Source organism: Chelonia mydas, chromosome 8, assembly GCF_015237465.2.
Source record: "Chelonia mydas isolate rCheMyd1 chromosome 8, rCheMyd1.pri.v2, whole genome shotgun sequence".
Classification (NCBI taxonomy): domain Eukaryota; kingdom Metazoa; phylum Chordata; order Testudines; family Cheloniidae; genus Chelonia; species Chelonia mydas.
The window spans coordinates 14,586,520-14,730,698 of NC_057854.1; the positions used below are offsets into that span (position 1 = coordinate 14,586,520).

Consider the following 144,179-nt stretch of genomic DNA (forward strand, 5'->3'; position numbering starts at 1 on the left):
TACTTGCACCTCTAATGAGTGCCAGGATTAGCTGGCAGTGGGGGCTCATTAAAGGCAGTACTAGATGAAAGCCAACTCTTGGAATAGCTATTTGCATGTAAGTAATAATAATATTGCAGTATTCGTGGCATTCCCTAAGCCAAGGGCAGGGAATACTGTAGAAGTATTAATTAGGAAAAAAAGGTAAAATTGTGAAGATTCCAGTAGTATATGCTGTGATCCTAGTTTTCTTTTCCTTGATTCTTTGTACTTTTTCTTTACCTGCTATCTCAGTTAATATTTAAAAACAAAACAAAAAGCTTAGTTAGTTAACGGATATAAAATAAAAACAGGGTAAACTATATCCTTCAAAACCTATAGATTTCTTCATTTAAAAAAAATCTGTAGATTCAAAGTCAGCTAAACAGCTAGGAGATTCCATTCTTCAGGTAATTCCTTTCCCCTCCCCCTCCATTCTATGTTTGTGGTTCGATATTAATCATTTCCTTTAGCATCATGTATATAAGAGTACTAACGACACATCCATGTACAGTTTAAGAAGTTGAAGTACAGAACTATCTCCACAATGCTGCCCTTGTTTTTGGTTTTGCTTAGTTTTGGATCATATTGCAGCTCAGCACCAACAACAATTGATCTAAGAGGAGCGATTAAGGAAACTCTGAAAAACATGGACACAATTCAGAAGTCAGAGGTAACTTAGTTCTAGTGGTTTTTTTTAAGTCAGTTTCATTTGTCTAACTTTTATTGTAACTTTACATATACAGCAGCTAACTTCATCTTTATTGGTCAGTTTCAGAATCCTTTAAAAACACCAGAAAACATAATGGTAAGAAACTGAAATTTATTTTTGGTTAAAGTGCCAGATTTTATGTTTGCATTATGATTTCAAATAAGTTAAGATGCTTTTTGTGATGCAGATGCTTTATGATTTCAGTGCCGGATCCTGCCACTCTTACCCACACTGAGCCTTAGGTCCCTGTTGTGCAAAAACTCATCCAAGTGCTTAACTTTATGCACTGTGAGAAGACCCATTGTCTTAAATGGGAGTACTCACCATACATAAAGCTAACTACACACATAATTCTTTGAAGAATCAGGACCTCACTGTGTAAGTACTCCTATTAATTCCAATAAAACTTGTAGAGTAGGGTACTATAAAAAAAAAGTGTCAAAACTGGGCTGCATGGGTGAAATCATAAGGGGCCAATTTCCGCTTTGACTTACACCCCGTTCATTTCAATGGACCAAATTCTCCTCTGTTAAAACAGGTTTAGACATTCAATTACTCCAGTGTAGCCAGAGTGGATACTAAGGGGTTTGTAGGAAGCAGAGCTGAGTGGGAAGGCATAGAACTTTCCCCAGGCCAATATTATTATTCTTTCTATTTTATGGGGGAGATTATTAAAAGCAGAAGAGAGAGGTAGACACCGAACTTCCTCTGAAAGTCAATAGGAGTTGAACACCTCACTCCCCTTTATGCCATTGAACAATCTCTCCTTGTAAGTACAAAATTTACATAAAATAAACTCCCATGCTACAAAGCTACTCCAACAATTACAATTCTGAGCTGACTTCAGTGGAGTTCTGCTAGCGGACAATATGGTCCAAGATATTCCTAACAGAGGGACAAATTCTTCCTTCATCTCCCCTTGACGACAATCAGGCCCAAATTTTTAAAAAATGGCCTCTGATTTTGGATGCATCCATTTTTTTGGGGTGCCCATCTTTACACATGTAGATCCCAATGGTCAGAGGTGCTCAGCACCTACAATTTCAGTTCAAGGCTATGGGAACTGTGTGTGCTCTTTAAACTGTGTGTGCTCTCAGTATCTTTAAAAAACAGACCATTAGGTTTCTAATTGGGCACCCAATAACTGAGGGACCCAAAATTACAGGCCACTTTTGAAACGGTTGGTCTTAATTACTGTGGCATATCAGGCATTTGCATGCCAGTGATGTATCATGTGCCACTGATAGATTTACAAAGAGCCATTTTGAAGACAAATGATATATCATGTTGAAAATAATTATTATTATTGCAGGAGTACAGATGCATACTTAAAACTTTCAATACATTTATTGAATCAATAAAGTCAAGCAACACTAATAAGAATATAACGCTGTTACTCACCAACTTGCAAGCTATCCTGAAACAGTTAGGAGAGCAGAAGCCCAATCTGAAAGTAAGTTTTGTTTGCTTTTTTTTTTTTTTTGTTACTATGTGTTGGTTATTTGAACTTAGAGAAATACCCGCCTATATATGAAAACGTGTGCACACTGAAAGCAGAATGGATGGATGGAATAATCTACCGTTAATTTGTAGTTTTAGTTTATTCGCATCACTTCTGCAAAATACCTAGTTTGTTAAGGGTCAGATAATGCCAGTTAGCCACGGTCTAGAGCAGGGGTAGCAAACCTGTGGCTCCGGAGCCACATGCAGATCTTCAGAGGTTAATATGCAGCTCCTTGTATAGGCACCGACTCCGGGGCTGGAGCTACAGGCGCCAACTTTCCAACGTGCAGGGGGTGCTCACTGCTCAACCCCGACTCTGCCACAGGCCCTGCCCCCACTCCACCCCTTCCCGCCCCCTCCCCTGAGCCTCCCATGCTCTCGCTCCTCCCCCCTCCCTCCCAGAGCCTCCTGCACGCCATGAAACAGCTGGTCAGAAGGTGTGGGGAGGGAGCGGGAGGCACCGATTGGTGGGGCTGCCAGTGGATGGGAGGCGTTGGGAGTGGGGGCAGGGGAAGCTGATGGGGGGCTGCTGACGTATTACTGTGGCTCTTTGGCAATGTACATTGGTAAATTCTGGCTCCTTCTCAGGCTCGGGTTGGCCACCGCTAGTCTATAGTAAGGTGCAGTGTGGAGATGCACTGTCTTAGGAGGAACACTAGGGGGACAGAATTCCTCCCAGAGCTCCCTGTTGAGCAGAGGCTACATGACCCATGTGTGGGGTTCAGCTGACTCCCCCAGCCTCCTGCTCAGGTCTCTACAACTCTTTTGAGGCATCATGAGCATGTAAGGAGTGAAGAGGAAGACCCCCCCTCCCCCCCCCCCCACACCACTAAATTCAGGGACTAGAATGCTGTTTAGTTCACAACAAGCTGTGTACATAGGAGACAAAAAGCTCCGTATGTTTTCTTCCCTCAGTAGACACCTTCCTAAAGGCCAGCTGGAATCAGACTCTTAATCAAAGATGCAAAGATTCTTATGGTCTTACAACCAAGAGGTATAGAAATATGTAAAATGAACAGATCTAGACAGACACTGGGACAGACTCTGATCTCAGCCAGGCTAGCGGAAAGCCAAGTTACTTTACTGACATCAGTGGAGTTACTCGGGGTTTACACTGGTGTAGCAGAACAGCTCAGCCTGTGATTGTTTACTGCCCCCTTTGGGATTTATATAGTCATAACTGCGTTGACCTAGTAAAGTGTATAATACAGTGTATATTTTTAGGTTTCAGAGTAGCAGCCGTGTTAGTCTGTATTTGCAAAAAGAAAAGGAGGACTTGTGGCACATTAGAGACTAACAAATTTATTTGAGCATAAGCTTTCGTGAGCTACAGCTCACTTCATTGGATGCATTCAGTGGAAAATACAGTGGGGAGATTTATATACACAGAGAACATGAAACAATGGGTGTTACCATATACACTGTAAGGAGAGTGATCACTTAAGGTGAGCTATTACCAGCAGGAGAGCGGGGGTGGGGGGGCGGAATGTAGTGATAATCAAGTGATTATCAAGTTATTATTGTAGTGATAATCAAGGTGGGCCTTTTCCAGCAGTTGACAAGCATGTCTGAGGAACAGTTGAGGGTTGGGGGGAGAATAAACATGGGGAAATAGTTTTACTTTGTGTAATGACCCATCCACTCCCAGTCTCTATTCAAGCCTAAGTTAATTGTATCCAGTTTGCAAATTAATTCCAATTCAGCAGTCTCTCGTTGGAGTCTGTTTTTGAAGTTTTTTTGTTGAAGAATTGCAACTTTTAGGTCTGTAATCGAGTGACCAAAGAGACTGAAGTGTTCTCCAACTGGTTTTTGAATGTTATAATTCTTGATGTCTGATTTGTGTCCATTTATTCTTTTACGTAGAGACTGTCCAGTTTGACCAATGTACCTATATAAATCGCCCCACGGTATTTTCCACTGAATGTATCCGATGAAGTGAGCTGTAGCTCACGAAAGCTTATGCTCAGATAAATTTGTTATAGTCTCTAAGGTGTCACAAGTACTGCTTTTCTTTTTATATATTTTTAATATTTGGAAACACCGAGACCAAATAATCTTGAGTAAAGGATGATTTGCAGCTTTTGTGCTGACTAAATAATTCAAATTTTTTTTAAAGGAACATCAGACAGATTGTGAGCTTGCAGAAGTGGGTTTTGAAGACTTCAAAGAGAAACTCACAAGTTTTTTAAAGTTCATAAATGAAAACTTTTGAAGTTTACATTACAAGGAAGAATTCTAAAAAAAAAAAAAAAAGTTTCGGCCTATCAGAAGACTTGATCATATTGTGCTCTTATTCTTTGATAAGTATGACTACAGAAAGCTTGTATTTATATAAATTAATGTAACTAGCTGAAATGTTTTAAACCTGTTTAGAAAACATCCAGCTGATTTGAAACCCAATTGCTGAAGTAGGGTTGTAGTTTTGCTACTCTTATGAACCATAAGTAGTATTTTAAATTTATTTATTCTATTTATTTATTTATATAGTAAATTATTTAAAATTTAATTTTATGATCAAAATGTATTTATATTTTTATTTTAGTAGATGAAAATAGAGATTTCCTAAGTACTGATGAGTTAATATTGGCAACCTTGTTTATATCTTATTTATTTTAGAAATGTATATCTGTTCCTGTTATTGAGGTTTATGGGTGCTTTGTATCCATAATAAAAACGGTAAATTATGCAAAGTTAAAGACCTGATGACTAACCACTCCAGGCTCTATTACTACTAGGGGTTAAGCAAACCTTGATCAAGCAGACCCATTTTACATTAGCTCTGACATTGCCCAACTCTGGCAAAGGCAGAAGTAGGGCCAGAAACATGGGTACGCCACTGAGAATCTCTGTATGTCTGTCTTTCCCTAATGTGAAATGAATTATTGATAAGATACTTAGAAAAGATTAGATAGAGGCAGGATCACAAGTATGTAAGTGTTACTTTAAAAACTGTGTTAATTATTGTGAAATATATAGACTATTTCTATATTTTTGTGTGTCACACCTTGAGTTTTAAAAGTAAAAATTTAGTAAAATTCAAATAAAATGTCAACAAATGTTAGCCATTGGTATTATGAGTTATTTGTATAGAAGCAACGAATGAATATCTGTAGACTGTTTTTCCATGACAAAGGTTTGTGAAACTTTCTTACAAAAGTAATGAAATTACGCTAAATGAAACCAGTCTTCTTACACAAATATATAACTTTGTCATTGTCGTTTTTTCTGGAAGAAATGCTAGGGTGATTTTAAGAACACTCTCGTTTTTAAATAAAGTTAATAGACTGATTTAAGTGGGGTCACCTAATTGTAAGGATTTGACTATTTCAGAAGATTGTATATGCAGAAATAAGTTTATTGAACAAATGTCAGTTGATGTTACTCAATATGGGTGAAATTCACCCTGACTAAAGAACCACCACAAGACCTACAAAAAGAAAAGGAGGACTTGTGGCACCTTAGAGACTAACAAATTAATTTGAGCATAACAGATCACTTAAATCTTCACAACAGGGCTTAGGTGGGATTTCAGTGGGGCACCAGCCTTTGTGCTGGCCCTCTGCATAGGAGTTAATTTCAACCTATAAGACCATACATACTGCAGACATTGCAGTGCGACAGAAGACCATTGGTCCATCTATCCTTTTCCATCTAGTTTTATGTTCTGACTCTGGCAATGCCATTTCGCTACTGAAGAAGGCAAATATGTGCCTCCATAACTGCATCGAGTGAGTTAGATTTACTTTTTAAACCACTGCAATTTATGAGGTGATGCTCTGAAGCTTTCGGATTTTTCAATTAATACCAAATTCAGGCAGGAATTTACTTCACTAGGATGAAGTCCGATTTGGGGTCAGGATATGAGGCTGTAATGCTCATGTAATGTAATCCGTCACCCTTTGCCCATCGCTGTAACAAACCCCTTACCCCAAACACTGTTCATGGATTGTTAGGGTTACTGGATCTAACCCCTCTTCTGATTTGTTCTCCAATGATACCTGCAATGCAAGTGGAGTCTCCAAGCCAGGTTGCATGGACTGAATCTTGTCCTAGATAGGTTTTTTGTTCATTTTTTTTTAAAAGGTATTTATTACTGAGCAAGGCGGACACTGAGGGGTTGTGTGTGTTTCCCCCTTCCCCATTATTCTATGGGGAGACTGTAGCTTAGTATGGCAGTCTTCATTTCAAGCAGTGGACAGACTGATTCTATTACATGTTGCAAAACAGTTTTAACCCCCTAATTACAAAGGCCCTAAAAATCTAAAATCTCCCCTGGAGATGAGACGTACTTTTGCACTTACACAAACCTTTGCTCTGTCAGTGCTCCAGATGCTAAATGCTCACTCCCCCCATGACTGCAGAGGGGTAACTTAATCCCAATCTAGGATGAACCGCTATACATTTCCTGCAGACATGTGACACTTTTTTGGGTGGCAACTGGTACGTTTTTGGTGATACTTCTCAATCACCAACATGCAGCAGCTCTGACTTGCTAGTTGTCACCGACTGGGGCAACGATTCTGCAAGCCATGCTGTATAGAAGCAACTTGGGTATCCAGCACAATGCAGTCTTTGCTAACAATCTCAGGCCCCGAAGGGCTTTATTAATTGGACTATATTCTGCAGCCACCTGTTCTAAGCCTCCAGAACAGCTGCAGCCACCTCTTTGGTGACTGTTATTAGAGTTTCATTGTAAGGTGATAGTCTCAACCAAAGATAAAATCCATTTTCCTGTAGAACCCTTTCAGTACAAGAATCAGCCTTGCCACTTCATATTTTTACTTTGCTTTTATCTCCAGTGCACCAAGCACCCTTCTGGACTCTGGTAAGACACAAGTTCACCAAAATATTCCCCACACCCACTCATTCCCATTCACTAGAGTAATGTATATCTGTTGCCACAAATCTGCAGCTACCGAGGACTTCATGGTCGTCATTGTGCTGCATGTCATGACCTCTGGAAGCCCCAAGGCAATAGCAAAGCTAGAACTCAGGGTTTCCAAATATACAGCCCTCCAGCACTTGAGGGAAAATAGACTGTTCTTTAACTGTTAGCAATACTGGGCTTATAAAATTATTGGACAGCTTTCATTCTAACCAGAAGAGGGTAGTACTACACATGGTGCCTTTTTTAAAATATCATGTCATGAATTGGCTATAGAGATTTGTGCCCTCCAAATTCTTATTTATCTCTCTGACTCACCGTCCCACCTTGTTTTACAGTCCCCACGCAACTAGAGTGTCTACCCTGATTACCCCTATCAAGCCAAGAAGTTATCCCATGTGAATTAACCACGTTGACTTCCTTAGTTTAAAATTCTTATTCTGGTACAGTGAGGTGGATAACAGAAACAAGTCGCTGACCTATTCTTTCAATTAACTTATGCAGGCACTTTAAAATAAAGGCATGTAAATCCCATGCTTATTTTAGACAGGGGTTGACATATGTGGCAATGTTCTGAAGTTTGGCATGCATCTTTTTACTTAAAACTAGAAAACAAAATACTGTGTGAAATTAGCACTCGGTACTCTCTAGATGGCACTCCTTTACTACTGAATACCATTGATATAATTTACTGTGGAGTGATGCACTAAGTACAGCTAGTCAAAAAATGGCAAGAGAAAGTAAGAGTTCCTTCCATCCCCACGTTTTCCATCCAAGTTTTCTGACCAACTCTTATTAATAGGTTAGAATTTAAGTATACAGCATGAAGTTGAACAGAGAGACTTCAACACACAACTACTTTTAAAATGTTAATTCCCATCTCTCGCTCTTTCAGCTTTGGAGCACTTTGCATCTTTCTTCTCTTACTCAGTCTTCTCAGAGCTCCCTGTGTCAACACCAAAAAGCCTTCCTCTGTTTCCAAACGCCATTACACAAAACATCTACAATCTTACACCAAAAGAACACAAACCAAGGATTCAGTAAGACACTAAAGTTGGCTTTTGCCTCCTGTTTGTGAATCACATAAAAACAAACTGGACTTCTGACATCACAATATGTCTAAAGTAGCTGAACAGAACCTCCCACACTACTATTATAAACCTGGATGTGAACAGAACGAGTTACCAGATACACAGTGCTGTAGTATGTACTTCCAGTCCTTGAAGCACTGCTTAAGAAAGCATCCAGTGCTAAGTCTATGAAACTGCCTTCTGAAGTTTCAGAGTATTAATAATATTTTGCTACTTCTCCCTAGTGACCTCAAAGCATTTGACATACATTAATGAATTAAACCTTGTGCATCTACCATGAGGTACTTAAGTATTAAAGCTGGAAAAATTATTTGATCCAGATAATATTCATTGTAAAATGATCCACATTCCCACAAGTTTATTTCTTTTGTGCAAGTATTGACCTAGCAATTTATATAAAAAAGTCTCAGCCTACCTGCTGTTTGCAAATTTCTCTATCCATTATTATGGTGTGGATGGGACACAAGTCACATGGCAATGTTCCTGTTCCCTGACTGGAAGACAAACATTAAAACAAACAACAACAAAAACAACAAAAAGCAAATTCTCTGGTGAACAGTGTTCAGAATTTGGGGGGCGGAGGGGGTTGAAGCTCCTTGTGAAGGGGGGGCGAGGAATAGGAAGGGGACCTACTGAGAGACAGGTGGGGGCCAAAGGCGGGGGAGAGAAATCAGCCTGCTCCAGGCTGGGAAGGAGCATCTCAGTAGTTCCTACTGCCATTCCTATGGCAGGTCCTGTGCCCCGCCCCCTCAGTGGCTGGCACCGTGCTCAGGTGCCAGTGGCCTATATCTTACACCACAGTGGCTGGCACATGTGCACATTGGTGAATCAGCAGCCTGCCCTTCCTTTCTGCCATCTGCATAAGTCAGAGCTCATATCAAACACAGAAAGAAGGCGAGGAGTAGGTGGAGAATAATTAACACAACAGCACCTTATGGCATATTATACCCAATGCTGACTTTTAGTGATTTCCCTGTTCATGATGCATCCTTGGTAGGTAGACACGATTCTTACATTTGACCCAGAGTTCCCTGAAATTGTGCTTGTTTTGCTCTATAAATTAATGGTAACATTCATTGCTACTCATTTTGTAGTAGATCCTACTTACATTCCTCATGTGAGTAGCCCTATTTAAATCAATTGGAATATTCACTAGAATAACGGGAGAAGAATCTGGCCCTTGAGGGATTATTGCCAGATGTCTTGTAGTTAACATCTTAGGCCCCGATCCTGCAAATACTTACACATTAATGCAACTTTATTCACATCTCTTCCCTTTGAGATCATGAACATGTTTGCACATGTATAGGATCACATTCTTACATAGGACTTCACAAACAATTACACACTCAAGTCTACAGTTCAGCCTTGTCAAATTGTCATGAAGTTTACTAGGCCAGGGATAAAGTCTATATATTCCCCACACTAACTATTTATGGTAAAGAAAAAACATGAGATTTTACTCACCTGCCACAAGAAAGTAACTTGCCCCAAAGAATTTAACCAATACAATTTTGCAAGGGTTGTCTACATAACAAAAAGTTTAACCGTGTACCCAAAAAACCCAAACAAACCACTTTTACCACATTAGGGAAGTTTACTAATTAAATACTACAGGCCAGATCTTCAGCTGGTACACATTGGTATAGCTCCATTTAAGTCAAGTGAAGCTATGCTGATTTACACCAGCAGAGGATCTTGCCCCATGGGACTGGGGTATGTTTATTGGGATATGCATTTGTACATCATTAGTGCTTGTGTAGAAAAAACATCTAATTAAAAGTTAGAAATGGATATGTATTTTTTAAATTAAAGTATTTAAATTTAAAATACTAACAGACATAATATGAATAGCAAGCACATTTAAAATCAGATAAGCAGCTAATTATACTGCTTAGGTTGTAGTTTACTTCCTATTTCAATGATATGCGAGTCAGATAAGATAGTAATCGTAGCCGGATTTCATATATAAGCAAGCTCAATAGCTATATATAAAGAGAGATGAGCTTGAACACAAAATAATTTACAGTACATTACAAAAAATTCCAAGCCTACAGAGACTGCATTTAAAATGTACAAATACATGCTTCTGATATTTCTTAGTCTTGGGATACACAGTCATTTTGTTCCTCTGAAGATAACAACGTCAAACTCGCCACACAATATCGCTACATTAGTGAAGGAAATTATTTCTTTACTTAATAGGACGCACGAGAATTTTGGGGTAAGTCAATTTCAGGGTTTTTTTCTGAACAATTTCTTTTTGTGATAATTTTAAACTTGAAACTGACTGATTTCTTTCATGTTTAGAAACATTTTACTACACCAACAAATATCACGGTAAGCAGCTGTGGTTTATTACTATAATTATTTTTATACTGTTTTGGTAAATGTATCCAGGGTTTGCAAGACAAGCGAAAATGTGGGGTTCCCAAAGAGATAACAGTCTAAAACACAAACAACAAGGAGTCCAGTGGCACCTTAAAGACTAACAGATTTATTTGGGCATAAGATTTCGTGGGTAAAAACCCCACTTCTTCAGATGCACACTAGACTAACACACTATTACAGCATCTGAGAGAACAGCATGGGCATGGGAAGGGTACATGGGTGTTGTTAGTGAGGAAATCAAAGAATGGCTTGGAGAAAGGGGTTTTTACTTAATAACTTATGACATTTATTTGATGACTCTCTAAAGTACCAGTGCAATAGGTCACGATATTTTTCTGCAGTTACGGAGGACGTACCATATTTTCTTTCAAATGGATACTGTCATTTTGAATTTTAAGAATTCGACTAAGATCAAAACATTGCAGTTGCTGATGGACATAAATAGTATGCCCTGATTTAAAAAAAAATTAAGTTCTTTTAATACATTTTTATAACGGGTTTTCTGTTCCGAAGTTGATGAGCATAACGGTCTTTTCATCCAGGCAGGAAGTGACTAACTGTATGGAAAAACAGTGAAACTGACTATATGTAAGGATCACCTCCTCAGTCCATTCAAATCAATGGAAAGACTTCAGTGGAGCTCAATTAGGCCCCAAACACTGTCAAATGCATAAAACAAACAACAATAATAATAATAATAAAAATGTTTTCACTGCTAAGTTATTAGGTATAGTAATTTAGGTGTGATTTGTAACTATTGCGCATATGAAAGTTTCAAACAAAGGCTCACTTTTCAAAAGTTATAGAAGGACAACTGGGTGGGAGGAAAAGGGGCTACATTTGTGTTGAAAAATAATAATTTGACTGTTGAGATTCAATATATGATTTGGCTGACTTATTTCAAGAAAAAAACTAGGCTGGTGTAAAATGTAATATAAACGTATAGGATACAGCTACAGTTAACTTTTCTCCTATTTATCTCAGTGTCAAAAATGTTCACATAAATACGCAAATGAATTTATTCATGAACTGCACAAAATAAACCGCGACAAGCGCGTATTGGGAGTTGAAGAAGATATGAAAGAACTGAAAAACGTTTGCCCATTTCTAAAAGTAGGTTTTTTATTATTTATTTTGCTTTACTCTCAAGTGTTTCCCACACAGGTATCAATTTACTCAGCTTTCTCTCTCCTTTTTTCTGTGTTTATTCAGTAAATACCTTTCAAAAAAGGCACTAATCCTTTTTGAAAACACATCGGGCCCAGCCCTGGGAATCTATCATTTCATGTAGTTCCCATTGACTGCAACTGATGGAATGACTGGGACCCTGAAATCTTGACTAACTAGAAAGTCAGTGAAAGTTGTGCCTGATTAAGGAATGAGTGAAAATTGATGGCCAAGTTGCCCATTCATAAACAGATCTAAAGGGTAGGGAATCTATTCAAGGTTCTCTAGCAGAGATTTCTCTCCCATTGCTATGTCAGTGAATTGATTTACGTCAGGAGCAGAGGTCCTGGCGGGAGGGGAGGGTGGGCGAGAAATCAGTGAGCACCTAGGGCAAATGGAAGCCTAATGCCCCTTCATCAGCTCATGCTCTCTGGTAACACACCAAAACACTCCAAGGCAGGGCAGTCCCACTGGAGAAACTCCTTCCTAGGTTCCACAACCAGTGGATGCCCCAGGACAGTACCCCCACCTTAAAGGGGCAGTGTATGTGTGTGGTGGAGGGAAATGGAGTTGCCACCTCCTATGCATCCTCACATGGCCAGAAGTCACTCTACGGCCCCCTGCCTCTCTTTTCCCCCTTCTTCACAGCTCCTTTAACCCAACAGAGTTAAAAGGAAATTAAAACATTCCCCACCTGGGATCCAATTTATTCAGTCCCCAAGTACACACTGGCCTTCCAGGCCCCAACACCAGTTCAGTGTCTCTCTTCCCTTAGCTGTGGGGGTGGGGTTTCCAGCCTCTCCCTCAGAACTGGGTCACAGTTCACTGTCTCTGCAAGAGCCAGACCATCTACAGCTCCCCAGGGTTCTGTGTCCTGAGCATTTTTCTTCCCACCCTGCAGCCACCTGCTGCTCTTCATAGGGAATGAGCTTCTCTCGTTGAGGTGTACCTCCTTTAGTAAACAAGGTTGGCTTGCCCTCCAGCCATTAAGGGGCAAGCTCCTGTGTTACATATCTCTCCAGTTGCTTGTCAACCCACACAGAACCCTAGACACTCAGCAAGCTCTCCATATGGCCCAGGAGAAGGCAGTTGAGCCCCCGCTCTATGCAGGAAGCAGGGAGAGACTTGTGGAAGGTTCTCAGCAAATTGGTCCTTTCACAAAATTGCTTCTCAGCTTTTCACCCAAGTATGGAGCTGTTAGAAATTTTTCAAATCTCTGTTTTTAACTCAAAATAGAAAACCAAAACCATCTTTGCAATACCCTCCCCTCTCCTATATGCTGACCAGCTCCAGTCCTTGAGGATTTCAAGATTTGACTGTAGTGCACAGACTCATGCCTATACAGTCCACTAGTGACATCAGTCCACTCAGACTTTTAATGAGCTTGACGGTTTCATTGTAGTCCTTAGGAAAAAAATAATGACCATGAAGAAATTGCATACCTTTGTACAATTGACAATCTGCACTTAAGAGAACTGCAATGCAATTAACAGGGAGGATACAGACAGTACTCACCAACAGATATCTTACGCCATTTTGATTGCTTGAAGGGTGATGCTGAGATAGAAAAAGTGTAGGTGCATTTTTTTTCTACTAACTGGTTTTACTGCAATAATGAGGCCTAACTGACCTAGTGCATAAGCAAACCCAGAAAAGACAACTGAGCGGAGATCTGAGAGACAGAAATTGTCTGCCGCACTAATGGCTCTCTTCCAAAAACAATGTTGATAATGTTATACTGGTTCTCTATGGTTGGGATAATGTCATGGTGTTCCAGAATGGGCTTTAAGAGTCCACAGTCTGTATTCTGTGAGTTAAACATATTCTTTGATCTGGTTGCTCACACTCCCATCTGCCAGATATTAATCATCCAGTAGCTGCAGAGAGGATGGGGTATTGTGCATGTTGTCAAGGATGATCAGAACATGGGCTCATATTACTGCTTTGTAGGATTAATATGGAGCCATTTGCTGTGAGTGTGGGGGGAGGGAGGACAGTTATCCTGGTTTCACATGTGATACTGGTCATTTGGGCTAAGTGATATAGAATATAACAGTGCGCCCTTGTTGCCAAGAAGGCCAATGGCATTTTGGGATGTATAAGTAGGGGCATTGCCAGCAGATCGAGGGACGTGATCGTTCCCCTCTATTCGACATTGGTGAGGCCTCATCTGGAGTACTGTGTCCAGTTTTGGGCCCCACACTACAAGAAGGATGTGGAAAAATTGGAAAGAGTCCAGTGAAGGGCAACAAAAATGATTAGGGGACTGGAACACATGACTTATGAGGAGAGCCTGAGGGAACTGGGGATGTTTAGTCTTCAGAAGAGAAGAATGAGGGGGGATTTGATAGCTGCTTTCAACTATCTGAAAGGGGGTTCCAAGAGGATGGTTCTAGACTGTTCTCAGTGGTAGCAGATGACAGAACGAGGAGTAATGGTCTCAAGTTGCAGTGGGGGAGATTTAGGTTGGATATTAGGAAAAACTTTTTCACTACGAGGGTGGTGAAACACTGGAATGAGTTACCTATGGAGGTGGTGGAATCTCCTTCCCTAGAAGTTTTTAAGGTCAGGCTTGACAAAGCCCTGGCTGGGATGATTTAGTCGGGGATCGGTCCTGCTTTGAGCAGGTGGTTGGAGTAGATGACCTCCTGAGGTCCCTTCCAACCCTGATATTCTATGATTCTATGAATATGTAATATTTGGAGGGAAATTAACTATAAATTTTCTCCTAAAAAAAAAAAAATGTCTTTCCCCCTCTTAGGAATCCCCAGGCAATCCTTCGTCCTGCGAGACCGTAACAACAGATTTTGATACGTTTAAAGAAGATTTAAAGAACTTTGTGTCTTGGATCAAAGAGAAAAACATATGCAACAAAACCCAGAAAATGGACAGGGTATACACGTCTCCAAAATATGACTGTGCTGCCTTGAAGAACTATTGAAACCATCACTTTGTAAGAACAGAATCACTTTGTAGTCAGGATATTGCTGGGGAAGAGAAAAAAAAAAGTTATTTCTAATTCAAGTCCACGCTGAGGATTAAGCATAGAAAGGAAAACAAGAAAATAGACATTCCATATGTAGCAATCAAAATGTTATATAAGAGAGGAGATTTGAGGCTAAGTGTGGATGACAAATTACAGTAATTATTGAAAATGAAATTGAGTTGTGCGTAATAAAGATATATATGTACAACCAAGATATGGTGGCTGTGATGTTTTGCAGATAAAGCGGAAAGAAAATGTAACTTTGGGCTACAGATCTAGGTGGGTGGATGAGGGGAGGCTGTAATAAGAAATATGGCCCCAGTTCAGGAAAGCATTTAAGTACATTTTGAACTTTAAGCATGTAAGTAGTCAACAGGACAATTCAGATGTTTTGCTGAATTGGGGCTGTAGTTATTAACAGAGTCAACAGTTTCCTCCTGCTATGGTTTAGTTTCCCTGCAGCCTGTTCCTGCTGTGAAGTACATTCAACCCTCACAAAGCCAATGAAGGATGAAGTCAGTGGGAGTCGAAGGGGGCTCAGCACCTCACAGGACCACAACACCGAGCGGGTCGGGGGAAGATAGGAGTTATTTCTCTTCTAAAGGGAGGGGGGTATTGGGCTGATTTTCAGGGATGCAGCATGACACACTCGAATGAGTCTTGGCCTGATCCATTAATCAGGTGGTCTGTTATAAATCACACTTCATTGCAACCATTACTTTTAATAGAAGCTTTTAAATTAAAATACTTGACACTTCTGGAAATCAACAGTAATTTGATTCAATAAATCTTATGGCGCGATCTTGACTACCATCTCTGTTAGTACAATCTTGTAGAAGATTGAGCTAGAGAGTTTTATAATTTTTTATTTAGGTATACAATCCTTTTCTGACTTGGGGCCAAATCCAGCAAGAGGTTGAGGACCTTTGTCCTTAAGATACTAGGCCTGATTCTCCATGCCTTAAATCTGGTATAGTCATACCTGTACATAGCAAATGCCAAGTAGATGTCAGACTCTACCATTCTGACACAACAGCATTTTACTGCTGCTTTGCAAAGCAATGGGGAACCAGCCCACAGTATACAGTGGAACAGCTTAAAAAAAACCACAAAACAAACAGACAGACAGATAATTTGGCCATGAACTAGTAGTACAGAACATCTTTGGGCACTGCAACCATTATATTTACAGTATGAGATTACAATAGAAAGATACCAATGGTAAGGTACCACAGCCTTGACAACTAGTATTGGAGCGTAGGGAGGGAACGGAAGGAGAAACCTACCGCTGTGGTGGTGCTGCATTGCCTGCCATCCGGTTGCAACCTCTCCTGTCCTCAGTGTTTCTAACAGGAGAGCCTCAGTACTTCTTAGTGGCACAGGGATCAGTTGTCAGGTGATCTGGCAGTGATGGACAGAAGCACGTCTCTTCCTGAGCCACTGTAGTGAAGTGTGGCAGTTCATCTTGGTGGGATTAGAATTATTGAGGGGGTCGTTGGGTCTCCCAGTGCCACAGTGGTTAGGAGATAGGACAAATGCGCTGTCTGATGCATTAGGCATCAATCATCTATGCCAACAGCTCAGGAACACCCAAACTCTTAGTACAACGTTCAGGTTTTCCCCATTCAGACCCATCTCTTCCACTAGGGAACAGGGCAGCCCTCACAAGCATCAGTGGTGGGTATACTAGGCAAGGGGAGGCTAAGCCTTCCTTAACCCAGGCAGTGGTCCTGGCCATGCTCTTCCCCGAGGCTGGCCGGGGCTCAGCTTGGGCTGGCTGAGGAGTCGGGCGGGCTCGGGGGGGACGGGGCAGGTTGGTTGGTGCTCCTCTGGCTGGGATGGGGAAGTCTTGGGCTCCAGCAGGGCCGAAGGGGTGAGGTAGGGGCGGGGCTGGGGGACTAGCCTCGCCGAAGTGGGGGTTCACACACCGCCCAAGCTCACAAATAGTGATTTTGAGTGTAGGAAAGTACTGAAAGAGACATCAGACATACAGTGTCTTTGAATGGTTATTTATATTCAGGAGGGTCTGCAGAGGATCGTCCAACAGAACAGTGGCATCTTCTGTACAACTAAGCAGCATTTGTTTAGCATGAAACCAACAATGGTGCTGGGCCTGACCCAAAAAAAATCTTCCCATGAAATATCTAAATTTGTTCTTCACAGAGGAGATGGGTTTCAGAGTAACAGCCGTGTTAGTCTGTATTCGCATAAAGAAAAGGAGTACTTGTGGCACCTTAGAGACTAACCAATTTATTTGAGCATAAGCTTTCATGAGCTACAGCTCACTTCATCGGATGCATACTGTGGAAAGTGTAGAAGATCTTTTTATACACACAGAGGAGATGTTGGCTGAAGTGGTTCACCAAGCGCACTTTGCCTTGAAGAATATTCACATTCTGGAATAAGTGCTATTCCTTTGACCTCTAAGTTTGGGGAAACAAAGGGCTTTCCCAGGTATTGCAGATGCTACATTAACAGTTAAATTTAACTGGCCAACAATGCTAGCAGCTCTATTTAGGGATCGATGATGTTTGTTCCAAAGACTGATTGCTTGATACCACTTTTTCTATGTGTGTGGATGAAAGTAAAACATCCAGTCAACAAAGCCTAGATTATGGCTGGTTTTTGCAGGGGTTTAAGGACCTGTGACTCCCCATTGTGGGTTTGTCTCCCATATAGAAAACATCTCGAAATACAGAGAAAGATGTGACAGTTTTGTATGGTAAAGCAAAATTTGTGGTTATTTTCAGCATAACGAAGGACTAAGACAAGAATTTAGATCTACAGTCATAAGTCATATTAACTGATCTTCTACACAATTCAGCAATCTAAAAGAAGAATACTAAGTTACAGCTAAAAATCTAATCTCACTGCTGTAACCTCTGCTACTTCTAAATATAATTCACCACTCTTGAACTTACTGTATACATGACAGCAATGAATTTACAGGACAAAAAAGATCCCTTGACAGTGATGACAGTAAAGGAAAATATGAAAATACTGTTGCACAAAGAAGATCCATAAGTTCCTACTAGTCTAGCTCAAACTGTTTCCTGCTTTATCTTAGACTATTCGTTATTTAAGCTAACAGCTGTATATCAAAGCATGCTTTTTACAGCTTATTAAAAGGTGGTGAGGAGGAGGAAGAGACACAGCATTTATCAAGAATACAAGGAGAGACTGGAAAAGCTACAGCTGCTGACATGACCAGCAATGTCAAGCAGAATGTTCTGGAACCATGAAGAAAGTGGACTGTTTACTCAATAACACTCAGCAACAAAGCCTTAAGCAACAGTGCATATGTCTGCAAATGAGGTTGGAGTTTGGATAATGCAACTGTAGTTAGAAGGTCCGAACCCAGGCTTAAGCACACAACTCATGGTGGTATGTGACCTCTGTGCAAGCCGTTAATACTCTTTGTGCCACAGTCAACCCATTTAGAAATTGAGGTAAAAGTTATGATCTTATTGAAAATTAGGCACTCAGTCTAAGCAGATGTTTTGTGAATATACACATTGTCTTGCACCACTGCTCCCAAGGAATACTCCCTGCCAACAGAAGGAACAGCCAAGATTACCACTTTCTGCAGCACACTTGTATAAGTGAGAATTTAAGAAGGGGAAAAAAAAAAAAAAAAAGACTTGCCTACATTTTAAAACTTGCCCTGGACTAACTGAAATTTCAGCATCTGCCCTCTGAATGACAGGTTTCAGAGTAGCAGCTGTCTTAGTCTGTATTGGCAAAAAGAAAAGGAGTACTTGTGGCACCTAAGAGACTAACAAATTTATTTGAGCATAAGCTTTCGTGAGCTAAGTGAGCTGTAGCTGACGAAAGCTTATGCTCAAATAAATTTGTTAGTCTCTAAGGTGCCACAAGTCCTCCTTTTCTTTTTGCCCTCTGAACGGTCATTTAGCAAAGTTCCAAGTCTGTGAATGATATTTATATTGCAAATGTTGATATCATCTCAATTGTAGTGACATTGTGGTGTAGTGATATCATCTCTGCTCAGCTGGAGCCTCATAATTTTACGCAGAGGGTGCGTCTACACTGCAACAAAAGACCCACGGCATGGCTGCTGCTGGCTCAAGGCAGCTGACTTGGGCTGCAGGGTTAATAAATTGCAGTGTAGAGGTTCAGGATCAAGGTGGAGCCTGAGCATCTACACTGAAATTGTATTGGCCTGCAGCCTGAGGTCTGCGAGCCTGAGTCAGCTGGCCCAGGCTCTGAGACTCAATGCTGTTGGGTTTTTTTAATCACAATGCAGCTGTACCCAGAGTTCACTGAAGTCAATGGGGCTCAATCCAGACACAATGGTCTACATGGCTGACTGGGGGGTGAGGGGCAAGGTGGACAATTGTACCAGAGCCCTAAGCTGGGGGGGGGGGGGGGAGAATCCCAGAAAACATGTACCAGACCCCAAATTTCTCTTGATAGGCCTGGCCGGCTGCTCACATAGATCTGATTGCAGGAGTGGGGCCTACACATATACAGACAAATATATTTGCTAGTGTCCTGTAACTGAACTATTCACAGTGCGTACAGTAAATGCAGTCAATTAACAACACATTGAGGTCATTTCAGCCATAGCTAAATTTCTGCATACATTTTGAGCCACCTTACCTTCTAAAAGGCATTAAAAAACAAAACAAAACCATCTGCCAGGAAACAAACCACTTTTAGCACAGATATTTTTTCATTGTGGTTTTTTCACTGACAGCCACTTTTTCATGTTAGCAGCCTGTGATTTTATCTCGATCTCAGCGCTGTGCCTGAAACCTTTCAAATGTTTAGGAGGATGACTCATTGAATGGTCGTTTAGCTTAAAGAGAAGCCAGTAGAATGAAGAGGATTTTGTTTCCCTTCACTGGGAAGTGGAGAGGGCTGTTAGAGAGCTTCACCTGAGTGCCTGCCAAGCATAAGAAAAATTAACAAATAGATCATAACAATAGATCATACATTGCCTATTCTTTTCACAGATGTTAAAGACTGATCATAAAAATTCAAAAAAGGAATCCTACAAATAGTGGAGACATGGTCAACTTGATAAGGAGGAGTACAAAAGAACAGCACAAGTATGTAAGGACAAAGTCAGAAAGGCTAAGGCACAAAATGATAGAGACATAAGAGGGTCTTTAAATACATTAGGAGCAACTGAAAGATGAAGAAGAGTGTAGGTCCTCTACTTAGCAGGGAAGGAGAGCTAATAACTGATGACATCAAGAAAGCTAAGGTGCTTAAGTCTTCACCAGAAAGGTTAATGATGACTAGATCTCAACACAACTAATATTTACAACCAGGAGGAAGGAACAGAAGACAAAAATATGGAAAGAACAGGTTAAAGAATATTTAGATACGTTAGATGAATTCAAGTCAGCAGGGCTTTATGAAATTCATCCTGGGGCGATTAAGGAAGTAGCTGAAGCAATCCTGGAGCCTTTAGCAATTATCTTTGAGAACTCCAGGACAATGGAAGAAGCCCCAGAAAACTGGAAAAGGGCAAACACAGTATCTATCTTTAAAAAGGGGAACAAAAAGGACCCAAGGAATTATAGACCAGTCAGCCTAACTTGAATATATGGAAAGATACTGGAGCAAATTATTAAACAATTTGTAAACACCTGGAGAATATTAAAGGAATAGTCAGCATGGATTTGTCAAGAACAAATCATGCCAAACCAACTTAATTTCCCACCCCAAGCCCCAGCATGCTTCCTGGCCGGAAGACGAACAGCCTACCTGGGCTGGGGCCAAGGGCAAGCAGGAGGGGGCCTGGGGTAGAGTGTGGGTGGGGCGAGGCTGGGCTGTTTGGGGAGGCATAGCCTCCCCCAGCCTATGATATGCCTACAGATAAGGGGAAAAGAAATAGACATTATATACCGGGGTGGCCAAACTGTGGCTCACGAGTCACATGCAGCTCTTTTACCATTAAAGTGCGACTTGCAAGCCCCCTCTGCCTACCAGACGGGGCGGAGGGGGGAGCTCGGGACATCTGCACCTCTGCCTTGCAATGGGGTGGTGGAGTAGGAGCTTCTGTCCAGCGTGGAGGACGGTCTTGGGGCTTCAGACCTGTGAGGCACACCTGCCAGGGCTTGGGGCTTCAGCAGGAATGGGCCTGAAGCCCTAAGCCTTGGCTCCAGGCAAGTGTGCTCCGGCTCTCAAACTTCTGAAGATCCTCATATGCGGCTAGGAGGACCAGTAAGTTTGGCCACCTCTGTTATATACCTTGATTTTATTAAGGCTTTTGACACTGTTCCACATGACACTCTCATAAACAAAGTGGGGAAACGTGGTGTAGATGAAATTACTATAAGGTATGGTTGGCAGACTATACTCAAAGAATAGTTATCAATGGTTTTCTGTCAACTTGGGCGGGCGTCTTATGTGGGGGGGGGGGTCAATCCTAATTTCATTAATGACATGGATAATAGAGGATGATTATAAAATTTGCAGACACCACCAAGCTGGGAGTGGTTGCAAGCAGGTTTAAAATTCAAAGTGGCCTTGACAAATTAAAGAACTGGTCTGAATTTAACAAGATGAAATTCAATAAAGACAAGTGAAAAGTACTTCACCTAGGAAGGAAAAAATCAAATGCACCACTACAAAATGGGGAATAACTGTCTAGGAGGTAGTACTGTTGAAAACAATCTGTGGGTTATAATGGACCATAAACTCAATTAGTCATCAATGTGATGCAGCTGCAAAAAAGGCTAATATGGATCTGGGGTCCCTTTCAGCCCTACATTTCTATGATTCTATAAGAAGTCTTGTCCAAAATCCTTCATTTCCTTAACTTCAGGTTTGTGGAAACTAGATTCAAGCACCAAATACACATACGGCTTACTTGAATGGTTACCGAGTTGCATCTCGCCCTTATGTCAGTTATCTGTCCCTATTAATTCTAGACAATTTTGACAGGTGTGTCACACTGCAAGTATCAAACTGAAATATGAATTATGTAATTAATGCAAATTCTCATAAGATTCATGGTGGACATTATATGGCCAGTAAGTCATAGGACTGATATAAGTACTTGTGCATGAAATGGTGTAATTCTGATATTTAACTATGTATTTTGTCTAAGTTTGTTTTATCAAAAGTTTGAAGATAATCTTTGTCAGGTTTAAGAGGGAATTAACATAAAGTACATCTGGGCTGAAGAAAGGTTCAGGAGTATCTTTCCAAGCAGAAGCATACATACATGCATTGTCTCTACTCTGAGTGACCTACAGAAATTTTAAACCAAGTTTTTAAACTGATTTCAGTTGATATGTTTTCACTTTCCTCCAATCTTGTGGTGGGTGCTGTTATAAAAAGGATCTCATTTTTTCTTTCTAGCGTTCTGTATAGATCACAGCAAGCCAAGTTTATGCTAACACACACACACACACACACACACACACCCCCGCTCAAAACCTCTATGTACTTTAAAAACACTAGGATAAGTATAGAATTGATTATTTGTATTGGGAAAAATTACAAGTGCTAGTTTGTAAAGAGGCATTATCAAAGATTATATGTAGTCTGGCAGAAAGTGCTTGAACTTTGTATAAATAGCAGCGCCGTGCAATAATGAAGAGTGGCTGTATTTCCATTACCTATTGTGGAATGATTCAAAATGATGGGGTTCTGTTTTCCTATTGCAATTTCGTCAGTCTATGCTAGCAAAATAGTCAACCTACTAAAATTAAACAAATGAAAATTCCCAAACGTTATCACTTATGTTTATGTTCATCTTTTCTAGCTGTGGAGTTATTGACCTTAGTCAGAACGGCCCATTTTCCATGTCAGTGGTATTGCTCGCATATTTCTTTCTTTAAGCCCACAATGGAAAAAATTCAGAATTAAACGACACTCAGCCTCCACTCTACCCAACTTGACCTTGGCTAATTTACTGCCTATGGTGCCTACGTGCATTTACACCACATTAATTTCAGGCACCTGCAATAAATAGATGAAACATGGATGAGTGAAGCTTTATTCTGATTTTCCTTGTTTTTAAGGGTTCATATTAGATCTTACACATCAATCATTACACAGATTTCTACTTTTAATTATAAATTGGTTAGGTTTCTCACATGTAGGCTTAACAGAGAGACTCTCACTAAAATCAGTGACATGAGCTAAGGTCAACAAGATCAGAGGAAGAATTTGGCCCATGATATTTAATGCTTGCTGCAAACTATTCAATGCTATTGCAAATATTTACTGTGTGGTAAGAGAGTGACAACTACATATCCGCAAGTTGTGTTTTCCACATATAGACAAATAAATAAAAATGGATAATTCAGATTAAAGTTATAGACAACCACTCTGGGTACTTGGAAAGCAAGTTTTATTTATTTGAGTTTGTACAAGAGCACCGAATCCTACTCTCTTTACGTTATATTTTAAAAACCCAGTTAACAGATTCTTAAAAGGATCAGGAAAGATGAGAATCATCTCACCCTCCAATGCAAGATAAACAAACAACGGGGTGGGGGGGAATGAAATTAGAAAAATATATCTGACCAGCTGAGTTAAATGAATGGGCTCTGCAGTGTCTCTGAAGGTGAGTGACCTCTTAAACAGAGACTTGCATGGAAAAACACCCAGAGCCTAAATCAAAATAGCTTCACCTTGAACATCTCCACTGGTCAAAACTGCCACACTTTCAAAAAGGAAGATACAGGGCCAGTGCAAGGATATTTTGTGCCCTCGGCAAAACTTCCATCTTGCGCCCCCCCCGGAGCATTGCTTATTATAAACTTTCAAAAATGAATACTGCATAATGTGGCATTGTTCATTAAAATTAATACACGTTCAGGTTTTCTCTCTCTATCTGCCATTAGGCTGCATCAACTGAAAACTAAAAAAAATGAAATTTTATTCCTATCAGTTCTTTTTCTTGTTCACTATTAAAAGTAAAGGATAGAGAATACATGTCACTTACTATGAGTCACTATTTGAATTTCCATCAACTGTTTGACATAAACATTGATTAAGACATCAAGATAACTTTTCCTTACAATTACGCAATGTTGATTGTAATTGGAAATACACCCTTTTTAGTCACATATACTTCCTTCCTTCACTCTTTCATATCAAAATCTACTACATTTTATTCTATCTTTAAAATATCCAATTATTGTTATGAATAACATTTATTAAATTAGAATGGCAGATACTCCATCATACAACTGACAAGATCAACATGACAAATTTCAACAACCTACACACGCATATTCACACATGATAAACATATACACTCAAATATGTAACGTACTTTGTGTATTAGCGAAATGATGCAGCAGCAATTGCCAGAGTCTGAAACAACTCAACAAAAATAGTTAGCCTCAGTGGACAACCTCCGAAAACTAGTCAACTTAGCCCTATAGACAGCCTATCAGAACGGGTAATGGCTGCGCACGACGAGAAAAACAACGTCATTGCCACTTTGTACCGTCGTGAAGCACTACGCTTGTGCCCGCAACGCAGAGCTGGCGTAGGCTATAGCTGTAACGTACGAGAGAACAACAAGTTAAAATGCAAGTTCAACGACGTTTCTCTTTTCTTTATTCATTCGTTTTCCAGCAAGAGTAAAAAAAATTGGGCGGGGGCACCACTTTTTGGTGCCCCCAAATCTTAGCACCCTAGGCGGCTGCCTAGTTCACCTAGTGGTTACACCAGCCCTGGGAAGAGAGGAAGCAGCCAGGTCCTGGGTCATTTAGGGCTCTACAGATCAAAACCAGCATCTTAAATTCCACCTGAAAATTAATAAACTGCTAATCTAGATTATGAAGCACAGGTGTAATATGATCCCACCACTGTGATACTCTGTTTAACCAGTAGGCCTCCATATTATTTGGTAGCCTAAGTTCCCAAAGGTGCGTAGACTAGGAGGTCACACATTTCATAGTTTGTCAGCTGATCTTATTGCACACACCAAAGGCTCCTTGCATCCCTCCATTTGCTCCATCCCCCTCTTTTTCAGGGACTCCCTGCAACTCTCCCCAATCTCCCCACTGCCAGGGGTTCTGTGACCCCATTCCCCACTCCTCCCATACCATGGTCCCCCACTCCCCTCACCCAACAGCAGCAGCTCTGTGAGACCCCCCACCACATTTCCTCCTTCCCCCACACCAGGTGTCTCCAATCTACCTCCCCATCCCAGGGTCCCCCGTCTTCCCCTCCATGCCCCATCCAGCCCCCATCAGGAGTGCCATGTGACCTCCCATTTCCCCATTCCAGGGGCCCTCATTCTCCCCACATGGCAGAGCTCGGACAACCTCCTTAGCCCCATTTCCCCTACGGTGGTCTATCCTCATCTCCTCCATGTGAGGGGCTGTGCATGCCCCCATTTCCCCTCAATCCCCCCCGCATTATTCTGTCTGGGACAGAAGTAATTCAGGGGGTCAACATATTAAACCAGTGGGTTTCAAACTTTTTGTATTGGTGACCCCTTTCACACAGCAAGCCTCTGAGTGTGACCCCTTCTAAATTAAAAATTGAGGAGGGGTATTTAATTTAATGGGAGCTCAGGGCTGTCAGCTTCACAGAGCTGACAGCTGGCAACCCCCATGTAATCACCTTGCAACCCCCTGAAGGGTTGCAACCCCCAGTTTGAGAACCTCTGTATTAGACACTACTGGGAGGATGAGCAGAGATGACGGGGGGTGTCGTGGTGGTGGAAGGTGTTTGTTAACAGGTGCTGTCAACCAGCCTGGATCTACAGCCAATTGCAGAGGTGCTTGAGTCTGTGACTGTCCCACAGCCTTTCAAGCGTAGACCAAGCCTGAGGCGTTGGTCTCCCCGACACGCCCGTAACCACAGGGCGGAGACCTTTCTGAAGGAACCGGATTAGCAAGTCCAGTCATGGGGTCTCCCGCGTCTAGTAACTGCTCCACAGTGGATGGCTCTAGCATTGTCCACCAAGTATTTGTGGAGATGGGCAAAGCAGATCATTTCTCTCTCACTGCCACTCCCTTCTTGTATAGTTGCAACCACCACTAGGACAGGCCAGTAGATGGAAACAGAATATTCATAAAAATGTTACAGGCAGCTCCCACATTCTTCGCTGCAAGTTTTGACTTGAAACCATTTACATGTTAAGTTTCTGTCCTGAGTGGATGAGCCAGGCTTCTGGTGTAGATTAGGAATTCAAAAATCTACTTTCAGTACATATCTCCAATAATTTACGGAAAAGTTGATGTTCCCATGAACATTCTGGCTAGTAAATTAATTCATATATATATAGAGAGAGAGAGAGAGAAAGAGAAAGAAAGAGAGAGAGAAACTTAACAGTAGAACACACATAATTGAAGTGAATTGGTTTAAATATCTGAATGAACACCACAAAACATTTGCCTAATATTCACATAGTTCAATAATTTCCAAGGATCACCCCTTACCGATAGCCCCAATCCAGAAAAAGCACTTAAGGAGCTTGGCTTTAAGCACTTTAGTGCTATTGAGGTAAGAAGGTTACTCATATGCTTAAGGTGGTTTGCTCGATCAGGGTATATAAGGATATCTGTAGATATAAAGGGAACTTTATAGTTAAAGGGGACTTGCAAAGGAGGGAAAATTGGGCTTGTCCTCCTTTGCTTCTTTCTGATGTGTGAAAAATTCTGCTTCTTTATGACATCACAGAAGTCAGACTAAAATGATGATCAACCAAGGGGGAAAGATTTTTATTGAGACTGCTTAGAACTCTGCTTTGTTTGCTTTGCTTTGTTTGCTTTGGTTAACAGTAATTTAATTCCAGTGTATAGACATTTAAGAGAAAGGAAATCTTTGGTGAACATTCATCCCATCAAGTAGGGTATCAGAGCTCACAATACACACGTTCAAGATATCCAAGAGGTCCTCCAGCAACACCAAAGAAGACCAGACTTGACATTTCTAATGCTGTAAAAACAGAATTGAAAAAACCAAGTCAACCAGCCAGCTGCACACCAATACCTTTCAGGCCTTCAGAAAGTATTTCATCATAAAGCACCAACACTGGACATAAAGCTTTTTTAAATAAAAAAGGATTCCTATGCAGGTCACCTTTAAAGATGTTAATTCTGTAAAAGAATGAAAAAAATCACCCAATCTTGGACAGACAGTGGTGGTATTTAACTTGCTAATTGTTTAAGATTATTTATCTGCACTGGGAGTTTTGAGAGAGTCTATACCACAGAATTGGGCTCAAAGTACACGCTTTTAGAGAATCTCAGTTTTTGCAGTATTCTAGCTATTGCCTCCCATGACCATAGTGAAGGAAGAGGAAACCCTGCAGAAACTGGGGTTACTGTATCTATTCATCTAAGTTTTTAAAAATATCACTTTTGGAGATATGCAAGTCTGTTTCATCTCTTCCCCCAAGAACTGAGCCACTTGCTGAAAACACCAACATCATGTGCTCCACTCTGCTAAGGTCTTAGTCCAATTTGGAGCCTCTAATAACAATCATATTATTCACTGGTAAAGACTTAAATTCATTTAAATTATCCAGGGAGAAATGCCATTTATATTAAGTTTTTAATCACAGCTCCCTTCATTTTCTCACAAAGAAAAAGCAGAGTATATGTTGTAATCAGTGAATGCATTTTTAAGTTTCTTTTAAGGACACAGCATGAAAACCAACATGCAAAGTAATAAGATGAAATGATAGAAAGTCAAAGAGGGGAAATTGTGAGTAATAAATCATTTGAGTTATTACAGAGAATTCTTTCCTGTATCTGGCTCTTGGGTCTTGCCAAAATGCTCAGGGTACAACTGACTGCCATATTTGGCTAGGAAAGGAATTTTCCCCCAGGTCAGAGTGGCAGAGACCCTGCAGATTTGTGTGTGCGTGCAGATCAGACTAGATGATCATGATGGTCCCTTCTGGCTTAAAGTCTGAGACAATCTGGGAGCAAATCAGCAATACCAAGAAAAAAAAACAAACTGTACCCAGTAACCCTTTCTAAAAGGGAAACTGGTCCTAGTTCATAAGGGCTTGAGGTTTATTGGATCCCAGTTTAATTTTGGTTAGAGATAAGTTTGAACCAAACCCAAGTTCTCAGCACCCAACTTTGCAAACAGTGTGACTCGTGATACAGATTTTGAAGCGGTTTCTCTTTGTACTGTGGTCTGAATACCCTTAAAAGCTAGAAAAATTCAGGTCTGGATCTAGCATCTACAGCCGAAGCCCAATCTTAGTTCTAGGAACTTCTATAAAATCCTATGATGTGTTCTATCTCAGACAAGCTCACTCGAAGATTACTAAATTGTGGCTTTTTTTGTACTTTTATTATGTCCTTGTGACAGGGCCCAGATTTTCTCCCATATAGAACTCAATGACCTCTTCGGTTAGAGTCTCAAGACCGAGTGCTCTTTTAAATGCCACCAAAATTAATAGTCAAAAACACCGACAAAAATCCCCCAAACATCCCCAGCTATTTGTACAAGCATCTTCCTGTGGTCTCTCTGACCTATCTTTGCCACCATCCACCCCCTTTCCCCAGAAAAGGACAGCAAATTAGATCCCTCTTGCGAGTTAATAGGCAGGGTAACTTGTGAAGCTCACACAGCTTCTTCATAACTGCTGGGCCTGGATATAGCCCTGCAGAATATACAGGAGTTAATTTGCAGCCCAGGTGGGTTCTTCTCCCATAGTCACAGTCCCATCAGTTCATGTTTACATATAACTGCACAAGCTTCTACAGAATGGCCTCTCTTACTTTACTGAAATATTGCCTTTTGCAAAAAGCACACATTAAACTAGGGTTTTTTAATATTATATATATAAACAAACCAACTGGAACCATAGAATTCAAACTGGTTTCCATTTTTCAGAATGCTATTTCAATATAACCAGCAGACTCCCTAATTAGATAAAAGAAACCAACCTACCTCTTTGCTTTGTTTTCAACCACAAGGTGTTACGGAAAACTTAATACTGAAAATAAAATAAATAAAAATCCATGAATGCCGCAGGCCAGCATGCTCTGTACTGAATGAGGTCTTTAAACATTATATTTGAGTTCCTTAATTGAGCAGATGTAAGTGAAGTCTGACTGTGTATTAACTAGAAAATAAAACAGGAAAAGTTATGATGAACTGATGTAGACCTTCCTAAGATACAAGTTTCAGATAACACTGTGGTCGAGAAAGGAAGCAAGAGACAAAGAGCAATGTCTACAGTGGTCATCGTTTTGCTTCATCATTTCCTGTGTGGCCCAGCTTTTGTGCTGGGAAGGTTTGGTGAAACACGCTCTCATTTCTGCAGGTGAATCTAGTGCTGTTGAAAAGTGAAGCACTGGTCATCTTGGAGAACGAAATCCTGTAGTTTGCAACAGGCCACTACAAGGTAGTTTTCCCCAGGATGCTCTCACTAGTGTGCCTCTACTTGGAAGAGCCATCTCTAGGAGGAAAAGGGAGTTCTGTCTAAGTCTCTTTCACCACTTAGCCTCTCTGCTCAGACTGCCAAATAGGTGAACTGGCATTACTTGTGTAGGCAGTGGGGTATGAAAGTTGCGCAAAAAAAAATTTAAACAGAAAACCCCCCATACACCTTCAAATGAAAAGGCCTACGAACCTAGCGTGGATTCAAACCAGTCACCCGAAAGGCTCTGGATCCAATTGTTAACGATCTTAAATACCAGCTGTTCTCTTTTTGCTGCATTCCAATTAAGAGGTTATACCTCTCTCTTTGCAGAAAATACCCATGAAACCCCAACACCAGCTACTCCCCATGTGCACCAAATGGCGCTCATTTTAAAAGCAGCCTGTTTTTGCAAGTGCAAATAATACCATTTAGACATCTGTGTGATTATAACGTATCAGGTACTTGCATGTCTAAATGACAGAATTTGTGCAATTAATGGTGGGTGCAAAACTGTGAGCACAATTATTTGTAGAGGCCAATTTACACCTTCAGAAAGGATAGCAGCGAGCACGTCTATTTTAAAAAAATGAGGTTCATAACAGCATTGTCGTCTATTGCCTATGTCTACAGAGGCTAATTTTTAAAACTTAAAGACAGCTTCTAAATTCATGTAGAAACCATACAGCAGCAGCACTGCAAGTTGTGAGTCAGTGCTAGCACTATCAATAGATATATTCCATATCCAGGAGTACACACAGCACATCAAATGCAATGTTAAAAGTTCTGTTCAAACATTCTCACCAGGCTTAGCTGCTCCTTAAGGTTACTCCCTCAGGCCTGGTCAGCCCATAGTCTAGATCCTCTCCTCCCCTATAGCCAGGTAGAGTAATCAGCAGAATCCATTTAACATTGCCCAGCAGGATTAACGACTCCTAACAGAATGGGGGTGTTTCAGTTAACTACTGCCAGTCTGTTCCAATACAACAATCATAGCCAAGCTTAAGAACCCAAACTCAGACCTGTAACAAGTCAACAGAAACAGTGCAGGGCAGGAGGAGAGACAGACAGGAATCATCCCTTGAAAAATTCTGAAGATGATGGTACAACTTCCTGGATGTTTAAGACATATCTGCATTTGACTAAGTTGCATCTTGCCATTTTTGTTGTTAAAATGCTAACAAACAGGCACCCAAAATACAGGCCCCTTAACACACTGCCACATTTCCCATTAGCTGCACCCAGAAATATCCAGCCAATGTCCAAAAAGCCAGCAACCTTATGATAGACAAAAAAATACCATAAACCAAAGCATATCTTTTCCTCTCATACACAGGACTATGGAGCTCCCATACCTACCTTATATCATAACCAGGTCACTCAAATCCCCCTACACAATCATTTCACCCGAGGGTCCCTGCTATAGAGAATTAGCATGCATGCACCATTTGGGTCAGATTTTTGGCCCCAGAAATTCTATAAAAATTTAAAACCTTGATTAAAATACAAACCAAATGTCATATATTCTGTTTCACCATTCAACTGCGCTGGTTTTTCATTGCTCTCCAGCCCCATCCATGTGTACGTCTCTGTTCAGTTTGTAAGCGCTGCAAGGAGGCACCTGGTACTGATGCCAGTCTGCAAAGCATCTGGGCCCAGTGTTGATGCTATACAAATAGCAAAGAGTAACAGTAATTTTCTGCCTCTCTTGGCTTCTCTTCTGTCTTTTGTCAGCTTTCACTCCTCATTTCTCACTTTCTAGCTCCGTCTTTGTGACTCTCACTTTTGTTCAGCCTTTGTTTTTCAGTTAGTTTTTCTGCCTCTCTTCCCCTCCCCATTTCCCACCATGCCACCACCCCTTGCTTCCCAATTCTCTTCCCTCCTCTAGACTCCCCACTCCTCTTGAATCTCCCACAGAGCTTGCTCTCTTCCTAGGATCTCTCTTCCTTCAGGGGTTCACACCAAGTCCCTCTTGCTTCCCACTCTCACTGCCTCTAGGGTAGATTTCTCCTATAGTTCTCCTCTCCTCCACCCCATTTCAGGGTCTCTCCACTCCCTCTGGAGAGCACACTCTCTCTCTCTCTGTGTACACCCCTCTCTTTGCAATGGCTCTCTCCTTCCCTCTGAGGACCCCTCTCCCTCTTCTCTGTTCATACTTGAGTCTCCCTCTTGCTGCATTTCCCCTTGTGTGCAGGAGAGGGCATCTCTTTTGCTGCTCTGCTCCCCATTGGGAATCGCTCATTCCCTCCATAGAAGTCTCCCTACACCAGGTCTCCAGTTCCCTCGTCCTCCCTGTTCCCCCTTTGGTCCCTGCTTTCAAGGTCTGTTGTCCACCCCGAGGGTGGAACTCTGCATGTTTTCCTCCCTAATTTCCTTTGCTGGCTGGGGGGGGGGCGGAGGGTGTCTCTGGGTTTCCCTCCCCCAACTTCTCTCGCTTGGCGGAGAGTCTTTGGGTTCCCCCCATCCTCTCTTGCTTGGCCATAGCACCCCCCTGCTGTTGAGAGGTCAGGAGTTGCTGGTGGTGCTGGGAGCTGGGCCAGGCCAGGGGATTGAAGAAGAGTGAATTGGGAAGCAGCACCTCTGAAGCAAGGCTCCTGCCAGAATACATCCTGTGTATGCTGGAATTAAGCACCTTTCTATGCTCTTTCCTTTGGGAGGGGGCTCGGGGGAGAGAAAAACATTTTAAAGATCTCAGCAGGCTCAGGGCTCCAGCCCCACAGGAGATGTCCAAGCTCAGGGCCCTAGGCTTCAGCCACGGGGCCCTGTAGACCCCCTGAAACTCTCGCAGCCCCCTGAGAGGTATCATAGAATACCAGGGTTGGAAGGGACCTCAGGAGGTCATCTAGTCCAACCCCCTGCTCAAAGCAGGACCAATCCCCAATTTTTGCCCTGATCCCAAATGGCCCCCTCAGGGATTGAACTCACAACCCTGGGGTTTGAAAGTATTTAGTAGAGCTCTGCTCTGGACAGCTCCAGCTGAATTAAAGCCCAGGCTACAGGGAAGGGGTACAGATTTCCAAAAGGTCTCATTTAGGTGAAGTAATGTATTTCCTACAAATATCTTCCCCAGCAGATAAATTACTGCTTTTCAAGGTCATTCATGATTTTGCTCTATCAGCCCTTTGTTGTGTTTGCACATTATGGCTCCCCCTTGTGAAAAGATCTTGGATGAACTGGATGTACAGGCAAATCAATCATTTAGTTTTCAGCAGCCGAATATCTAAAATGATTCTTCCTATTGTGTAAGTCACAGCCTTTATTTTACTATCTCCAAAACTAAAATAATGGCCACTTATGTTAAAATAATGGGCAACATGGTAGATTTGCCAATAACCACCACCCTATAACAATGCTTTGTTTATGCTAGAACAGATAGGGAAAAAAGCAACGACAAGTCTGTTGACATAAATCAGTATTTCAGTAACTAGGTTTTTTTAAACTCATCAGGGCTCTTTCAAGAGCTTTGCTCAAAAGATAAATTCTGTATTTTGAGAGAAGCTAGTTTCCAGGAAATAAATTGCTTCCCTCCAATTACAGAATTTTTCTTTTGAACTATCCCAGATGCATGTGTGCATATAAGATTTTGGCTCACACCTAGTCCTGATGCGTGTGATCAGAAAAACCACTTTCCATTGGGTCTTCTAATGATGTTTTTAGTTTGCAGGAGAAAACATCACATATTTCAGTGACACTTTTGCTTGAGATATGTCTTCTGTGGATAATGTTCTGCTCTGCCAGCATTTGGTTCACAATCTTCAGAAAGCTGTACTTTCTTCTTCGCTATAAGACTTCAAGTCCATTGAAATCAGCTCTGAAAGCAACTTGGAGATGGGAACTGTTTTAGAGTAACTGGCTGGATAGTTTCCTTTTATGGCGCATGTCCCAGACACGGTAGTTGGTCGTCTGGATCTGAAGCAGAGGAATTTCTCAAAGGGAATAGAGACTTGCCAGCCACAGAGTGACGTAGGAGCAGTAAAGGCTCCTGAGGCCAGGCAGGGTGGGAGCTTTTGAAACATGTCGTCTTCTACCTGGTACCGTAAATTGGCTCTGAGTGCCCCTTTGTGACATCTTCACCTACCTACATTCAAATGGCACTAGCCTTGAATTACCAGAGACTCTTAAGCAGAGACTGCACAATGACAACTATCATTGTCGACTGCATGACTATTCCAGATGTTTGCAATGTGATTTTAGTCTCTCACTGCTCTTTGGCTTTGCTGGTCTGGGAAAGGTAGAGAGTACTTTAAAACAAATGAAGGACTACGGTTCAGAATTGGCTTCTGGTTTTGGGTGCCCAAGTTGAGACACCTAGGCCCTGATTGTCAGAGGTGCTGAGCAACTCCAACACCAGTTGACGTCAAGGAGAGTTCTGGGTGCTCATGCTCAGCACATCTGAAAATCAGGACTATGACATTTCAAATTGGGTTCCCAGAATTAAAGCCACTTTCGAAAATGTATCTCAAAGTGACTTTAGTGCTTGATATAGGTGCCAGCGGAAGATGAAATGTTGGACTTAGTCATAAAGCAGGTACAGCCCTGCCAGGCAGGGCCACCTCCACAGCTAAAAACAGAAAGTCAGTCTCCATATTCATTCAATCCATAGCCTCTCTGCTGAGAAGACTCAGCAGTTGGCAGTGTACCCATTTTTGGGACGCGTTTGCTAGCACAGATGTTTGAAAGGGGACTTTGCTTAATATGCACTCTTAAAACGTTGTGGCCATTGAAAGCTGTGTAGTGTATTTTCTCTCCCCCCTCTCTTTGGTCTGGTTGTTCAGTTGTGTCATCTAACTAAGTTCCTATGCCACTGCCTCTAATTTATAAAATGTCTCTTATTAAATAGTGGACACTGGCATAATAAAATAATAATAATAATGCAAAATTACAACACTGAAAACAACCTGAGCTAAGTCTAAAGGAAGCACACATGATAAGTTATGTGGCAAAAAAATCCTCAAGGTTCAGACCAATCTTTGCATTAAAAGCATATATGTAAAATAGGTCAAAACATCTTTTAATGAATCTGAAAAATTGTGATCATGCCATGTTCTAAGCCAGGGGTGGCCAACTTGAGCCTGAGAAGGAGCCAGAATTTACCAATGTACATTGCCAAAGAACCACAGTAATATGTCAGCAGCCCCCTCCTGCCCCCATCAGCCCCCCACCACCATTATCAGCTCCTCCCAGTGCCTCCTGCCCACCATCAGCCCCACCAATCAGCGCCTCCCCCTCCCTCCCCACACCTCCCGATCAGCTGTTTTGTGGCGTGCAGGAGACTCGGGGTGGGGGGAGAGGAGCAAGGGCATGGCAGGCTCAGGGGAGGGGGCAGGAAAAGGTGGAGCAGGAGCAGGGCCTGTGGCAGAGCCAGCGGTTGAGCAGTGAGCACCCTCCCTCCCCCCGGCACACTGGAAAGTTAGCGCCTGTAGCTCGAGCCCTGGAGTCAGTGCCTATACAAGGAGCCGCATATTAACTTCTCAAGAGCCGCAGATTGGCCACCCCTGTTCTAAGCCCTGTCTGTTCCAAGTGATCTCTTTTGGGTGTCAACTTTACACGTTAGTATTTTAGTTTTGCAGGGTACACTAGGTCATTTTTTCATTATTATAGCTTCCTTATTTCACACAGGCAGATTCCTCACCTATTTGGTCTGTTGCAAGATATCCCAGCAACACTTCACTTTTCTTTTATATATTTATTCTTTTAAAACTAAAAGCTGAGCACTTTCTTCCACTGCTTAGTCCTCTCATAGCAACCTTTGGGTCTGCTTTGCAGAATACTATAAGAATGGGCCAAATTCTACTCTTTCACATTGGTGTAAATCTGGAATAACTCTATTCATTTCCATGGAGCTACTTTGGATTCATGCTGTGTATTATAGCAGGATTTGGCCTAATGGGTCCAAGCTAGGGCCCTCTTTCTGAAGAACTGATGGCTCTGCTCTGTTTTAACCCTGGTTCTTGCATAGGAAACACTTATGAAAGAAAAAGCAATGAAGTTAATGCAACTTCACATAACTAGGGTAACTCATACTTCTGAAGCACGCTTTGGCCCAATCCTGCAAACACTTCGAATTGCCAGGTGATCAAGAGTAGCAAGAGATTTCTTGTATCTAGGCATTTCAATGTACCCCCACTCAGGTCGCATGGTTACAATTTCGTCAAGTTCGAAAATCATTCATGCTTCAGTTTGAGCAACCGCCATTAGAAACCTATGTTTTGATGTTCCAAAGTGCTGGGCATTCACAGCTTCAGCTGAGATCAATGGGAGCAGCGGGTGCTCTACATCTCTGAAAAATCAAGCCCAAGGTGTGTCAGGTTGAGCATCCCAAAGGAGGGATGCCGAAAATCAGTGGCTACTTCTGAAAATTTGGCTGTAAGCAACTTTGAATTATAAAAGGAGTCTGATCTTCATTATGCTGCATCTCACATACAGCTGTCCTCCCCAAGTACTTATTTAGCATAGATAAAAGGGCTTCCGTGCCTATTTTTGCTGTTGCAAGTTCTCAGCGATTACTAAACTGGATAGGATAACTGGCAAGTTAACATAGTGAACAGAATGGCCCTGGAAGTTCTGGCATGGTCAGTCCTGAAGAATGAAGTCAATAATTTATTCACAAACCCAGGTACAGGAATGCAGAAACACCACAGACATGCCCACACCATATGGCTCCTGTGTCTGAACCTTGACCTGGAGGGACCACTTCAATAGATGAAAGCGTATTTCAGACCGTCACCCTTGTTGCTTCTCTGTCAGCAAGAAGGGTAACAATTAGCAGCAGGTTGCCATGGTAGTTTTGGTGACATTGCCGTCTGTGAACTCTACTGAGGCCAACCTATTCATTTCAGATGGGCTACTGGGGGCCATCCGTTGATAATGGACTGTCAGTCATTATGGGCCACACCTGGGCTCCTAATTCTTCCAAATCTGCTCCCAAACACCTATGTCAATGTGGATGGTAGGAACCATGAGCTAAAAGAATACTCTTCAGGAATGTTAGGAAATTGGTTCACATCCCAGTTTTGAGGATCCACGAATATGGGATGCATACATGTAAAAGGTTAGCTGGTGATTTGCTTCAAATACTACTCCTGAGGGCATTCTGCGCCAAAAAATTAAAAATTCTGCACCCAATATTTTAAAATTCTGCCAATTTTATTTGTCAAATAAATGTGGAGGCTCCAGCATGGCACTGGGGAGCACAGGCCACTGGCTGCACAGAGGTGGGAGATCACTGTGCCACTCCCCACTTGGGACGCAGACTCAGCGGTGAGACTGCACCCAACCCTGACACAGCGCAAAGACCGGGCCTGCCCCAGAAACACTGCAGGGCCCTGACCCTCTATGCCAAGTACACCAACAGGCAGGCTCAGCAACACAGGACCAAGTGTGGAGGGGTTCAGTGTGGGGGGTCCAGGTATGGGTTGAGAGGGTTCTGTGTGGGTCAATCTGGGTACAGGCATCTCTGTACCCAGATCTGGGTGTGGGGGAATCTGGATGCATGGGCTTGTTGGGGGCTGCAATCTGGGTACAACGGTAATGGGACTCTGCAGGAGGGTCCAGGTGAAGGTGGTTGGGGCTCAGCAGGGGGCTCTGGGTATAGGGAGCATAGAGCTCAGCATGGGAGTCTGGGTGTGGACGGTTAGTGGGGGGTCCAGATGCTGGGGGAGGGGAGCTCAGTGAGGTGGGGAACTGGTTGAGGCTCGGTGGGGTGGGGATCCAGGTGTGGGTGGCTCGTCAGGGTGGTCCAGGTGAAGGGGGAGTGGGGCTCATCGGGGGGGGGGGTTGAGTGTGTGCGGGGGGGTGAGGCACAGTGAGCTATGAGGGGGTTTGGATGCAGGCGATTGGGTGGATGGGGGCACAGCTCCCTGTACAGTGAACCCTCCACCTGCAGCTGAGGAGCAATGGGTGCAGGAAATGAGTATGTGTGGGGGAGTTTGCAGAGCTTTCTGCAGCTGGGGGAGAAATATGCAGATGGGTCTGACCCAGCCCCAGATGCCATGCAGGGGAAGGGGAAGTCCTGTCCTCCCCAGCCAAGCCGGGACTAGCAGCTGATCCCGGTGCAGGGTTGGAGCCACTAGCCAGGTCTTCCCCAGTCCTTCCCCCTGCCCCACAGTGATTTACCTCTCTGCCGGATGCCCTGGGCACCCAAAACATACTGCTATGGAGGGTCACATGACTGCTCTTGTGGCTTCCCTTGCTTCCCCGTCAGAAAGTCATTTTTCTGCAGGGAAGCAAAGAAATCTGTGGGGGACATAAATTCTGTGCATGCACAGTGGCGCAGAATTCCCCCAGGAGTAAAATACCACAGACTTTGCTATTGACAGAACAGTTGTTTTGGATGGAAATCTCCACTGCCTAATAACTTCTAGAAAGTCTGTAACTTTTTGAACTTCGTGCTGTTGCTTATGAAACTACATCAAACATTCAGTGTAACCACAGACTGAGAAACAAACATTCAGTGGCAGGGCAGGGTGGCAAGTGCAGAAAGAGAGATACTCAGATGTGTGTTAGTAAAACGCACATAGGCCATAAACGGTATGAACTAGTAGTTTTCAAAGTGCAATCTAAAAAAAGGCCTTAACTATCTAGCTCATTTCCTGTTAACCAGTGCCCAAAGCCCAGACATTTTATAGCATCTGACCCATATTTCAGAGCAAAGTACGGCTCTTATCCTGCAAAGGCTTAGTTTTGCTCATGCAAGTAGTGCCATTGAGATCAGTGGCGCTGCTCATATGTTTAAAGTTAAGCACATGTAAGCATTTGCAGTAGCCGGGCCCAAATGAGGAAAATTATATGAAATTGCCAGAAAAGGAAATCCCATAATTTTAGGAATAACTGTGCCATGTTGCATGTCCCAATATAGGGATTTTTTTTTAAGTTCGGGCCTAATTCATGGCAATTGGCCAGATCCAACCCAAGTCTGAAAAATTCTGAGTGCTGTCAACTTCCACTGACTTTAGAGGGGGCTGGCAAAGTTCAAAGCCTTGCAGGTTTGGGTCTATGTTTCCACACAAAGTTAAGTGTATTTTTTAGGGAAGAAGAACACTGAAATTGTTTTGTGCATGCAAAGACTGCATCTTCCAACCTTTCTCTGCTGTATCCCTGAGGATGGGACACCAAGGAAAGGGACGAAACTGGCCAAAAGGAGGGCACTTAGGAATACAAATACTGTAATGAGAGCAGTAACACCTGAAGTCGTTAAAAATAATTTGTCTGTTAAAACAGGAAATAATTTTAATGCTGAAATATTTAGTAAATCAGACAGTAAAAAGAGGGACCTTAAAAACTGACCCTTCATGTTAAGTGCCATATGCACTTTATTTACTAATTTTGTTTATTAAACAGGTAAACAGTGCTGTTGACATAAGCCTTAAAATACACCATCAGATATGCAAGACAGGATGGCAGCAGAGCAGAGGGAATGAGATTTTAAAAGGAAAAAGTCAAGGTTGTCAGGCGCCACCTTTTGCAATTATTTCTTAATTTTGTTTGCAGAGTCCATGTAATTATTTAAGTGTTATTCCCCTAAAAACAAATGTTTAAGTGTTTCTCTTGCTAAAAAAAAAAAAAAAAAAGAAAAATGCCAGCAGCAGCAGCCTGGAATTCATACAGTAGCAAACCTCTATGCAGCCCTAAAGCAACAAACTCATTTATGCACAAACAATGGAGGGAAGAACAATTTGATAAGGATATTCATTTTAAGGCTTCCAAGGGTTATGTAAAAGGATGAATTCAAAGGTTATCAACGGTAGGAAAAGACACTGGCAGCACTCCTTTAATATCAAGCGGTCAGTGCTCACTCCAGTCGGCCTAGGCAGCTTCCATTCCCTACCTGTTAAAGTTTCAAACAAGCACCTTTGTGCTTTCTCCCATGCTACCTCACACATTCGGGAGACGGTGGCAGAAAATACCCACAAAGCTACCTCATTATCCATCTTCAAATCGCTGTGTCAAAGGGTACACCACTCATCACTCGGATGGCGCCTCCTCCTGGCCGTTCTGGGGAATAGCTCACCAGGTCAATGTCCCTTCCCACGGTTGCATGCAGTCACTCTCTGCCGGTCTGGAGCACCTCTCTCGCTCCACAGGTGCTGCTTCTTCATGACTCAGCCCTCCGGCCAGGTCACTATCTGCATTTTCCCCTTCTAGGATTTGAAAGTCTCTTCTCACAAACAGGCTCAGGCAGTCTTCTTACTCACTACCTCATAGTACCCCTCCTTCAGTGGCTGGCAAAGGAATCCAGGCGCACCCTCTAGTCCAGGCTCTGTGACCCTAGCCAGCTGTCCAGGTGTGTTTCTTTGTAGACTTCACTGCCTTTTTCTGAGCCCTGTCCTACCTTCTTGGCTCCCCTGTGTTTGTCAGCCCAAACTCACCTCCCTTCTCCCAGGGAGTAACTGTAGACTTTCCTAACAGCCCCATCTATTACCCATTTCCTGCCTTTATCATCCCAGCCCAGCACCTTCCTCCTCAGCTGGACTCCCTCATCCAAACAGGGGATTGTTTAGCCACCTCATTCCCCTCAGCTGTGTCTTGGTGGGTTAATTAGTCTCTGACTCCGTCTGCATTAACCCTTTCCGGGCAAGCGGGGAGTAAAAAACCCATCACACTCTCCTCAAAACACTCCTGAGCTGTGATGCCTACAAAAAAATTGACAATGGTTAGGCTGCTGCTGTGCAGAGAGCACTGCTTGTCATGCTGACCAATATTGTCTCATTGTTTCCTTGTACTCCCTAGTCTCTCTAGAACCTTCTGTTGTGTCACATTTAGATTGTAAGCTCCTTGCATCAGGGACTGTCTTTTTGTTCTGTATGTGTACAACACCTAGTCTAATGGGTCCTGGTCCATGACTAGCGCTCCTGTACACTACAGTAATACAAATACAGCATTGATTAAAATATGGTTACGGATATAGAACTCAATCTTGCAAACAGTTACTACTCCTGTGTAAGTTTCTGCAGGATCAGAGTCACCCAGAAGAAGAAATATGATGAATTTTAGCTTGTGAGCAGCATGAATTGTCTCCTGGGTTGTGAATATTTTCAAATTGACATATCAGGGGAAACTAATGCCATTTTATAATGTGGTTATAGGTAAATTCCTCAGAGACTGAAACCAAACCAACCTACTTTAAACCAATAATTCTGTTCATTGCTGAGAATCAGCTACCAACTGTTTTCACACACATTTCTTATGTGTGGAGCAATATGAAAACATTCCCATACTTCACATTGACACAGTACAATGCATTGTCCCTTTTACTGTGGTATGTTGATGTGACACTATGATCCAAAATACAAATCCACCTGGCAAACTGACAATGTAGTAATTAGATTCAAGCTCATACATTTCAACAGCTGTATGCTGAGTACTAGGTCAACAGTTAATGAATGAGCAGATTTCACACCATGTATTGATGGGACGTATTAACAATGATATCTAATGATCAGTGGATTAAGAAATCCATCATGTGCATTGGTTTAGCACTGTTCACAGCTACAGATCAGTGTACTGCATGGTCAGAAATTTCATGTCACTTGCATTAAGTGTGTTCAGACTGCTTTGGCCACAAACAGAACTGACAGTGACTGAAACGACAACTTCCAATAGATCACAGAACTCTCAGATAGTACGAGCTGTCTCAGTTTGGTGGTTAAAGGATAAAAAAGGCTCACCAGCTGCAATTGCCTCTGGATCCATTCAATATTGCTGCTATTCCCAATGTTGAAATTCACCTGAGCTTTTAAAAATGTTTCTCATCTGCCACTTTACAAGCTAACACTTATTTCCTATTTCCTGTTAGTAAAACCATGCTGGTTATCTAGAAAATCCAAGTTATCATTTACTCAGAGCAAAACAAACACATGATAAACCACAATGATATATTCTCTGTAAAGCTTCTTACTAAGAAAAGCTAAAAGGCTCCTGTTTTTCATCATGAGCAATGTAATTATAAGCCGGTAATGCTAGGACTACTTTATGAAAATGTATCCACTCGATCACATAACGTTACGAGTCTTACCTACTTGCACTTCTCAATCAGCAAAAACTGATTATTATCTGCAGTATTTTATTAGGAATATTTTGTCTCTTTTTATTGATTTGCATGGTACGCCACACATCCTTTGTTTGGAGATGACTCAAAGGGGTGGTAAGTGCAGTTAATCAGGGTGCAAATAGCTATTAAATGACAATGCATTTTATTAAATATTTAGCCAGTTCAGGCTGTTTGAATATACTAAAGTATACCAATGACAGACCTACTCATTAGATATGAGTTAAAGAGATATGAATGCACTATGTAAAATTGGGAGATTTATTAATTCTGAATTTTAGTAATATACCAGATCAAACAAAAAGCGTCTCAGTGTCAAATAAAATGGGCTGATACTTTCCCTACCCTGGAACCCAGTTCACAGGAGCAGTCCCAATGACTTCAATGGCATTACTAATGTCTTACTTTTTCTTTTCTTCAGATTTAAGTTATCTGCAAATGTCCATCCCACAAATTAAAATACACTAGACTACTGTGTCTTTGGCCCCAGCAGTTAGTCAGAATTCAGGGCCTTGCAGGGTTGTTTCCATCTGGAGGAGAAATTGATGATACATGTCAGGTATATCCTTGGTGTAATCTTGTTTATTTATAAAAAATGTACACCCGTCCTATTTCCCTGACAACTGGAGAAACAACCCACAGCAAACAGTTCAGAAATCCCCAGGTCTGCTAATGCAGCAAGTTCGGTGCCTGAAGAGCACTGTCTCTTTGCTTCCTGTCAGGTTCACACTCACAACTCTGTCTCCTGGCTTTCCGCCTCCAGATACACAGCCTGCAATCAATATCCTAGTGACATCCCTGCATTTGCAAGCAGGGAAACCGCTCAATCCACAGGGTTTAGCTGTGACATGCAATGTGCCTGTTGCCTTGGGCGGTCATCCCCATGTTCTGCAGCTGTTTTTACTACACAAAGGGGCTTGATTGCTCCTTCTGTTGAGCCTGAGAGAGTGCTTGGGACACCCATTCATTTAACAAGGCCTAGGATTGTCTTTGGCTCCGTGCCTCATTCAACAAGGCCTAGGATTGTCTTTGGCTCCGTGCCTCACGTACTGGCAGTCATTAGCAACTTTCAGCGTAACAATACTATGCTACACTATTCAGAACTGCCATACATAAGGGAGCATCCACTAAATCCCTGAGACCCTCAGCTCACCCACCACCTTCTCAGAAGCCAGAAGAAACATTTTTGGCATTGCAACATACCAGGGAAGATTTTAAAAATCTGGACAGTGACAGACCAAAGGAGGAAGCTAGTTCCCAAGGCCCCCATCAGGGAGCACACCTTGCCGGCAGCTCCCTCTCGTTCACATCGACCTGGATTCAGCTCAAGCACTTCCATTGACCGTGGCTGTGGTAGGAGCACCCAGGAAGAGAAGTGACCTCTCAAGCGGGAGTCCCAGACCATTTAGGGCTTTCAGTCTTCATGTACAGGGCCCAAACCCTGCTGGTATAAATTGGAGGAATGCCACTGACTTCAGTGGAGTAACACCAGTTTATACTCTTTGAGGATCTGGCCCCGGCAGGTGTCTCAGGATTGCTCTGATGCGTGGAGATTGCAGGGTCAAACTGTAGGATTTCATTTAGAGTTTTCATCAGGATTTCCTCCCCCTTGCAATTCTCTTATTTGCCACAATTTACTGAATCCCAATCACACTGCAAGCCAGCTTTGGAGAGGACAAAATAACTGGCCTCCAAGCAGAACCTCAGTCTACAATTACAGCGTGCAGCCCACAGATGACGACAATGTGGATTGCTGCCCAGTGCCCACAGTAGCTTCAGACATTGCATTATTCCAAAATGACTTAGCTCAAACCACAAGTCAGAACCATAACAGAAATCCAGTTCACCAAGGCTGATGTAGCTGGAGCCAGGTTCTTAAGGAGTCACCATTAAAGCTAGTTTAAATTTAACAGGAAAAAATGGATTTTCTGACTATTTTTAATTACTCTCAAAACCAGAACCCTCATCATCAAACCAAGATACCAAGATTTTGAAAAAACGGGTCTAAACTTAGGCTGCTAAGGACATGTTTAGGCATTTCAGTCCTGGGTACTCAGCACGTGTCCAAGTCAGGCTACTGTGAGCATCAAAAATATCTAAAATGCAGGAAATTGCACCGGCATTTCACAGGTGTCCAGGGATGGGCCATCCCCACAGCAGCTGCTTTGCAGCAGACATATATCTGAGTCCCCTCTGTCCTGCATCCTGTGACATCATTTGCACCTTTGCCAGGTGTAAAATGTTAGCCTATGAGAATGACAGCATTTTACACCGACTTTAGTGCTCACCTTGCTCAGGGTATGTGATGTTCACAAGGTGCAGAGATACAGGGCTAGGGTGTCTATAAATGCTTTTCCTCTAATGCCATGTAGAGATGGGGACAATTTCATATCCACTCTTGAGTCTCTGAAGTACTGGTAGGGAATTTCAGGAAACACATGGCATGCCTTGAAGTGTGGAATAACACGTAGGGTTGCCAACAGTTCCTTATTACAAGGGATGTTCCTTATTTTTTCATCTCTGTACAACAAGGTCGGGAGTTGCTGAATGCTGCAAAAAGCAGCAAGAAATACCCCTGGTGAATGTAGGTGAATACTGCTTATTAATAATGATGACGATAATAATAATAATAATAATGGTAATAGTAATAACGGGAGGAGGGCTGGGGTGGGAGTGCTAAGAAAAAACAGTCCCTTTTTTTAAAATACAATGTTGGCAACCCGAAATAACAGGCAAAGCAGTTCAGAGAAACTGCCCCATCATGCTTTCTCTGACAGATTTAATTCAGGCCACATGCTGCTCTTCACAGCTATGGAAACAGCATTGCTATGTTAACAGAGAAACAGTCCCATTAAGATCTATGTACCGAGAGCCTGACTCTCCAAACCTTACACACATTGAGTAGTGCTTATGTGCCAGAATAGATTGTAACTCTCCATTCTGCCTGGACTGAGGGATGGCACGGAGCTGCTTCATGCCAGCTACAGTGCAGAGAATGAATTGTAGAGTCACAGTTCTTCCTCTGTTTGTGTGCAGCAGTTTATCGCACCCTCTTACACAGTGCTATGTCCCATCTGCCCCATCCCATTTGCTCAAAGGGAGACCTTTCATCCAAGTAGGTTCTACTGTCCCTCTCTCTCTCTCTCTCTCTCTCTCTGTCCCAGGGCCTGAGTTACAATCGTAGCAGGGCCAAGTAAGAGACTAAAGGGGGGCCCTATTCCCTGCATAGCCAAGCAAGGGCTATGCCAATCTAGCCTGCTGTGAGTAGCGCCACTGAATTCACTGGGACGACCCACATGAGTAAGGGCTGCAGAACCAAGCCCCACAGGAGGCCCTGCACATTGGAATCTTCCCTGTACTTTTTAAAACCAGAGTTTGTACATGAAGTTGCCAGTGAACAAGGTCACTGTTGGGGTGATGGGATCACTAACAGATTTTCATTGTTTACTTTGGCACCAGTAGAAACTCTGCATAAGCCAGACTCCAATGATATCATTCCCTTTGTCTGCTGATTGGAAACAGCTCACTCCCTTCTAGTCCAGAAACAGAGGAGCATGGGTGGGAAGGAGACATGGGCGGGTTCAGCTCAGATCTGCTTGTCATGATAAAGCAACATACATTCCAGGCCTGTATTTTTCTGCCTTCTTTTAGAAGCAGCCCTGATAAAACTCAGAACTGTAATATGGATGAAGGATTTCTGACTGTCTAATGTGAACCAGGCCCAGGCTGATGTGGTGATTTTAGAGACTCATTCTTCACGGACAGTTTTGCATTCCCAAATATGTGCAGAGACTGTCCCTCCCAGGAACAGGCTGCATTCAGTGCCCGAAACACTGGATCTGTTCCGCATAAGAGCACTGCCAGGCCCACCAAAAACAGAGGGCCCAATTCAGCTCTCACTTCCACCTATTTGACACAAGTGCAACTCCACTGAGTTCAGCCCTGTCTATCCTGATTTACACCAGTGTAACTGCAAGGAGAAGCAGAGCCCTTAGATCTCTTAGATCTCCCAAATCTTGTATATGATGATTAATATTTGGTTCATAAACCTAGCCTTAGCAAAATTTCCTCTGTCAAAATAAACATGTAGAGAGGGAGTACTTGTGGCGCCTTAGAGACTAATAAATTTATTTGAGCATAAGCTTTCGTGAGCTACAGCTCACTTCATCGGAGGGAAAGCAAACCTGGATAGCAAATTAACCTTGTTTAGGAGGCAATTGACTCTGGGTCAGTCTGCAATGCATTATAAACCTGGGTCTCTGGGACCCGGGCCTGTGGACTCAGGTTCCCAAGCCCGTGCTTGAGTGTCCAACACGGCACTGTAAACCTGGGCTTACAATTGCGGGACCTGGGTCACATAGCCATGCCAATGCTTCCATACTGCACTTCGCAGACCTTTTGACTTGGGACTGTGGGTTGGGCTGCATTCACACTGCAAAATGACAAGGTTTGGATCTAAGGCACAATGGGACTTGGGCTGATCCACCCCCCCAGCAGGGTTCTAGGACCCGGCTTCTGAGTGTTTGCTGACACCACTCAAATAGATGTGTGTCTGGACAGGAGTGAGCGTTGGGCTCAAAATTGTAAATGGGGAATTGTCATCGAGTGACTGTTTGCAGAGGGGTCCCATAGGGATCACTTCTTGGCCCTGTGCTAACTTAATGTAAGCGGGGGAATAGTCCTGCTATTGTGAGGAACTTTCCTGGTTTCTGCACTACCCCGGTGAAGTGGGCTAGCGAAAGGATCTGAGTCCTCGCTCCCACTTCCTTGACCCAGTGGCCTTCCTGCCCTTGAGGACTCCCCTTCCACTTTCCTGTCTGGCAGAGTCCTCGTAACCCCAACAAGGCTGGGCCCAGGATTCCTGGGGGGCTCGACCCGCAACCCTGCTGTGGTCACCTAGAACAGGGGCTAGGGTGTCCCCACTCCGGGGTACTCTCTCTGCACTGGGCACTTCTCTGACTCACTGACCATAACATACAAGTTAAAGCAAATGCAAGTTATTTAATCAACAATTCATTTTAAAAAGAATAAGGAAAAATGGGAAAGGTTAAAGGAAACACATCACCCCGCTCTGTGGCAGGGAACATCACAAACAGTGTCTCTGGAATGTCAGGGCAGTTCACAGTCTGTTCCTTGTAAGTCCCAGGCCACCTTCTCAGGCCCTGGCTGTGCTGCAGGGATGCTGTGGGTTGGACACTTGCTCTGGGGGTGGCCACATGCTCTCAGGCTCTAAGTGGTAGGACCCTTCTTCCCAGTGTCGCTCCCGCCCTGTCGAGGTTACGATCCAAGCCTGGCCTGCAGAGCCTCTTGGCTGAGGCGTCTCCCTGTGCTGGGCCCGCTGCCCAGGGTCCCCCTCGCTCTCCCCAGCTGCTCACCGCACCCAGCTCCGGACTGCTCCAGCCCCAGCTCCACCGCTCTGTCTCTGCACTGCTGCTGCTGCTCTGCCTCCAGCTCCCTGGGCTGCTTCTCTGGCCCCTCTGGCTCTGGTTGCTGCAGCTCTGCTCCCAGGACAGGTCTGCTCCGCAGGCTGCTTCTGTGACTCTGCTCCCAGCACTGACCTGCTCCCTGGGCTGCTTTTCTGGCCCCTCTGGCTCTGGTTGCTGCAGCTCTGTTCCCAGGGCGAGTCTGCTCTCTCTGGGCTGTGCCTCTGGCTTTGGGGCTGCAGCTCTGCTCCCAGCACAGGGTCTGCTCTCTCCGGGCTGCTTTTCTGGTCCCTCTGGATCTGGCCCAGCTCTGCTCCCCAGCTCAGCTTGGGCCCCTGCTTTCTCCTTAGCTCGGCCCCCCTCTGTCTGACCCAGGCAAGTCCAGCTCACACGGAGGACGGGACCTCCCCGGCTGCCTGACTCCCTGATTAGCCTGCCCACCCTGTCATTCAGGCTGACCTGGAGTATTGGCCTCTCCCCATTGTTCCTGGGGACTATCAGTCTCAGGGTCCTGGTTTCCCATAGACCCTTCCCCTTTTCGTACTGGGAGCTAGCCAACCAAAATACCCCCACTGACTGTTAGTAAGGGGGCAACAGTCCCCTTAGATTAACATTTTTATTAATGACTTGGAAGAAAACATGAAATCGTCCGTGATAAAGATGGCAGGCAACACACAAATTGTGGGAGCGATAAATAACGAAGAAGACAGGGCACTGATTCAGTGTGATGTGGATTGCTCGGGAAACTGGACACAATCAAACAATATGCATTTTAGTATGGCTAAATGTAAATGTAAACATCCGGGAACAAAGAACATAGGCCTTACTTACAGGATGGGGGACTCTATTCTGGGAAGCAGGGACTCAAAGGAGATTTGGGGGGTTGTGGTGGATAATCAGCTGAGTAGGAGTTCCCAGTGTGACACTGTGGCCAAAAGAGCTAATGAAATCAGGGGATGCATAAACAAGGGAATCGTGAGTAAGAGCAGAGAGATTATTTTACTCTATATTTGGCCCTGCTGGAATCACGTGTCCCGTCCTGGTGCCCACAATTCAAGAAGGATGTGGATAAATTGGAGCGGGTTTCAGAGAGGAGCCACAGAAGGATCAAAGAATTAGAAAACATGCATTATAATGATGGACTCAAAGCTCGGCCTATTTAGTTTAATAAAAAGAAGGTTCAGGGGTGACTTGAGTACAGTCTGTAAATGGGTGGGCAAACTTTTTGGCCTGAGGGCCTCATCGGGGTTCTGAAACTGTATGGAGGGCCGGGTAGGGAAGGCTGTGCCTCCCCAAACAGCCTGGCCCCCGCCCCCATCCACCCCCTCCCACTTCGTGCCCCCTGACTGCCCCCTCAAAACCCCTGACCCATCCAACCCCCCCCCCGCTTCTTGTCCCCTGACTGCCCCCTCCTGGACCCCCTGCCCCTATCCCCCCCATCCACCCCCCCCCACTCCCTGTCCCCCTACTGCCCCGACCCCTATCTACACCCTCGACCCCTGACAGGCCCCCCGGGACTCCCACGCCTATCCAGCCACCCCTGTTCCCCATCCCCTGACCACCCCCCCAGGACTCCCTGCCCCTTATCCAACCCTCCCGCTCCCCGCCCCCTTACCATGCCACTCAGAGCACCAGGACTGGCAGCTGTGCCGCCCGGCTGGAGCCAGCCATGCGGCCGTGCAGTCTAGAGCACCAGGGCAGGCCGGTGGCTCTCGCAGCTGCACTGCCCAACAGGAGCTCGCCGCCCCGCCGCCCTGAGTGCTGGTGGCACGGTGAGCTGAGGGTGAGGGGGGACAGCATGGAAGGGGCTAGGCTCCCCTGCCAGGAGCTCAAGGGCCGGGCAGGATGGTCCCATTGGCCAGATGTGGCCCACTGGCCATAGTTTGCCAACCTCTGGTCTATAAGGGAACAAATATTTAATGATGGGCTCTTCAATCTAGCAGAGAAAGGCATAACATGGTTCTATGGTTGGAAGTTGAAGCCAGACAAATTCAGCATGGAAATAAAGCATACATTTTTAAAGGTGAGAGTAATCAACCATTGCAACAATTTACCAAGGGTTGTGGTGGATTCTCCATCACTGACAATTTCTAAACCAAGACTGGATGTTTTTCTAGAAGATCTGCTCTAGGAATTATTTCAGGGACGTTCTCTGGCCTGTGTTATACAGGAGCCCAGATTAGCTGATCACAATGATCCCCTCTGGCCTTGGAGTCTATGAAAACCAGCACGAGAGCCCAGGCTGAGCGTGCAGTGTAGACACACCCTAAGAAGCCAGGTATTATGTTTTCTGGAGATAATGAAAGCCCTTACATACTTGTGGCTGAGTTGGTAGTGTTTCATTTACTCCCTCCCATGTAAGAAATAGGGGAAAGAGAAGGGAATCAAAAGAGAACCAAGAAGAAATACTACGTAGTATGTTAATGGCACTTCGGAAGATTATAATGGCTTCCACTGCCAAACCACCTAAGGTTAAGACATTCTGGCATGTCCTATGGAGGAATTAGTAATGCCACATGTACAGTTGTCCATCTGGATTACAGGAGTTTGATTCTGTACTTGCCAGCTAGGCAGCGGCTGCATGATTCGCGAAAGGGAAATCACGCACAGCTGCCACACAGCCAAAGGAACACGTAGTCCCACTGGGACTAATTATCATCCCCAATAAGCTAATGCTTGAATCCAAACCACTATGCTCACTTCTCCTACCTCAAAGCGATGAGTCATTTTGAGATTCTCTACCATTTTGAGAAATGGTAGGGCTGGAAATAGACAGACCACAGATGACTCAGCAACTTACCCCTTAGCCAGATAGCTGGGAAAGCTTTTGCATGTTCTTTAGCTCTCTCTAGCTCTGTTTCTCTCAGGTTGGCCCCTTGCATTGGTAGTGGCTGAACTTCGGAGGTGTTCGTTTGCAGGAGAGCCATCCACTGATAAAAACCGCAGGCACAGAAAAAGTCCAGCTTCTATTGCTGTGAGTGATGTTACAAAACCCTGTAGTCCCCGAAGGATTAGCGACTATGATGATGGCCCTGGCCATTCACTCTCTTCTGGGATTTTCTCATTTCCGTTACGCTTGAGACTGAAGTGGAGCTTTGTTTCTGACTGACAGCCAGTGAGAATGATGAGGCTCAGACCCAGCCATGGAATGTTACACACATGCTAAAAAGAAAATCAAGACCATCTTGTGCTTTTACTGTACACAGGAGTGGAGAGGCCTGTACATTATTTGGGGAAGTCATTGGGGCTACTCTTATGAGGAAGGTGAGCAGGACCTGGCCCTCGGCTTGAAAAAGACTTCTCCTGGGGGGGTTTTAGGGTTGTCAATCGATTAAAATAATTAATCGTGATTAATCGCACAATTAAAAAAATTAATTGAGGTTAATCGCACTGTTAAACAATAATAGCATACCATTTATTTAAATATTTTTTGATGTTTTCTACATTTTCAAATATATTGATTTCAATTATAACACAGAATACAAAAGTGTACAGTGCTCACTTTATATTTATTTTTTATTAAAAGTATTTGCACTATAAAAAAATAAAAGAAATAGTATTTTTCAACTCACCTAATACAAGTACTGTAGTGCAACCTCTTTATCATGAAAGTTGAACTTACAAATGTAGAATTATATACAAAAATAACTGCATTCAAAAATAAAACAACGTAAAACTTTAGAGCCTGCAAGTCCACTCAGTCCTACTTCTTGTTCAGCCAATTGCTCAGACAAACAAGTGTGTTTACATTTGCAGGAGATAATGCTGCCCGCTTCTTGTTTACAATGTCACCTGAAAGTGAGAACAGGCATTCTCGTGGCACTGTGGTAGCCAGCATCACAAGTTATTTACGTGCCGGATGCGCTAAAGATTCATATGTCCTTTCAGACTTCAACCACCATTTCAGGGGACATGCATCCATTCTTATGATGGGTTCTGCTCAATAACAATCCAAAGCAGAGTGGACCGACGCATGTTCATTTTCATTTTCTTAGTCAGATACCACCAGCAGAAAGTTGATTTTCTTTTTTGGTGGTTCGGGTTCTGTAGTTTCTGCATCGGAATATTGCTCTTTTAAGACTTCTGAAAGCATGCTCCACACCTTGTCCCTGTCAGATTTTGGAAGGCATTTCAGATTCTTAAACCTTGGGTCGAGTGCTGTAGCTATCTTTAGAAATCTCACATTGGTACCTTCTTTGTGTTTTGTCAAATCTGCATTGAAAGTGTTCTTAAAATGAACATGTGCTGGGTCATCATCCAAGACTGCAAAACATGAAATATATGGCAGGATGTGGGTAAAACAGACCAGGGGAAATACAATTCACCCCCAAGGAGTTCAGTCACGAAATTTAATTAGCACATTTTTTAACGAGTGCCATCAGCATGGAAGCATGTCCTCTGGAATGGTGGCTGAAGCATGAAGGGGCATATGAATGTTTAGCATATCTGGCATATAAATACCTTGCAATGCTGGCTACAAAAGTGTCATGCAAATGCCTGTTCTCACTTTCAGGTGACATTGTAAATAAGAAGAGGGCAGTATTATCTCCTGTAAATGTAAACAAACTTGTTTGTCTTCGCGATTGGCTGAACAAGAAGGAGGACTGAGTGGACTCATAGGTTCTGAAGTTTTACATTGTTTTGTTTTTGAGTGCAGTTATGTAACAAAAAAAATCTACAGTTATAAATTGCACTTTCGCGATAAAGAGATTGCACTACAGGACTTGTATGAGGTGAATTGAAAAATACTATTTCTTTTGTTTATCATTTTTACAGTGCAAATATTTGTAATCAAAAATAATATTCACTGATTTCAATTACAACACAGAATACAATATATAAGAAAATGTCAAAAAACATCCAAAATATTTAATAAATTTCAATTGGTATTCTATTGTTTAACAGTGCTATTAAAATTGCAATTAATCATGATTAATTTTTTTGAGTTAATCACGCGAGTTAACTGCGATTAATTGACAGCCCTAATTTTTTTCCATTTGCAATAACAATGCACCAAATGCTAATCCAGGTCCTCCAGTTACCTCCTCATTTTGCATTAGCAAAAGGAGCGGGAGTACCATCACCTGGAATGAGGATTGTCATTTCAACACAGTAGGAACTATAGCCCTGCTTGAAACAAACCCTTGCGACATATTGAGAAGTTGAATGGTCTAATATTTCCAGTCCACACAGGGAACAAGAAAGAAGACAACAAGCTACGCGTACAAGTGTCTGAAATGATCCTTTAATAAAAGACATTCAGTCTGCACTGTGGGATAGACCAAGGAGAGTGTGAAATGCTTGGGATTACAATAAGGGCATGTCCAGGATATCTGTTTTTGATCCATGTTTTGTTTCAGAACATTTGGAAATATTTCCTAGCACAAACATTCTGCAAAACAATTGACATTTATTTTCTGGCTTAACAAGCAAATAACTTTAGATGGATACGTTTTAAAACAGGGTTTCTCAACTTTTTTCTTTCTGAGGCCCTTCCCCTCCCCCCCGCCCCCAACATATTATAAAATCTCCATGGCCCAGCTGTGCCACAACAACTGTTTTTCTGCATATAAAAGCCAGAGACAGCGTTAGGGAGTAGCAAGCAGGGCAACTGCCCCCCGGGCCCCACGCCACAGGGGGCCTTGTGAAGCTAAGTTGCTCAGGCTTTGGCTTCAGCCCCGGATGGCGGGACTTGGGGCCCTGGGCTTCGACCCCATGTGGTGGGGCTTCAGCTTTCTGCCCTTGGCCTCAGCAGGTCTAATGCTGGGCGGCCCCCCTGAAACCTGCTCACGGCCCCCCGGTCCCAGACCACTGGTTGAGAACCACTGTTTTAAAAGACATATTAGGGTTTGGTTGCATGAAGATTCTTAACATAGTTTATAGCGGAGTACTGTAGGGAGAGCTTAGATGCTAAGAATTAAGTTCTTCTATGAATATTCAGGCCTTACAAGAGTAAAAGGTATCATTTCTACGGAGCAAAATTACTTAAATGTTTAATTTTCATCCAACTGGTGCTTGAAATCAAGTGGGTGTTTTCTATTCTTGATTCTCTTTCCTGACCATAAGGGGAACTTTTGGGTGAACAATGTCAAAGGAACATACTAAATCAAGGACAATTTGTTAAAGCTGGACAATTCTTGGGAGCCAGTTTCTCCTGAAGCTCTAGGAACTATTTAAATTACAAGAAAAACAACCAATCAAAAACAAAACAAACCTACACTTTCTCATGAGACAATAAAGACTTGCTCCATGATAATTCCACATGCAAAATGGTACCACATGGGCAGTTTATTAGACTTAGGTGTATTTACTTTGTTGAAAGTTTAGCACTGAATGTGCAGTATACATAACGGCCCAGATTCTGGTCTCACTCTGCACCAGGTGTAACTCCCCTGACTGTGATGCAGTAACTTCAGATTGGTATTGGTGTAAGCGAGCTCAGAATCAGGCCTAAAGTATTCAGAGTAGAGGTTGTTAGGTATAACATCAATTAGGTCAGTTTTAATAGGGCTCAAGCTCGGAGCATTGCACCCAGTTGTATTCCTATAAGCAGCCCAGAAGGCACGCACAGTTCAAAACCTGTATACAAAGTTTCAAGGCAAGCATCGTATCTTCAGATACTTGGAAGAGTCCAGTGTCACTCATATAATCATTGTCAAAATTCACAAACGCAATGTCCCTTCTGTAGTGAATTTTACTCATTTTCCTTATGCAGCCTGTAAATGCATATTTGGCTGCAGTGCTGAAGGCTTCCCAGCTATAAACATGTTCAAAATGCATGTCAAATTTGGGATAATCCTACAAATTAAAACAACAACCATTATGTAATCTAAGAGCTGTCAGCCAGCTATGAGAAGTATAGCTGTATAAGAAGTATATAGCCAATATGCAAGACACATGCTGACTAGTATTTCATATTTATTTTACTGTAGCAACCAGAGGCCCCAGTCAAGATTAGGGCCGCATTGTGCTAGATGATACATCAAACATAGACAAAGAGATAGTCTCTGCCCTGAAGAGTTTACCATTTCAGAGAGCCAGATCCTGGGCCCCCATTCCATCTAAGGCAATGCAAACCACCTGGAAAGCTGGGTTTCCCTTGCTGTAGGGGAACTCTCGGTGGTGTGAAGCTGGCATAGTTGGCTCCACATACCTGCTCCTCTTGGTTTAAGAAGCATGGTAGAAGCAGATTGGAGCAAAAGGGGATCCAGGGAAGGTGGGACCAGAGCACAGCATGAAATTGTCTCTAACTTGCGCTTGAGTCACTTAGAACCATCTTTGCCTGCCCCTCGCCAGCTGAGGATTTAGACCTAAGGACAGAGTGACATGAAGAGATGGGCAGCTAGTCTTAGGCATGAAGTCCAAGACATTGGTTTGGGTTACCGCAGATAGTGGGCAGTAAACATATGGTTGACTATTCTGAATATTTACATCTGTTGTATGCGCATAGTGTGTTTTTTCTTGTAGGTTTCCTTCCTCCACCCAAATATGCAGAGTGGTGCATTAAAGGTGCAAGTGTTTCTTATCTTGTCTTCTTTCCCCCCCACATTCCCCCAAAGCAACCAAACAGCCAAAGTATCTCTTCACAGGCCAGCTGCTGACCAGGGTTTGGGCTTTTCAGATCTTTCGAGCTGGAGTAGATTTCATGTGGGAAGAGCATGTGCTACGTTGGCTGTTTCCCCAATCAGGCTATTTTATTCATGTCAGAAAAACCAGTCGCCTTTGATATCTAGGATAAAGCCTAGGACTTAGTTTCATAGGACACTCAGCACTAACGTGGGCATCCCCCAATCTCTTCACCCATAGGCTACAAATTCTGTTCCATAGGAGGAATACAAACTGCGCCTGAGGAAAACAACTGCGGGGTTAAGTGACTAAGGTACTTCTGAAAATGGCATTTCAAAGCCATCGTAACTTACATGCTTTCAAACGTTTTACCGGGCACCTTGGCATGAAAATAACTGGAGTGGGAGTGGGAGGCAGGCACATTTTGAGATTTCATATGCCAAGACAAATATTCATACCAAAAAAATATCTGAAAAGGCCCAATTCACCATTGTTAGACACTGATTTTACCCAAATCAATGCAGCTGAAGACATTTTTTTAATTCTTGTCCTCTCCTTGATAGAAAACCACAGTTAAGCATCTGTGACCCAGGAACCTCTTAGTGCCAACTGGCAGGGGGCACAGCGCGGGTCCGTAGGGGTTACCGCCATTTCTGGCATCTGACACGTGCATTCCAGTTCACCAAAGAGTGTCATGTGAAGTCTCAAATAAAAGCTAGTGTCACCCTGGTTCTTAGTATTGTTGCGAAAGGCCGGCATGAATGTTGTGTAAAGACTTATGTACATACATTGAAAATTATGAGGCCTATGTTTAGGGACTGGTCACCTGCAAAGGGGAAATCAAGTTTCGTGTCAGAAAAGAAATGTTTATCTAGCTGGCCATTTACATGTAAATTAAGTATCTACAGCACAGACAAGACTACTTCCTGCTAAGGGCAGGTGGTGGTGAGGTGCCTTACAAGAACCTTCACAGTATCCCCACAAATTATCTGTGAGGTAACGTACGCAGCGCAATTAGACTTGCTTGCATGGCCTCTTTTCCATCTATCAAGGTTAGATCTTTCAGCAGCCACATACAATCGATTTTGTACTGGATGCTTGTCTTCTCCTCCACAGTGACCACATAGGTGATTTTCACATCTTTTTCTCCGGTAACTTGGACAGGAAATAATAACAAATAAAGTTAAATGCAGAACAAAGAAAAGTACAAGTATTTCACTTAGTGAACGTGGGGAATCTGGATTTTTAGGTGATTTCCCCATTCAACTGGAGGGATGCATTGCCTGCATAGTGGTTAATGCAATGTGTCTACACCCACTATAGTCAAGCCGGAGTTTAACAAACCAGGTATTTGAACTTGCTTTCCATTACTGGCATGGAGGGAAAGGGGGGGTTCTTCTTCTGCCAAGACACTGTAAGATAAGAGGATGCCTTTCTGGGGTAGAGATAGTCCACATGGCATCAGCATCTATCATGCACAGGAGTTGGCTGTTCAAACACAGTGAGAAAGCTTCCTCGTGGACGCAATAACAGCTCCTGTGCAATCTGAAAGCATTTTTACAAAGCTCCCCAGAGTGCATTATGCGCACCCTCTGGCCTTCTATGTGTGCTGCCTGACAGACACTTGCCCAGCCCAGGGTCAGTGTGGAGTCACACCACCCCGTGTTAAGCGTCAGGAAGGATTGGGCTTCCTTCCAGAGCACCTAGACACTCAAGAAGTGCACATTCCCTTGGAGGATGCAGCACGTACCCTCTGACTAGCCAGTTCTGGCCTGGAGTAGGGAAGAGGGGCAGACAATGCCCCCCACCCCACCCCCTGCGCCTCTTCCTTTGAGTTCCCTAGTAGCCTGGGGTTTCAAGGACGGAGTGGTCCCTATGCTCAGCTGAGTGCAAGGACTACAGTGTGCCTGCCTTCTGCAGGAGGTCACCTGAGCAATAGTCATCCACAGTCCTGCCCTGTAGGAAACACTTCACCACTGAAATACAGCCACATCTGGGGCAGGAGGAGGCAACCCTGTGGGAACCGGTGCACAGCCAGGAACTGCTGGCTAAAGGTGAAGGTAACTCCTGCTGTTACAAAGAGTGCCAAGGGAACACTGAATTACATCCAGAACGGACAAGACTTAGGTCTTTTAAAGTCCCAGCTACTTCCTTCCCAACAAAGTAATGGAACTCAGTCGAACAATGCTACTGACTGTGGCTTCCAGTACCAGCCTTTTGGTGTTCAACCATCTCTCTTCTTCCTGTCCCCCAGCTTCTCATATGCTGGGCTATTGATAGTGCTAGAAAATAAGTTCAGCTAAGAGATCAAATGCACATTGCGTGAAGTGAAGGTTATGAGAGGAGTAAGGCAGTCCAGTCCCCAAAAGACTGACACTATCCACAGTTCTAGTGGAGTTTAAGAAATTAAACACATTCAATTAATGCTGCCTGGTATTAACAAAAACAATAACCCTGCCATAAATTGCTGTTGACATCTGCTGTTGGAAATATCAAGCTTATTAAACACTCACAAGATCATAACCTGCTATATAGTTATGTTAATGCAAACCATGCCAGGCCTATTTTTACATGCTTGAGATGTGCGGGTATGAATATGGAGCTTGATCCCTTCCGTGGTGTCACTTCCATCGTCGTCAACAGGAGCGGGACAGGACCTGGAAGCATGCAGCGAGAATGGCACTCTTCTAAGCGTGGAAAACTGTGGCTAACTCGCATAATTGGGCTCTTTCTAATGAATAGCTGAGCCCTGTACGTGGATAGAGATAAATATTGTGTACGTCACTATAACATCTGTCAATGTGATGGGGCTGTCAGGCTCACAGGAAGATCACACTGAATGACAGAGGAAAAAATGCTGTTCAGTTATATCACTGAAACCAATCCCTGCCTGGGACAGGCATAGTCCATAAATGCCTTTGTAGAGCTAGGTAAGAGGCTGCCTTAGAGGGAACCGTCTTGCTGGTTTGCTTTTCTCAGACCCTTTAGTGTAATTTTGCTTTTTGCATTTTCATGCATGTTTTTTATATCATCTTGCAGAACTTATTGCTGTTTTATATTGATAAAGTAAAAACATTTACTTGTGGGGTGGAGATATTCTACAGCCTTGTAGGGAAAAGAACCCCTCTTTGTTCAAAGTACACAGGCTATAATAAACTGGAAAATAATTTTATATCATGCTATATTTGCAATATGTCACTAGTGCTCACAACAGACAAGTGTGTCTTGTATTGTATTAGCACGGATTGGGATTCAGCAACTAGTAATTGGTAATATTAGCCCAATTAGAAATAGGCTATGCCTCAAATTTATACATCTTGAAAACAATATTGTGTGATCATTCATGTACATTACATATCAGTGTGTTTTATTAATTATGAATATAAAATAGCTGAGGAAAGAACATCTTTAAGGTGAAATTATTGCTTTAATTTCACCGTTTAAGTATCCAAAAAACCCATCCCAGTTGCCTCAAATGCTGCATTTTTCAATTAAAGTCAAAACGTGTCTGACATAGAAGATAGTTGGGAGCTTTAAGTAAATGCACATAAGATTTAATTGAATTCGGTTCTATTTTACTAGGCTTTTGAGTCACGTTCCCCCTCCCCCCCCCATTATCTTCTAGCAAATCTTGACTCTCTTCGGGTTGATGAATACACGAGATATGGTTTTTAACACCAACTTTTTCCCTTACCTTCTCAGGGTGGGGTATGTTTGCCTGGAACATTACCAGTAGTGATGTTATTGAAAACCCTGAAAATAATTAGTTATGTTTGAAAAGACCAGGGAGCAGAATGGTTGATGCAGAGAGCTTGGATACTGTCACTCTAAAATGGCTTTGAACAGTGGACAGGGAATAATTTTAAATGCGTTTTTCTTAATAAAAGACCACTTTCATAAGAATTGCCATCAGAGTCTTCTTATTATGAAGAATCTATCCGCAGCAATACGGAGAGTCAAAGGTTATTTGCCAGCATAAACATGATGCTTTTCATATTCACTCCAGAATTAAAATATATTCTCGCAGAGGTGAAGCAAGTAATTGGAATTGTGTGGCTCAGATCCCAAATATTCTCCATGAAATGTCACCGGGTTGGTAATATCAATTCCATTGCAAAATTATATCATTATTAACCATTTATAGAACACTGCAAATCTCCATAGTGCTTCTACACTAAGAGAGACAAAATAGAGAATACTATCATTTCCATCTAAATGTGCAGTCAATTTCAAGGGAAAATGCCATCTATTAAAAAGCAGTTAAGTGTCAAATGTATTAATTTAATATTGTTAACAGATTCTTGTCAAATGTTCTTTACATTTCTAGACAAACTTGGCTCTAAAAAAATCCCCCTCTTGTTTAAACCTGATGTACTAATGTCCCCAAATTACAATTATGGTAAATTGAAAATGTAAAAAAACAAAAACAAAACTCCCATTCAGATTACTATGAATAGCTTCTGCTATGTGTTACACCCTGTGAAATATAGAAGCATAAGCAGCGTGTTTATGAGACAGAATTCTATCAGGTTAAAACAATTGTGTGAAGTAATCACCATACCTGTCACGCACAGATGGGAACGCTCCTCTCCCTGCATAGTGGAAGGCATTGATAATTCCAAGACATGCAAAAGCTTCTCTCTTTTAGGTCTGAAAACAATGTCCTGTAGGCTTATTTTTAGGCTTGCTGCCATAGTTAGTCTATCTTCTATAAAGCCAGGGAGCAGAATGGTGGACGCAATCTGACAAGCTATGCACACATCTCAGAGTTTACTGACACCCAGGAGTTTGAGACATTGTTTTGCAGAAAAGCCCAGACTCTCCAGACCTAATAGATCAATACTTTACAAATCAGATGAGCTATAAGAGAATACTGTACATGGTATAATGAAGGACCATGCCCTGTGGGTTCATACACACTCACTCCACTTCTTTCTCTGCAGGAGAGGCTAAAGGCTAGGTGAGAGTATCCATTATGTATTATAGGCATTTACCGGGAAAAACAGGAGCAAGTGAACAGAAGTCAGTTTGGTGTCTGAATTACCCAATTGCCTATCCCAGCCCTCTTGGTTGAGATGGTGTGACTTGCAGCTTTTGACTAGAGTTCTGATCTGGTCTGTTGGAGCCTATATACATACCATGGTGATGGTCGTTCTAGAAATCTATAGCTACAATAGATAGATTCTTCTCCCACACCCTGAAATTCAAAGGAGTTAAAATCTTAGGTTTTAGCCCATCTCTGTTTCATCCAAATGTTTGTGGGTTTGCTATATGCTGCATACATTGTTCTAAAACAAAGCACATCATTTCTTGTGTTTTTGTTGTGCTTAGAGATTTTACCAACATAGCTACAGCTCATCAGTGGAGTTTTCTGAAGAAACAGCTGGAAACCATAAGAATTCTTAGCAACGCTTTTGGACAAGAGCCGTGAAAGATTACAGAAAAACGACCAAGTTGTAGTCAAGAGTACTGTGGAAAGGACACCGCAGATTAAAGGGGATTGCCCTCAGGGTCAGCTAAACTGGGATTCAGTTCCTGACTGCCATTGGACTCACTATGTGAGCTTGGGCAAATCACATAGCCACACTATGCCCCAGTTTCCATCTATAAAATTGGGACAACACTTTCCCAGCTTTGAGAAACACTCAAACAATCTGAGAAATACACTCAGATTTTCAAATGCAGAGTGTAGTGTATTGCATTTATTACCATAGGCTTTGTGAAAGTGCTTATGATTTCACATTACTTACTGCAGCTCTTTGTAGGATAAAGCGATTTATTCACAGATAATTATTCAATGAACAACGCTTCCCACCCATATCGTTCACAATGAATGATTCCATCAGCTCTATTCGTTTATCTAACCTTCCAGCCTTCTCTTCAAGAGTATATTTGCCACTCATGGTGAAATTAAAACTTATGATTAGTACTTGATAGAATCAGGCCTAAGCATGTGCCAGACTTTAAGCATGTAATTCCATTGAATTCAATGGAAATATTTACATGCTAAAATTTAGGCACGTGCTGAAGTTTATTGCTGAATCAGAGCCACACTATCCTACCATCGTACCAGGGAGGGTGATGTCCATTATACCTGCCATATGAAATCCAATACTCTCTAAATTGCTCTTTCCCTAAGAACACAATCTAGTAGGTGTAGTGCTTCCAGCCCTCAAGAGGATGTTGACAGATAATTGTTTTAAGTATTAGTTCATTCAACAGTTACCTTACAATGGAGAAGAAATCAATGTTCATCTTATGATGACATTATGCGTGCAATTAGACACGGCAAGTTAACTGAATTTTCTTTCACTGAAGTCTCTTCTGAATGTCAATGCCCATAGTCTTTAAGCAATAATGTAGGTTTTTACTGTTCACTCTAAGGAGTTCACTTGAAATCACTAATATTCTAAAACGTTCACCCTCATACCAGTACTGGCCAGAAGAACTCCCATTGAAGTCAACTCCCTGGCACATCTGCACAAGAGTCAGCCACAATCTGGCTCAGTATTTCTTAATTTTTCCCTCAAAACATATCTATTTCTTCTCAATTCTGCTAGAACTTTTGTGCTATTCACTCCCCATAAGTAATCATCTCATACTTTTTGAAGAAATTGTAAAGCACCTAAATACAGATATTTGGCCCCAATTTCTACTGTCTTGTGCTTTGTGTAGTCTTATCCTCTAGCCCTTGCCCCTTCATGAAACCATTATGATTTGGAAGCACTTTACAGTCCCTTCACATGTGTTAAGTGACCAACACAAGATGCAAGGCAGCCGGAAATCTGGCTCCTTGTGTGTCTGGTACAGAAGAAAATGATGACTTGAGCACAAGAACACATGCCCCAATCTATCCAGACACTTAAGCACGTGCTTAAACTTTGCTTGTGAGTTGTCCCGTTGACTTCAAGTTAAGCATGTGCTTAAGTGCTTTATTAGATCAGGGCTTCCTGCAGCAAAAAGGCACAGTACTATGCAAAGGAAACGTATACTTCTGGGATGAAAAAGTCACAAAAATGTGAAGGCACCACACAAAAATAATGAAAATGTTTAAAATCGTAACTAGAGACTGTCATAAATCTACCTATGTATTTTTCAAAGATTTTAGGTTTCCCATATACAATATTTCCTAAAGATAATGGAAGCATAGGAGTTTATTGTGTTGTAGATATTTTTGTATTTCTTATTTTAAAAATGAAAGTGACGATTCTGTTAACTGGAGTAAGCTCGGGCCCAAACCTGGAGGTTCTTATTCAAGCAACGCATCCACTGAAGTCAATTCAGACAAAGGAAAAACCCAGGCCAAGTTACAACACTGTAAGCATGTTGTAAGATTTCAATACAGCTACACCAATTTACACGCTCAGTCTTGCAAGGTACTGAGCAACCTGAGCTCACTCTGGTTTCCCTAGGAGGTGTGGGTGCTCAGCACCTTGTGTGATCGAGCTCCGAAGTGCTAGTCCAAATTTGATCATAAACATTTCTAAATGAAGCAAATGGCCCAGACCCATAGATAAGCTGGGACACAGCATTAGACACAAGCTCACAGCAGAGAACAACTTTTTTTTTTTTTTTTGAAACAGCATTTATTTGTTAAAACTTGCAATCCACAGAAATACAATAAATTTAACACGTACACAAAACTTTGGCTCAATGAAATATTTAACACCTAAAACATCTGAGGAATGAAAGGCACAAGACCAGGCGCTCAAATGCACTGAATTGCCAAAAGTGCTGTTTGCACTGTTATGACGGAAGAGACAAATTGGGAAGGTGTGGTGAGAAGGTGAAACTGGGGGAGAGGTGGGGGAAATAATAGTTACCAAGTACTGCCAAGTCATTACAGCCTTTTGCTTCTTTCACACTTATAGAGGTTACATTCTTTTTAAAAAGTGCCAGAGCTCTTTCATAATAGAAGATGGATCATTTCTTAGAAATGAACTGAAAAAGAAAGGGACAAAAAAGGAAGAGCTAGTAGCAGGATGGATTTCAGTCGACCTCTGTTGACCCACAAGGTCTTAAGAACTCATTCCCTCTTTCGTGGAACCATTTGTTTGAAACTGTGGAACAAAGAGATAAATTAGTTAGAACTGTACATGGAGCCTGTATGTAACCTTCAAAGTTTGGTTTCTAGCGATGAAATTTTGTCTGGATTAATAAAATGAGGTGGTTGAACTGGATGGTTGTGTTCCTCCTTCTCCCGCACAAGAGCTAAAGAGACTCAAGGGAGGGGGTGCAAGGTACCTTTCCAATTCCCCAATTCTGGGGTCAGTCTTAACTTACAGCTATGGTGGCAACATTCCCCTTTGCATTATTCTGCCAATTTGGGATCAGCCCCCAGTGTGGGGTGCTCTGGTAATTCTCCCTCTGCAATGCCCTTAATGCTGGAGTGGGAGAATGGGTGGTGTAGACCTCTGTGTATTCCCATAAATATTCTCAGCTAATCAATCCACCTTCTATATTCCAGCACAAAGCAGCTGGATAGAGGATTGAGGATGTGGACTTTTGTTCACAGTCTGGAGGTGAACATCTGAGGCCCAAAGGTAGAATTCACTTTCCATTGGCCTGACGTCAAAATCTATTTACTTCCAGAACATGTTGTAAAACTGTCTATTTTGAATAGGTAATGATGAAGAAGATATTCCAGTGCAAGGTTAGAATTACCTGGGAGACACACACACACACACACACACACACACACACACGCCAACTGCTTTACTTAGGGTGATTTGAAAGTAACCAATTCCTAAGTACATTGCAGAAAAAGCTCTTCTCTTTGGGTTCCATTTGATCTTCTCTGGTGCTCTGGAAGCGTCAGTGCAGTAGAAATTGTTCAGATACTATTTAGTCAAAACTACATTGTCACTTTCCAGGTCACCAGTTCAGCTAACGAGTCCACCTTCTATATTCCAGGCAGAGTATGTCACCTGGGGATATGACCACAAAGGGACCTCTGTAAGTACTTAGGTCCTATCCTGCGAACACTTATACATGTGTTTAACTTTTAAGCATGTAAGTAGTCACACCGACCTCAGTGGGACTACTTGCACATTTAAAGTTAAGTCCATCTATATGTTTTCGTAGGATCAGCGTCTTGAACCCCAATCATCCTTGATTTTCATGGCATCTGGATCTAGAGATCTACAATATGGAAACAGCAGCCTTATAAGTGTTCTCAACATGAAAAAAAATGATGTTCACAACATTGACCAGAGAATGCAATAACTGAGTGTCGTGTGATTTTTATTTGACACAACACTGGTGGAGTGATGTGTATTTATGACTCAAAATGGCAAAAGTTAAAACGGCAATGCCACAATTACAGAATCCTTTTCGAAGAGAGTTCAAATATTATCTTTTCACTGAAAGGGGAATTTATTAGACAGCTTGCGATTTTTGTTACTAAAGGCAAGTAGAGGACAATGACTTACCCCATTTGCAGCCTACTAATACTGGGCAAGCTGCATGTCTTGTTCGATAATCACCCTCGCCACTTCTGAAAAGATTGTACCAAAACACTGCTGTCCCCTGAAAACGAAAGCCTGGATTAAACAAAGTTCAACACAACTATTCAGAATGTGTGTGTGAGAGAGAAAGTAAAAACACCAAATATCTGGCTCTCAGTAACTTCAAGCTTACGGCTCACTGCTGACAATATATCAAAATTAAATAATTTAAGCTCCAATTATTAATTTATCTCACCTTTCTCTTTGCTCTTCTGAGCTTCACATCTGTTAAATAAAGAGCCTCTCATTCCATCCCTGCCACAGTGCACTCTGGGTTTATGGGACTGTCTATATCTTTCTTTAAATTGATCCAAGTTTTCCCTGTTTCATTCCTATGACAGGATGTCAGGAGCTACAACTCTGCATAAGAGAGCCACAGCTGCTGTACTAACTTGCTTGGGCAGCCAAGTCTTAGCTCAAACTCATGCATATAAATTGGTTGGGACTCTTTATAAGTCAGAAGGAACTAGGGACAGGGACAAGGGAGTCCTGAAAGGAGAAAAACTAGGTACTGCCATGCTAAAGGGGAAGCTCAAGATGAGGTTGCTTTTTGTTCTTATTTAAGATAACAAAGGAAAACCCTAAGTAACGGGCAGATGATGTGTTTAATATCTAGTATGGGTGTACTGTGTCTGGAGCAGGGGGTAATTTTACCTCCATGCAACTCCTTTCCTGTTAAAAGTTGCCCTTTGTAGAAATTGTTCAGATTGCCATTCTACAGCCACCCAGAATCAGGTATCGTTGCTTTCTATAATGGCAATATATATGTCCATAATCTAGGGCAGCTCTAAGTAAGTCACTGCTACCACTCGTACCATGTAAGTGTATGAAAGCAATAAGGTTTTCACAAACTTTAGTGTGCATGTGGGGAAAGAGGAGAGGGACTATATACAAATAAATCAGCTGTTACCTTTTGGGGCCAAATTGCAGCCCCAAAGTCTGGGAAAACTGTAGCACCTCCAGCTTCTACATCACTCATCTGGGAAAATAAGTTAACAAAGTCACCATAACACAAACATTTTATGATGCAATGTCAGAGCATGCAAATCACAACCACTGAACCATTATAAAAGTGCCCAAAGCACCAGTGGTAACACAAAGTTATAACTCATATACTGTATAAACAGACAATTAATTACATGGAGGATGCTGAATTTGAAATGTGAACAGAACACACAAGACTTATATATAACAATCAGGGTCCAGACACCCCAAAGGGAGAAGAGGGAGTCTGAACCACAAAGAATAAGCAGTGGTTGTATACAATGTTGTATATAAAAATATGCCAATTAAGGTTTTTATGAAAGCTTATAATGTTCTGAACTTGATGGTCATTATGAGATATGTATACAGGCTCTGGTTTTGAATCTATGTATTCATGTATGTGGAATATGCTCCTGACTATGGATATGATTTTGTCACAGTAAAATTAAGCAAAATTCACAGAACAGTCTTGGTAGAAAGGACAAAGTCAGGGTATGGTCACAGCAGAGCTGAAGCCAAAGTCCGGGGCTGACAGCCTGAGCCCCACCATCCGGGGCTGAAGCAGAAGCCAAAAAAGTCAGAGATCTGTTAAAGTCATGGAATTCATTACCTCATCGTATCCTTGCTCATGATTGGTACTACAATTTCATGTACACCTCCCAAGTTAGTTGTTTACACAGAACTAACTTCAAGGACCCATCCATTGTCCAGCCAGGCAAAGATGAGAGTGGACCATTTGAGTTAATGGGAAAACACTGAAACAACTTGAAACTGAAAAGAAAACCCCAGTCTCGCCAAACTGAAAAAGGAGGTTTCAGAGTAACAGCCGTGTTAGTCTGTATTCGCAAAAAGAAAAGGAGTACTTGTGGCACGTTAGAGACTAACCAATTTATTTGAGCATAAGCTTTCGTGAGCTACAGCTCACTTCATCGGATGCATACTGTGGAAAATACAGAAGATGTTTGTTTTTATACACACAAATCACGAAAAAATGGGTGTTTATCACTACAAAAGGTTTTCTCTCCCCCCACCCCACTCTCCTGCTAGTAATAGCTTATGTAAAGTGATCACTCTCCTTACAACGAAAAAGGAGGGAATTTCCTTCACCATAAATGAACACAGTCTGGGGAGAGATCTACACATAAAACACTACAGCTCGAGCCACTGTAGCATTTTAATGAAGATACTCTATGTCGATGGGAGAGAGCTCTTCTGTCGGCGTAGTTAATCCACCTTCCCGAGAAGCAGTAGCTATGTCGGTGGGAGAGGTTCTCCAACATGGTGCCATCTACATGGGGGTTACGTCAATATAACTATGCTGCTCAGGCATGTGGATTTTTCACATTTCACGAGCAATGTAGTTCTACCGGTAAAGGTCTGTAGTGTAGACCAGACCTGAGAGAAAGACCCCTACCCCCGCAAACCCTGTTAAAAGGAAAAGGGTTTGAAGTGAAAGGATCCAGAACTGAGGGACAGTCTTGAAGACATGGGGCTGTCTGTGAACACTGGATTCCCACCTTGGGGCTAGGGGGCATGCTGGGAAACTGAGCAAAGGCAAAAGGCAGTTGTATTAGAAAAGGGATTTTTATCTGATGTGTAAATGTAGAGACCTCAGGCTGGGTCTTTATGTTTATTTTCTGTGTAACTTGTATGTGTTTGTCTTCCTTACTATGTCATCTTTGAAGCTGTGGTTTTTCTATTAAATAAACCTTTTATTTTTACCCCCAAACAGGTTGTGCAAACTGTGTGGAGTGTGTCCCCCAAAGTTAGCTGGTAACAGGGGAGCAGGTTTCACTCCTTCAGGGGTGATGAACCACAGGGGAAGAGTCTTAGTGTCTGGTAGCTAAGAACTTGGAGTAGATGGATGTGGGGACTCAGAACGGGAAGGGCTGCTCAGAGTCAGTAGCCTGGTGGTAGGCAGGGTGAGACCTTTATGCTTGTAGGCTTGCTAGTGGTGTCAGGGCTTTGAGCCATAGCAGCAAGGCACCCAAAGTTATAAGGCAGGAAGTGAGAGAATCCCTTACTGGTCTGGGTGATCCTCAGAACATCTAAGCTTGGTCCATCCTTTAGGGCTCTTAAAGAAGCCAAAGATTTTTGTTCACTTCACATGTATATGTTATGTAGCGAGATAAGGTGGGTGAGGTAGTATCTTTTATTGGCCCAACTGCTGTTGATGAGAGAGACAAGTTTTCGAGCCACACAGAGCTCTTCTTCAGGTCTGGGAAAGGTACTCCCAGTGTCACAGTTAAACCCAAGGTGGAACAGATAGTTTAGCATATGTAGTTAGCACATATTCTATGGAACCATTCAAGGTGGAGTGGCCTGTTAACACCTCTGCAATCATAGGACAAAAAGAGGGTGTTAGTGCATTTCAGATTGATGTAATAAGCCATAAACTCAGTGTCTCTGTTCAGTCCATCTGTTCAGGCTCATCTTTTGTAGTGTTGTGCAGGTTTCCTTTGCGGATGAAGACTGATGGGTCAGAAACGTCTCTATGTATTTCCACTGATTTCAATGACCTTTAGATCAGGCCCAGGTGAAGAGGTATAAAACTGGGTTTGATTCTGCTCTCTTTGAAGTCAACAGCCCAACCACTATTGCCACCAATGGGAGCAGGATTGGATCTTGTGTTTTGTAAATATTACCATCCTAATTGACATCACACTTTCTCATTTTGATTTGTTTTTCTGCTTAAAGAGTAATATTATTATTACTTTTGTGTCCCAGTTTGGTACCTACAATAAAAGGGCACAAGATGCCATTGGCATTAGGGGCCAATTCCCTCTCTGCCCAATCTAGAAAGCATAGTGCATGCAGCTTTGCAAATTAAAATCCTACGTTTTAGCAACAAAACAATCTTTTATAATAGGCACCTTGGACATGCTGACATGCTGTACATGTCATATAATAAGGGACATTTGCTGTTGTACATGTACCACTGACAATGTATGTAATTTTTATTTGTTTTAATCTCAGTCAAGGTTAGTCAGAAAATGTGAAAAGCCCAATATGAGCTGTGGCCACTGAAATTTCATCCTAACTAACAGACCCATTTGGGACCACTGTTTCGGACAACTGTTTCATTGTTTCAGTCAGGTTGTTTCTGGTTGTTTTTACAAGCTACACTTGACATTTGAAATATCAGCTCATTCAAAACATTTTGCAAATGGGGTGACACCTACCCTGTATCACCCACAAACTATACTATATAACAGGACTGAAGACCCAAACTATTGAGATAATAAATAGAGGTTATCTGATAACTGTAGTATGTCATTGTCAGAATAAAACAGCCATGAAAGCATACCCAGGGCCATATACAGCTTGGAATCTGCTTGCAGAACTCCCATTAATTTCAGTGGGGATGATGCATGGTAATCTAGTGTATATGGCCATTAGGTTCCATGCTGGAAATGCACCATACTAACATTACTTTATTTTCAATACTTGCATTTGTAGCAGAGTTTCTTAACTGAAGTAGCATTTCGTTAGTCATGTCTCCGTTCGCAAAGGTAATAACTACACTACTGTATATTAGCTTTGAGCGCAGGGTTACAAAGGGGAAACTGCCAGAAGATCCACAACATCAAGTGCTATCAGACACCGGTGAAAAAGATGGAAGTCCCCTTGACAAACAACTGATGGCCAGGATGCTGAATGAAAGGTTACGTTTGAAGTCACTCAGCCCCTTTCGAAGTTTCACTTTGAAACTTCTGAGTCAAATTCTCCTCTCACACCCGTGCAAATCCAGTGAAGCCAATGGATTTGTTCCAGTGTAAACAAGAGAAACATTTAGTCTCTATTCAAATTATGTTTTCCACATTCGGGGTAAGAGATACTGAACTGTGATAGCAGCAGATGGTGTGAGAACAAGGAAATCCCCACTTTCAGATGCTATAGCTTTTTAGTGAGCCTGTATTACAGCTTGTACAACTGGTTATTTCTAAATGTGATGCTACGGAAAGCATCACTCGACACGTACAGGATTATCATACTTACATAGTTTAAAAAAGTGGCCACACGATTTCCAGTCCCTAAACGCTTGAAAGCATCAGGTTCATCTTTCTATAAAATTAAATGAGAATCAACTGCAAACTTCAAGAGCACACACAACAAGGACACAGAGGTACTTACATAGTTAAGAAACGTTGCTAGCCTATTTCCTTCCGTTTTGAGTGTGCTGTCAAAGGGTCGCTGTAATAGATAACAACTTTAACCCAGGTTCCAAACAGGCTCACACTAATGTTACATGCGTGTAGCTCTCTGCAAAAACAATTCCAGTAGTTTGGCACAAAATGTGGACACTTTATATGGAGTCGCATATAAAGGCATTACATCTTGTAGCCAAACTAGGTTTGCAAATGCATGCAATGTGCACATTGGATAAGTATACGCAGAATTGAATCAACACAGTTCTTCAGCAATCAGAAGCGTCTGAATGGAAATTTTAGGGCATAGAGCACAAACATTCTGCAAATAAATATTATAACCCTTATGACATTTTCATTGTGGATGGCAGCTGTATTGGTATTACTGGACTTGATCCAAAGCCCACTGAGGTCAATGGAAAGATTCCCATTCACTTGGTGGGCTTTGTATCAGACTCCTGGTTCTCCTAAATGTCTGATGCAGCTGCAACAGTGCAGGTCTAACCAATTGTTCCCACATATAATATACTCTGCTCTGGGAAAAGGAGCAGAGTATTTTTAGCTAACTGTGACAGGTTATAATAGCAGTAATGACACCAGCCAGACACTTCCAACTGTCTGGGATTAATGAATGGAACAAGAATCCCAATTTATCATTAATCCCCAGAAAATGCTTTGGAGCCTCATTCATTATTGTTTAGGAGTGGCATCAATCACCCACCTTCAAACAATACAAGTGACAATTTATTTCAATGTCTCAAGTGCCAAAAGCAGTAAGGAACTTCAGCCAGAAGATGTTAAGATGCATTGTTACGAAGGAACAAACAAGAAAGTCCCAAAGATTAGACAGGGAATGGAGGAAATCAGGATTAAAAAAAAAAAAACATTCAAAAATATAAACAATTTCAAATCAATTTTGGATGCAAGAATACACGTCTGTCCTGAAATGAGTTCACAAAAGGCACTGTGTATGTTTTAAATCACAATCAACTTGAAATCAAAAATTAATAAGAAAATGTTTAGAACTTGGACCTTGACAGGCTTGCAGCCTTTCTGCCAAATGCAGCCTGTGTGAAGATTTTGGAGTTTTGGTTCCTAAAAACAGGTCTGAAAGTTTTGAGTGATTGACAGTATGCTCAAAGTGGGACATACTTTTATATTAAAAAATAATTTAAAAAAATCACTGTACAAAGTTCTGTGAGCAAACAAAGAGCTGCAAACTTGTATGGAGATTGAAATATGGAAATCTGCAATGCACACAGAGTGGAAAGGACCAGACCAAACCCATATTGAGTCTAATTGTTGCCTTGCATTAACTTTGGCAGCAATTACCAGATAAATTCCAAGTGCGGCTCCTCCCTAAGTGCCTAATCCAAGAGTAAAGATTATGTTGGCCAATTTGACGGCTAATTTGCGTTCTTTATTGAGATTCTATCAACCTCCTTTAGTTCAAACGAGGATTTAAATGTATTTATTTGCATCAAGAGATTACACAGACTCCAAGTTAACAGGAAAGTGATGTTCAGTAAAGCTAGCAAGCCAAAACTTGTTTATGAGCAGTAAAAGTTTGATAATGAACACGAGTGGTCAGTGTTGAAGTTTTGTTTTAATGCTGACGAAGGCCTCAATCCTGTATTCAGAAACATGAATGTGGAACTATGTGCTCCTGAAATCAGTGGGACTCTGATGGGTGCAGGAGTCCATGCTAGTGGGTCCAAATTCAGAACCAGAATCTGAATTCGGATTTAACCATAACACACTAACAAAACATTGGTTTAAACCAAGCAGTTATAAATGGAATACATCAAAAAAAGACAGCAAACCATAGCTCCCCAGTAGGATTGGCATGGACACTGACTGCGTTTAGGTGGCACTCGTGAACTACTACTGTCTTTTTCAGCCTGGTACTCAGAGACCCAATTCTGCAAGTTTCCAAGTACCTCCTGCAAGCTGTTAAATACCCAAGCGAACAGGAGCAGAGGTCACTAGCCACCTTGCAGGGTCAGGCCCTAGGTTAATAAATATTAAAATAATTTTTCATGAAAACAAACATTATATCATCTCTCAAAACGAACCTTATTTTAAAGTACTATTTGCATTTAGCATTAATGTGAGCATTAATGAGTTTGTCACTGTGATCTTACCCTTGAGAAATCAAAATGTGGCTCATACTGTCCTCCCATTCCATAATTAGCAACCTAGGGTGTGGGGGGAAACAAACACATTTAATTGCAAATTAGATAGTTGGGAAGACAAATATTTTCTTCTTGGAGGCAAAGACCCAAGCCATATCCACCCACGGAGAGGAAGTGGCTTTAGACAGGACTGCATTGCACTCTTATTTTGTCACGTTATGTTTAATCCACACTTTTTCTATCACAAAATGAACACGAGTACATAAATAAATATAAAGGGGGAAAATGTTTTATTACTTTGAAGGGACATCTAATTAATTGAATGTGGTCACTATAACCGTCTTCCCTTGCTGGACCAATTCAGAAACTATTTTAAAATATCAAGCAGAAACTTTTTTTTTTTTAAATAAAGCTGGAAGTACTGGTCCTTTGGCAATGTTCTGTTCAAATGTTTGACTATTATAGCAAGAGGCAAACAAATGAAAGAAGAGAAACAATGATTTTTCACATGCTTGTCCACCACCTCTTTCCACTTCTATAAACACATATAATCCACTGGCCAGGGAGTATTATGTGCTCCCCTATGTGCCTGATCCACAGAGGCTGTGAGTCTGTTACAGCTCCAGCTAGAGAGCCTGGCTTTAGTGTGTGCATTACACATGCATGGCCAGTTTCATACACGCAGATGTAGGAGGACAGGGAGGGTCAAAGGTGGATTTAAACTACCTTTCGCCTCCTCAGCTGTTTCCTGGTATGATTTAGTGCAGCCTCAGGGTTGTTCTGTACTCTACTCAGCAGCCACAGCCACTAAGCGACTATCTGGCACCTGACAATAGCCAGAGAGTAGCAGTGCTCCAGCCATACTCTGACACTCCTCCAAAACTGCAGTCTACAAGGGGGATGCAGAGATGTTCTGGCAGCTCTGTGCCACTTATGGAACCCCTTACTGCAGGGCTATTCCCTAGGAACAAGATGCAGACAATTCACATTCCCTTTGTATCATCAGAATAGCACAAAAGGGCTGGAGCAGGGCTGTGAACTGGGCTCACGGTCTCCATATCCTTCTCTAGAGGGTCCTAAAGGCAACAGCAATAAGAATGTTATTTTCCTCCCAACCAGGAATCTTCATTTAAAGACTTTTTATTTTTGCCAAATCTTGGATCCCTGCCCAAAGCCCGTAAGTGCAGAGAACACTTTAAATGGACCTGCGTGGCTGCCAAACTGAGAAAAAGAATCCTCCTCTCGGGGGTGGGGCTGCTGCACCTCCCTCTAAATGGCAGGACTGGCTAGTGGATTGCCAGTGCTGCAGCTTCTCTGGCTCCACGTCTTATTCCTTGGCTGCCCTCTATCCTTCCACGTTGGCTAACCACAGGGAGAGCAAACTGACCCATTGCACGGCTCTGTAGCAGGAAGTGGAATGCCTATGCTGACACTCTTCATGGGGTCCCTGTCCACCCACACCATGGGAATGTGCCAGTTCTGCATCGCTTAGGCCTTCTGAGACCTGTTGAGTGAGATGTTTGGGAAAATATCCCCTTCCTATACCCACTTCCACATCAGGCCCAATCCTGACCCTCCTGACTGACAGGCGTGGAAGCTGCTTACAAAGCATTGCGGTGTTAACCCAGGTAAAAAATATCAGAACCAACCTGCAATAGTTCAGCTGTTTTTACTGTTAATCCCGTGATATGCTGCATTCGGTGATTTACTCTGGCAACAACAGGATCATCATGTTCCTCCAACCACGAACTGGGCGTGGAGGCGAGGGGAAAAGAGAAAGAAAAAAAAAAGAAAAAAAGATGAGAAATCCAATGTTCGACTCAGAACAGCCCTACTTCATTATCTTACCTCACCCAGCTTGCCTCTCTAATATCCTGGGACCAACCCGTCTCCCACTACACTGCATACACCTTCACTCTGCCAGACACAGCTTTACCACATGACTCTATACCAGAACTTTTGGTGGTTTCTGTAAGGTTTTGCCATCTGCGAAGTACTTCAAATTTAGTTTCGGTCACAGACAGCAGAGGCAGGTGTGAAAGGCTTTGGTTTTTGTTTTTGCACAGATATAGTACAACTTTTACCAATAAAAATTGCAAAAAGTGGGTGTTCTCTCTCTAACCTAGAAGGTGAAAGTAGAGGAAAGAGCTTCCAGGCCTAGCAAAGGGCCATCAACATTTTTATCCACACACACAAGCCAAACCTTTCCCCTTTTCTCTGAATTTAGTTCCCCACCTTGAGACATTTTAGGCTTCATTGTCTGAGGTTCTGGCCACTTGCTGATACTATTTATTTGCTGAAAAGTGTGACAAAACATATATGCAAAAAACCAATCAAAGGCAATAACCTTTGAAAAGCTGGAGCCACCCCAGCTTATGTGGCTTAAGCATATCAGCGGCAAAGGTGCTCCCTTACATAAAATCTTGATAGACGAAAAAGCTGAGTGATTTGCAGGTTTTCAAGGTCTATAGTGATTTCAAAGATTCTGACAGGTGTTTCTCGTGCATCCAGAACCACCGTGGCAGTTACAGAGTTAGCTGTACCGAGTGTTGGGCTACAGCTCTTGTGCTCATCTAAAAAAAAAAAAAACCCACAAACTAGGAAGAATGCAGCTTAGCAGGCTTGTGATGCTGATGAAGTTGGTTTGTTTTGAAAAATGTTACTCTTGCATACACTGGCAAAGAGGACTGAAGAGACTGCAACCACAGGGTACAGACAGTAAAGACAAGCACATGGGTTTTTTGGGCCAGTGCAACCCATCAACATCAGCTGAAGCTGTACTGACCTGGCTGCTGTGCAAACCTTTGTTGCGTTAAGCACAGAAACATGTCTGCTGTTCCTGAAATGTGCAGTTGTTCTGCCAACTGCTAGATAAGAGGAACCCAATCTACCCACTAGTTTAAAAAAAAAACATTGTGCCTTCTGTTAAAACCTGTCCTGCAACCACAGACTGCCCTGTCCATCAGATATCCCTGCCCAAGATAACACAAGATGTAGACATCACTGTGATTCCCTGCTCCCCTTACCAAATCACTGCATTCTGTTTTTAGCACATGGCTCAGTTTGTGATCTCGGCCTTTAAGCAAAACTTCCAGGGAACATTTCCACCTTGAGATTTAGCATTGGAAACATAGGTGCAAGTTTCTGGTAGTCTAGGTGCAAAATCTGATTGATTTTTGGATTACAAAAAAGACTTCCCTCTCAGAAGTTGCTGTGTTGCAGTATGCTGGATACTCTCTATAGAGGTCTGATTTTCCTGAATGAGAAAAATGAAAAAACAGCCAGCAAAGGATGTGGAAAACATCATGCAGGGAAGTAGGGTAGAGGTAATAGTCAAAAGACTAGGAGGTTGAAAATGTGCATGACACAGTTGAAACGTAGCACAACCACCCTTAAGCCTGAGGAAACCCACAGTCCTGGCCCTCCTGATACTGGGGGAAGGCAAAGGGAAATAACAAACGTCCTTTTCCTTGAGAAGATGAACTTAACATGTGAAATGATGCAATAGAGAGAAGCAACTGAGCTCCCTGAACCTGACATAAAGCCCACTGAAGTCAAGGGAAATCTTGCCTTGAAATGCTGGAAGATTTTCCTGCCCTTCCTCATCACATTTACAATCTATTGGCTTACTCTGGCAGCAACCCGCGTAGCACTCATCTAGAAACTGAGTAAATGCTCTGCAGGAACTTGACGAGGGAGGGGCAGGAGATAAAACTCATTAACCTTAAAAAGGAAATATAATATGCTTCCCTTTAGAAACAGATGGCAGAGGATTACAGCCCTACCCTGAACCTGGAGAAGGTATTAAGGCCAGGTCTACACTACACACTTACTTCAGTATGACTACATTGCTCGGGGGTGTGAAAAATCCACATCCCTGAGTGATGTAGCTATCCAAACCGTAAGCCCCTGTGTAGGCAGTGCTATGTCGGTGGGAGAGCTTCTCCTGTCAACAACGCTACCGCCTCTCACAGAGGTGGAGTTATTAAGCTCTCCCGTTGGCTTAGGTCGTCTTCACCAGAAGTACTACAGCAGCACAGCTGTGCTGATGCAAGTTTGTAGTGTAGACCCTCGAACTTGATGCAGTAGAGTGAAGGCAATGGAGGGATTTAAAAGGGGTGTTGACGTGGTTACATTGTATAGTTTCTAAACCTCTCTATTCACCATTAGGAGTTTTTCTAAATAGATATGCTCTAGATCAGGGGTTCTCAAACTTCACTGCACCGCGACCCCCTTCTGACAACAAAAATTACGACATGACCCCAGAAAGGGGGACGGAAGCCTGAACCCGCCCAAACCTTGGTGCCCTAGGTATGGTGGGGCAAAGCCAAAGCCCCACTGCCCTGGGTGCCGGGGGATTGGTGGGCGGCATTAAAGCCCCACGCAGGGGACCTATAACTTGAGCCGTGACATCCAGGGTTGAAGTCCCTGGGCTTTGGCTTCGGCCCTGGGCGGTGGAGCTCAGGCGTCAGCTTCGGTCCTGAGCCCCAGCAAGTCTAAGCCAGCCCTGGCGACCAAATTAAAATGGGGTCGCGACCCACAGTTTGAGAACCGCTGCTCTAGTTCAACTACAGGTATTGGACTTAAAGCAGTAATTAATTCAGGGAAGTTCTATAACCTGGCTTATGCAAAAGATCAAACCAGATTATAACAATGGTCCCTTTTGACCTTTAAAATATATTAATCTATGAAGGTTTAACATCTCTAGAAACATAACTTTTATAACAATTTTCAGCATCAGCAGGGTTTTTGTGAGACTTTATGTGCAAAGTATTATAATACTGCTCGATATTCCAAACTGTATATTTTGAGTTTTGTTTGAAAACCATTTGGTACAGGTCTTCTTGTTGCCAGAAGGAAAGGGACAAAAATATTTGTGTTTTTAGATCAGTAAAGCTGGGATAGACGCTCCACAAAAAAACCCCTGCATAATAAATTTCTATTCTATTATTCTAAATTGTACATTAACATAAGGATTCATAAATCCTTAAATCCAGAATTAAAGTATCTTTATAGTTAATATCAGTGTTACTGCTATTTAAAGTAATAGAGGCTATTGTTTATGAGTCTCGTAAAGCATCTAAGGCACCAGAATTTGCACACATTCAACCTCCAGAATACAAAAATAAAAAGCATTAATTAAAGGCCATAAAACTCATTGCCTAATCTTAGATGTAGTATAAAACACAGTATGTGCAATTAAAGCGATCTAATCAGATAGATAGCATTCTTCATTCTACACTGTCAATGAAAGCAGGCAGACAAGGGAAGAATGTTAAGAAGAGCATATGGACTAGTGACAGCTACAACACTCCATTCAGGTTGAGTGGAGCTTGAAGACAAAACAGTAGGATGCAAGTTCTTTCACAGTCATCTTACCTTTTTGACACCCTGTAGCTGGCCACTGTTAGGACACCTGTTTTGGGGTCACGTACCGTGGCTCGTGCCAACTGTGTCAAAAGAAATGCCAAGGACAAAATTAACAAAGAATAAACAGTTTAAAAAAAAAAAATTCAAAATTCTACCAATTGTCTATTTCCCTCCCCAGTTGTCAGACTCCAAATTCCTGGGTTAGATATATTTCTGGGTGAAATTCTTAGCTTCAATCTGGACCTTATTCTGATTTCACACAAGAACAGTCTATGATGCAACGTGGATGAGCTATAGCGGTCATCCTCCTGATTAGAATCTGGCTAAGGGGGCTCCATAAACCATGGTATCCATTAAAGCTATAATTTGAGGTTGCTTGACTAATAGGTTTGGAAAGTACTTTTGTCTGAAGTATGGCTTGGGTCGATATCAGCAAGAAGGAACAACAGAAAATTAATGACCCATGAAGTTTGTGTCCTTACTGACAGAGAAGAAAGAAAGTTAACTCTTGGATATTCTCTGGATTCAGCCAGATTATTTCAAAGGCGTGCTGGGGTAGATCATAAGAATTGCACTGTCGGAGAAAAACACAGTTCTCACTCTTCAGATTGGGTGCAGCAAGTCAGATATACTTTATTATCTCAAGCAATTGCACAGAGGGAGAGAGTGCACTAGGACACAGGGTTTCCCCCACCCAGGCAGGTCTCTCTAAAGATAAACAATTAAAGCAAGCATTTATACCTTTATTTTGGACAATAATGAGCAACAGCTGCATATTGTTTATACACGTTCCTTCACGATATCTTATTTTTCTCACCAATTTCTCTTATAGTCTACATTCTATTCTTATCTAATACAAGGTGACAACAGCCTCTCTCTCCGTTCTTTTCCCACTCGCTTCGCACAATCCCCGCTTCTACAAATCTCGCGTTACTAAAGCTAGAGTTAGCTCGACTCCTGCTCATTTCAGAGGCCTGTGCCCAAATTCCCTTTATCTACTTCCACAGCATTCGGTGTTCGCAAGGAGTGGGTGAGAAAAACAAGGACTTTGTTATGAAGTAGGTTAGGCAACTGAGGAATTCACAGGATCCAGCTCACTGAAATCACAAGGGAGCACACTCCTCAGAACAAGGGAGCCCTCAACCTGTGTACTTGATGGACATTGCCTCAGTGGAAGTGCACAGGCTCATTGTTTCTCTTAGTGTTGGGTTTATTAGGCACAAGTGCTGGGAGCAAGAGTGTTGGGCTGGGGATGTATATGCTGTTGGATCAGGTAAGAATGTTCAACACTGTGGCCTAGCAGAATGAATCCTGAACTCCTGAGTTCTAATCACAGCTCTAACATCGATTTATTGTGTGACCTTGGGCAAGTCACTTCACTTCACTGTGCCTCGGTTTCTCCATCTGTAAGATGCAAAAGTTTCACCTACACTACAGGGATGCTGTTGGGATGAACAAGTTATATCACTTTGAAGATGAAGAGTGCCAAACCCACTTACTTACATGTCACCCCCATTCAATCACAATCCCTCTTGACTTTTGTATTTTTTTCCAATGCATAATCACATTTTCCTTCATATTTCCCCAAATGTGTCATTCTCCTGTTTCCCTTCCAATCTGCTTGTTAGGTTTCTTGTCTCTACCCACAGCTCTTGGCACAACTTTCCCCATAATTCTGACTAATTTGGTATTTTGTTCCAGAATTCTGCTCCATAAGTCATAGATTCATAGATATTAAGGTCCGAAGAGACGATTATGATCACCTAGTCTGACCTCCTGCACAACGCAGACAACAGAATATCACCCACTCACTCCTGTGAAAAACCTCTCACCTATGTGTGAGTTATTGAAGTCCTCAAATCGTGGTTTAAAGACTTCAAGGAGCAGAGAATCCTCCAGCAAGTGACCCATGCCCCATGCTACAGAGGAAGGCGAAAAACCTCCAGGGCCTCTTCCAATCTGCCCTGGAGGAAAATTCCTTCCCGACCCCAAATATGGCGATCAGCTAAACCCTGAGCATATGGGCAAGATTCACCAGCCAGATACCCAGGAAAGAATTCCCTGTAGTAACTCAGATCCCATCGGGCCTATTTACCATGAATATTTAAAGATCAATTAAGCAAGAAAGTCAGGCTGACAATGTTTTTCTTTATTTGGACAATGAAGTGTTGCTTTCTGTAATATAATTTAGCTTGCCAAACTCCTCATTACCCTTCTATTTCATTTGGGTTCTCCATATGGTTTCTTTCTGTGGTCACCAGTTGACCTAAACAAAGAAGAGAAGCTAAAATATGCCTGGCTACAAACTTATTAATTGGTATCTCATTTGTGTGGTGCTAGAATACTCCATTTCTCTGTAAAATCTTGTCTTCTTGACTTTAATGTGTATTCAGCTCATAGTAGACCTGACTACAACATATAATTAATAATAGTGGATTAAAAACAAAACAGAAACACCCCAGATTTCATTCCTAAACCAATACACAAACAACGTGTGCATTCTATGGTTTCTGGGCTTTATAGCATCTTCATTAAAATTCTGCTCTACTATAAATTCCATTCTTTCCTACTTAACAGCACAACTGCTTTTCTTCTCAGGCAGAAGTCTCAGTTCTCTTTCAGTTTTCTCTCTCTCCACCCCTGCCCCAGGCGGCTTCTTCAGTATTTCAACAGCACAGCTTTTCCTGTAACCCAGGATGACTGTGCGTTATAAGTGAGAGGTCAGTGAGGCTCTATACATTCCTCTCTATGATGCACCTTTGTCTAATCTGGCACATCTGTATTACGAAGAAGCCATTGTTAAAATTTACAGTTACATTTAATATGCTTCCATGCTACACCTGTCCCAGTGCAATCCATGCCTTTTACAATTAACAGTTTTATTGTTCCAGCAGTTCAGTTGATAGTTCGGAACAGATTCATTTAGTTTAGAAAGCAATTTTAACAGTTGACGAAAATATGACTGTACTTTGCAAACTGAGCATGAAAAACACCTGGTCGCCCTGAACAGCTACCCTCTCTCAAACGCAGATGTTGCTTTTCTTCAAAAACAAAGCCTTGGCACATTTAAACCTGCAGATAATGTTTGGAACTGGGAGGAGAGATTTCTCGAGGAGATATTCTACAATATTAGGGATAACTTGGGAACTCCCAACCTTTCCAAATCCAAGATAGTAACACACTACCTCACAGAGCTCTGCCTGTAAAACTTAAGTGATTACTGAATAAAGTTTCCTGGCTGAAATTAGATTTATTTTATTTAGGAATTATCCCATCATAATGTTATATTTTCCACCCTTCTGGGCATAACACCATGGGTTTCAAAGTAAGTCCAGCAGTTAGGTCTGAGACAGATGCTGAAAAATTAAGTTTGTGAACAACTATGTAGGAATATTTATAAATTCATCTAAAACTATTACATTTACCTACATACACTGGGTCTGATCCGGATCTCACATATACTCGTGAGGAATCAGGAGTAATTTCACTGAAGTTAATGGAGCTACGCTGATGTAAAATCGGTGCATGTGACCCGGCAGTGATTTCATAAATGAAATCTGAACAGCAAACACACTAAATTAAGTCAATTGTTAATTATTGTCTTCTTATATTTATAGCCCATTTGCTTTGCCGGACTAGAAAAAATTTCCAGTGATAGAGGCTAGTTTGAATTTTTGTTTTATCTGAAGCTTTTGAAGTCCCAAGGACCATTTTACAGCATGATGCCATGGTGAAGCATCAGGAAAAAGATTTAAGTTCATGGAGGTGCGAGTCTTGAAAGAGAAACAACATTTTCTGCCAAGGCACTTGGCTGATAAACACAGAAATCTAGCTTCAGAAACTTACTAAATATAATTCATGTTCCTAAAAGGTATCGATTTCTCACTCCATTTCCAATTATATCTTAAAATATTTCATTCAGAAATACATGCAGAAAGGTTATCCTCACTGGTATTTTAATTGCATAGTTTATAGCAATAGCTAGAAGAAACGATTAACATGAATAATTCATTATATAACAATCAATACAAATGCTTTTAATTTTAGTTTCTTGACAGACTTTGCAAAGCAGAATGAATCAAGCTTAACATCTAGTATTGGTTTTGAGCTGCCATTATTTTCCTTTTTGAGGTTTAGCAAGTAAAGGAAGACAACTGCAGCACCGGAAAACTACACCGGCTAAAGAAACATTAGGTTCATATTAGCTGTACAACACAGTATATCATTGTTTATGATATATGGTGTCACTACAACTTAGAGTCTGGGTAAAAAGATACCACACCAAGACTTGAGCCCATAATCAGTGCTGGCACTGCATCTGATATGCACCCTAGAGCAGAGAAGGGGGTGCTGAAGAATCAAGCCCTCTTCTTCCCAGCTGTCCAGGTAGACATTAGAGATCCCAAAGCGCCTTTGGAAGAGAAGTAGGTCAAGCCCTCACCTTGACCAATACTCCACTTTCATAACAAGTTCCAGCATTCAGGACTGTAAGCTATTGTTGAGCATACAAAAGCATGCTCTATTTGTTCTATTTTATGCAATGCAATAATTCTGTGATAAGACATACCAGTGACTTCAGAAGAACACTGCAGCTCCATTCATCAATGGAAACACAGCCTAGATCAGACTGAGATACTGGTTAACATACTTTGTTTTAGGGAGGAATACATTGCTTTTACAACAACAACAACAAAAGCAAATAAAGCAAATAAAAATATACCTCCAAGAAACAAAAGAGGAAGCGTTCAACAACCGAAGCAACATTATTTCTCCAATTCTTGTTTGTTATGCCCTAGAGTAAAATCTTCAAAAGCATCATATTCAAAAATGGTTTAGGAGCCTAAGTCTCCATTGAAAATTAATGGGACTTAGGCTCCTTATGAGTCACTTTTGAAAATGAAACTTAGGCCCTGAAACACTAAGCAAAGCAATGCCTAAAAACCTTTAAAAAACTGGGCCTTGGGTTCCTAAGTCACTTAGGTTGCTTTTGAAAGTTTTACCCTTAAGTTCATTGCACATAGTTTAGCTGCATTGTATAATCCAGGATGTGAAATTAGACATTTTGAATCCACTTGCTTAGTCTTCCTTATTAGAGATAAAGTGCTGAAACAGCAAGTGTTGGTGAGATGGAAACAGCAGAACAGGGGACACCTACTTTTGGTTTAGCCAGCTCCTTAATTTTCTCTATTTCTTCATGAGACATGACATCATAGTATCGGACGATATAAGGGCTGTCCCATTCATCTTCTTCCTTAAAGGGAGCTATGACCAGGTGGGGATTTCTGTTTCCATCATGGTACCTGCAGAACAGCCTCTTCTGTCGCCGAGATGTCTGAAATATAAGCCCCAAACACACATATATTTGTTTTCTTTAAATGTTTAAGACCAAAACCAAAGTGTCCTCTATACTGTGTTACAGAAGATATTGGGAAACTGAATGTCCACACTATCTGGCCTAGAAAATTTGTTACTTTACAATCTTCTGCGAGTAAAGAGTAGTGACTAGTCTTTTCTCCCCTATGTTACTGAGTAACAGCTGTGACATTCTACCCTCTATAAATCATAATAAATTACAGGTTATGGAAACCAAATGACAAAGCAAGTAGCCAACTGGCTACAATTCTGTTTTTCATATGTAAGGCTTTGCAGCAAGACTGCTGAACCAAAGAAAAGAAAAACTCAGACGACCCCAAAGCAGTGTCTAATCTAGGAATTACAACCACGTTTGAAGACAGGTATCAGAGACCACTCCCTTCTGCCCTCTATGATGGCGATCAAAATGGTTGCCCCATAGAGACAACTGATTTCAGCTTAAACAGCTGGAAGTTCCAGTGTGGACTTAATTAAGAAACATGCTCTCAACTCTTCCAAGTGCAATATCTAAATGACTCCACATTAGGAAGAACCTAAGCCCTGCATCAGTGAGCCTGCTTATACATACAGAAACCCAGCTCAGTCAGAAAGGGCAGTTTCTACCTAAAGGGGACAAGAAACCACAGCCTACAGGCTTCCTATGTATAGAAGGAGAAAGAGAGTCCTCAAAACTATGTTCTTTTCACCATCTACCGGCAGAGAAAAGTAAACATCTGGGCTAGTCTATAGGAGAATGATGGGGATAGGGAAAGAGGAGAATTTTTTTTAAAATTGATACTATGCAGATTGCTTAAATAATAATAATTAAAAAAAGAACTCAGGGGTCAACATGAGATGGAACAGCTAGAGAGTTAATGGATTCTGTTTCTATACAGAGGCCACCATTAAGAGGTCAACATTCACAGGTAGATACCACTTAGGGATAATCACAGAGTTCCCACTATTCTGCATCCCAAATGCAGAGTTAGAGAAACTCCAATAATATCATGGTAAAGAGATTCCAGTCAGTCACTTAAATTCTACCACAACCACGGCGATTGATTCAATTTATCTACCACATCTTTCCCCTCACAGGCAGACATTTTCTATTCCATTATTAATTTTTCCCCAGAATATTTCTGAATAGAAAGGGATGACTTTTGAAAACAGACCCCTTGCTGATTGCACAGTTACATACTTGCTGGGACAGTGGCATCTGGCAGGAAGCATGTGTTCTGAAAGTAGCTTTGGAAGGGAACACTATAAATCAAACTGAAAACTTTACTATAAGCCATAGGAACTATCAGGACACAGCCCTTGGCAGTCTATACAGCAACATGTACTGTAGAAAGAACGTCCCAAGTCAGCACTTTGTACTTCTCTCACCATTTTCACACCTTCGCCTCTGCAGAGAGCCTCATAGGTATCACGCTCTGGCAGATAGTCAGCAGGTCTCTCATAAAGCCCACCTTGTGTGGCCGATTCTGTTATCGTTGACGTCTTATTTAGTAGCTTTGCCACTCTCTCTTTCTCCAACAACTTCTCAAAATATCGCAGGTTGCTGCCTGCCCTCTCGTGAGCAGAATCTTGGTTGGGGGGAACGAAAAGAAAAAAGAAATAGTGGAATTCGTTCGTCCTAACTCAATAATCTAGCCAGAGAAAGCCTTGAGCCCATCAACACTGCACCAGCAATCCTGCCCGTGCCAGCCTCCCTCGAGATATTGTTTTAGAACAGAGGTGCAAACATACACAATGGGCTCCCATCTCTGAAATCCATGAGAACTGAAAGCCAGATCAGCTGTACACATCGAAGGGAGAGCTCAAGGTGTTTCTTCACCTCTTTTGTCCTCCCGCAGAGGTGGCTGTAATCCTTTTAACTTTATTTGTATGTTTTTATATAAAATATAAATACAATAAAAACAAAAATATATTATATATATGTATATGCACACGATGGAAGTAGCATATAAATAAAAGAATTCATCGTTCATTATTTCCAAACCTGAAGAATCACGCCCCCCTCCCCAAAACCCTGAACCCATAGAAGTCATTCAAGGATCAATAATTAAAGTAACTAAATAGATAAATAAGTGAGACGATACCCTATGACTGTCAGGGACTCATATAAGCTAAACTGCAAAAGGATGCAAAAGTTTCATGTGTGATGAGACAACCTCATATTTTTTTCCAACCATTTCTATTAAACAGACTAATTTTTTCCGTTAACGCAGTAGCAGAGAGCTCATTAAGCCAGTCTGTGTATGGGAGAGGAACGGGCAGATTCTCACTTTCTTAAAATAACTCTTTTGCCCTTTAGAATAGTTACTGCAATCCATTTCTTAATGTTAACTGGTAATACCAACTCATCCAGCACTCCTAAAATGCACACGCTTGGAGACGGAAAGATATAGTGACATTAAAGTTTTTGAGAGAGCACTGAACGTGGTATTGTTTGACGGGTATACAGGATATATGAAAGGTTGGCATGTATTGTTTGACAGGTATAGAGGATATATGAAAGGCTGGCATGTGGCTGTTTGAATCTCCAATATGTGCTGTACATTGCAATCCAGCTTTAAACTAACATTCTGGAGTCCAGTTGTACCTGTTTAATATCTTCTTCCTTGTGATTCGTTCAGAACAAGAACCTGAAGTATCCTTCACGTTAAGCCAAATATCCTCCCAGATTTCTGTTGAAATGTAAGGCTAAATTCTTTTTTCCCATTTCAATTAGAGACCGAGATTAAGAAGGTACTGCAAAGTGTTAAGCCGCCTAAAAGTAATTCCTACAGAGTGACTTTTTCTTTCATTTCTTAACATGTTCTTCTAGAGGTGAGAGAGCTGCAACAGACTAATTGTCCCCTATCCTGACATGAATCCTTGTGCACAGCCACGGAAAGAAGGAACTGTGAGAACTGGCTGTCATCCTGTTGGAGAACACAGTCCCCACCAGCACCCACACGGGCACTGCAAGTTTCAAAGAGAGTGGGAATGTCTGGGGTAAGGTCCGAGCCATGACCTTCACTCCCACTTTGCTCCAGCCAGGCCAAGTTGGCAATATGCTGCATCCTCTCCACAGACAGCAGAGTTCCCTCTGAGGAGGGCACATACTGGAGGTTTAAGAAGGAGGTCTGGTTGAGTTAGTCCAGTTACCACACAGCCCTCTTTCCCCACCCTTCCCATGCTCTATGTGCAAGGCACAATCTTGCCTTGAGTGAAGGCTAAAGATGGATCAGAGCTGCAAAGTTCAGATCTGGACAAGAATATCTCCAGAAGTTTGGGGATACTCACCTCCAGGGTTTTGGTAAGAGCCAATCTTTAGGAAAAATTTCAGGATTGTGCCATCTAGTAGGTTTATTAAAGGAGTTATCTTACAATATTAACAGCATTAGACCTCTTCCATCTTGTGGGGATTTAGGTTAAATCAATTTTGATGTGTCTACAGGCATCATCAATAAATTTTAGCTGTCTGAACCAAGAAAGAAATAATTCCCTGGTCTTCATTAATAGCTTCATGCAGTTTTGAGACAAACATGAAGAACAATTTCCCCTCTGCCCAGGTTTTATTTTATATTGTAAATAATTCTGAGCTTTCCTGAGAGCACATATTTATAGAGTTCTGCTCAGATACAAACATGGTCTATGAATGCAGATATCTATGGTTGCAGAATATTCGTGGATATCAAGTGGATATCTGCAAATTTGCAGGGCTCTAGATATAAAATTTCGATCTGCATCTGCAGATATCCGCAGATTTGCAGGGCTCTACTTATTTAACCATACTAGATAGCATCAAAGAGTGCAGGCAAGTACAGGCCAAGCCTCCTTACACTGATAACACCACTGAGCCTCTCTGAGCAGCCACTGCCAAATCTGTCCCATTGTGTGATAGTGATAAGGACGATTTATTTGTGCTTTGCAGACATTGCCCAGGCACTGGCACAGAAGATTGTATTTAACAATAATATACATTCACATTTATATGGGGATTTTGATCCTCAAGAGCTTTCTAAAGTTAAGCTGGTATGTGTGTGTAAAGATCACTTTGCCCCCTACTGGGGTGCAGCCAACATTGGGGTAAAAGACAGCAGCTGTTTACCAGTGTATAGCCACATAGCACAGCTGATTAGGGCATGAATTGGAGAAGAATACGTACCTTGCATTTCAGCTCGGCTAGGTCACACAACCAGGTACAATCATTCCTTCCCATATGACTTAACCTATAGCTCACTCTCTTACTAAGAAGGAAGAAATGAAAGTTGATCTGCTATGAGCTAAAGACAGTGCTTTTTAAAAGCCTAATTAGACCAAGTTCATTTAAGGATTTGAAAAATCCAGTCCCTTGAAAACCTGTAGGCAAAAGCCTTTTCTTTTGGCATAAAGAAACATTAAAAACCATCTAGTAATGAAGCAGAGAAGTTGGTAGGATTTAGTAGAGAAAACAGCATCCTGAGAGTCAGTCGAATATGGAGAGAAAGGCCTCAGACAATACAAACTTCCGCCACTAACAACAAAAAGCCTCTTTCCATGACAGACAGTACACATGATTGACGCTGCATCATGTCAGGCGTGTGTTTGCCTTTGGGGTCAGCTTTGCATGAATTGTAGGACACCTTTTGAAGAGGGCTTTCTATACAAACAGGCTGTAGTACCCAATATTTATGTTATTGTGTGTCACAGGGTAGGACATTTCTCCGTAAATGCTGTTGTGCTGATTGGAGCAAGGGTGTTCTTGGCACTGCCACCTACGGTACACCTCATTCCTCCCTGGCTTTAGAAAAATGAATCATTTGTACTTCTCACCGAGAGAAATCAGGCGCCTGGTGAGCTCCACGGCCCTGTGTAAGTCACCGAACTGGAAGACAGCAAAGCTGAGATAGTCCAGGATCTCCACTTTGGTGATGGCTGCATCTTCCCCTTCATCGTGCTGCTTCAATGCCTGCTGCATCCACAGCACCGTATGATAGTAATCTCCTTCATTGTAAGCAATCTTTCCCATGCCAAAGCAGTCGTCCACTGTCAAAGATGATCTGTATTTTGTTCCTAAATTTAGAAAATAAAACAAACTATAAGTGCTCTTTGCAAATCTTGAGTGAAAATATTTTTGGCTGGGAGATATTTGTAAATACTGACCTCGTTTGAAAAGGTTTTTAAAAGGGGACACCCTGCCAAGATTTCAGATCCTCTACCACTCACCAAACTCCATTTATATGAAAGAGTTAAGGGTCATATCCTGACATAGCTCCATGTGTTTATTTCCTATGGAAGTAAATGGGAGTTTTGTATACAAATAAGATTGTGAGCTCTAGCTTATTTTCCATCTATGATACTTACCTGACTCCAAAAAGCATATCTGAGCACTACATAATCATTAATGTGGTTCTCCTCACTACACCGCTGTAAGGCAGGGAAGTGCTATTATTCCATTTCACAGATTGGGAACCGTGGCACAGAGAGACTATGGGTACGACTGACTACACAGCAAGCAGCAGTGAGGCTCGGAGCTGAGAGACTTGGGCTCGTGCTACAGAACTAAAAACAGCTGTGTAGATGTTTGGGCCTGGGCTGGAGCTTGGGCTCTGAATCCCAGGATGAGGGGTGGGCTTCAGGGTCTGTGCTCCAGCCCCAGCTGCAATGTCTACACATTTATTTTTAGCGCCACAGCACAAGCCTGCAGACCTGGGCTCTGAGACTTGCTGTCGTGGGTTTTAGAACAGTGTAGACATGCCCTAGGTCAGCGGTTCTCAAACCAGGGGAGCAGCTTGTTCAGGGAAAGCCCCTGGCAGGCCGGGCCAGTTTGTTTACCTGGCGTGTCCGCAGGTTTGGCTGATCGCGGCTCCCACTGGCCGCGGTTCGCTGCTCCAGGCCAATGGGGGCTGCGGGAAGCGGCGCGGGCTGACGGATGTGCTGGCCACCCTTCCCGCAGCCCCCATTGGCCTGGAGCGGCGAACTGCAGCCAGTGGGAGCCGCAATCGGTCAAACCTGCGGAGGCGGCAGGTAAACAAACCGGCCTGGCCCGCCAGGTGCTTTCCCTGAACAAGCGGCACCCCTAATCTGAGAATCGCTGCCCTAGGTGACCTGCTCATTGTCACACAGGAAGTCTGTAGCAGAGCAAGGAATTTAACCCAGGTTTACCAAGTCCCAGCCTAAGACCCTGCCCACCAAGCCATCCTTCCTCTCATTGTGAGCTCTCCGGGGCAAAGGCTATCTCTGTGTATTTGCTTGTACAGCGACTACAGTATCAATGAGAACCTAACCCCTGTTTCTAGTCTTTAGCTACTACAATAATAATGGCAGGATGGGGCTCCAATTATGGTAATTAGCATTTTCTTTTGAAAGTAAAGCAAGAGTTTGTGCCCACACAAATCTATTTCTACAAGTCACTGAAGACACTAGTTAAAAGACATAACACACAAGCCATCTTGTGTGACCTACGTATGCACAAATCTGACACCACGATAAGGATGGCTCACATTCTCAGCACCACATGTGTGTAGTCGGTGCAAGAAGGCATATTTATGCTGCTGCTGTATATACTGTGCTCTCAAAATCAGCTGGAAAAGATTATGTGGCTTTGGTGGAGATGGCTGCCCTGGGAATGCATACAGAAACTAGGGACAGTAGCTACACTTGCACACCTAGGCTTAGTGAAAATAATTTCTTTATAAAATGTTATGGATGTGACTGGATGGCGGCCTGAGGCTTTCGTGGCAACAAAATTCATAACCTTCCACCAGAATTTCTCAATCATTTTCACAGTATGGACATTATCTTAATTGTGAGCGTGTCATCTCCTCCCACTGCCAAGCCAATAACATCCCTTTGGCAGTAGCTGCTTACAGGGAAGAGTAATTTTAAGCAATTATATAGGATAATTTTAGCTGCTCTTAGTTTGATTTAACAGCTGGATGCAAGAAGAAGCAAGTTCTCAGACATTTGGGAAACCTCCATTTTGAACTGTGTGATGGCCTTAAAGGCCTTCCCCCTTTCTCTCTCAGCAAGCCCTTTAACTTTCACTGGTCCAGCTTCAGCAGGGCTGACAATAAAAGTCTTTCAAAAAATAGAGCTCTCAAACAGAAGAACCTTGATAACAAAAGACCTTCCGCCCTGTGTTTCCTGGGTGGTGGGGTTGCCATCCCCTTGCACCGCCTGGAAAGGAGATGCTGGGTCATCCCTTGTCCTCCTGGGACTCGACAGTGCACTGGCAAACAGACCGTCTCTATTTCTTCCCTCTTCCCAGTGAGAACAGGGACCCTTTTATTTTGTTCCTGCCTGCCCAGGGTGTCAGGGTTGGTTTGGTGACTGACTGATTGAGTAGACAAGGGGGAAGCCTATCCTCACCGTATACCACAAGGCTCCCGGTCCCAGTTCTATAAAGAAACAGTAAACTAGTTATGTCTCAGATACTAACTACCCCGTCTTAAGGCCACTTCCTGTCTCCCAACACCTGCCCTCTATCATTTCCAAGCCCCTGTTTGCTCCAGAATTCCTGGAATAGGGAAGCCTGGTCTTAAAGGGCCAGTATACCCCATTACTCACAAACTTGTCATTTCACTGCACGTGTCTGTGTTCACAGATGTTAAGGCCAGCTACAGATTAAGGTCTGCAATGGATTAGACCCAATTTCAACTTGCAACCAGTAGTACACAACGCATGATACTTTCCACTGTTCTTCTAAGCTTCTGTGTATAATTTGCACATCTATCTCCAGGGCCCCCAGAAAATTTAAACTTGGGACTTCTGACACTGTCAGAAGGAGACATACCATAAAACACTATACTAACTATCTGATGTGTTAATATAGAAATTATATTAGATGAAAAGAAGGATTATCAATAGTGCTCAGAACTGGCCAGACTGTGTTCCCACTGCAGACAACAGCAAAACTCACAGCAGAGCAGAGCTAGGCCAATGCTGAGCACAACTGAAAGAGGTTAATTAACAAACTAAAGACCTTTAAAAAGTGGAAAGGCAGTAAGAAGTCCCGATTCCCAAAGTTTTCATTTTATTCTCAGAGCCTAACACTCGATGACTGACTGATGATAATAAGACCTATAAACAGAAGAGAGATGAGACTGTTTAGCCATTTTCTGGAAGGATTCCTGCCATGTCTGCTGATGAGCTGCTCAATCAAAACTCCATTAAAAACACTTTATTATTTGTTTAGTTTGTGCAGAATGTGCTAACTGGTGCAGAATTTTATTCCATTGGAGACAAATACAACACAAGGTTTCATAACACTACCCATCCTTTTCTGAATAGGGGACAAATTAAAGAGGAACATTTTCAAGAGCAATAAATAACTTAAGAGCCTAAATCCCGCCGACTTTCAAAGAGATTTGGTGGATAGAAAGCTGGCTAGATTGTCGGGCTCAACGGATAGCGATCAATGGCTCCATATCTAGTTGGCAGCCGGTATCAAGTGGAGTGCCCCAGGGGTTGGTCCTGGGGCCGGTTTTGTTCAATATCTTCATAAATGATCTGGAGGATGGTGTGGATTGCACCCTCAGCAAGTTTGCAGATGACACTAAACTGGGAGGAGTGGTAGATACACTGGAGAGTAGGGATAGGATACAGAGGGACCTAGACAAATTGGAGGATTGGGCCAAAAGAAATCTGATGAGGTTCAACAAGGACAAGTGCAGAGTCCTGCACTTAGGACGGAAGAATCCAATGCACCGCTACAGACTAGGGACCGAATGGCTCGGCAGCAGTTCTGCAGAAAAGGACCTAGGGGTTACAGTGGACGAGAAGTTTCAGAGTAACAGCCGTGTTAGTCTGTATTTGCAAAAAGAAAAGGAGTACTTGTGGCACCTTAGAGACTAACCAATTTATTTGAGCATAAGCTTTCGTGAGCTACAGCTCACTTCATCGGATGCATACTGTGGAAAAAGAGAAGTTGGATATGAGTCAACAGTGTGCCCTTGTTGCCAAGAAGGCCAGTGGCATGTTGGGATGTATAAGTAGGGGCATTGCCAGCAGATCGAGGGACGTGATCGTTCCCCTCTATTCAACATTGGTGAGGCCTCATCTGGAGTAGTGTGTCCAGTTTTGGGCCCCACACTACAAGAAGGATGTGAAAAAATTGGAAAGAGTCCAGCGGAGGGCAACAAAAATGATTAGGGGTTTGGAACACATGACTTATGAGGAGAGGCTGAGGGAACTGGGGATGTTTAGTCTTCAGAAGAGAAGAATGAGGGGGGATTTGATAGCTGCTTTCAACTACCTGAAAGGGGGTTCCAAAGAGGATGGCTCTAGACTGTTCTCAGTGGTAGCAGATGACAGAAAGAGGAGTAATGGTCTCAAGTTGCAGTGGGGGAGATTTAGGTTGGATATTAGGAAAAACTTTTTCACTGCGAGGGTGGTGAAACACTGGAATGCGTTACCTAGGGAGGTGGTGGAATCTCCTTCCCTAGAAGTTTTTAAGGTCAGGCTTGACAAAGCCCTGGCTGGTATGATTTAGTCGGGGATCGGTCCTGCTTTGAGCAGGCGGTTGGACTAGATGACCTCCTGAGGTCCCTTCCAACCCTGATATTCTATGATTCTATGAGATTCAGGCTTGCAAGTGCTTCTAAGTGACTTTTGAAAAGGAAATTCTCAGGTGCTTTTGAAATTTTTGCCCAGTCTCCTGAACTGCTGCCATCATGAACATGTCAATAAAATCACTTCTTCAATACAAGCTGAATCTTAAAGCAGAGGAGGCTGCTGTAGCATTACCTGGTAGTCTCCCTTGAGACATGGTCTCAGGGTCCAGTCTATATGTGTCCTGTAGACGCATTAGAGCCTTAGCAGCGCCTGTCTCGTCCTCCTCAGTTGGGAAGAGCTGACGTTGAACTGTGAGGTTCGCGATAAAACCTTTCAGTTAAAAAAGAAGAAAACAGTTAACTCCACAACTCATATGCATATAATCAATACCAGACTGGCCCAGGATTGGAAACATGCGTTTTGTTTTGCAACACATCCTCAGTGGGAATCAAACAGTTGAGATTTAAACATAAACAGCCCTCGTCAGACTCTTCAGTTATATACATGTCTTGTTCTTTACCTTTTGGTTTAAAGGCAAAGCTTATGAGCTCAAATGAGAGACATTAACAGAAGATGCTCAGTTCTCGTGTGATGCACCATTAACAAAGTAGGGCGATGGATATTATAGCCTTAACCCTAATAATTTTTATTTTCCCATAATGCCTTTTCCTAACATCCCTCCTGCTTCCACAATATCCTCCCTCACTTTTCCTTTGGCAACACTCCACCAAGGCAGATGCAGGATCTCAGCATTCTCTGGAGGCCTCCAAACTCTGTGAACTTCAAGCATCTGCTAACCCATAGGAGTTCTGTGAGATGTGAAGACCTCAGATGACCCAAAAGAGGCTCTCAGACCGTCCCAGATCCCATTGATGACACAAAGGGGGTGTTTGGGGAGAGACTGAGTACTTATCTCACTTTAGTTTGGTACATGGGATGAGATTCACGCCTGATTATGTATTTTCCAACTGCTTCAACCCATCTCTAACAAAGAGTGAAAATGACCTAAGTTTCTTTACTTTCTGACAAGTTAATTGTTCATTTGGGGTTTTCTTAATAGCAACAATGAAACAGAGAGGGCTGGACCAACATCATACAACAGGGGTGGGCAAACTTTTTGGCCCGAGGGCCACATCAGGGTTGCAAAACAGTATGGAGGGTCGGGTAGGGAAGGCTGTGCCTCTCCAAAAAGCCTGGCCCCTGCCCCCTATCTGCCCCCTCCCACTTCCTGCTCCCTGACTGCCCCCCTCATAACCCCCCAACCATCCAACCCTCCCCGCTCCTTGTCCCCTGACCACCCCCTCCCGGGACCCCCCGCCCCTATCCACACCCCTGCTCCCTGACTGGCCCCCCGGGACCCCTGACCCATCCACCCCCGTCACACTTCTTGTCCCCTGACCGCCCCCTCCCAGGACCCCCGTCCCTAACTGCCCCCCCAGGACCCCACCCCCTATCCAACCCCCCCTGCTCCCTGTCTCCCCCCTAGTGGGACCCCCCAAGACCCTACCCCCTATCCAACCCCCCCGCTCCCTGTCTCCTGACTGCCCCCCTTCCCGAACCTCCGCCCCATCCGACCGCCCCCGTCCCCTGACTGCCCCCCACTTCCCCTTACCATGCCGCTCAGAGTGGCAGGACAGGCTTGTTGGAAAGCCTGGGAGGTGGGCGGGGTGCAAGCGGTGATGTGGCTGCGGGGGAAGGGGGACAGCAGGGGAGGGGCCGGGGGCTGGCCTCCCTGGCCAGGAGCTCAGGGGCCGGGCAGGACGATCCCACAGGCTGGATATGGCCCACAGGCCATAGTTTGCCCACCTCTTTCATACAACATCAACAGCAGAGCACACTGCATTCATTTTAAAGGGATACTTGCAACTAACAAAATAGCTTGCATAAAGGAAGAACTTTAAGTGTATTATGGAAATAAATTGAAGTGTTGAGCTATCTAAAATTATATGAAAGGTTGTAAAAAAAAAATAATAAGGGAAGAAAACAAAAGTTCTGATTTTAATTTTAAGTGTTACATCAATCACAATAGTATTGATTTTACAAAATATTACAGGGAAATCTTTAAGAGCAAAATTAAAGACAGGAGTAAGTGCTCAGTGGAATTAGTGACCTAGTTGTTAGAAAAGTTCATAATTGTATTTGTTCCAGGACAGCTATAAAACGCTTGGCTGAACAGACAGACTTCAAAGCATCTAAACTTTTAGCATAAGCAGAATGGAAAGAGAAAACATGCAGTCGAGTTCAAAGAAAAATATTTCCTCCTTTTCTTCTTTCACTTTCAGAAAGTCCAATAAAAATAAACTGACAAAAAATGTTTAAGCTTAAGGAAGCAAGATTAAGACAGGTTCTCTGTGAAGAATATGTAGTAAGAAGCAGGGTTAGCTATGGAACATTTTTAGAAGGATAAACTCATGAATAATAGACAAATATATAGACATTAACTCTATAATGTTTGCCAGCTGTTTATGTTGGAGCAGATCAGAAGCCTCTGGAGATCCAGTCTGGGCAGCAGAGTTTGATTCTTAAGTCCTTCTATCTACTGATCCAAAGGCCAAGGCAGACCAAAGACTAGCACTACTGAGTGCTGAGAAGGGAAAAAAGAATAAAAACAGATTGGGAAGACTGAGTGGAATAAGATCTTTCCTATAAAGCTGAAGTCTCAAGAAAAAAAAACGCTTTAAATAAAAATTGTCCTAATAGTTGGACCTTTTGGTATATCATATTCTTCTTCCCTCTGCCCGATGTTCTAAAATAGCATGAAGGGCTTCTGCCATAATCAAACTAATGGCACTGCTTCTGGGACCGATCAGGGTATTGACCAAAGGGAAATGTCTAATGGGGGCTGGGAAGTGGTGAACGGTAGCCAGTAAACAATAAGTTATTTCTTGGTTTGTAAGTTTCACACAATTCAGGCAACAGTATCTGAAATCACAACAATTAAGTCTGCAGATTTCCAGTATATGAGCAGGGGAAGGAAAAAGCAGAGTTGCAGCAAAGTTACAGAAACTATTTTCTTCCCTTTAACACCTTACCACTTGTTGAGTCCTGAAGAACTAGATTCTCTAATTCCAGCCAATCGGTATTTAAACGCTTCACCAATTTATATGCATTTACTGGGTGTGCAAGATAACCTTCTGGGTCGGAAGCTGATTTCATAGTCAGTGCATCCATTTTTTCAGCCCAGCTGGAAAAAGAATAGTATGTCTCAATCTGAGATAATTTTATGAAGGCATGTCTTCTCTATTATCATCGCATCTAAAAAGGAATTGCTCCTTTTGCTATATATAGCCAGCTGTCTTTGCTATATATAGCCAGCCACTTACTTTTAACTCTGTAAGGGTGAATCATGGCACAATTGATTTTTTTTAACTGCAACAAAATATAAATATTTCCTACCTGTAAGGCCACTGGGCACAAATCTTATTTGCATTAATGTCTCAGCCAACAATTTATATTATGTTGAATTATGAAAAAGATACATTGTGCAAGATGAACTACACTGTAATTCTTAAAAAGTCACTCTCATTTACGTCTCATTATCACCACCACAAAATCAGTTTGCTTTTTCAAAAGCTGTTTAGGCTCTTATGGGAGTCATCCATGCACACAGATGGAAAGACAGACCCTTTAATTTTTCAAGTTATTAGGATTCTTTTCTTCTAATAATAGGTTAATGAACATAGTTCCATCATACGCTCATGCAGAAGTAAGTTGGCAAATTAAAAAATGATAGTGATGAGTCCTAATATTCTTTTGAGTGTCATAGATGAACTCTTATTTTAGTCTGATATATGGTACTTCACTAATGCTACAGTTGTGCTCTCATCCCCTGCTTTATCTGATCTCTTAGCTGAACCATTGCGCATGCACCAGAGCTTCATATTTCTCTCTCCAATATGCAGTGGGAACTGAGCACACTACCGAGGCAAAACTAAAAAGTGAACAATAAAAGAGCTTTGCTCTAAGCAAGATCCTTGAGCACAGTCCAAAAGCTTCCACTTGCAAGCTTGCAGTTTCATAATCAGAGGGGTCACGAATGTAATAATGTTTCCAACTGACATAGAGATAATTTAGTATAAATTTATGCAATTATCCCCAAGTTGCTCATGTATTTTCTGTGTATTATAATGTTCCAGCTCAAAATGGAATCCAAAGCTACTAATTCTTCAGAGATACTTTAAAGAGATCCTGTCAGATTAAAATCCACGTACTCGTCAAAGCAGATTACTTTACCCATGCTCCTAGTAACATTCTTCAGATTTTTCATATTCTTTCAATTTTAGTAATTTAATTTTCACTATTTACATTGTTTGGGGGGTTTTGCTGTACAAAAGGAGGGCCAAATTTTGATAATCATGTCGAGTAGTATCTTACTTTGTAAACAGCTCCACTGAAACCAATGAGACCAATTGAGTAGTAAAGTACCACTTTGAGTGAATGTGGCAGAATCTGGTCCTTATTTTTATCACAATACGGCAGTTTCATTTTTGCCTATAATTAGTATCTAAGTAGCTTTGGGGGAATTCACTGTGGGGGAATTTTTTTTTAATTAACTATTTCTACTGAAATTTAAAAACATATGCAAAAGACATTTCTGCTGACATTTATGCAAAAGCTCATTGTAACAAAAACCTACACCTGAAATCTAAACTGACTTGACCATCTCCCTTTAAAGGAAAATATATTGACTGGATTTCAAAACTTGTAAGGGATGTATATTACTTTTCCCCTAATGGCCAGATTTTCAAGAGAGCTCAATAGCCATTGGAGCACTTAAATGATGTGGCAAGATTTTCATAAATTCTCAGCACCCAGAAGTTCCCATTGAGAATAAGTGGAACTGCTGAGTTCTGAGCACTTTACAAAATCTGTCCCCAATTATAGGTGAATAACATTTCTAAGACCTAGCCCTGAAAAAATGGCTTTAAATCTTTTACAGAACTATCTGAGTGTTGTTACTCTATCTGTGATGCTGTAATCCCTATTCAGAAAACACATGCCAACACTCAATGCTCTGGGTGAACTTACTTTTTTCTTTTTTAAATAGATGAATAGTAACAAATTCATACAATCTACTTTTAGGGACATTTAAACAGGGATGATTGGCAGGAACATCTCAGCTGTCAGGACCATGTAGAAGGAGAAAAGTGGCTTCTGAGGCAGCCAGGGCCCAGAATATATCAGAATTTATAGATCAGAAGCCACCTTGATCCGCACTGGAAGTAAATATAATCAGTGCAGCATGGAACACATGGGTGCAAAGTGCTCATTGTGGGCCTGCTAAAAAAGCAGCCTGCCATGTTCTTCCTTAAGGTTACTGCTTCTGAGTGGTCTACAAGGGTAGCTCAACCATAACATGTTGATACAGTCCAGCTGAGAGGTGCCCAGATAACTATGGCAGAGTCTTCTTGAGAGAGGAAAAGTTCCAACACCTCAACTGATGGAAAATGCACTCTTGGCCATTGCTAGTACTTGAGAGTACTATAAAGATCCAAAAGAACACCTAGAGCGGGGATCTCCCTCACCCCTGTTTTTGCTGGAATAAGCCTCAGCCTGCTTGCTCTTATTTATCCCTCTCCCTTGGTCAGGCACTGGGGAAAGCAGTGGCGAGAGAGAGAGAGAGAGAAAAGGTGATATTATACAGTCAACATATAAATAATGGAGAAGTGCAGATTTGTTATGCAATCCTTCCCCTTACCTTTTAATCTTAGAGAGTTTAGATTCTTCTGCTTGAATATATTCCTTTAAAGACTGCACCAGATCTTTCTCTGCATAAATCAGGTCTGTCATCTGACCTACAATGGAAGGAGAAATTTTACTACACAAGTAAAACAAGGGACTACCCTTTCCCATGGGCACAGAAGAGGGGAAACATCCCAGACACTCTAGGGCTAGTAAAACAGCTTGAAGAATCAACAAAGGCTCAAGCAATTTACTACTTTGAGGCTAAAATGAGAAAAGCCTAGAGTTTGGGAACTGAATTCCTGTTAAAACCAGGTGTCCAAATCCTCTAGTTGGCTTTGAAAATGTCAGTCTTAATGTCTTCTGGAGGAACTTTGCTGTGACCCCTTCATTGCCTTTGAATGATTTTAATATTAGTTACTTGCACCTGTGTGCAGTCAAAAGAGATCTGACACAATTACAGTTAGAAGCAACACAGTTAGTGGTCAAAATAATTGCCATGGCATCTGCTCTGCATGTGGACACAGATTAGGTCATAGTGCTAGTTTATTAGTGAATGCCACATGCACTAGTTAGAATTACAGTTCCTTGGTATGTGGCTTGCAAATAGTAACTGTGGAAACAACAAATATAAAAGACTTACAGTCTAACACTCGCAGACTAACCGATGTGCAGAAAGTCTCCTAATGGAGATGGCTAGTATACAAATCTTACTTCATTTTGTGTTTTACACATAAGAAGCCCTTGATTTTTGGCAACCAACGCTGAACACGCACATGCATGAGTTGATTAGACTGACAAATATAGCTGCAGATTTCTTTTCAGCATCACTAAGTAATTATGACTGAAGCATAATTAAGCAGCAGCCCTAGGTGAAATCCAGAAATGAGTTCTGTTCAGCCTGGGTCAGACTTGCAAATGGGGAAATACAAGACAAGGAGAAGGTCATTCACAGCAACTGCCTATCAATAGTTATCTTTAACTGCCAAGAAAAAAAAGACTACCAACAATAAGTTTCTATCTATTTTCATCACAGATATTTAAATGCAGCTTAGAGCAATCTGTTCTGTATGGGACTCAATATGCTTTCTTCCAAATGAGGAATTTTACAAAATAAAGCAGAAGTCTAATCAAGGCATGATGTCCATCCAGTGTAACTCCACTGATTTAAATGGGGCATAAATCATTTCGAAGCCATTAAAATCACAATTGAATATTGAGCACTATTCACAGTACAGCATTACAGATACGGAAGCATAAGTCCCCTTGAAAGTTAATAGGACTTGTGCTTCTCAATCTCTGATGTGCTTTTGAACAATCTACCTGCATAAGCAATAGTGTTCTGACGTCTGTATACTGAGACAGGGCTATTAAACAGAAGAAACTAAAGCAGCCTGGGCTAGGATCACTAGTCTGATTGTTTTCAAAGTTTCCAGCTATTCTATGTGACATTTTTGATTAATTTACTGGACAATTTATAGGAGGACTTGAAAAGACTTGTTTGGGGGGGGGGAGGGGGAAAATCACATGATTTTAGTTTTGCCCTCTTTTTGCACCCAGCATGTGCAGTAATTGACATCTGTTGCAAAACAGCTTTAAGTAATTCTCATTGCAGAACATAGGTCACACTGAAGAGAGGGAAGCAGAAATAATTCAGCCATAGTATACAAAGTCCACTTTAATCATACAGGTAAAACATATTCTGTAACTTTTCATCTGTGTGGAGTTCAAACCAGGGAGTACAGATTTACCAGAAGCAATTGTCAATCCTGCCTGTGGTTCATTTTTATCTGTCTGTAAATGGAACTTTTCAAAAACAATCTATTCAAGATGGGCAATGATGTAGTCATTGTAGTCATTGAGGTGAGAGAGAAACAGTCATAATGATATGGCAAGAAATGAAAGTAAATTTACCATGAAGCTTTGTTACATATTGTTAAATTTAATGTGAAGTCATCATTCTTTTTTTATTCAAAACTACCATAGCAGGCTCCCAATTCTAAGAAGTTCTTACACGTAAGGAGGTTTTGTTTTTGTTGTTGTTTTGTTTTGTTTTTTTTAATTAAAAAGGTTTCCTAGCTACTCAGTGATTTAGCATTAAACCTTCAGGGATAAGGTTTAAGTGCCATACTCAAGCCAGAACAGATACGCAATGCCAATTAACAGCAAGGAATTAGTCATCTTTTCCCTTTGCATGTTTTATTCAAATCTGAGGCCCTGTCTGCATGAGAGAAATCTGCACCAGTTTGCTCATCACTGGTGAGGCTTAGAGGGAGTAAGTGGCCCCAGTGCAAATCCTGCTATACACAATTGCATTAGGCTTGCAATAGTGTAACATTCTCTAATGTAAACCCTGTCTGATAGGGTTACAGTGTGAGGCTTACCAAAAGAGAACCTTCTTTGTGTGCACTAAAGAATTTTATACACTGTGCTCCAACATCAGGTTATTTTGCACTGACTCTTTCCTTACCTATAGAGGTGAAAAATTCAGCTTGTGTGTGCCATGTGCAGCTAATGCAGGTCAACAGCAGTGACAGTATCCAGGACTTCATCTTCAATAAAGTTGGGATCTGCAGGATATTCGGAGAGGAAAAAAACTCAATACCCTGTGTACAAATAACACTCAGATACCCTAATAAGGATGAGTCAAGAATCCCTAATTTTCATAGAAACAGGATCTAGGTCAGTGATGGGCAACCTGCGGCCCTCCAGGGTAATCTGCTGGCGGGCTGCGAGACAGGGCTTACATTGACCATCTGCAGGCACAGCCGCCTGCAGCTCCCAGGGGCCGCGGTTCGCCGTTCCCGGCCAGTGGGAGCTGCGGGAAGCAGCACCACTTCCCGCAGCTCCCATTCCTCAAAAATCCCTGCCTCAAATTTAGAGACTCTGTTATTCAAAAATACATCCAACAGGATGATAGCTGTCATCCCTCTCACGATCTCTGCTGGAAACTCTACAGTAGCAATGTTCTGCACTGCCCCATGCTTTGCTCTATATAATGACAGAGATAAGGCAAAAAGAAAAGGAGTACTTGTGGCACCTTAGAGACTAACCAGTTTATTTGAGCATGAGCTTTCGTGAGCTACAGCTCACTTCATCGGATGCATCCGATGAAGTGAGCTGTAGCTCACGAAAGCTCATGCTCAAATAAACTGGTTAGTCTCTAAGGTGCCACAAGTACTCCTTTTCTTTTTACGAATAAAGACTAACACGGCTGTTACTCTGAAACCAGAGATAAGGCAGGACACAGAGGAGATGCACCTGTCTCTGAAAGGAAATGAGAGCAAGTGTCACACAGATTCCAGACCTGGAGGGAGTTTTTATTTTTTTAAACAAGAACAGGATTAAAAGAGTGGGGGGTTAGCAATAGGAGAGGTGCACTTCAAGGAGAACAGTATCCTGGGAAGGAGTTTTCGCTCTCATCCCTATTCCAGGGCACTGGGACTCAAGACCGCAAAAGCATCATTTAAAAAAAAAAAAAAAGTACTAGTCAAGTATTTAAAATAAGGATGTTTTATTTTTGTACACCTGAAGCTAATTTTAGCTCTGATGAAAGCAAAAGCAAATTCTCTTGACTTCAGTGATGCAGTCTAATGGCCTCTGCATGAGATTAAGGATCTGATACTTCTCCCACTAAAGTAAATGGCAAAACTCCCTTTGATTTCATTGTATGATTTTGAGCATCGGCTTTGCCTTTGATTCACTGGTGAACTTCTTAACCTCTGCATGTCTGTTTTTCCCACCCATGTAAAGCATGCACCTCGCAGGCTTGTGGAGAGAATTCGCTCTGCCCCTCTTCACCTACCCCTCTACTACCAGCCTGTCTTGCTCCAGCTGCATGGCTGCTTTCCAGCCTCTCCCCACCCAACAATCAGAAGCTCCCAGGCAGAGTTCGGCTGAGGAATAGTAGGGAAGGCTGCCTGCATAGGATGTGCCACCACTCGAAGTGGGAAAACAGGGCAGGACCCACTGCAGGCAAAAGCCCAAACTACCCTCACAGTCTTCCAGGGAGTGCAGGACAGAGGATATGGGAGGGGACCAGTATGCAACCAAAGCAGACCGAAAGGCCAATGGCAGCGGGAAAGTGGGTTAGGAGGACCAGTACCCTGCAGGAGGGCACTCTAGGAGCTGCAGTCAAATTGGTGTTGAATCCCGGCCACTGAACACAGTGGAAGTCTGTATTGTATGTGCAATCTGGAGGTCATCCTGCAGGAAAGTCTCTCTGGGAACTGACTGTTCTCAGAGTGTTCCTGACCACAAATGCCTATCATAGCCAGCATGCTCATTGCAAAGACTCTGAGGATCGATAGACTTCAAAATTACCTTTAAAAAGGGGGTTCCTTTAGACTCATCATAAGCTATGGACTATCCTGTTTGCAGTTGTTCCTTTTTGTGCCCCATCTGGTCAAGGTTAACTCCAGATATGAAATAGTTTGCAAATACAACCTGCTTTGAAAATACAATACCCCTTCAACTATACAGAAAAGCAATGACTAAGACAGAGTCACTTAAATTTGCACACTTACTGCAAAAACCCAGGAGAAAATGCCACTGCACTGCTCTAAGACTAAGAAATGGGCAAACAGAAAAGTACAATGATTCAATGCCACAGTAAGGGATAAAGCTGCCATGCAGAGAACCACTTACATGCCAGCTCTGTTTTCTGCTGTTTATATTATTATATTCATAAACCATTGTTCAGTTTTTAAAACAAACCTCCCCCCAACCCCTTTGCAAATCTACTGGAAGAATCTGAACTATTTACTGCAATATGTATATCGGGTGTATACATGTGCAAGTGTGAGAACATTGTCTCAGTTGCGTCATGCTGAATATTTTTTCAATGCCATGTGCTTTAGAGTTGTTATGTTTCAGACACATGTTTTACTGCAAAGCTAATACACAGGTAATCTGAGCACTAAGCAAAGCTGAATGAGTAGTGCCATGAAGAGGTCTGCCAATACTAAAGCAACAATAAGTGATATAGCAGACCAGAAGAGTGAGTCAAGAGCACTCAGAAGATACATGCACTCCGATATATTAAACCCTGGCTGTCCAGCTGCATAGCTTGTTCTTGTTTCCCAGAGCAGTCTTCTGGAATCATCACACACAGTTTGGCCAAGTGACTATGAACGAATTTTCCACTTAAAACAGCATAACCCTCCATTCCCTACTCCCAACATTCTCTTGTAGTTCAGGACATCTGCCAAGAACAATAAAATTTACCAAATCTAGCAGCTTTGCCATCACACGCAGAGAAAGAATCAGTAAACAGGCACACTCAGTAAACACAAAAAATCAATTCTTGCTTGAACAAGGGAAAGATACCTGTCTGTAGGGATTTTAATATTGTTTACAGGCATTCTTTGCACATCTCAAAACACCAGCGCCGACACCTCCTCGCTACAGCCTGAAAACAATTCTTGCAAATATGTTTTTGGAGAGAAGACTGTACACCCCACACACCATTACAGCTCGAACATCTTAGGGATTCAGAAACCCCTGTAACCGAGACCAAGATACTTGGATATAAAACTAACCTGTTCGTTCAAGCTGAGAGAGAAACACAAAACTCTGGTTTTCAAGAAATGCTTAGAATTCAGCAATAAGGAGAAAGCTATTTAGGGCAACTATTTCCCATACGTACACCCTTTCTCTTAGGCTGGCTTTGTATCAAAATTATCTTTGAAAGCAGAAAATGTCACTTTAGTTGAGGCAACATTTAGGATTTCCTTTTATTTGCTTAAACCTTCTTACCTTCATCTGTAACAGACTTGGGAAAGACTTCAAAAGCACGCTCTTATTGACCCCTGTTCATCCAGAGGCCTGTGCAAAGCCCAGGGCAATAAGAAGAGGAGAGGCATCTTGTTTCTCTGTGCTGGGGCTACTGAACGACAGTTTGGTCCTGGGTGCAGTTTAGGGCAATTGTACCCAAGCTGCCATGGGTCTTGTGGCAGCTGGGAAAATGGCCAAGCTGTCATGGCAAGCGTTGCTGGCAGAGAGACTCTGGGAGGCATGTTCACTCAACAACTGATGCCTATTCCCCTGCCTCATTTGAGATATGGTTCTGATCTCACACTGGTGAGAATCGGAAGTAACTCCACTGAAGTCAATGGAGCTACACCACTGTAACGCCAGTGTAGGGCCAATAAGAGTCAGGCCTTAGTATCCTGAATTTTTCCTTCCACCCCAAACACCCCTTGATAACTGCACTCAATAGTCAAACCTCAACTATGTTGTGCAAACACTTGGCTTCTCTGTAACTGCTAAATCTCAGTGAATCACTGATCCGCTGAGAAGAATGCTCTGTTGTACTTCTGAAACTGCTGGCAGAAGGAAAGAGGCTTTCACATACAGTCAGGGGTAGGAAGGCCACAGAGGAGGCAGGAACAGAATTCTCTTCCCAAGTTACAGAACTGAATTCTCCCCACAATGTTACTTTGAAATGCTATTGAAATTAGGGATCTAAATATCATTTAAAAAGTTAACCATTTAAACCCGGGGTTGGCAACCTTTCAGAAGGGGTGTGCCGAATCTTCATTTATTCACTTTAATTTAAGGTTTTGCGAGCCAGTAATATATTTTAACGTTTTTTTAGAAGGTCTCTCTCTATAAGTCTATATATTACATAACTAAATTATTGTTGTATGTAAAGTAAACAAGGTTTTCAAAATGTTTAAGAAGCTTCATTTAAAATTAAATTAAAATGCTGATCTTACGCCGCCGGCCCGCTCAGCCCGCTGCCAGCCTGGGGTTCCGTTCACCTAGTCCAGCAACAGGCTGAGCGGGGCCTGCGGCCAGGACCCCGGCTGGCAAGGGGCCGGCAGTCAGAACCCCAGACCGGCAGCGGGCTGAGCAGAGCTGGCGGCCGGGACTCCAGACCGGCAGTGGGCTGAGCGGCTCAGCCTGCTGCTGGTCTGTGGTTCCGTCCGCCGGCTCCTGCCAACCAGGGTCCCGGCTGCCAGCCTCGCTCAGCCCGCTGCCGGTCTGGGATCCTGGCCCTGCCCATATAGAGTGGGTACCTACCTTCTCCCTGGTTCTACCCATTCTCTTCCTCCCTCTCTGCACTGAGCTGAGGGTGGGAGTGCACTGAGTACAGGGCTGGGGGTGAAGGAGCAGGCTGGGGGTTGGGCTGTAGGGTCTGGCCAGGAGCTAGAATGAGGGAGGGGGCTCAGGGTTGGGGCAGGAGGTTTGGGGGTGGAGCATTTACCTGGGCAGCTCCCATTTGGTGCTAAGGGTGGGGGTGGGAATCTGGGGGATGCAAGAGTCAGGACATGGGGTGTGTGTGGGGGGGGCTGGGTATGTGTGGGGGGTGCAGGAGTCAGGGCAGAGGGCTGGGAGCATGTGAGGGGGGTGCAGGAGTCAGGGCTGGGGTCATGGGGGGGTGCAGGGATCAGGGCAGAGGGCTGGGTGCATGTGAGGGGGGTGCAGGGGTCAGGGCAGAGGACTGGGTGTGTGTGGGGAGGTGCAGGGGTCAGGGCAGAGGGCTGGGTGTGTGTGGGGAGGGTGCAGGCGTCAGGGCAGAGGGCTGGGAGTGTGTGGGGAGGGTGCAGGCGTCAGGGCAGAGGGCTGGGAGTGTGGGCTGGGGTCGTGGGGGTGCTCCTAGCCCTTTGCCCTGAGCGGCTCACTGCAGGGAGCTGGAGGGGATATGCCCTGATTCTACCCCCTTCCCCACGGCCCGTCCCCACCTCGTCTCTGCCTCCTCCCTGGAACAGCAAGCCCACTGCAGCTCCGCTTCTCCCCCTCCCCTGCAAGGGCCATCAGCTGATCGGGGGCAGGGAGGGAGAGGAGGAGGGGCAAGAACCCAGCACGGCCTCTGAAGCAGCAGCCGGCAGGACCAAGCTTCTTCACCCTGCCCCGGCAGGGGGGGACGGAGAAGAGTGTGCTGGGGCGGGCAGGATTTTTAATGGCACGCTGCTGCCTGCCAGGGTCCCAGACTGGGTTCGGCAGTGGGCTGAGTGGGGCCGGCGGCTGGGACCTGGCAGGCAGCAGTGTGCCATTAAAAATCGGCTCGCGTGCTGTCTTTGGCACGTGTGCCATAGGTTGCCGATTTAAACGATTAAAATGATATCATTTAACTGATTAACTGATTAAAGGGAGAGGGGCTGGGGCTGCTCCAGCTGGCGTGGCCTGGGGCTGCTCCAGCCAGCACGGCTGGGGTCAGCCGGCACGGGGTGGCTGGGGCTGCTTCGGCAGGCCCTGGATAGCTGGGGGTTAACCGTTAGGGTGGATTAACGGTAAGACAAATGCTTGCCAGTTAACCGGTTAACTGTTTAATATTTTACATCCCTAATTAAAATGTGGGTCTTCCTGACTTTCAGGGCCAATAACCACAAGCAGCTCAATCCAACTCCCTTTCATCCCAATGGAAGGACTCCCATTGCTCAGCTGGGCTCAATAAAATCACATGGCTGCTAAGTATTCTGCTCCTTTGGGGTCCTGTTCCTGCCTGCACCTCAGTCTTGCTCTCCCCCCTTCTCAGGCAGTAGAACCAGATAGGGAAGCCACAACTCAACCACCAGAGACCCTCGCCCCAGTCAGGAGGCAGCAGCTCAGAGCACAAATATCCCTCATCCTTCCTTGGAGCACTGCAAGACTTTCAGCTACCAAGTTAAAACAGGCAAAGAGTCCTGTGGCACTTAACAGACATATAGGAGCATAAGCTTTCATGGGTGAATACCCACTTCGTCGGATGCATGTAGTGGAAATTTCCAGAGGCAGGTAGAAATATGCAAGCAAGAATCAGGCTAGGGATAACGAGGTTAGTTCAATCAGGGAGGATGAGGCCCTCTTCTAGCAGTTGAGGTATGAACATCAAGGGAGGAGAAACAGTTTAAGCAGCTTTAGGATGAATTTCACAAGTGCGTCTGAAGTAAGACACCCAGGAGAAAGTTAATAAATAAAATGATTTTTTTCTTGATACGTCAGCAATCTTTCATTTCGTTGTTACAATGATTCATCTTCAGATGGTTTGCATTATACTCTGCATTTACTTTACTTTTTGAAGCCGCATTATAAAACAAGCTGATACTTATGGTGCCACTAGTATTATGGACTTTCAAAATTAATTATCTTTTGGCTGATGATTCAGGGGGCAATTTCTCTTTCCAGTCAGAGAGAATGTTGTGCACAGATGAACAAGATGAAAGTCGGAGCAAATCTCCCCCTTCCCTGATAAACTAGCGCCATCGAAGTGCTTAGTCAAATGTTAATTGCTTCTATCAGCATCAGAATTTACGTGGCTTTCACAGGGAGGCCAACCAATTTATCAGATTACATGAAGATATATTGAAATTCGGTCATAATGAGATCAGTTTATGTAAAATTTAAAATCACAATCTCATTTCATGCCACAAACCAAAAGGTAACACCAGAGTGACACCTTCTGCGGTTTGAAATGCTCCCCATAGTCACACAGGCCAGAAGATGCTCACATTAAGAGCCAAAGAAGTACACTCAGCATATATCAAGTGTTGCTCCCTGACTCTGTTCATGAGCAAGACTCTTTAAAAAGACCATACATTTTCTCATCTGATATGCTGAAACCTACAGAAACACAAATGTCCACATGCACTCCATATATGTCTGCCTTTATTTATATACACACACACACACATATATATATATATATATATATATATATATATATAAACACACTTGGTTTTACCTGTGGCTCAATTTTCAGCACCAATTTTGGGCACTCACAACTGCAACACCTGACATTATTGGGAGTAGGTGTGTGAAGCCATTCTGGAAACCAGGCCCCAGAACTTTATTCCTTCAACTAGACAACATGGCAGAAAACATTTTTCAGTTACCTCCTTTGTCTCATGAACATGACTGTCCTATTTAAATCATGGCACAAGAACTGGGAGGTGGGCGTTCGAGAATTCAAAAGCCAGTTACCAACAGATTCGGGAGGCCAGGGTTCAATTCCCTGCTCCACCACAGACTTCCTGCGTGACTTTGGGCAAGTCACTTAATCTCTGTGCCTCAGTTTTCCATCTGTAAAATAGAGATAATAGCACTTCCCTCCCTCACAGAGAGCTGGGAAGATACATACTGAAGATTATGAGGCTCTCAGATACTATGGCAATAGAGGCGGTCTAAGTACCTAAAATAGATAGAATAGCCAGACAGATGGGGACCAGAGAGTACTACATATGTAAAAAATCTATCGCCAATAAGGAACTTTACAAATGTCAGGAACTGTGTATCAACACCATATATCAGGAATAGAACTCAGATTCTCCTGCTTCAAAAAGCACAGACCTCTAGAAGAGAATCTGTGATAGCTCTTAGCACAGAGGTAGGCAAACTACGGCCCTCAGGCCACAGCTGGCCTGCGGGACCATCCTACCAGGCCCTTGAGCTCCCAGCCGGGGAGGCTAGCCCCCAGCCCCTTCCTTGCTGTCTCCCTTCCCCCGCAACCTCAGCTCGCTGCGCCGCCCATGCCTTGGCCCGCCACTCCTGCCAGACAGCGCAGCGGCGTGGCTGGATTTGGTGGGGCTGCGAGCTCCTGCTGCTCTGAGCAGCATGATAAGGGGGCGGGGAGCGGGGCGGTTTGGATGGGGCAGAGGTTCGGGGGGGGGGGGGGGGGGCAGCCAGGGGACAGGAGGGTTGAATAGGCATGGGAGTCTCAGGGGGCCTGGCGGGGGTGTGAATAGGGGTCAGGGCAGTCAGGGGACGGGGGGGTTGGATTGAGGGTGGGGTCCTGGGGGGGCAGTTAGGGGTGGGGGGATCCTGGGAAGGGGCAGTCAGGGGACAAGGAGCAGGGGGGGTTGGATGGGTCGGAGGTTCTGAGGGGGGCAGTCACGGGGTGAGAAGTGGGAGAGGGCAGATAGGGGCAGGGGCCAGGCTGTTTGGGGAGGCACAGTCTTCCCTACCTGGCCCTCCATACAGTTTCGCAACCCTGATGTGGCCCTCGGGCCAAAAAATTTGCCCACCCCTGTCTTAGCAGTACAGGGCCTAACTTACAGAGTTGAGTAGTTCCAATTCTATCCAGCAGAGGGCTACTGTGCATATACCTACCAACTAAGTCACTGCACATTCTTGGTTAAAGTAGTTTTCATAATAAATCACATCATGTACACAACATATGATCTATTCGTTTCTTCCACATTTATTTAAGAACACAGATTTTTTTCTGTAATGATATAAAATTAACTATGCAGCAGAAGACACTGCAGTTCTCTCGCTCTTAGTTAGGTCCCAATCTTGCACTCCCAGCGTACACAATGTACAAAGGTATAAGGCATTACAAGATAGGATACCATGAAACAAGAAAATCTAAATCCCATTAATACCTCAATTACTTTACTCACCCAACTGCAGTAAGCCAGCACTGAACAGTGAGTAAGGGTTGATGTTTGGGCTCTAATCTGTACTTACTCAACAGACTTGAAATTTACCTCAAAACCAAAGCCAAAGTAAATGTTGCTTCCAACGTGCATCTAAATTTAAACTAGCATGGTGCAGTCTAACCAGCCTGACTTAAACAAAGAACTAACTGTTTCAAAGGCATACATGGCTACAGACTGGCTGATGGTATTTTTTTCAGAGGCATGGCCCAAATACAAAGCCATGAAGAGAGGTCAACACTTGTACAAATAGCAATTTAAGGTTGAACTGTTGTCTGAGCCAAGTCTGCTTACACTTTCCCCACATGCCATTGCTGCATCCGACAGGGTGGATTTGATTTAAATCATGATTTAAATCACTAGTCAGGAAGACTCGATGGTTTTCTACATAAAAGTGCATTCTTGTTGGTTGTTATAACCTTAATACATGTTCTTCACAACTTAGAGATAGACGTAGGTTTCATTTTTAGAAGGTACACACTATACATTTTTAAACATTGATTTATTTTGAAAACTTTTCAGATTAGTTTTACAGCTATATCAGAAAATGAATGATTGTTTGGTTATTTCATTTACCAAAAGTAATTGAAGCAGATATTTATGAAGTCATTGGGAGGTGAACTATCTCCAATTCAACAGGTTAATCATTAATATTTGAAGGATTTTCTTGCCAGATTGTATTAGGAGAACATCACCAGACAGGCATTTAAATTGTTTTATTTAACTAAAACAACAACATTAAGTATTCTGGATTTTTTTCTTCAACAGCAAACATATAATATTTTAACAAAACAAGTGTATGTCCTTCGCTTCTCACATTTATCCCCAGACTTCTTCTCCTTGTCCAGATCTATTCTGCCCCCAACGATCTTCTATTCATTGAACTTTTTGAAACTTTGCACTTTTAGAGAGAGGTAAGAGATTGACTCTGGGTACACAAATTTGCAGAGGGACAACAGAGTTGAGGTCTGTTATTTCTCACCTCTATACATTATTTATTTATTTAAAAACATTTTTGCTGTTAACAAGCATGTTATCTCTGGAGACACAAATCCACAGTTTGAGAACTGCAAAACTAAGCATCTCTGATGGTATCTTCAATCTAGACTGAGCACTGAGTCTCACTGGGTAGATAGAAAGATTAACCTAAATAATCTATACAGAAGCCTGTGGAACCCCATAAGATTGGGTCCCTAATCCATGAACTATTGGAACTCATTTACAAAACTTTTCTTAAACATTACATTAATATATTGTCTCATACTATAGAATTATAATTTATAATCCCTGTTCCATTATAAGTTATCTTTGAGCTATAATGTAGAAAAATTATCTTTAGATAGGTTTTTTCCTCAAAAAGCATTTTATCAAAAAAAATCTGATTTAAATAAAAAAATATGATTTTTTTTTAAATCATTGATTTTTATCCACCCTGGCATCCGATGCATTACAGGACCAGAAACGACAAATAGTGAAGTACTAAACCCACCACATTATTTCATTTTTCCTCCATCTACAGACAATAGACTTTCTCGGCTTAAAAAGCAGATGCCATCAAATGCCAAGCTGCTGTCAAACTGGGTGACTTCAGTTACAAGGCTAATGATTTTTAAATGGATAACACAGAAAAAATCTAAATGTCCCCCACACGGCCAAATGCCAAGGGCTGTGCTGAATCATAGTTAGGATTTTAGGATGTTGGAAGGTGAGTATACTATGGTTAGAAAGCTCAAAAAGGAAAGCAATCACAAAATACTCCACTTAGCAGGATTTTAATGAGGTCAGCTGAAAACCATCTGCAAACTAGACCAAACCATATGAAGCATCTTCTTTAAGTTACAACTTTGCTATCATATGCACTAATTGCAAGCAGATTAGATAGCACAGAAACCCTCATTACTATTATGATCTCCATCCAGGGGGTGGTCCCTAAGGCTATAAGGTGAGCCTAGGAATCTTGCAATTCATTACTGCTGTAATTCAGATGTACTCAGGAGACCTACACTTGCCTGGGCCAATTGTAAATTTGCCCCTAGCAATGGAATGGAAACGGAGTCTGGATTTATCACACCACAGTGCAGAACTCTAGTCACCAGGCTGTACTTTAGAACCCTCTATTGAGGCAGTTCATAGCATGAGATCATACAGCTGCATGCAGGCAGCTCTCGTTAACAAAAATGGGGTCTTGTTGGCTCTTGATGTCATCTGCCTCTGTACTGATGGATCCTTCCCGTGCCCATCCCCTAGAGAACTATTTTCTGGCTGACTCTTCCTTTGCATCAAAGGCATCACACTCGTCTCCACATGCCTGCATCACCAGCTTCCTTGCCAAAGCCTCTAATGTGCATCTGCAAATAATTAAAAACTACATGCCCAACAACTTGCTTGCCTTTGTTTCTCCAAAACAGACCAAAGAAAAATGCTGTTTCTTTGCATGCACTGATATTGACTGTCTTTATTCAAATTTCCATTGGCTTCCTTCAGTCTAAAACTTGTGATATCCGTAGTTACGTAACCTTAAGAAATGTCAACAGCTGGATTAACTTCTGATAGCTCCTTTAAATCATAGCTGAAAAAATATTTAATTCCTGGCAGTAAAAAAAAGAGAGAGAAGTCACACCAATCTTAGGAGCAGTAGTCCTGCCCATCATTTCCCCTGAGATAACAGCAAGCTCATCTCATATTAAACACAATAGTCTGCAGAGTGTTAAATGCCTCAAACAAGCTATACCATAAGTGGAGAGGTTGTTGACCAAACTACATGTTTTTAACCCCTGTTGCAATTTGCCAAGTCTTTTCAATCCTGAAGTGTACCTGTGTTCCTGAACATAGCCCATAATTTTAATGGATCAAAATCTCTCATATAAACTTCCAAATTCTCTGGGAATGTTCAAAATAAAAGGTCATTTGAAACTGCATTAAGTGTTCAGAAAAGGTTAATTTACAACATATCAGGAAACATTTATTTTTCTTTCCACTGCTATCAGGAGGATAAAGCAAGAAAAAGAAAGACTCTTTCTGGACGGCACAGAGTCCGAGCCTACTCTGGCATGGCAGCATCCTACTTCCCGACAAATATAAAACTCTATACACAGAACCAGTCACAGAAAATAAAACCTATCTACATGTTTATATTTTACTCCTTAGAAATCTGCCATCACGAACAGTGTGGCAAATATAAATGTAACAGTTGTCTTATGTAAACAAGTCTAGAAATGGAAAATTCTTTGGACTAATAGCCCATATGTTACCCTTGACTATTAACTCCTTTAATACTTGTGGGAAATAAAAGCCCAAATTTTCAATGATGCATATATTTGAGTTAGGGCTGCGGCAAAATAAAGTTAAAGAAGTTTTAGGAGTAAGCAAAAGGCCAGACCCTCATCAATTAACTTCAGTGCTATGCTGATTTACAGCAGCCAAGGACCTTTGCCTGTCAAGTACTATGTACGGCCAGCAGTCACTATGTACACAAGAGGGATTGTTTCCTGTTCAGTGTCACACAGCTGCGGGAATTGGTGGTTGTGGGGTCCTTTTCAGCTTACTTCTATCCTCCCAGTGCACCTATAAAGTGAAGCAATCAGGAGTTTTATTATGGGAAACGTTTTGTGTCAAAGCCTATTTGGATGACTGAACCTTCAGGTCTGATAATGTAGGGGATTAACTGGCAAGGATATGAAACCCAAGTAAAAAGTGTCCTGAACTGGCTGACTCTCCACTGCAATCAGAAATCCAAATATTCAGGCTATCTGATTTGCCTCTTACTGATACCATTGCGCACAGTAGCAGCTGGGGGAGCATTGTTTCTAGGCCTGAACAGCAGATAGCCTTTCATCTTTCACTGCTCAAACATTTTCGACACACTATTCCAAATAGAAGATAGCCTACTACTGCTACTAGCTAACAGAGTTACTCCTTTAACTCACGTTGCAGAGATCTGTGCCATGGTTCAGTGTTCAGAATGGGTGTGATAGGAGCGCCTCCTATCACACTACTCCTCTCTCCCCTCCTCCTCTTTGGAATGTGGGGGTATTTGGGTGGAAAGTTCCCCCTATGGCCAGATGCTGAGCTGGCAACTAACTTCCATGTGGTGGTGACACCTACAGTTTCCCTCCTTCACTCATGCACTCTCAAACCATCTCAGCACCCGCAGTTATACAACTGGATTTAGGCACTTGTTCTATAATAAGGAGAGCCCACTCTTTGCTGTAGGCCCTCCTCAGAACATTTCAATAATACAGGACTACAAGTAAACTATTACAGGGACTCCTTCCACCCAATTACAAACATATTTAATAAAGATAAACATTTTTCAGCTGCTGGGTTATCAACCCCTACCAGAGTCCTCCCAAACCCTCTCAGGTCTGGGAAACAAATGGGCCTCACAGTCCCGCATGTTGATAAAGGAGGACCATTTCAGAGCAGGTTCCAAAACTGAGGGGCCCTCACAGAGACGGCCTTGTCAACTGCCGCTGCTTTCTTACACAAGTGGAGTTCCAGCTGAGGAACTTCCATTCATCGCTCACTCTGGCAACACAGCATGGGGAGCAAGGAGGATTACAGACAAGAGAGTGAGCTGGACCCTTGGGCTGGCTTCCAACCCAGGGAGAACCACGGGGGCAGGGAGAAAGAGAAGTGAAGAAGAAACTAATGGTAGATGTCACAGACAGGAGAGCGAAAAAGAGAGAGAATAGAATAGGGAGAGGTAAGGAGAAGAAAATAAAACCATTGAAGGCAAAAATAGATAGGGAGAGGACAAATCTGAGGTCTTGTCTACACACACACAATTTGAACCAGTTTAACTTAAACAGATTTAGTTAAAACAAGTGCAAACCCCTGTAGTAGACACTTATTTCTGTTTAAGCCAGACTTATTTCTGTTTAACTTATAGCTAGGAACTGGTTTAGGCAAACCAAAATAAGAAGTGCCCACACAGAGGCTTGTACCAGTTTAACTAAGCCAGTGCAAGCTTGTACATGAACATGTCCTTTCTTTCTTAGGTTATCTCCGATTCTCTACTGCCTGCCACTTTGTGTCAAAGATATCTGTGCAAAGTGCAACTCTTCTGATCTGGAAATGTCTCCCACTGTTTTTGCATAGGTGTAAGTGGTGACACAGAGCGCCAAGGATGGGAGAATCAGGCCCCACACTTTATGGTGGTGGGGATGATTTACAGGAAATTTGTTTTGAATGACATTTTCAATCTGTGATTTACTAGTAGTTTGTCTGTTTCTAGCTAACCTGAAAATCATCCTGGCTTAGGACGTACAGGGGTGACAGACTTTAAAGGCCAGAAGGTATTATTATGACCATCCTATATAACACTGCTCAGACATTCACCCACCAGTTCATTGGCGAGACGAACAGCTTGTAGATGAACTAGAGTATACCTTCAGAAAGACAGGCAGTCATGATTTAAAAACTCCAAGTGATGGAGAATTTACCACATCCTTTAGGAAGCTGTTCCAATGATTAACTCACTGGTGAAAAAAATGTAAATTTTTTAAATTCCAGACATTGCTTCATGTTATCCCTTCATGTTATCCCCTTCGCTAGACTGAATGTCAGACAACAGGACCCTTCAACACCCTGAGGAATTTACAGGTCACCCTAATTTTTTTTTTTTTTTTTTTACGGAAAGTTGGAATCCACACAGCTGCTCCCCATCTTCTTTCTTTGGGCACCTGTCTCTACCCCATCCTTTAGAAATCCTCCATAGAAGCAATTGCAGACCATTGCCCCCCTGAGCCCAGAAGTGGGACTGGCTCCAAACTGCCTGTTGCAGGACAGGCTCTGGAAAATTCCATCCATCAACCCCAGAGAAAACTCCTAAGGCATAAGGACTGGGATGGAGAATAATACAAAAATGTGATCACAGAATCATAGAACTGGAAGGGACCTCAAGAGGTTATCTAGTCCAGTCCTGCACTTGTGGCAGTATTATCTAGACCATTCCTAGATCATGCCGTTATAAAATGTATATATACAACGTGCAACCTCATCTGGAATACAGCATGCTGTAGTGGGCACCCCATCTCAAAAAGGATACTACAGAGAGCAGGGATGCAGGTAAAAGCAATGAAAACTCTTCTATGAAGAGAAATTGAAGATATGTGGATGGTTACCTTAGTAAGACAACAGATAAACAGGGCCTCATCTAAGTATACAAAATAATGAATGGTCTAGAGAAAGGAGTCTGGAACCTCTTGTTCATCTATCTACTACCTCACAAGAGCCAGGGGATTGTGAATGAAATTAAAAGGTATCAATCTGGAATTTGCTAAGAGGAAATACTTCTTTACTTAACCCATAATTACACTGTGGAATTCACTGCCACAGGACATCACTGAAGCCATGAACTTACTAACATTCAAAGAGGCCCTGGAAATCTATAAGGATAACAAGAATAGCCAGAGACAGAACAGTTGATGCAAACAAAATTTAGGAAGAAATACAAAACCGCAGGCTTCATGGCTTAACCCCAATCTCTAACTATTAGGGCTTACTTCTTTTGAAGCATCTGGTTCCAGGGCAGCCAGTTGTATGGGCCCATGGTGCCCGGCTCCACCAATGTTTGGGGCCGGGTCTCTCCCCCGGCCCCGCCTGCTGCCCCCCCGCACCTCCCCCGAGTGTCTCCCGGCCCCACTTGCTGCCCCCGTGCGCCTCCCCGGGGGCCCAGAGCATCCCTGCCTCTCCCCTGCAGCTCCACGCTGACTCCACTCTGCTGGCTCCTGGTATGAACTGCCACCGCAGGATCCTAATGCCCCCCACCAGCCTGTCCTGCCCTGCCCCTGCACTTCTGCCTCAGACCCTTCCTTCTTCCGGCGGGACCCTCCACCAGCACAAGGGGCCCCCCTGCCTGCAGTCACTGCTCCTGCCCCACACTGGGCAAGGGACAGCCCCATCCCCCACCCCCCAGTGAGGCTACAGTGATGGGCAGCAGCAGGGGAGGCGGCGCACATGTGATGACAGCCCCCCCACCCCGACACCCACCACAGGGGAGGCAAGGGGGCTTCCTGGGCCTGAGAGGGGCCCTAGGAGCACGTACTGTGATAATGGTGTGGGGTGAGTGTGCTGCCGGGGGGGAAAGAGGGGGGCCCCTCCCCCAGAGCTCACTGCTGCCCGTGGGGAGAGGGCGGAGGGGAGTCCTCCTCTCTGGCCCCAGGGCAGCCTACCTGCACCCCAAACTCATCCCCAGCCCTGCCCCACCCCAGAGCCCACACCCGCAGCCAGAGCCCTCAGCCCCCCATACCCCAACCCTCTGCCCCAGCCCTGAGCCTCTCCAACACCCCAAACCCCTCATCCCCAGCCGCAGACAGAGCCCTCAACCCACCTGCACCCCTATCCTCTGCCCTAGGCCTGAGCCCCTCCCAAACCACTCATCCCCAGCCAGAGCACTCATCCCCCTGCACCCTAACCCACTGTCCCAGCCCTGAGCCCCCTCCTGCATCATGAACCCCATCCCCAGCCTCACCGCAAACCCCTCATCCCTAACCCCACCGCACAACCCCCACCCCTGCACCCCCTCCCTCCGCACACCCTCCCATCCCCAAACTCCATCCCAGAGCCTGCACCCCTCACTCCCTCCTGCACCCCCACCCCCTTGCCCAGCCCAGAGCCTACACCCAAACTCCAGCCCAGAGCCTGCACCCCTCACCCCCTCCTGCACCCCCACCCGCTGCCCCACCCCGGAGCCTGCACCCAGCAACCAAACTCCATCCCAGAGCCTGCACCCCAGACTTCCTCCCCCCCTCACCCAAACTCCCTCCCCGAGCCTTAGGCAGCTGGGGGGACAGAGTTTGTGCGGGGCGGATTCTGGGCACCACCAAAATTTCTACAAACCTGCCACCCCTGTCTGGTTCTGGCCCGTCAGAGACAGGATAATGGACTTGATGGACCCTGGGTCTAAGCCGGTGGGATAATTCCTATGTCCCAACACGCCTGAAGTGCAGTGCAGACGTGCGGGCTGCTCGCTAGTGTGTCTGTCCCATCCACAGGAGCTGGCACAAGCCGGCTTTCCTGAATTTTCCCTAGGAGGAGGGAAGGAACCACGCCTAACTGGGGGAGAAGGGGGATTCAGCCTGGGGAGTACAAGGAGACAATTCTCTTCTACCCTCCCCACCCTGACACCTCCATGGGGCAGGTCCCTCGGTCCCTGAGAGGGGTCTCTCGTTTTTAGCTCCCACCCCACCTTTGCCCTGGGGAGTCCTGCCCAGGCAGTTCCACTCTTCCCCGCAACACCCCTGCCTGGGCAAGGGTCGCCACCCTTCCCGTCCCCCACCCCCCTTGTGCCCCCTCCATCCCACAGTGCCAGCGGAGGGGGGTGTCTCCCGCTCGGGTGGCTGCTGGGGCGCGGTGGGGGGTGTCTCCTGCTCGGGTCACTTCTGCGCGACCAATGCCCCTACGAACACCAGGCAGAGGGGAGTTTGCACGGGGCAGCCCCTGCCCCGGGCGAGGCCGGAGCTCGCTCCCCCCCCCCGGCTCCCTAGGGGCTCCTCCCCACCCCCCGCCGCACGGGTACGCGCCGCTTTCCCACCAGATCTCGCCGGTGGCTCCACGTTTCTCCTGCCAGGCCGGGCAGGGCTGAGAAGCCCCAAGCAGCGGCCGGCGCCCGGGAACCCCCGAAAGTTAGCAACAGCCCCGGCGGCGCGGGGCTCTGCGCGCCCGGTGCCCAGCGCCCCCGGCTCACCAGCCACACGCCGCCCGCGCCCTGCCTTCCAGAGCGGCCGCGGCACCTCCAGCGGCAGCCCCCGCTCCGCCTCCTCCCCGGCACGGCCTGCTCCCCGCCTCTCCCAGCCCAGCCTCCAGACGGGACCGTAATGCTTGGAATAGCTGCAGGCCCGGAACCACCGGGAGACGCCGGCCGGCGGTGGAGGAGTCCTGAGCAGGCCCTGCACTGGGAAACAGGCAAGGCTTGAGGAGCAGCTCAATGGAACAACTCATGTCTGCTCTGCTCGGCCTGCAGCCTGTCCTTAGGGGAAATCCCCATAGAATGTAAAAGAGGCGAAGATCCCTTCCCTGGAATTATTAACGCCCCCCCATCCCCATTCACTATTAATTTCTGTAAGCAAAAAGAAAAGGAGTACTTGTGGCACCTTAGAGACTAACCAATTTATTTGAGCATAAGCTTTCGTGAGCTACAGCTCACTTCATCCGATGCATCCGATGAAGTGAGCTGTAGCTCACGAAAGCTTATGCTCAAATAAATTGGTTAGTCTCTAAGGTGCCACAGGTACTCCTTTTCTTTTTGCGAATACAGACTAACACGGGTGTTACTCTGAAATTCCTGTAAGGGTGTGTAAAGCTCTTTCTAGAGCACTCTCTTGGTTTCCTCCCTATTAAATTCCAATGTGTTTGTTTCTCTCGGTGTTGTGCCCTGAAATGAAAAGTCCAGGGACATACAGGGGATTCATAGCATCATAGAAGCATAGGGCTGGCTGTGTTATACCAATAAATTAAAAACCAGCAGGATCTTATTAAAGGGAAAAAGGCAAAATACCACATTCATTGTGAATACAGAAAGAATCATAGTAAGCAGTTAGTTATAGTTATAACATTCCATTCAATCTCATATTTATTCACACATTCATTCATACAAACACACACACACACACAGGTTCTGCAAGGTTGTTATCATAGTTACCAGCCTTAGAGTTGCTCATGCCAAGCCACTGGCCAGATGGCCTGGACATGAGGAGGGAGCAGGGCCTTGTCAGATGCTCATCTGATGCTCCTGGAAGTTGCTTTGCAGAATCAGACCCCAAAGTTCTCACTTTTTAGAGTCTATTTTTATACGAATTTCTTCCTATGCCAGTCTATGGGAATTGCTTCATCATGCTGTTGCTGAATCAATCAGCAGACAGCACATTCCTGACGGCTCCATGCTGCTAGATGTTATCTTGTTCTTTGGTTCTCCCATTCTTGAGGCTGTTGGGTGGATTCCAGTCTGCCCTCCGGGGGTCCTCTGGTTATTTCCACTTGACGCCTTCTTCAGCCGATGGACACTGGATTCTTAGGCTGGCACCTCCCTGATCATTCAGTTATTATCCACACCAAGCATCCATCCACATACATCTTCTATCTCTATTTTAATCACAATTGTTAATACAACAAAAGGGCGGGGAGTCTCTGGGTGCTGTTTCTGTTGTTAGAGTATTGCTTTGAGTCTCTCTCTCTGTGAATTGCTTTGAGAACAGACTCTGTCTTAGAATGTACTAACACAATTAGCAGCTTGCAAGTTTCACACATAGAGGGAGAGAAACAGTACCAAAAACCAAGAGACCTCTTAATTAGTAATACCCTGGAATTTAAACTATGGGGAATCAAACTCATTTGTGATTTTAATACAGAACTTCTTTAATATGATCCAACAGCTGGAAGAGACATCCAGAGGTCATCTAGCCCATCCCCTGCACTGAGGCAGGACCAAGAATGCCGACACCATCCCTGACAGGTGTCTAACCCGTTCTTTAAAACCACCAATGATGGAGATTCCAGAGCCTCCCTTGGTAACGTGTTCCAGTGCTTAACTATACTTATAGTTAGAACCTTTTTCCTTATTTCTAACCTAAATCTCCCTTGCTGCAGATTTAACAGATTATTTCTTGTCCTATCTTCAGGGGACATGGAAAACAATTGATCACCATGGTCTTAGTGACATCCTTTAACATATTTGAAGGCTGTTATCAGGTCCCCCTTCCCTTTCCTTTTCACAAAACTGGGTTCTCTCTTCCAAACTTAGGTTTTTTAAACCTTTCCTCTTAGATCATATTTTTTGATCAGTTTATCTTTTTTGTTGCTCTACTTTGGTCTTTCTCCAATTTGTCCTCATCTGAGTTGTTCATCTTGACCTTATTGTGACAGATATTGCAACCCCATGCAGTATCTTTGAGGACCATTATATTAAAATTGATGAATGATTTATGTATGATTGTGTTCTGTGTCTGGGGAAGGGTGACTACAGCTCCTCCAGGAACTAAAAACAGTGTGTGTAGGGGATGATTAAGGCAAGTCACAGAAACTGTAAATGACCCTGAAGAGGTACCACTACTTGGGGTGGTTCGCATTGACTGGTTCAAACTAGGTTTTACAGAGACCAACAGACAAAAAATGGGATTTGGGTATGAAAGACTGAGTTTAAGCAGACTGGTGGTGGTTTTCCTTTTGATTCAGCAAACTGGCAGAACTGTGGATCTGAGGAGGATCCCAACTCTTGCTGAAGAGTTGGAAAGACTGACACCTACCAGAGCCCTAGGTTGGAGTTAGAAGTGACCTCTGGTAAGCCCTCAGCAAGCATGTGGGAACTTTTTTACAAAATGTTTTCTCTATAATGCTTTTGCCTTATGAATAAGTGTACATGCTTCGAAATAGCTGTGTGGTAATGTGTAACTGCTGGTAATATACTGTTCATAGTCTTCAGAGAGAAAGCAATGCATAGGGGCTTGCAGGGGGTATTCCAATGTAACGCAGGGGTCTACGCAGCCTTAAAACGCCCAATCAGAAAGAAGTGAGACAAGGGTCCCTACCTAGAGTCAAGTGTCCTGAGACCTGACTGAGCACTCCAGGAGTGGACTACAGAGGGGAAATACAAGTGCAGTTACTCTGAAACAGTGACAATGATATTTTATTTCATTTTTTCTAAAGGCCCTAATCCAGCAGAGTACTTAAACATGTGCTTAAATCCAAGCACTTGAGCAGTTACATTGATTTAAATGGGACTACTCCCATGCTTATAATTAAGCAGATGGTTAAGAGTTTGCTGGATTGGGGCCTTAATGTCTGAATATATTATAATAAATAATAATAATTAAGAACTGGAGAGTCACACTATTAAACTTTGTAATGTTAATAGAAAAAAATGGGTCAGTTGTGAAGCTTTGATCCAAGTTCCTAAACTTCAGATCCAAACCCAAGCCCTCTTCACAAGAGTATTGGGAGTTCTGAACTGGCCCATCATAAAAGTAAACCTGAGCTGTGAAGCTGAAATCTGGATCGGGATCTGATCTTCCTCATGTTTGTGAATGGTTTGGATTCTGTGTCCTAGTTTTGGATTCATCTCTAGTTAAAAGTGAACTGTAAAGAGAAAATGGAATTGTAGCAAGCATGAGATTTCTGGTACTTGTGATGCCCAAGAGAACCAATGTCTCCTTGTAAACCCAGAAGAGAGAGCAGATTCAAATGGAGAGGAGAAAATAATTTTATAAGGTAAATTAGAACTGATTCCTGACATAATTATTTGTGCTGATATTATCACAAAAGCTCTAAAAGATCATATCAAAGGATTGGCTTGCAAATATCTCTGTTCTTCAAATTGGTATAATACATCAGTACAATCCAGAGCTTCCCTAGCAAGACTGCTGCCAAGGGTATAATTTACCACCAGTTGCTGTGGGGGCTTTTGTTGTAGGAACAATGTCCAGTGGAAACTAGACTGAACTCATCAGCACATTTCAGAATACTCACTACATAGCTGGGTAGGTGCTCTCCAGCCACCTATATCCTATTCAGCCTAGACCCAGCATGACCACAACCTTCAAATGTGTTTATCCAGAGCCAGTTTGGCCTTCTTAGCTTGGGGTTTCCCCTCTCCCATGCCCCCTGCATCCTCACAGTCTATTCCCTTTGGATGTAAAGGCATGGTTAGCCAGCATTTAAGCCATTACTTTCTCTAAGAGCTGAGCTGTCCATCAAAACATGTTACAGAGATAACTCTGTTGCCAGATCCACAGACAGAAGTATTTTTGGATCTCCTCTATTGTATTATAAGGCTTTTACCTGGCAGCTTAACAGAAGAAATATTAAAACCATCCAACAATACCTAATATTATCATAATATCATTATCACAAAACTATACTATAGGTGACTGAAGACTAAAGAGACAGGGGGTGACATGCTGGTCCCATTCAAGTCAATAGCAAAATTCCTACTGATTTCAATGGAGCCAGGATTACCCCAGTTTATAATTTACACCCAAAAAGTGTCTCCAGTGCAAAATGTATTTCTGTATTTAGCCGCATGTCTATAGCTCTTCTCTTGTTTCTTGTGAATGGAAGGGAGGAAAAAATCACACTCGCACATCTGAGAAGATCATCAGAAATTGAAGCCAAAAAGCGAGGCATGCCCAACATAATCTTTGTGCAGTTCAGAGGCTCAGAAAAAAACCTGGCCCAATTCTTTACAACAAATACTGTAGCTAAAAGATTGTACTGCACTGCATCTGGGAAGACGGTGTCTGTTGAGGTGACATCTAATTAATATTAATCCTTGAGGGTCTGTAGGTGGATTTACAAGGGGGAGATTTGTCCAGGCTACAGAGAATATGGTTCATTTCTCGATGAATGGAATAACTGGGAAATTTCCAGAGGTGAGGATGGGTGGTGATGGAGCATTACAAATTAATCTCCTGCTCTAAGCACACAGCTAGCGTGGATGCTCTGGCTCTAGCTGTGTGCTCAGCCACTGGGGTTTTTCAGACGCCCGACATCACTGGAGGCTATGGCACCCAGCCGCTATTGTAGCCCCTTCCTGCCAAATGCCAGCATCCCTCTGCTGCTCTGATCCTTGAGCGCTCATCAGGAAGCCATGCAGAGTCTATGTGGTGACCACTGAGCAACAGGAAGAACTCAGGAAACCCAACCCCCCCCCAGGAAACATAAGACATCAAATGGAAAATGTTCTTGGATGGGTAAGTCCAAATCCTCATTTCATCCTCATTCCATCTGTGGTGAGGCACAAAAGGAATGTTACATAAAAGGCATGCACCCTGGATAAGAACCTACTGCAGCATCCACGCACCCTCAAATGAAACATTACCTATCAAACCAGAAGGGCACATCAGGAAAGTTCATTTTCCTGGGGCACACCTGCGGACTGAACACCACTCTAGGCCAGGGAATACCGTAACCCCCAGTATGGGAAGTTCAGCTCTGGGATCTGTAAATGGGGGGGACACAGGGGATGCTGTCTGTAACACAGGCAGTAGCTGAGAACACTCTCCTCTGGTTACAGAGGCACAGGAAAGCACCACAACAAGCAGAGATGCCGCCTGCAGGGAGCTCTGCTCAACACTCCCACTACAACTGCAGATACCATTGGAGGGTCAATGTACATCATGTCTATGCAGGCTGTGTGCTTCCTATTTTTCTCAGCTCCAGGAACCCTCAGAGTCACATGTATCCCATTCAGTATTCCTGTCATGGAAGGGAAGTGGCCTCTTTCCTTGAGGTCCTACATTATTGCCAACAGCTTGTTTCAGTCCATGTCCAAAGAGATGTATTGAGCCCTCTCTGCTGTGCTGAGGAAGCCCTCAAGGCAATGGGAGGCAGTAGATTGGTTTATTCAAGTGCTGTCCCCGTTGGTCCTCTGAAAGGACACAGCAGCTAGCATAATCACGGCAGTAGGGACTTGGCCTGACACAATTCCTGTCGGACAGGTCCCCCTTCAGCTCCTCCCAGAGATGAGAGATGGATTCCAGGCCACGCCTGTGCCTTTGGATTTCCTGTACCTCTGTGAGATCAAGAAAGTTTCTGCTCGGTTCCTATATCTTCTCCATCTCTGAACAAGGGCCAGACTTCCTCTCCGGCTCATCTGATGCCTCATTGTATACCACTCTAGCATGAACAGATATTGTTCTGCAGCAAGTGGCTGCATAGCTCCTATATGAATTGCCAAACCCAAGATGAATCCTACTCCCCCCATCCCTCCCACCTACACTTACCCCAGAGTCAAGAGTCATGTTCTCAGATGTGGCGTGCAGACAACTATTGATTGGCTAATTCCTGAGTGGCTTAATTTGTGCCTCCTGGATTGGTCCTGTAGCTGCTATGACCACTACACGTTAAGCCAGGAGCAGCTGGCTGAGTGGGGGTGGCGGGAGGAGAGAGAAATTTCTGAGTGTTTTTGAAAACGATTGGTCATATATCCCATTAACCACACCAAGGCTCTGCCCTCTTGGAGCATCAAGGCCCTGCTGAGAACATGGGTGGAAGTAAGCATGTGCTCTGAAAATCACTCGGGCAGTGTCACATGCACAGAGCTCATGTGGGAGCAGGCAAAAAGCCACTTGGGCCTACACAAGCTTTGGAAAATTTTGGCTTCAGGGCCCAATCCAAGGGGTTGAAGGTGCTCAGTCCCTCACAGGAGGTGTTCAGCATCTCACAAGATTGGGCCTTCTGAAGACACTAAAAAAAGCAAAGTGCAATAAAGTAAAATGGAAGCAGGGATTGCATTAGTTAAATTAGTGGAATAAGAAGGTATCTGACAATGATCAGATGGGAAAGGTCTAGCAACTCCTGCTGCCTCTGGGACAGGTTTAAGAAACTAAACATGGGATTGATAGGAAAAAGTAAAATAAGCCAAGAGAAGAATTTTGATGGCTCATGTTCCTATTTAGTGTAATTATGGTACAAGGAGGTTCCTGCAGCTCTCTGAACTGTGTTCAACTGCACGTTTACAAGGTCTGCTAAACTCCTGGAAATGTGGAAACCTCCAGAAATTGCCAGGGTAGTTTATTTAAAGTGTCTAAAATGCATCCTTCCAGACACAGAGCTGTCTGGCTGCCCTATATGAGAGGAGAGAGCTCTTCTTTCTCCATGCTTATAGGTTATGTGAAGGGTTATTTCGTGGATTTTAAATATGGTTTTGAAATTTGATAACTCCTACAGGCTGATCTTTTCTAAAGCAGAGATTCTCAACCTTTCTGGGCTCAGGATCCTGTTGTAAATGTGATGGCCTGTTGTGACCCAGGAAATGGGAAACAAAAATAACCCATTGTTACACAGGCTATACTATAGCACCTCCCAGCCAAGGTCACAAACAATGTATTTAGACCCACAACAGCTCTGTAAGGTAGGGGAATAGTGTTACCCCCCATTTTATAGATGGGGAAACCGAGGCACAGAGCAGTGAAGTGATTTTTGACAGGCCACATCAGAAATCTGTGGCACAGCCAAGCAGTGCCGGGTTTACAATGGCTCCAGTGGCTCCATGGAGCCGGGCCCATGCTCAGAAGGGGCCCCGGCCTGCTCTGCTTGCACTGGACCCTGAGGCCCTCCTGGCTCCTCCTGCCCACCACCTGCCTGCCGGCTGGCCAAGTGCTCCTCTCAGCCCCCTGGCCAGACCCCAGTGCACCTCCGGCTCTGGGAAGTCTCTGCTTCCTACCACCTGTGGGGCCCCACCTGCCTCCCCAGTGCTGAGCCACCTGGGACTGGTGCAAAAGCCTGACCAGTCTCAGCCAGGTGTGAGGAGGGGGAAACAGTGGGGGGGGCCTGGCTAGGCCCCTCCAGGCAAGTACGTCTTGAGGGACCCCGGCCGGGACAGGTCCTGGCCTGGCTGATCGCGCCACTCCCGAGGGGCCGGAGCGATTCCCGGCCCTGGGACCAGCGCTGGCAGCTCTGCCAGCTCAGCCCGGCAGACAGTCGCCTCCCAGCAAGGCTGATGAGTGTGGCTGGGAGGCAGGGCTTGGGAGAGTGGGTCTGTGGAGAGTATGGGGGGTGGGGGGTGCTGGGCTGTGAAGAGGCGGGGAGGATCTGTGTGTGTTGGGGCACTAGGGAGTGGGGGTTCTGTGGGGGGGTGCTGGGCAGTTGCGGTGGGGCTGTGGGCAGTGGTGGAGTTGTGCATGGTGCTGTGCATTTGTGGGTGGGTCTGGGGGGGCGCTGGCCATAGCGAGTCAGGGGGTGTCGAGTGGGGGGAGGGAGGCTGGGTGGTGTGGCATAGACCCACCCCCGAGGGGAAGGGGCATGCTGGCAGCACAGGGCCAGGCAGGCTACTGTGCGTCTGGCAATTGCTGTTTTGTAAATAGTTCCCTTGCATTGGACGGAGCAGGGACTAGCCCCTGCCATGCCATGCCCCAGTGCCTCCATGGGGGCCCACAAATATGTTTGGTGCCGGGCCCACAAAAGATTAATCTGGCCCTGGAGCCAAGAACAGAACACACCGTTCTTAACTCCCATCACTGTGTCACAGACCATCCTTCCTCCCTGTTTGAACCATATCTTAACACAGATCTCATATATGACTATGCAGCTAATATAAGACATGCCCTATGAGTCATTCGTCCCAGACTCCAGAATCAATCAACTCCAGAAATAGGAAAGACCTGTGAGTCTGATTATTCCTTTTAGGTGCAGCGAATCCTATAGTTAAGAGATGTGGATAGATGGCATTACAAGGGCCTTTTTAAAAACCGTGTTTTATTTACGTTGCCAACTGATGGAGGAAAAGAAACCCCAAGCCTTGGCGGATACATTTTGAACCAGACTTGTCTCAGGAGATAAATGGGGAACTCTTCTCTCCAGCGTGAAGGGTAATGTGCAATCCTTGGTACTGTATATGGACAACATTCTTTAAGACTGGAATCCAGAGGCACTTTTGTATTCAAGGGACTGTACTGTAGGTTTTTTTCATACTAACGGGACTATCACAATTAAGCAACACTGCTAGGATCTGTTATGTTACTGCTGACAAGCTCCAGCTCTGACTATTAAGTCTACATTCCTATTCACAATGCATCATCCTATGCTGCTTTGCCGAGTCCATTTTTTTGTGCAAGATATTTAACAGCAGCCTCAAATGGAAAACCAGCCAAACAGAAATGTGCTCAGTTTAAAGGATCCAATTCCTGATTCTGAGCCCTTCCTAAATCCAGCAGATTGTGGATATCACATCTATATTGACAGAGAAAGGTTCACACTGTCACCTCTGAACCAGCCATGAATGAATGAAGAAAACTACAGTGACAGTTTGCTCATGAAAGTTTGCTTTCTCCATCAACAAAGTATTTAACCCTTCAGCTTTTTCTTGAGCACACATATGCCTTTTCATTTTTGCTTCAGCTCATTTACAATCCTTAAGCAGTATTCCAGCCAGCAATACCCTAGACTAACATTCCTTTTTAATATTCCACCCCCAAAATCAGTACCTGCCACTGGTAGATATCTTTTCAGCATTCCCATTTCAGTACTTTGGATGCAAAACCAGGGATCATTCTTCGAAAGCATCCCAAGTTTTAAAGTGTGAGCCTTGATCCATCACCAGACCAGTTCTACCAGCAGTACAGAAAAATGAGGAAGCAGATTCCTTTGGAGACTTATTAACTTTTGGAGTTCCAAGAGCACTTTCCGATTTGTCACTGGATTTTAAGAATATTTGCCTTAGTTAGACAGTAGTTTTTAATTCCTTACTGGACAGTAGAAGACTGTGTGCACTGTATATTCAGCATAAACAAACAGTGACTGGCTGGGCAAATTTATACAGGGATCTATTAAGTAAGGTAGTGAATGCATTTCACTTGAGCTGCTAGAAGGGAACATATTTTTTATGTCCATATCTGAATTTCGTGTAGAAATTTACACTTGCCTTTCCACTATGTACTTATTGGGATTATTTCCAGGGAAATATTTTTTTCTTGGTCTCCCTGTCATAGGATATACGAGCCAAATTCATTCCTGGTGTAACAAAGTGGAAGTACCAGCTTTCAAGTCTGAGTCTGTCCCCTCTTCTAATAACTGATTACACAAGATGTGGTGAAAACAAATCAATCAACTTCTCCTTTTCAAAGCAAACTAAAAAAAATTAAAACGGGGTGGAGGTGGATTCCATTCCTTAATTACACAGCAGAACATCCTCAAGAAGAGAGAGAGAGAAAGAGACAGGGAGACGTTTTAACCTGAAATGGCAAGAAGTTTTGTTCAATGTTTTGAAAAGAGTAAAGAATTTATTCATCTTATATGACACAGGAACAGAGGATTGTTCATCAGTTCTAGGGTTGTTTCCTAACATACATTCTGGGCATTATGACATGGGATATGCTATTTCATTTCTTGGGCTCTGGGCTTTGTTAAATGATGTTCTGAGTTTTATATCCGCTCTTTTTGGAAGATAGAGAGTTGATGCATTATGACAAAAGAAAAACTAAACGCTCCCAATTAATGCACTTAAGGAATATGTTTTGAATATTAGTGTTAGTAACGCTGTGCAACATTTTTCTGATTTTTTATAAATTTTTGGAGTAAAAACAAATTGAGAAAAATGCTGACAACATTTATGTACAAATTTCCCCCTGTTTTTGACCACCAATAGAGCTGGTTGAAATAAATAAGTAAATAGATCACTTTTTAATATTTCACATTTTTAAATATCAAAAGTTGTGAAGATTTTCCCCTTTCCCCCCTGATCAGCTCAGTCTAGTTTGTATTAGACGTGTGGCTAAGACTTCAATAAAACTACATTATGGAAAAGCTGGGGCAAACTGTCATAGCCTTCTTGACATCAGTGAAGCTATACTGAATTACACCAGCAGAGGATCTTGATTATACATTTAGCTATACAGTAAGTGTCCCCATTGAGTTCAGTGTGCTTGGCTCAGACTCTAATACTTTGGTCCTGAATATTATCCTTACGCAAGTGCTGAGGATCCATAAATTCAATTAATTGTTCTGGACAAAGCCAATGTTCACTTTCAGCTTCTTTGTGAATGTAGCAAGTGGTGCAGTATTAGTAACAGTGCTGGAGTTTTTCCCTTTATTGCTCAGGTTGCCAAAGAATGCCTGAGAGCCAAACGTAGCCTGTGGAATATGGCCATGGCTACTCAGTTCAAGACAGAAAACTTCATGCTGGGACCTGTAGCCTCCACAGCTGCGCCTCCATGCTGGTGTTGAGCTGGTTGCACTGTACTCCATTTTAGGAAAATTAGATGTAGCCTGGCAAGTTCCCAAGGTAGCATTTGCCCGGGCAAAGTTTGGCTGCTCTTCCGTTATCATAGAATATCAGGGTTGGAAGGGACCTCAGAGGTCATCTAGTCCAATCCCCTGCTCAAAGCTGGACCAATCCCCAACTAAATCATCCCAGCCTGGGCTTTGTCATGCCTGATCTTAAAAACCTCAAAGGACAGAGATTCTACCACCTCCCTAGGTAACGCATTCCAGTGCTTCACCACCCTCCTAGTGAAAAAGTTTTTCCTAATATCCAATCTAAACCTCCCCCACTGCAACTTGAGACCATTACTCCTCTTTCTGTCATCTACTACCACTGAGAACAGTCTAGATCCATCCTCTTTGGAGCCCCCTTTCAGGTAGTTGAAAGCAGCTATCAAATCCCCCCTCATTCTTCTCTTCTGTAGACTAAACAATCCCAGTTCCCTCAGCCTCTCCTCATAAGTCATGTGTTCCAGGCCCCTAACCATTTTTGTTGCCCTCCGCTGGATGCTTTCCAATTTTTTCACATCCTTCTTGTAGCGTGGGGCCCAAAACCGGACACAGTACTCCAGATGAGGTCTCACCAATGTCGAATAGAGGGGAACGATCGCGTCCCTCGATCTGCTGGCAATGCCCCTACTTATACAGCCCAAAATGCCATTGGCCTTCTTGGCAACAAGGGCACCCAGTTGACTCATATCCAGCTTCTTGTCCACTGTAACTCCTAGGTCCTTTTCTGCAGAACTTCTGCCTAGCCATTCGGTCCCTAGTCTGTAGCGGTGCATGGGATTCTTCCGTCCTAAGTGCAGGACTCTGCACTTGTCCTTGTTGCAGCCTCATCAGATTTCTTTTGGCCCAATCCTCTAATTTGTCTAGGGCCCTCTGTATCCTATCCCTACCCTCCAGCGTATCTGCCTCTCCTCCCAGTTTAGTGTCATCTGCAGACTTGCTGAGGGTGCAATCCACGCCATCCTCCAGATCATTAATGAAGATATTGAACAAAACTGGCCCCAGAACCGACCCTTGGGGCACTCCACTTGATACCGGCTGCCAACTAGACATGGAGCCATTGATCACTACCTGTTGAGCCCGACAATCTAGCCAACTTTCTATCCACCTGATAGTCCATTCATCTAGCCCATAATTCTTTAACTTGCTGGCAAGAATACTGTGGGAGACAGTGTCATGACAATGCTGCCCATTTATTATATAGTATCAAAAATTCCTTGGCATGGAGGCCCCACAAGGCAGGCTTTGCCTGTCCTGTTCTGAATCAAGGTCAGCATAGATAGGACCTGATGCTGTGAGCCGGCTCTCTCCATGACCTCCCATGTCACCAGCCTCAGAAAGGCATGTAGCTGCATTTCCTTCCATGAGGCATACAAGTAGTGAGCTAAAGCAGTACAAGCAACACAGCATAATGCCTATACTTTCCCCACAACTCTTTGCCCTGGCTTCTGGTCAGCACAAGCAACCAACCCACCCTCCCTCTGTCCCTCATGAGAGTAGCCTCCCCCTTTTTTAAGGTGTAGAATTAAATAGGTTTCATAATTAGTTCCTAATTGGTATTGCCTTCCTGAACCCCAGCTGTGAATGAACCCCTAAGTCTCCAGGCTGCTGGCTGGCTCAACAGTGCCTCCTCCTTGTGGCAAAGCTGGGGCACTGTGGCAGGGATTCAAGATCCTCCTCCAGTGGACACACACCAAATACCCCCATCTACCCTGTCAGTGCACTTTGACTGCCAGAAAATTGCACGTTATCCGTCCTTTCCTGCCCCCATGAACCATTCCCCATTCCTCCCACTCCTCTCACCAAACAATGGGACAAGCCCTGTAATTAATTTTTAAAACAGAGGTCATAATTAAAGTGCTCTTTCTCCTGATACCAATAATGGTCTCTGCATAACGTTAATATGGCATCTTGTATCTCAAATTGCTTCTTCTCAACCTGAGCTGCAAAGTTTAGGTCCAGATCCAAAATATCCTAAAGTTCAAGGTGTGTTTGGATCCAGGGTTTTGGCTTGGCCCTTTATAGAAAGAGGGGTCAGGTTCAGCTCAGACATGTGAGATAGTCTGGTGTGATTGGAGAGAGGTTTAGAGTAAGGTCCATCACCACTTTATACCTCCAGCCATCTTGGGAGGTGATGAATGGTAGTTAGATATACAGCACAATGGGGATGGGGGAAGTAAATTCTGGCCAGAATACTGTAAACTCCTACTTTTAATAGGAATGCTATGTAATAGTTACTGTCCATGCTGAGCAGACAGGTCTTTGCTTGTTAAAGTCCCATACAAAAGACACTCCTCTCCCTCGCAGTGAATTGCAATCATTTTAGTTTATCTAACACAGAAGATGTTAGATCTGAATATTCTAGTATTGCCAACTGGGTGTTTAAACCCCTATACCATCCTCTTTACTAGAGAGGTTTAAGCCAGCTTCCTCAGAAATCCCATGCAAATGTGGGATGTAATAGTTTGCATCATAGCCACAAGAGGGTGTCCTGAGATCATCTAATGTTTGGTGTGATGACAAGTTCATCCTTAACAGGCAGTGTAAAGTTCTCACTGCTGTTCATTGGAGAAGAGGAGCACCAGAGATGTTGTCTTATTATGATTACACAGCAATGAATGATGGTGCAGTACCCACTGTTGAAAATGATCTCACAAATCAGCTGTGGCAGGCAGGTCACAAGCTCTACCGAAAGCCCACATCTCTTTCAAAACATAGACACGCTTTTGGCGAGGCCCTGGGCAAGTGAAAATGCCGCATGCTGCTACATACACATTGGTAGCATGCTCTCTCTTTTTAAATGTTTACTAGAACTCTCTCTCTGTCAAACTGTGCTTGGAGTTGAGATTTCACAAAACTTCAGTACTATAAAGGGGGATGGTTTTGGTTTACTGGCCCTCTGATTCCATATCGTATTTGTTCAGTTTACAGACAAAAAGATGGCTTTTCTAAATGTCAAGAGTAATAACGGATTGCTGATAAAACATCCAGGGTGGAAAAATGCATGACAGTTAGATGGTAGACTTAATGGCTCCTATGGAGCCATTATGGCTAATCTCGGAAATAACGTTAATTCCTAAAATGAGTATGAATACTCAAATCCGTATTTATCCTGTGGATCATAAGAGTCATGAACATTTCCAGTTTATACTTACGTAGATTTTTTAAAATATAAAATGTGCCAATTGACTGGCTCAGAATACAAAGTTAGTGGGACAAATTACGCTCTCGATTACTTCAGTGTAGGCAAATCCAGGGTAACTCTACTGAGCTCAGTATAGTTAGTTTGGATTTACACCAGGTAACTGAAAGGGAAATCTGTCCCTTTTATTTCTAGATTGTCAGCTGAAGCACAGCTCAGGTTGGCTGCAAATGAAAGTTAGAATCTGATGGCCTCTAAAATGTAGGTGATTAGAAGCAAAATGTGTCCATTACAAGAACCACCCCCACATTTAGTGCTAAATGGAGCCTTTGTTACAATCCTAGCAGAAAGCCCAAGAAATGAATGGGTAGGGAGAATAAGCTACCCCTTTGTGCTTCGGCCCTGACCTCTCAGAGAAATGGCACTGATTTAACTAAATCAGTTTCTAAACCGATGTACTTAAATTGATACATCCACTGTATGTAGGCATTCAGAATCATTTAAGAGTGGCTAATAGCAATTTAGTTTTAACACCGAATTAAACTAAATTGATATTATCCACTCCTAATCCAAAATATACATATATATATATTCATTCCAATTTAACTACATTGGTTTAAACACTGATTTAATTATATCAGCGCCATTTCTGTGTGTAGACTGGCCCCAAAAGGAGCCCGCTCAAGGGAAGCGTGGAAGCGCATTGACCACGAAGATTAAGCTACTACAGCCTCTGCTGAACTGGGAGCACTTTGAACTGTGAAAGGATACATCAAACTCTGTGGCCAGATCCTGGCCCCAGGTGTGTCTTTTGCTCAGCCTCAGTAATACGAAGAAACTACATGGGCCCAGCTGGTTTTCACAAATTGTGTTTACTAACTGCACACAGGCAGGCAAGGCTTCACTATCTCCATAACCAGCTCCGGCTGATTTCGAAACGCAGAATACACTAAGCACCACTAGAGGGCTCACAATCCCCGTACAAAACTAATGTATGTGGTTATGAGGCGGGGTGAGACAGAGCTAAGCAAGGGCTGAGGTGATGGACTCATCTTCAAAAATCCAGGGTGGGGAGGAGTTAAGCACCCGTGCAGTCGAGGCACAGCCGCAATTCCACGCATACACAGGGTGAATTCACATAGCTCGCTGACCCACTGGTCAAGGCCCCCCACCAGCTGACCCACAGAGAGAACCACCACCAGATAAGTCTCCTATGGGGCCTCCCAGCCTTTGCACAGCGGGAATGCAGCACTCTTTCTTCTCACTGCATTTTGAGCTTTCCATAGCTTGGCAGGAGGCCACAGGATCTAGTCCTAAAGTCATTCCCCTTATTAAAAAAATATTAGCCTAGTCCAGATGACCTGACCAGGTCATTTAGAGGTGGAGCTGACAGCCCATTTGCAACCCATGCCATTGTGCCTCTCCTTCCTTTTGTACAGCCCCCTCAGGTATAGGTTGAGTCACATTTCTGAATTTCTGCACAGGGCTGCAGTCAGGAAGCTCTTTTTAAAGTCTGTGGGAGTCAGGGAGCTACAGCCCCACCCAAGGCTGTGAAAATTATTCTTCAATATCAGCCTGAGCTTTTCATTCCTCCCCTCCGCTTGATAAGATGTTGGGCTGAGAGTTTCAAAGCTGCCTAAGGGATCTAGATGTCCAATTCCCACAGGAGTCCAAATTCCCTAGGCATCTTTCAAAATCCTAAGCTTTGAATATTCATCCTGGTCCCAGTCTTGAGGTCTCCCTGTGGAATCATTTACACCTGTGTAAAGTGGGTGAAAAAGCACTACCAAACAAGAATGGTGGGCTCCTAGACTCCCCTTGTCTTTTCTTTGCACAGGTGGACATGACCCGACAGGTGAGTGGGGGAGAATCAGCCCCTCCCTCTTTACTCAGTCCAAATCCCATATAAATCAGCACATTGATTTTGATCACACTTACTCCAGTTACACACCAGTGTAAATTAACACCTAATAGAAACGGGTGTGAGAGGAGGGCAGGACTGTTGGGACTGAGCAAATTGGGAGTAAGGACTTCAGGATGTGGCTTTATATCCATAATTTAGATGGACCAAGCCTAATTCTGACCTCACATCTACCAGTATAAATCACAGGTAACCACTTTGAAGTCAATGGGTCAGGATGGCCCTGAACCTGAACTCCTTTCCCATGCGGGACTCCCAAGGAAGGCATTAGAACATAGGAACTGCCAGACTGGAGCAGACCCATGATCCTCAAATCCACTATCCTGTCTCCCACTGTGGCCAGCACCAGATGCTTTGGAGGACAGTATAAGAAATTCCAGCAGGCAGATGGGGGAAATCTGACTCTCATGAAAGCTTCAACCTAATCCCTAACAATTAAGAGATTTGTCCAAGCCCAGAAACATGAGGTTTTCTCTCTCTTCCAATGCTTGGTTAGCATTAACTATAATAACTGGATATTCTGGTTGGTCATCAAAATGTTCAGCCCTCTTTGCATCTGGCTAAATTCTAGGCTTAATACAAAGTCTGAAAGGAGAAAACTGCTGTTCTGCCATTATATTAGTAATGGAAGTTATGTACGTGGACTGAAGGAGACTAGAATCCTTGTAGTTTTATGACCAAAGGACTGTTAGCAATTTTTTTGGGGGGGGTGGGGGTGAATGTTTTACTTAGAACAAGTAACTTGACAAATGGAGAAAAGGAGAGAAGATAACAGAGATATGTCATCCAATTTATTAATGTAAGTGTATGAAGCCGCATACACAATACAAGACCACATTACGCAGGATGATCATGAGAAGGACAATTTATATTCAAAGGTCAGAAAGAACTACAAGACAAACCTCCAACTCAGCACAGCCATTCACCATTCAGATTTAATTCCTTAGTTATGCAGTTGCTCAAGAACAAAACCCAGTATGTGTCCTCCATGAGATACCAACCTTTCTCAATGTGACTGAGTATTTTTGGTGTAAACTACAGTTCCTATGGAAACAAAACTTAGCAGCATTATTGGTATTTTCCATATGATCATGCAATTTCCACTCTGCTCAGGAATAGAAACCCATGTGATCCCTGAGCAAATCCAAACATGTGGGCAGGGAAACATTTCCAGTTGTGGGATCCAAGGGTGGAGCAAATAGAGTAATAAATTAGAGGCTCAGTTTTAGAAAATCCAGCATGATGATGATGGGCTAGATACTGAGTTGGTGTAAATTGGCAGAGCTCATATTGCTCCATCAATTTGCACCACTTGAAAATCTGGCCCGAAAACTCTAATGCTAAAATCCAACCTGGATTCCTAGGGCCTGATTCTATTCTTACTTACACCAGCATAAATTAATAGCAACAGCACTGAAGTCAATGGAGTTAATTCAGTGTAAAAGTGGTGTAAATGATCAGGGCCCTGCTTGAATTTTACAACTCTGTTCTACCCCACTTCAGCAGCAGAATCAGAGATTCTCCAAAAGCACAGGAACTCATTAGAATTAGCACTCCAATCCAATTTCAATGGATCAGAGTGCTAATTCTAATGAGTTCCTGTGCAATGCATGAAAACTCCCCTTGACAAACTTTGGGAATAGATTTTTATACAGCACGCACTGTGAATGTCCGAAAGGGGGCTCTAAAGATTCAATGTATTCACTGGGACAGTCTCATCAGGGGCCCAATCCAAAGTCTTGGAGTGCAGTAAATGGAAGTCTTTGTCTTTCCTCTGACTTCCCTGGGCTTTAGATCAGGCCATAGAAGGACGGGGCTTTGGTGGGAAGCAGTGTTCAATGTCTTTGAAGGAATGCACATTTGGGATGGTAATTACTAATTGTTGCTTATTAAAAAAAAAAAAGGAAAGAAAGAAAAAAAAAACTATAAAAAATTAAATAAAATCCCAGAAATAGTAATTACCATCCACAAAAAAGGGCGAGACAGCGAACAGCACCATAAATACTCAATTCCCAAAAGCAAATCTTAAACAGATTCCAAATATTGATAAATGCAGGAGAAACTGCTATTCCAGAGACAAAACAGTGCTACCTAGAGTGGGGGCACTACGCGGTGCAGAGGGACTGTTTCCCTCTCTCACAAGGGACAGTGCTAATGCTGTTCCCTGTGTGCCCAGAGTACAATGAAGGAGATGGATGAAGCTGCATGAAGAGCTAGGCCTTGAAGAGCTAGGCCTGTCCTGCCTTTACACAGCTATTAGTGCCTGGAGACCAGTATTGAGTAGAGGGCATGTGACACTTCCCAAAGGTGTGATATGCTGCTTTGGACATTTTCCTTCCATTATGCCTGCCTCTACCTCCTAGCATTATACTGCCAGCCTCCATTGCCTATATCTCTCCTATCCCCAAGAAGACCTATTCCTCTGCCCATATGTCTAGCTAAAGCCTGCTACTGTAGTGCGGTATTAAAGTACAAAGCAGTCAGATGAGAAGGGATTAGGCAACAAAAAATAAAGCTGGTAGTCTAACACCTCTTTTAATCAGAAAGGATGGATGGTGTTTTTTGTTGTTTTTTTTTGCCAGGGTTTTCAGACAGGATGAGTCATTTTTCCTTTAAACCTCAGTACCGCTAATACATGTGTCTATATATCTATCATTTTGGTTATAGCTGGGGTAATTCAGAGGTCAACAGATAATGTAGTAGAGAGATTTTTATGAAAAATCACTTCTGGAGCCAGGAAATAAATAAAAAAAAAATCGCAGAAAGTATATCAGATTGCATGCTTGTCTAATTGGGGCATTATTGTGAAAATTCCCAGCATTGACTTTTTTTCTTTTCTCCCCTTTCTAAATAACTGTGGAACAGAAATTGCAGGGTGAACATTTTTCCAAGCTGCCCTAACTATGTGCCAAATAGTTTAGAGCAGCTGAGGCCATATTTTGCCAACCTATTAAATAAACTAAAAGCCAAAATAGTTAGCGATAAACAAGCGCAGGATTTTATGGTTGTTTTGACGTCATAATCAGATTTGGTTCCATGCTGAAATGTTTTCATTGGTTTGAAAGCATTTGTTGTGATGATCTGGCATGGTGAACAGTTCGGCTTATGCCCAAATTCACAATCTGGCCCTGGTAAGTGAATGAAAAACATGATAATGGTGTGATCAGAAGAGGTGATAGCCTCTGGAACATCTGGTACCCATCCTGGAGATCAGTGAAGTATCTGCACTGCTCCCAGTTTTCCATGGCATCTGCACACAAGGTGGAGGCTTCTTCCTTTGCTAATAAAATCAGAATATTTACAAACAGCCCTTCTGAAAAGAAACGCCTACATTCTCCTCTGGGCATCAGCAGTGAAAACCAGCCCTCATGGAGCAGCTAAGAACTCCCCGACACAGATTTATTGGGGGGTATAGAGCTGGGACAGTAACCTGCTTCACCCATCCACATAGGGGGTATGGAGGGGCATATATGGGGCAGATGGGGGGTGCATTGTGCACAGTAATCTGCCTGATTCGTAGCTAGCACAGCAGTCCCTGTGCAGCCCCACTGCAGTTGGCATAATTTAAGAGCAGCCTACGAGCTGCTGTAATTTATGTTGGAGACCATTTTGGCCCAAGGTCAGCCCAAGATTGGCTTAGAGCCACCTTCTGCACCCCAACTTCTCTCCTCAGCTGCATCAAGTATAAATTCTTCACAGCTGAGGACTGAGCCCTGTATCTCAGTGTCAGAATGCCAACATCACAGTCCTGGTTTGGACCCAGGCCTGCTTAATCAATCACTGAGCCAGCCCTTCTGCTATAGCGGTGGGGGTAGGTCCTTCTATTGGAGAGTTACTATGTTAAAATATTCTCTCTCTCCATGCTATTGAATAGAAAAGCCACCATCAACATTTTCCTAATGGCTTGTCCAGTGGAATTTCACTGCTCCAATTCTAGTGCTAACCAGATAGCCACAGGTCTTACTAGACTTTCAGAGTGACAGTGCCCTATGTTGTAGTTTTTCATGTGGACACATGCATTTACATGGGGCCTATATACAAAATTTCTAAGGTGCCGCCTTCATTCCTAAGTACTCCTAAATCACCAGGAGTATGAGGCCAGAATGTTCACTGTTTCCCCTCTATGTTTTGTAGATGAAAATGAGTGTTTGTTTTCTTTATGTTCAAATACATTCATACACACCCACACCCAAAGGGAAGAACCTGTTCCCCAGCTGGTGTAAATCAACATAGCTAATTGAATTCAAAAGAGCTGCACTGACTTACACCGGCTGAGGATCTAGACCTCTATCCTATCCTCTTTAGAAATACCAGGGAGATAAAGGCACAGGCCAAGCCTGACATGGCAATCAATGGTCATCTCACAGAGAGATGAGAGTGAAAAGGTTTGCTATACTTTGAAGACATACCCACCCTTCTCTTATGTCTCAGTCCATTGTTGGTAAACCAGCCTATTAAGTCTGAAAGTCAGTGTAAATAAGAGATGTGGTGACAGGATGATCAGTTGCAAACATGTTCCAGCTGTTTTAAAGACTAAGGAACCACTTTATAAGCAACTTGAGTTTCCTGGTAAGAAGTACAGTGGATCTTGCTCTGTTCTCATACATAGGCAGAACTCCCAGGAATGCTAATAAGAGTTACGTACACATACATCAAGAGAGAATAACCTCTGGTCAGCAATGAGGACAGTTCAAACCCGTGGTACAGAACTTTTACTCACAGTGCACGGTCAGACTCCTATTGTGGTTGCTTATTTGTGCACCTTATTCCATATTCATCTCTATTGTCCTCCTTTATTTAGCATTTCCTTAATTAGGTCTTCTTAGTAAAAAGAGACTTGTCCCATGATGACTTACAGGTGTACTTCCCATGCAATAAATTTTCTGTAAATAGAGACTCATGGAGCAAATACTTATGAAAACAAAGTTGGAAGAGTTCCTGATAAGACTCATCTGTTTATTAAATGTGAGCCAATCCTCAGAGGTGCTTGGTACCTGAATCTCTCCTTAGAGTCAGTGGGAGTTCTGGGTGTTCAGCCTCTCTCCGGATTTGGCCCTGTAGATTTGATCATCATTGTTGATCATTTGTAGCATATCCGAACACTAAGGGAATAGGCATGGGGAAGAAACTGCACATGTCTAAAGGGAGCAGGGAAAAATGAAGCAGGGGTGGAAAGTTCAAACAGGTTCATGGAACAAATACTTAGGAAGTTTTGCGGGGAAGTCAGGGTTACAAATGAAAATTCCTGGGGAAGCTTTAACTGGTAGGAATGGGACTTATGCGGCAGTCATACTAGTCACATAATGATTCTAGTTCCTTACACTGTGACCACAGCTTGACTACAGAGACTGTGTCTTTTTTCTGTGTTTGTACAGCGCCTTGCACAATGGGGCTCTGGGTCATGACTGGGGCTCCTAGCTGCTATTACAATACAAATAATAATAACAGTGCCACAACAGGCTCTCCTCTCAAACTTGCATCTCTTTTTACTAAATCTATCTTTTCCTAAATAAACATGTTTTGTGCTTAGTGCAAGGGAAGTTCCACTCTACTTGTGTCCGAGTTCCATTATTTCTCACCAACATTGATGGTGTATGGGCTAGAGTTCCATGAGAGGTCTTGTTTGTACAGTTCCTTTTCAGGACTCCACAGCCAAAAACATCTAATAAAACTTTTCACCTGTAGTTCTTTCCTTTAATAAATGGGAGTGGGGCCTGAACATACTGATAGTGTCATTAAGGGCATACAGGAGGTGAGCAACTGAGCTATGAATCAACATTGGCTAGCAGAATGGTCAGAAATGCACGACAGTGCCCAATACAGAAACTGCAGGAAACAGGAGCCCAGTGGTACCTGGTTGGGTGAGCACGCTACCTGAGGGAAATCCAGATAGAGTCTATTATGTAAGCTTAAATAGCTTCAAGTGATCCCCATAGCCCACCAAAGCAATAATGGAACCAAGAGCACATCCCTCCTGAGGCCTACCCTGCCTGAAATTTTGTATACATAGATCTAAAATACCTTAATAAATGCATTGCCACATAGCAGCATCACAGCTGTAATCTGCATACCAGGGACTGCTCAGAACTTTGTGGCCACACACAGGATACAATTCAGTTCCTCCGGCTACAAAACTACAGGTCTCTACCACTTGAACTGAAGGAGACTCTCCATCAGCTGCCGGCAATGTAGTGTCTAAAACCATAATTGACCAATTCTAATTACATCCGGTTCAAGGCAATGGGGCTCATTCCACTAGCCAGCTAAGAAATAATAAAGAAAAAAACCTAGCTGTTATATAGCACTGATCCTCTGCAGATCTCAGTGTGCTCTAAAAGGATGTCAGTCTCATTATTTCCATTTTACAGAAGGCAAAACTGATGCACAGGAAAGTGCCTGAGGTTATCCAGCAAACCAAGGCAGAGCTGGGAACAGAAGCCAGGTCTCCTGACTCCTTTGCCAGTGCTCTAATAACCACTAGGTAACAGTGCCTCCCATGGCAGAAGTTGCTACAGCTTAAGCTAAAGAGGTACGCTCTCAACAGATGTAAACAAAAAGATTAACTTAATGCTGTGACTGGCACATAAGTGCTTGTATAAGAACAAGTATCTTGGTCAGCACTGGGGATTGAACCTGGAACCTCCACAGCTTAAAGCATAAGTCGGCACAGCTTGAGCTAAAGGACTAAGCTTACATAGAATAGAATATTCTGTCTCATAGGAAGTCTGAGTAACCTATTTTTTTTCTATGCAATGAGCATTCTGTTTAGCCGCAAGTGTTTGCCTGCTACTGTTCTGTATGCCGATTCCAGGTTCCCAGGCAAAATGGCCATCATGCTTCAGAAATCTAGATTCCTGTACTGTTTTTCACAAGTTAGGCCCACATTTAGAAATAAGCCAGTTAGGACTAACAAATAGGTGATCAATACTGCACAACAATTAGTACGCAGGGCCAGAAATTCAGCCGGGTAAATTGGCACAGCTCCATTTAGGTCAATAGAGCTATATAGTAGACCAGTTTACACCAGCAGAGGATCTGACACATAGTGAATAGGGAACTGAATGCTGTTTACTTTTACAGAAGATGAGGCAGTGACTAATCTTGATGACAGCTTCCAAATGCAGCAAGAAGCATTTAAGAGACTATTCCTGTCCCTAATCCTTGTGTGGACTGGGCACATCTTTGGATAACAGTTGAAAAGGATCAAAGCCAGATCTCACAGCTGCAGTGACCGTAATGGCACGTACAGGAACTCCAGATTTTCCATTTGAAAGGCCTACTCTTATTTAGTTCTGCGGCAGAGCTAAATTAACCTGGAAGCCAAGACAGCAGGCCAGAATGACTGAACAGCTGGAGAAGAACTAGAGCATAGCAGTTGAAAATAAACTGTTTAGACAGTGTGAATATAGCCTAATAACAATGAAGTGATGTAAGCCTGAAGCATATCTTCAGTGATGAATACAATTTGATATAAACAACTCTGATAGCAACCTCTGTGCCATATTTTGCTATAAAAATCAGACCCTAACTCACAAAAAGAGGCTATCCAAGATCTGTAATGTGCATGTTCTTAGCCACGTGCACATAGACAAATGGTGGAAAACTGTAAGTTGTGCTTGAATAGTAAATCAATAATAATAATAATAATAATAAATAAGGGTCCTGAAAAATCTCAAGATGTAAAAACAAGGACAAAGCTTTCCTTGTTACCTACGGTACCTGACAGAGTTTCTAAATGAGTTAGTAATTCTGAATATCACTCATATTTTGGGTGAAGAAATTCAGAAAACAAGCAGTATCTCAGAGAGCGTGTTTATGCCACCAGGCAATAATGTTATATAGTGCTTTACGCCAGTAGATCTACACGCACTTTACAGAGGAAGTAAGTAAGTATCATTATCCCCATTTTACAGCTGCGGAAACTGAGAAGCAGGGAAGTCAAATGGTTTGCCCACGGTCACACAGCAGGCCAATGAGAAAGCCAGGAATGGAATCCAAGTCCCACACCAGTGCTCTATCCACTGAGCACCACTGCCCCCCATACAACAATCTACCTAGATCCTAGATGGTTGATTCAGAACTTTGAGTTTCCATAGTTTTAGTACTTCAAGGAATGAGAATTTCCTATGTTATTCAGGGATAGGGGAATTTGATTTTTTCCCCACATTGGCAATGGATCAGTTCCAAGTACAATATATAGGAAATCTGCATTCATTAGAAATCCCTAATCCATGGTTCTGACCTCTGGACTGGATTCATTAGAAAGGCTTTGTAACTGATTGCAGTGGAATCATCCAAAGCAATCTCACACTCATTAGAAATAACCTCTTGGAATGAACTGCTAAAATATGTTGGATTTCAACAGATTTTTCTTCAGCTTCATTGAAAATGGACAAGCATTATGTAGCAGAGGTGTTGTAATACAGGGAGAGGTCATCACCATTTGTTTTAATGAAGCATTTGTTGGAACCTGGATTCATTAGAAATGCAGATGCTGCAGAGCATTACTAACAAACCTAGGTCTCAATGAGCAAAGCACTTTGTTCCAGTGTTTCCAATGAATCTAGGTGTCAGGTCCATGGACTTCCCACTAAAAATCTCAGATATATTAAAAGATGTAGAACTTTATTAACTGTTAAAGGAATCAAATTCTTCTTTCAGGGACACTTGCATAAATCTTAGCATTACTCTGGATTTATACTAGTGTAACTGTGGGGGGACTTTGACCATGTGTACCTTTTGAAACACTGGTTTCCCTTATATGAACACACATTTGTTCAAATATTAAAATGTACCAGTCCATGTTAAGGACTAGCCTTCAGAATAAGGGGCCAGGTACTAAACTGGTATAAAATGAACATAGCTGCAGTGACTTAACTGAAGTGCTGTGATTTACACCAGCTGAATAGCTGGCCTTGAAACTATAATGGTCCTCTGTATATTTCTTTCTTAGATCTAGCAACAGGAGGAAGACGTGTTTTCCTTCACATTTTAGAAAGAAACAGGGGCCCCAAATTTCATCCTGAAGTGAACTATGAACTTCATACAGGGCCCAATCAAGCTATACTGAAGTTACTGGGCATCTTTCCACTGACTTCAGTGGGAGTCAGATCAGATCCTTACACAGGGCTTGAAAAGATAATACTGGCACATCGTTAACTACTGTGTTCTAAGCATCCCAGGTTATTGTACTGAAATCTTTATGGAATACATTTTTCATTAAATCAACACAAATATAGAACCACACAATTTTTATACACCAGAAAGTGAAGTGGGTGTTACTAACATGACTTCCGCAGGACGAAAGGAAACTGACTCAGCACCCTACCCTAGTTCTGGCAAGTAGGCATCAAGTGGAAAGGATCCAATAGCAGAATGCATGAGTCTCCAAGTATATTTTAAATAAACTATAGAGAACACAGCATTGCCCAAAAGAGAATTCTTTAAATGAAATGTATAGAAAATCCTCGGCACTATTGTAATGTTACATACAGACGTACGTAATTAATGTCCTTGCTGAGAACAGCTTACGCTACTGTGTCTTTTGCTATTTTCCTACAGACATTCTTTGGAGATCTTTCAAAAAGAGCATCAAATTTCTTAATGACTGGAACAGAGCTTAATATTATCTTAGGGAGGACACAGAAAGGATTGTTTCATAGTTAAGTCACAGGATTGGAATTCAAAACTCCCTGTTCTGCAGTGACCTTGGTCAAATCACTTGAATGTCTCTGTACCTGTAAAAAGGGGTTTGTATTTACTTATTTCACAGTGTTCCAAGGATAAATTCTTTAGCATTTGTGAAACACTTTCAGATCATCAGATGGGTAGTGTTGTAGAAGTGTGACTCATTGCCATCAAGTATTTCTTTACAACAGAAGAAGGCCAAACCACATTATTGTATAGACATCCACTTTTATGTGGTAACATCATATTTTGCCCACGGGGTTTTGAAGGAAGTATTAAACTCTCTTACGAAAAAAAAATCTACTTTGCAATGCTTTTGGCATATGTTTAAACCTGGCAATGTTAAATGTATTATTGCTCTAATCTTACTTCAAGGTGAAGAACTGATGAGATCTGTCTGAAAAAAATATAAAACAAAAAAACAAAGGACAGTCCAAAGCAGGCCTGTGACATAACAGCGAAGTTCTAATGAGCGTGATGTGATACTGTGTTTGTAAGTGATACAACCTTTTTGGAAGTCCAGGCTACATTTACACACCGGAGAAAGTTCCAGGGTCAGCATGTGTGTGAGTACTGCATGCCACCCACAGGGTAACACATTGCTATAATATAAACCATTCCAGATGTCCAAATGAGCCTCGGACAGATGCCCAGTGAACCCAGGATATGTGAATAAGGACGGCTGAATTCCTTGTTCATATCTGCCCTGCGATGGTCTCATTGGATAATTTTTTTTAAAGGCAAGGGACAACAAGGAGGCAGCTTTTATTGGTCATGTTATGGATTACTATTAAATCCACATACCTTTTACTAGCAAAACAAAGACATTTACATTCATTTTCACTTTATTTAAAAACCTTCAATAGGGACCCAGCTATTTTTTCACTGCAGTGTTTGCAACGCAAATATCTAGGACATAACACAGTCTCACTTACTGTGGGCCTGACCCAAAGCCCAACAAGTGGAAAGACTCATATTGCCTTCAATGGGCTTTGGATTAGGCCCTATGGGTAACGGTCTCAAAAGCTCCTAAGGCTGCATTGACACAGGGATAAAAGATCCGCAGCACAGCCACAGCTGGCCTGGTTCAGCTGACTTGGGCTCAGGAGACTCAGGCTTTGGGGCTAAAAATTGGTGTAGACGTTTGGGCTCAGGCTGGATCCACAGCTCTGGGACCCTCCACCCCTGCAGGGTTCCACAGCTCAGGCTCCAGCCTAAGGTCTACTCTGCACAGTGATCTTTCAGCCCCGTAGCTCGAACCCGGTGAGCCAGAGTCAGCTGACTCGGTCGAGCTGCAGGTTTTTATCCCTGTGTAGACAAACCATAAGTGACTTAGGATACTAAACAGATTCAAGATACTAAAGGAAGTAAATGAGAAGAATAATTGCGTAGACCCAGATTTCTTTGCAAACCTCGTAAGTAACAAGTTTATGTGCAGGGGAGGGTTCACTTTAGTTTACTACATAAAAAACATTCAGGGTATGTAATGGGGTGCCCCCTCCACTCTGGTCTTCCTCCATGCACAAGACTGGTTAGAGACTCT

General features: G+C 43.2%; 1 protein-coding gene and 1 long non-coding RNA gene across 8 annotated transcripts; both read right to left on the reverse strand.

Annotated features, from left to right (window-relative positions):
- Nucleotides 1–25,051: 25,051 nt before the first annotated feature.
- Nucleotides 25,052–29,961, reverse strand: LOC122466849. The gene is made up of 3 exons (XR_006292737.1): nucleotides 29,893–29,961; nucleotides 28,617–28,662; nucleotides 25,052–26,642 (listed from the first exon to the last, which is right to left on the reverse strand). It is a non-coding gene; the product is annotated as an uncharacterized LOC122466849 (long non-coding RNA).
- A 29,842-nt stretch (nucleotides 29,962–59,803) lies between these two features.
- On the reverse strand, nucleotides 59,804–117,117 carry P4HA2 (prolyl 4-hydroxylase subunit alpha 2). 7 transcript variants are annotated; one of them, XM_043520826.1, is made up of 15 exons: nucleotides 116,875–117,115; nucleotides 99,296–99,395; nucleotides 96,842–96,938; nucleotides 94,176–94,327; nucleotides 91,336–91,473; nucleotides 86,422–86,661; nucleotides 83,005–83,204; nucleotides 81,422–81,598; nucleotides 76,276–76,346; nucleotides 72,546–72,645; nucleotides 70,906–70,959; nucleotides 68,613–68,678; nucleotides 64,540–64,608; nucleotides 63,555–63,665; nucleotides 59,804–62,183 (listed from the first exon to the last, which is right to left on the reverse strand). In XM_043520826.1, exons 2-14 carry the CDS (start codon nucleotides 99,375–99,377, stop codon nucleotides 63,570–63,572), a joined length of 1,542 nt encoding a protein of 513 aa, XP_043376761.1. In that variant the 5' UTR covers nucleotides 99,378–99,395; nucleotides 116,875–117,115; the 3' UTR covers nucleotides 59,804–62,183; nucleotides 63,555–63,569. The 7 variants fall into 7 exon arrangements, with proteins under 7 accessions (XP_043376761.1, XP_037762756.1, XP_037762757.1 ...); XM_037906828.2 differs by having other exon boundaries at nucleotides 59,810–62,183; nucleotides 63,555–63,651; nucleotides 116,875–117,117; XM_037906829.2 differs by having other exon boundaries at nucleotides 59,810–62,183; nucleotides 63,555–63,651; nucleotides 116,722–116,914.
- Nucleotides 117,118–144,179: the final 27,062 nt, after the last annotated feature.

Coding starts and splice junctions, on each gene's coding strand:
- P4HA2 (XM_037906828.2), bottom strand. CDS start 99,377: ATGAAGTCCTGGATACTGTCACTGCTGTTGACCTGCATTAGCTGCACA. Junction 76,347..81,421: donor AGGAGCTGGCTAAACCAAAA/GTAGGTGTCCCC, acceptor CTTTTGACACAG/TTGGCACGAGCCACGGTACG. Junction 72,646..76,275: donor AGCTACAGGGTGTCAAAAAG/GTAAGATGACTG, acceptor CTCCACGCCCAG/TTCGTGGTTGGAGGAACATG.